A 102,518-nucleotide genomic window follows, 5' to 3' on the forward strand; every position below is an offset into this window, starting at 1 on the left:
ACTATACAACGTTAGACAGGGACTACAATAAACTACACAACGTTAGACACGGACTACAATACACGTTAGACAAGGACTACAATAAACTATACAACGTTAGACAGGGACTACAATAAACTACACACAACGTTAGACAGGGACTACAATAAACTACACAACGTTAGACAGGGACTACAATAAACTATACACAACGTTAGACAGGGACTACAATAAACTATACAACGTTAGACAGGGACTACAATAAACTACACAACGTTAGACAGGGACTACAATAAACTATACAACGTTAGACAGGGACTACAATAAACTACACACAACGTTAGACAGGGACTACAATAAACTATACACAACGTTAGACAGGGACTACAATAAACTATACAACGTTAGACAGGGACTACAATAAACTACACACAACGTTAGACAGGGACTACAATAATCAATACACAACGTTAGACAGGGACTACAATAAACTATACAACGTTAGACAGGGACTACAATAAACTATACACAACGTTAGACAGGGACTACAATAAACTATACAACGTTAGACAGGGACTACAATAAACTACACAACGTTAGATAGGGACTACAATAATCAATACACAACGTTAGACAGGGACTACAATAAACTCTACAACGTTAGACAGGGACTACAATAAACTATACAACGTTAGACAGGGACTACAATAATCACTACACAACGTTAGACAGGGACTACAATAAACTATACAACGTTAGACAGGGACTACAATAAACTATACACAACGTTAGACAGGGACTACAATAAACTATACACCACGTTAGACAGGGACTACAATAAACTATACACAACGTTAGACAGGGACTACAATAAACTACACAACGTTAGACAGGGACTACAATAAACTACACACAACGTTAGACAGGGACTACAATAAACTATACAACGTTAGACAGGGACTACAATAAACTACACAACGTTAGACAGGGACTACAATAAACTACACACAACGTTAGACAGGGACTACAATAAACTATACAACGTTAGACAGGGACTACAATAAACTATACACAACGTTAGACAGGGACTACAATAAACTACACACAACGTTAGACAGGGACTACAATAAACTACACAACGTTAGACAGGGACTACAATAAACTACACAACGTTAGACAGGGACTACAATAAACTACACAACGTTAGACAGGGACTACAATAAACTACACACAACGTTAGACAGGGACTACAATAAACTACACACAACGTTAGACAGGGACTACAATAAACTACACACAACGTTAGACAGGGACTACAATAAACTACACAACGTTAGACAGGGACTACAATAAACTACACAACGTTAGACAGGGACTACAATAAACTACACACAACGTTAGACAGGGACTACAATAAACTATACAACGTTAGACAGGGACTACAATAAACTATACAACGTTAGACAGGGACTACAATAAACTACACACAACGTTAGACAGGGACTACAATAAACTATACACAACGTTAGACAGGGACTACAATAAACTACACAACGTTAGACAGGGACTACAATAAACTATACACAACGTTAGACAGGGACTACAATAAACTACACACAACGTTAGACAGGGACTACAATAAACTATACAACGTTAGACAGGGACTACAATAAACTATACACAACGTTAGACAGGGACTACAATAAACTACACACAACGTTAGACAGGGACTACAATAAACTACACAACGTTAGACAGGGACTACAATAAACTACACAACGTTAGACAGGGACTACAATAAACTATACACAACGTTAGACAGGGACTACAATAAACTACACACAACGTTAGACAGGGACTACAATAAACTACACAACGTTAGACAGGGACTACAATAAACTACACACAACGTTAGACAGGGACTACAATAAACTACACACAACGTTAGACAGAGGACTACAATAAACTACACAACGTTAGACAGGGACTACAATAAACTACACAACGTTAGACAGGGACTACAATAAACTATACACAACGTTAGACAGGGACTACAATAAACTACACACAACGTTAGACAGGGACTACAATAAACTACACACAACGTTAGATAGGGACTACAATAAACTATACAACGTTAGACAGGGACTACAATAAACTATACACAACGTTAGACAGGGACTACAATAAACTATACAACGTTAGACAGGGACTACAATAAACTATACAACGTTAGACAGGGACTACAATAAACTACATACAACGTTAGACAGGGACTACAATAAACTACACAACGTTAGACAGGGACTACAATAAACTACACACAACGTTAGACAGGGACTACAATAAACTACACAACGTTAGACAGGGACTACAATAAACTACACACAACGTTAGACAGGGACTACAATAAACTACACAACGTTAGACAGCGGACTACAATAAACTATACACAACGTTAGACAGGGACTACAATAAAGTACACACAACGTTAGACAGGGACTACAAAAAACTACACAACGTTAGACAGGGACTACAATAAACTATACAACGTTAGACAGGGACTACAATAAACTCTACAACGTTAGACAGGGACTACAATAAACTACACACAACGTTAGACAGGGACTACAATAAACTATACAACGTTAGACAGGGACTACAATAAACTACACAACGTTAGACAGGGACTACAATAAACTACACAACGTTAGACAGGGACTACAATAAACTACACAACGTTAGACAGGGACTACAATAAACTATACAACGTTAGACAGGGACTACAATAAACTACACAACGTTAGACAGGGACTACAATAAACTACACAACGTTAGACAGGGACTACAATAAACTATACAACGTTAGACAGGGACTACAATAAACTACACAACGTTAGACAGGGACTACAATAAACTCTACAACGTTAGACAGGGACTACAATAAACTATACAACGTTAGACAGGGACTACAATAAACTACACAACGTTAGACAGGGACTACAATAAACTATACAACGTTAGACAGGGACTACAATAAACTACACAACGTTAGACAGGGACTACAATAAACTACACAACGTTAGACAGGGATTACAATAAACTATACAACGTTAGACAGGGATTACAATAAACTATACACAACGTTAGACAGGGACTACAATAAACTACACACAACGTTAGACAGGGACTACAATAAACTATACAACGTTAGACAGGGACTACAATAAACTACACACAACGTTAGACAGGGACTACAATAAACTATACACAACGTTAGACAGGGATTACAATAAACTATACAACGTTAGACAGGGACTACAATAAACTACACACAACGTTAGACAGGGACTACAATAAACTATACACAACGTTAGACAGGGACTACAATAAACTACACACAACGTTAGACAGGGAGTACAATAAACTATACACAACGTTAGACAGGGACTACAATAAACTACACAACGTTAGACAGGGACTACAATAAACTATACAACGTTAGACAGGGACTACAATAAACTACACACAACGTTAGACAGGGACTACAATAAACTACACACAACGTTAGACAGGGACTACAATAAACTACACAACGTTAGACAGGGACTACAATAAACTACACAACGTTGGACAGGGACTACAATAAACTACACAACGTTAGACAGGGACTACAATAAACTATACAACGTTAGACAGGGACTACAATAAACTATACAACGTTAGACAGGGACTACAATAAACTACACAACGTTAGACAGGGACTACAATAAACTATACACAACGTTAGACAGGGACTACAATAAACTATACAACGTTAGACAGGGACTACAATAAACTATACAACGTTAGACAGGGACTACTATAAGACTCTATCATATGTGGTCATGTAGGATAGGGATATTCCACCCGAGGGGTCAACAATAAACTACACAACGTTAGACAGGGACTACAATAAAGTACACACAGAGGGCCTGTATCGCTCACCTGGTTTCATGAGATATGAAACAAGAATGATGCTAAAGTATATTTGTCGCTGGTATTGCTATGTCAATATATATCATAAGCATTTTATATGGGTACATGTACATTGGTTTTATTTTAATACTAAAAATGCCAAAAAGTGCATTAATCCATGAAATGAAATTGACTTTTGGCGCGACCCCATAGGGATGCTACTACACAAATGTGAGTGATATCCATGCTTAGTTTCAGAGAAGAACTTGTTTAGACCAATTGACCCCTTTTGACCCTGCCCTCTGCCCCCTGGGGGATCAGCTCCTTCCTTTATGCAATTTTGAATCCCTACTCCAATAGGATGCTACCATTCAAACCATTGCTAAGTTTCAGAGAATAAGTTGTTTAAATCAATTAGCCAAATTGACCCCTTTTGGCCCCACCCCTCAGCTCCCTGGCGGCCCGGATCAACCCCAACATTTTTACCATTTTGAATCCCCACCCCATAGGGATGCTACCAGGCAAATATGAGCGATATCCATTGCTTGGTTCCAGAGAAGAAGTCAATTATATGAATATAGCCCGATTGACCATATTTGGCCCCGCCCCTCAGGCCCCTGGGGGGGGTCAGCCCCATCATTTGTACAATTTTGAATCCCCATCCCATAGTGATGCTACCAGGCAAATATGAGCGACAGCCATTGCTCGGTTTTAGAGAAGAAGTCGTTTATATCAATATAGCCGGATTGACCACATTCGGCCCCGCCCCTCAGGCCCCTGTGGGTCAGCCCCATCATTTGTACAATTCTGAGTCCCCGACCCATAATGATGCTACCAGGCAAATATGAGCGATAGCCATTGCTTGGTTTCAGAGAAGTCGTTTATATCAATATAGCCGGATTGGCCACATTTGGCCCCTCCCCTCAGGCCCCTGGGGGGTCAGCCCCACCATTTGTACAATTTTGTATCCCCACCCCATAGGAATGCTACCAGGCAAATATGAGCGATATCCAATGCTTGGTTCCAGAGAAGAAGTCAATTATATGAATATAGCCCGATTGACCATATTTGGCCCCGGCTTTAGTATAGGAGATGAACCTTCCCTTCAGGTGCTAACCTCTGACGTCGGAACATTAATTGGGGTCGGTTTATTCAACACGGAATAGAATAATATCCCGTTTTATTAGTTTACTGTTTGGGAATGTTTTCCTTAGAAACACAAATGTACCGTCCTCTTGTGTAATAAAACAATATTACATCTGATACCGAGGTCATGACTCGCTCCTCCCTACCCAGTAAATACAGCCCCTCGGGACCCAGTATTGGACGGGCTCCACCCACAGTACTGTTGATCCTTACCACAGATGTAATAAAACTAAAGAATTTTTATTAGTTCATGGTCGATCTGCATCGAAATGTACACACGTGGTCAGGCACGGAGAGTCCATTATGGTAGTACAGGTGAGGGAAGCAACACTGAGCTATAGTACACGTGGTCAAGCACGGAGAGTCCATTACGGTACTACAGGTGAGAGGAGCAACACTGAGCTAGTACACGTGGTCAAGCACGGAGAGTCCATTACGGTACTACAGGTGAGAGGAGTAGCACTGATCTACAATCAATATTAATGTACACGCGTTAAGAAGTAGTGTCTGTCGGCCAGAAGGGAGACTTTTAATAAATAACTTTATTTCATCAAATAATGTTTTTAATATCAAACCATGAACTGAAATATATTCCTATCCTTCAATCGAATAAAAGTTACATACTATTTCCTTGCAGGTAATAAAGTACTGTTGGTATTCCCTTGTCTATTCAAATCGATATATTTCAATTTCGTTGTAATTAAAAAAAAAAATATATATATATCCAAGACAGTCGAGAAGAAACTTGGCGTCCACCGTTGAATAATCTGTATTTGCTCTATTTAAGACTGACCTTTTCTCGTTTCCTCTTAATCATACGATAACAGGGAAAATCTCTATATGAAATCTAAGAAAAATCTAAAAGGAACTCTCAGAGAAATGGAGATAACAAAGTTCAACTGCCATAATTGAAGTTGGTCGCCTGTCGGCCATTTTGTTTCGTCGATCAGGCTCAAAATCAAAAAATCAAATGGACACAACTAGGGACCAAGAGAAACATACATGTGAAGATAGAGAACTATCCTTTCAGTGGTTGTCAAGAAATAGCCATAACAAAATTCAACTACCAAAATCCAAGATGGCTGCCATAATATGGACGAAGAGCGATTTACATAGCCCGACATCCAATAATGGTGGCTAAAAACTCCATAGCACTGAATCCTTTAGGTCGGACACTTCTTGACAGCCTTTCTCACTGTCTGAATGAGGGGCAGCTTCCCATATACATCGTATGGTGGCTGACTTGGTCCATGTCACACTTTAGCCCCTACCAAGCAAAGAGCGACAATGCGCCATACAAATTATGTTGCCCTGTCGAGGTACTTTAGTCGAATGGTCGCTCTTCGCATGGTCTATTATCACTTTTTGCTTCGTCTATTTTCGCATTGTCGCTTTACGGCTCTGCGCCTGGAGTACTTGAAGAGCGACAATATTCCATGCGAAGGGCGACATGGGACCATTCAAAGAGCGACCGAGCGCCATGCGAAGAGCGACAATGCGCCATGCGTTTATTTTATCTCTTGGAGCAATGTCGTTATTCGCTTTTCGGGGTCGCAAATGTGACAATGCGGCATGGCCTAAATCAGTCACCATAGCAACTGTATACTTCCATAACCTGTCCGATTTTAACTCAATTTGGTGTATTAGAAACGTTTTGTTAATTTCCATGTCTATGAGATTTGATTGGGTTTGATTTACGAATTCAATCATGAACCACCTCATAAATTTGCTTTTGTATTTTGCCTTGTATGGTTTCGTATGATAAAGTACTGCCAAATTCCAATGTCAACATCACCTAACAGGAGTTAAATAATAATTCCTTATCTATATACTAATTCTTTAAATTCCAATCTCAGTCTTGTGCAAATATGCCAGTAACTAATACTGTCAGTTTTGTATAAAGAATGAATGTGCTTGAAAAAAAAAGATAAATATGTCCATGGAGCTGTACCATGTGTGACATTTTAATGACGTCATCTACCGAGATCTTATGATGTGACCGATAAGTCACGTATTTACAGCTATTTAAACTGCAACCTAGATTTATATGCCGGATTTATTATCCAATGTCAACGACACAAGCGAGTTTCGTGACGTGAATGACTAACGTTTTTACCACGCATTTCATGACGTTGACGAAGAAGACGTTTTTGGTGACGTCATCACGTGATCTGTATGGTGTGTGCCATGTGCTACTTGTTTACGTCGTCACGTGTTTCTTGGCGCCTCGGTTGAAATGTGTGGCACGTGACTCTGACTATTTATTGTTGTTTTGGTGTGATAAGAGTATTTCGCCATCTCGATGATTACCAGATATGACTGGCGTGATTCCAGAGGACATGAAATAGGAAAACTTTCAACATTAGATATCTTTTTATTTCCGTCACCATAACGATGTTGACAAAACCATCTGATACTGGATAGGAAGCAACGATAGCCATAACTCGTGGAATTAACAATGAAAATCTACTTACATCCTCCTGATGTGTAAATTTATAGGTTAACAATGATGTCCCACCTTTAAACAATAAAATCATAGCTGTTTACAAATAACTACATGATTTTGATATTTACAATACCAAGACTATGGGGCGCCGTTTTACTATTTATTCCCATTTGGTGATATCACCTATTCGAATAGGTGATATCACTGATTGAATAGGTGATATCACCAAATGGGAATAAATAGTAAAACGGCGCCCCATACAAGACACGTGTACTACGAACAGCATTCAGCTAAATTGACCATAATCGCAGGACCCCGAATTATGAACAGGTTATGATCACAGGGACCTGAGAATTTGTTACATTCTAGGTGTATTTGGACCTTCCTTTGTGTGTATTACATTTTTTCCCCGACTTTATTTTTAAAATTCTTTTTGAAGGGGGAGGGGGCGGTTAACATTGACATTATAGGGGTGTCAATCTTACCGAATTGTTATCCAGCTCCCCAAACGTCTGTAAATGTGATATAAACACTAGGAACGGTCCAAATACAAGTAGACTATACCGAATTCACATGTCCCTGTGGTTACGATCAGTTTTAGCTGAATACCCACACTCATCACGCAGCACAAACATGATTAACGGGTTGACATTTGTTCATATGAAATCATGCATCAAAAACATTTATATTCTATAGCAACGATTAATGTTAACATATATCCTTCAATATCACCTGTCACAGACATTATCACATGGTTAAAAACAAAGAACGACCACCATATCGGCGACATATAGATATCTATCACTGTCACACCTAGCCCGAGTTTCCTCTGGCCCTGACACCATGTCTGGTGTAGGCCAGAGGAAACTCGGGCTATGTCACACCATGGCAGGCTGTACTAAATAATAGTACCATCAAACGGTTGCAGGAAATGTTTGGGAACAAATATTTCCACATGGATTTGAATCGTGTTACTGATGAGTCCAGAGTCCCACAAGATTATCTTCTAGGCCAAGGGTTCCTTATGTTAAGTCTAATAATGAAACTTCTGAAAGGGTCACCAGACCGAAACGGATATTTCTTTTATGTCCTACTGTGTCTTACCAAGTACCACCAGACAGGTCTGGTGAAAATATTTTCACGAGACCTGTCTGGTGGTCACTGGTCAGACACTGTTTGATTGCACTCCAAGTTGAAACACTGAAGCTACAAGTATAATAGCCACGAGCTCAATTAAGAGGGAAATGTCGGAAACGCAAGAACACTTCTCATTGGTTGAGGCTCCTGCAATATGTAAGTTTGCTTATTTTTCTAAGACCATCATTAGCGTACTGTATCGACAGTGTAAGCAATACAACAATGCGACTTCTCGTGACATCACCGCTTCCCCGCATACCTTAGATCAAGAGCATGACATGACAAGACAAGATCGTGTGAACAAAAATATTTAAATATTTTAATTTGATTTTTTTTTAGTTTCATAGTTAAAATGATCGTTTTCTATTTAAAATTTTGGCGTATACTTTAATTACATTGATTTTTAACACCAATGCTATAAATAGGTGCAGTGTTCTTACCTTTCCAAATCAGTAGCTATGACCTTGAATATTGTTTGCCAGTCGCTTACAGCCACTAGAAGAGCGTAGCCTAAGGAACCCTGGGATAGCTTGGTAATCACCATCAGTCTTGCATAGCGTACGATACCCAATGAACAGTACAGAACTCCAACATTGACATGAGAACGCGCATGCGTGGCTCTCAGTTCGACATAGATTTTACCCATAACATAGAAACATTTTCAAACTTTTCATATCCCAAGTAAATTATAGAACTTTGAAAGTGGGTACACCACGTGTTTCATTGTACAGCACTTGGATGTACACGGACAAAATCTAAGCCAACGGTTTTACAATTCGGTCTGTGTTCAAATTTGATTGATAACGATACCTACATCAGTATATAACAGTCATCACATTCAGACAAATTTTCGACATATTTTATGCAATGTTATCGATGGCCATTCATGTATGAATATGATGTGCTACAAAATTTGATCCGTCATATAGTCTACTGGTTTGTCAGCTGTTGGTGTAGCATGTCACTTTGTAAAACGGCAGGTCGGTTACGCATGATTCTACAAAAGACATCAAGAGTCGGGCACTGTTGTCACAGAAACGCATCATAGGTCGAATACCACGTGATGCAAATAATGTCGATGGTGACGAGTCGCTCACGGTTGTCACAAAAATGCAACACATGTCAAATATCACGTGATGTAAGTAATGCTGGACGAAGACGAGGCTTTTACAAACTGGTGTTTTGAGATACCTGTACAGTTTCTGGCAATGACCATTTTCAATTTGTTGCACGCGGAGAAGAGGTCAAGGACAGCCTCAGTAATTCGTCGGCAACCGGAGACGTCAATCTTTCTGATTGTCTTGTGAATTGACCAGTGTGGCGACAGAAGCACTTCCATACCTGTGTTAGAGAGTTTGGTGCAGTAACTGAGGTCCATATTCTCCATTCTCGTCAAATGTTCCGCCATCAAAGCTAGAGACGAATCGGTTATTCCAGTGCCCGCCAAGCACAGCACCTTGAGGCAATGCAGACGGCTGACATCATGCATTCCGGGGATTCTCTCTGTAGGAGGGGTAATAATGTCTTGGAAGCCGTCCTCAGACAGGCCCGCCACCCAGTTCAGATTGAGCGATGCCAGAAGAGGACAGGATAAACACAATGCACTGACGGTGGCCCAAGAGCACGAGGCCAGTGACACCTCCTTTAGTTGTGGAATGCGCGCGAGTAGCCATGACAGTTGTGCCTGTGTCATAGTAACAGAATCGAGTTTAAGTGAGAAAGGCTGCCTTTTAACGATACCAATGAGATGCGTCTGTAAGACTCGCTTATTACTGATGTCTATGTATCTCCATAGTGTGTGGTGTAGGCACCAGCGGTACCACATCTTATTAACACCCATACAGCGGACAAGGTCATAACCAGACAGGTAAGAAAATATTTTCAGCCACATCATCCTCTTTAGGACATGTTTGCGTCCGGTATTCAGTTCCAAATGATCTGGTGGCGGAGACGGTGGTGCCGGTCTCACCACATACCGCTCTAATACAAGTTTTGGCTCCTTCAAGTTGAATTGTGTAGAATCATATGCACTGCTTTTTCCAGGCAGAAGTGCAGCGCTTCCTCTTCCGGCTTGCGCTGGACTTCTGCCCGTCGGATCGGCCGTGGCTGTTCTAAGTTGGGCTAATGAACGTGAGCTGGAGGGCGAATATCCTGCACCTGAACCCCCTGCTGCAGCCTTCGCAGACAGCTTCTTCTTTTTCACTCCGGGTCCTACCCCAATGATTTGTCGAGTCGAGGACACAGTTTCCTGTTGATTTTGTGCAATATCACCAGCGTACACTAACATTTTTCGGGGCGACTTTTTTGAGCGCCCCGCAACCTCGGGGGTATCCTGAACCCCCGACCCCCCAGGAGAGGCATTTGGAGGCCTTCGGCGGAGTTTTCCACCGCTACCAACACCACCAGGCGACTGACTGGAGTGCCTCGTCTTTTGGACATGTTTTGGTGATCCGGTAGATGTAGACAGACCCTGCAACAACAAGAGCTACGGTGAGTGCTCATTCGCTACTACAATCAGGATTTTAGAAATATTTTTTCCGGTGACAAATATTGCTATCCGCATAAATTTTCATCAAATATTGAACATTTGACAATATGAATTATCACCTTTAAAGCTATAAGCGCGTATTTGACTCTTAAAATAAAATAAAGAAACGATTGAACACCCCTTCCCAATCTGATGAATTCTGATTCAAGGAAAATTGTCTTACTTTTATCAAAATACACTATTTAACTCCATTCTTATCAAACGAGAGTTTGTTTAAATTATAGTCGTTTGCATCTTTGCACTACAACAATGGAATGAAACAAAGCTCACACGCAATCAGTTACTACGAGCTCATCTAGATAATTGTAGGTTGTTGGTGAAACAGGTACAGTTATACGGTCTACATTGCAAATGTGTATCCTATATATCAATCGATTTTTTCATCTTTCATTAACTTATGCTGGTAGCATATAATCGAATTTTGTGCTATTTTTTTTCATTTTCTGCACCGTACTTGATTTCTTACCAGGGCCTGTCTACATAACCTACCAAGAAAATAAATTCTGCAATTCAAACACCGTAATGTGAACGTACGTGAAAGTCAGAAAGGACAGCGCGAGAAAACATCTCAAGGTAATAAAAGACAATGCACAAAAATAACATCGGTATCTCAATAAAACTCAAATGTTTATTAAAACTTGGGTTACATCAAGCTGCCATCAACTGAAGTGTGTATTAAAAGTTTATTACAGGGCCAGTCTGCCATCCCAGACCTAAAAGGAACCACATCTTAGTGTGTTGAGCACCAAATACAGCAGACATAATCATATTTAAAATTAAAACTAGATCTACATGTACAATGCAAATATTCACTTTATCAGTGTCTGTTCTTGAATTTTAGACGTTAATTAAATACCAACATAAAACTGTGATAATTAATAAGACATCGATGAGTCGACCTTGTGAACATTTCGTAATATCTAAACGCTACTGGGGCGTCATGTTTTCATAAGATATATATACATGTATATATATATATATATACATGAATAGTTGGTATGTTCTGATCCTCATCACACCATTGTAATGGAGGAGTTCAATGGAATATATTTAGAACATATGCAATTTAACGCAAGGAACAAAACTGCTATTAGACGAAGCATTAAAAATCATGAGACCATTTGGAAATTGTACTTTTATCCCTGAAAACGAAAATTATCTAAAAGTCTAACTGACCACCATATTCTCTACATCTTCCTCAAATCCTTGATTCCAACAAACATTTCAGACTCCCTTGGATACCACCAAACCGTTCAGATTTCCTTGGATACCACCAATTTTTGTCTGGTTGCCTTGGATACCAACAAACCTTTCTGGTTGTCCTGGATACCACCAAACTCTTCTGGTTCCCTTGGATAGCACCGAACCTTACTGATTACCTTGGATACCATCTTGCCTTACTGATTCCCTGGATACCACCAAACCTTTCCGATTCCCTGGTTACCATCAAGCCTGTCTGATTCCTTTGGTTACCATCAAGCCTGTCTGATTCCCTTGGTTACCATCAAGCCTGTCTGATTCCCTTGGTTAACACCAAACCTGTCTGATTCCCTTGGTTACCATCAAGCCTGTCTGATTCCCTTGGTTACCATCAAACCTGTCTGATTCCCTTGGTTACCATCAAACCTGTCTGATTCCCTTGGGTACCACCAAACCTGCCAGACTCTCTCTGTTACCACCAGACCAGCCAGATTCTCTATGTTACCACCAAACCTGCCAGACTCTATGCTAACAGTTACCACCAAACCAGCCAGATTCTCTATGTTACCACCAAACCTGTCTCACTCAATTAGCTATCACCAAATAATTCATCGCACTGCTGGTTACCACCAAACTTCTCTAATACCACTAGACCTTTCTCATACTCCTCGTTACCACCGCAAATACCTCAGGCTCCTGGTTACCTCAAACCTCTTTCCTCATCTGGTTAATATCAAGCCTCTGTCATTGCCTTGTTACCAACAATCACTCCTATACCGTTGGATCTGCCAAACTTCTCTTGTAACCTGATTAACACCAAACCTTTCTGACACCCTTGGTTACCACAAAGCATTCCTCATAACCTTGGTTACCACCAACCCTTTCCCTCCCCTTGGTTACCACCAAACGTCTCTCTAACACCTCATTATATATAGTTATTACACATTGCAATCTCTTCACAATTGTAACATCATATTTTTTTTCAATAATTAAATACACATTTAAAGAGAAATTATGTCGGACACTTGACATAGCACCAATACCAAATATAGCAGTAACTCAATTAAAAACTAAAAATTATATACTTATAGCAACTTTGATTAAATCTTAATTAATTACAGCTACACTTCAGTACTTGTGAATTGTAATATAGGATTAAATAATACCATTAAAAAAAATTATAGTAATGGTATATATATTTATGTAAATCAAAAACCGTTTTTAATATTTCTAGTCATTTTGAGCAAATTAGTGATATGGGGTAAGTGTTAATGAAAAATTTTGTAGGTGATATGGTAAATGTATACAACCTTGTACAAAGTTTTTCCTTCATTTAATAGCAACATAACAGATTGTATGACAGAATATGCCCCATAAGTTTGGTTTATTGGTTTATTTTGCTTACGTCCTATTAACAGCCAGGGTCATTTAAGGACGTGTCTGGTTTTGGAGGTGGAGGAAAGCTGGAGTACTCGGAGAAAAACCACCAACAGGGGTCGGCTCTACACAAACAGGGATCAGCTCTACACAAACAGGGACTGGCTCTACACAAACAGGGGGTCGGCTCTACACAAACAGGGGTCGGCTCTATACAAACAGGGGTCGGCTCTACACAAACAGGGGTCGGCTCTACACAAACAGGGGTCGGCTCTACACAAACAGGGACTGGCTCTACACAAACAGGGGGTCGGCTCTACACAAACAGGGGTCGGCTCTACACAAACAGGGGTCGGCTCTACACAAACAGGGATCAGCTCTACACAAACAACATACAATGGGAAATGACTACCGAAATGAAAAACTTTCTTATGGGTAATTTTCATTTACAAAATGGGCAGACTAACTTATTATGCATATATAACTCTCCATGAAAAAATTCAAACGGTGCCGGAAGAATTGTCTCTGTATCCGTAAGGAGAGGTGCTGGACACAACTAATGTAAACAGGCCGACTCCCTATATATCTATGGAAACATAAGTTGGATAACAACTAAACAAAATGAGCTGATAATTACAGGCAAGGCTGGATAGCATTTGTTGTGATTTCAGTCATTATCTATAAACAATAAACCATAAATTAACATTACTTACTTATATACACTGAATTGAGGTAGGCAATTGTACAAGGCAACTTGATAATTCACATAGCCCCTTTCTGAAGGCTTGTTTTAGGAAATCTGAATTTGATAACCATGGTTGTTCTATTCTACATTAAATTTCTATCTTAAATTTTAAAACAAATTTAAAAACAGTTAATGAAATAAAAAACAAATGTTATCTTTAATCCCTTTCAGACTTGCTGTATATTTTAATCTGAAATTGTTAACTACGGTTGTTCTATTCTACGATAAATTTCTATCTTAAATTTTAAAACAAATTTAAAAACAGTTAATGAAATAAAAAACAAATGTTATCTTCCATCCCTTTAAGACTTACTGTATATTTTTATTGAGGGAGAATAATTTCAAATCTGAATAGAAAATCTATGATACTAACACTAATAACAAAGGTTTTAACTTGCTGAACACTTTCAGGTGTAGCTATATAATATCAACAGCAGAGAACATGACCATAAACATTAACAAGAGGCCCATGGGGCCTGTATCGCTCACCTGGTTGGATTTGACCAAATGTCAAAATAATGTTCATGTTCAATTCCTTTTGTTTGTTAACCTCAAACAATGCTATTTATGGTTATAGCGTGGGGATCCCAACTGCTTTAAAGAAATAATGAAGTCCAGACTCTCTGAGTTTACAACATGCATTTATAACTTTATGACTAGTAGTGATTTAAAGGAATTACCTCTATTTCCCATATGGGGACCCGCCCCTTTGGCCCCTTGGGGGTCAAAGTCACCATTTATGCAAAATCTGTTCCCCTTCCCCCAAGAATGCTTCTGACTAAATTGGGTTCAAATCCATTCAAAACTTAATGACAAGTAGCGATTTGAAGGAATTACCTCTATTTCCCCATTAGGCCCCGCCCCTTTGGCCCCTGGGGGGTCAGAGTCACCATTTATGCAAAATCTGATCCCCATCCCCAAAGGATGTTTCTGACCAAATTGGGCTCAAATCCATTCATAACTTTATGACTAGTAGCGATTTAAAGGAATTGCCTTAATTTCCCCTATTGGGCCCCGCCCCTCAGGCCACTTGGGGGTCAGAGTCACCATTTATGCAAAATCTGTTCCCCTTCCCCAAAGGATGTTTCTGACCAAATTGGGTTCAAATCCATTCATAACTTTATGACTAGTAGCGATTTGAAGGAATTACCTCTATTTCCCCATTAGGCCCCGCCCCTTTGGCCCTTGGGGTCAGAGTAACCATTTATGCAAAATCTGTTCCCCTTCCCCAAAGGATGTTTCTGACCAAATTGGGTTCAAATCCATTCATAACTTTATGACTAGTAGCGATTTGAAGGAATTACCTCTATTTCCCCATTAGGCCCCGCCCCTTTGGCCCCTTGGGGGTCAGAGTCACCATTTATGCAAAATCTGTTCCCCTTCCCCAAAGGATGTTTCTGACCAAATTGGGTTCAAATCCATTCATAACTTTATGACTAGTAGCGATTTAAAGGAATTGCCTTAATTTCCCCTATTGGGCCCTGCCCCTCAGGCCCCTTGGGGGTCAGAGTCACCATTTAGGCAAAATCTGATCCCCTTCTCCGAAGGATGTTTCTGACCAAATTGGGTTCAAATCCATTCATAACTTTATGACTAGTAGCGATTTAAAGGAATTGCCTTAATTTCCCCTATTGGGCCCTGCCCCTCAGGCCCCTTTGGGGTCAGAGTCACCATTTATGCAAAATCTGATCCCCTTCCCCGAAGGATGTTTCTGACCAAATTGGGTTCAAATCCATTCATAACTTTATGACAAGTAGCGATTTGAAGGAATTACCTCTATTTCCCCATTAGGCCCCGCCCCTTTGGCCCCTTGGGGGTCAGAGTCACCATTTATGCAAAATCTGTTCCCCTTCCCCAAAGGATGTTTCTGACCAAACTGGGTTCAAATCCATTCATAACTTTATGACAAGTAGCGATTTGAAGGAATTACCTCTATTTCCCCATTAGGCCCCGCCCCTTTGGCCCCTTGGGGGTCAGAGTCACCATTTATGCAAAATCTGTTCCCCTTCCCCAAAGGATGTTTCTAACCAAATTGGGTTCAAATCCATTCATAACTTTATGACTAGTAGCGATTTAAAGGAATTGCCTCAATTTCCCCTATTGGACCCCGCCCCTCAGGCCCCTTGGGGGTCAGAGTCACCATTTATGCAAAATCTGATCCCCTTCTGCCAAGGATGTTTCTGACCAAATTTGGTCAAAATCCAATAAGAACTTTATGACTAGTAGCGATTTGAAGCAAATGTTGACGGACGGACGACGGACGACGGACGACGGACACCGGACGACGGACGACGGACGACGGACGACGGACGCTGCACCATGGCATAAGCTCACCGGACCTTCGGTCCAGGTGAGCTAAAAACAGGGTAATCAATACTTATAATTGAGCATGTATACTTTCTGTAATAGGTGTCTACTTTCCAATCCGAATTAGGTTTCTACCATCCATATACACTTGCTCATAAATGTTTCATTCAAGTTTAATGAAGAACAAAATGACTTTAAAATATTCAAATTGTTAAAAACATTTATATACCTTGCCCTAAATAAGAATGATGCATTCTACTAAAAATATCTACATGGATTTTTTTCTTTATTGTTTTATCAAAATGATTCAATATTTACAACACAAGTTGCAAGGAATCAAGTCCTCTTAAAACTAGTAAAGATTCTGAGATGAACTTTATATAAACACCAGCTAAAATTTGTTAATTGAAATAAGTGTAAATTAAAACATTCCAACACACATAGGACACTAGTACTATTGTCTGTATAAAAATATAGGATTTTGGAAAAGGCAAAATCTGGCTTGTATGGTTATCTCAAGCGAATTGATGTACATGACTTTCTGATAGCATACGCTTGATCTCATACACAATGTCTATCATTTGTTTCAATGAAATCCAAGAAATTCTCTTAATTTCTTGTATTGTACTTGCATAAACAAGAAATATTATCATTAGGAATGTTCGCTTGGATAAGAACATCCTGATAAATAACAATGACAACAACATGCTGCCATACAAGTTATCCCCCCCCTGTCCCTAAAAACTTATCCAAGTCTTCAAAAAGACCACAACTCTACTAATTTAAGCTTTTTTGGAAAACAAACTATGACAAAATGATTTACAAAGTCCAAATAACAATTTACAAATAAGTGTTTTTACTCTTGCATTGGAACTATATTACTTGTTTCAATAGGAAACATTAGAGGCAAGTAGCATACAGCCTTAAGGGAAAGACGAACAAAACTAACTGAAACAAATGACATCCCCACTGTTGTATGTGGAGGTGTGGGGGGCTGGATAGGTACAACAACATTAATCCAAGTATCGACGTGGAATAACTACCTCACGTCGAGCACGTTTCCTTGGCATGTCTGACGACATGTTTTCATCTGTGAGCTGAGGGGACTTCTTCACTGTCCTGCCTGACCGGGTGATAACTGGGTTACCCACAAGCTGTTCCCGGGGGCTTAGGCTGTCAATCAACTGGTCTCGCTTCTAAATAAATAGATTCAAATTGATGTTATTCTTTTAATGTATTGAGTTAAGATGTTATGTGTAAAATTGAACAAGAGATAATTATTATTTCTGGTCAAGCAACTTTAAGCTTTGTTGATTCAAGATTTTAGAAATGTTATTCCCCTTGTTTGTAAGCTAAAGCTGTGGAGCTTTCACTAAGTAAAACATCAAATTCAAATGAAACATGCAAAACCAAGAAAGAGGAAATATCTTTTATCCAATCTGGGAACAAAAATCTATATATATAAAATATAATTATGTATATAACATAGTAACACAAATGACAAAGGAAGACAACTTTTTGACTTGTGCCCTGACCGGGCCTCGAACTCACGATCTACGGCACCCGATCGCCTAGCCAGAAATACCTGCAGCTTATACCGCTGGGCCACATCTGCGTTCTTAAAAAAGGAACGTTTCAATGGCGCAGTGATGGTCATTGTGGAAGTCGTCTATAAGATGATATGAATACCTGGATCGCAATGTATTTACATACATGGATACGAATTGTACATATATATATAATTCTCTCGGTACAACTATGACAGGAAATTCAAATCTATATCTTCGGATCACCAACACATAGTGTATATGATACATTGTGCTAATGAATATATATATAACATAGTAACACAAATGACGAAGGAAGACAACTTTTTGACTCGTGCCCTGACCGGGCCTCGACCTCATGATCTACGGCACCCAATCACCTAGCAAGAAATACCTGCAGCTTATACCGCTGCGCCATATTGGCGTTCTTAAAAATGAACGTTTCAATGGCGCAGTGATGGTCGGCCCGATACCCTGACATGATCATTGTGGAAGTCGTCTATAAGATGAAAATATAATTATGTATACAGTGGACCCTCGATAATCCGAACACCTTCGTTCCCAGTCCAAACCGTCCGGATTACGAGTTTTCCGGACTGCCGAATTTCGTGTACCAGGTCAAAAAAAATTGTCGTGTAAGAGTTATCTCCCTTGATTATATACAATCCGGGACGTTTCATAAACACATCTAATTGTCAGACTTTTTAACAATAAATTTTTACTTATGTTTCTGATATGATTCTTGTTTTGTTTTGTAGAAAGTAAAAAATAAACTATGTTTTTAAAAGAACATGTAAAGTGAAAGTTGTTTTATTTATAGCGGGCATAGAATTCTATGTGACCTACAAACAACACACATGTGTCACGTCCCGGAGGTTCACAAACCAGTAGAAATTACAAAGGTTAAATACCTTAAATAAAATAACCGGATTTTACAACTTACCGTCAGTCCATGTTTTTTTATGATTTTTACGTACCAGAAACCCCAAGCTATCTATTTAAAGTACGCGACACCAGCGAGAACTACCAATGATGGCCGATAATTATTAAACCCGTATTCACTTAACAATGTGAAGCTTATTTAAGTATTTGACGACTATTGACTAATTTGTGTGTAATCAACCCAGTTCTTGTGATCACTGCTTAATACGTAAATGTGAATGTAATTAATAACATGCATCTTTCAATGAGTCGTTGTTTCACGTAACGGTGTTACAAAGCCGATATCCGTGTTTACCCAATACAAGTGTTAATGATGTTAATTACCGATCATAAATTTAGTACATGTATTTGAGATTGATTAATTATCGTATCACGTACTGTATGTTTGTGCATAAATTCTGTAACATTTAGGTCGTAGAAAAAAAGCAATGTACCGTTATAACAAGAGATCCCAGAGGGATCTTGGCGCCCACCATTGAATGATCTTTATAGGTTCCATGTCAGATTGATCTTTTCTCTACTTTTCCCTTCCTCTAAGTCTTACTAATCTGTGTAAATTCAGAAACAGCCCTCTAGTACTTTTCAAACAAGGGGAACCTATATATAAAATTTAAGATTTAGCGTTAATGGCTGTCTGTCGGCCATGTTGTTTTCTGATTGGTCCCAAAATGCAACACCAGGGACCAAGGGGAACCTACATATGAAATTTGAGAAAGATCCCTTCAGTACTTTCTGTAAAATAGCGATAACAAACTTCAATTGTCAAAATACAAGATGGCTGCCTGTCGGCCAGGTTGTTTTCTGACTGGTCTCAAAATCCAATATGCATAACTAGGCACAGAGGGCAACCTACAAATGAAATTTGAGAAAGATCCCTTCAGCCATTTCTGATAAATAGCGATAACAAAATTCAATTGTCAAAATCCAAGATGGCTGGCTGTCGGCCATGTTGTTTTCCTATTGGTCTCAAAATGCAATATGCATAACTAGGCACCGAGGGGATCTACATATGAAATTTGAGAAAGATCCCTTCAATACTTTCTGAGAAATAGCGATAACAAACTTCAATTGTCAAAATCCAAGATGGCTGCCTGTCGGCCATGTTGTTTTCCGATTGGTCTCAAAATGCTTTATGCATAACTAGGCACCAAGGGGAACCTACATATGAAATTTGAGAAAGATCTATTCAGTACATTCTGAGAAATAGTGATAACAAACTTCAATTGTCAAAATCCAAGATGGCTGCCTGTCGGCCATGTTGTTTTTCGATTGGTCTCAAAATGCAATATGCATAACTAGGCCCCAAGGGGAACATATATATGAAATTTGAGAAAGATCCCTTCTGTACTTTCTGAGAAATAGCGATAACAATCTTCAATTGTCAAAATCCAAGATGGCTACCTGTCGGCCATGTTGTTTTCCGATAGGTCTCAAAATGCCTTATCCATAACTAGGCACCAAGGGGAACCTACATATGAAATTTGAGAAAGATCTCTTCAGTACATTCTGAGAAATAGCGATAACAAACTTCAATTGTCAAAATCCAAGATGGCTGCCTGTCGGCCATGTTGTTTTGCGATTGGTCTCAAAATGCAATATGCATAACTAAGCACCAAGGGGAACCTACATATGAAATTTGAGAAAGATCCCTTCAGTACTTTCTGAGAAATAGCGATAACAGACTTCAATTGTCAAAATCCAAGATGGCTGCCTGTCGGCCATGTTGTTTTGCGATTGGTCTCAAAATGCGATATGCATAACTAGGCAGCAAGGGGAACCTACCTATGAAATTTGAGAAAGATCCCTTCAGTACTTTCTGAGAAATAGCGATAACAAACTTCAATTGTCAAAATCCAAGATGGCTGCCTGTCGGCCATGTTGTTTTCCGATTGGTCTCAAAACGCAATACGCATAACTAGGCACCAAGGGGAACCTACATATGAAATTTGAGAAAGATCCATTCAGTACTTTCTGAGAAATAGCGATAACAAACTTCAATTGTCAAAATCCAAGATGGCTGCCTGTCGGCCATGTTGTTTTGTGATTGGTCTCAAAATGCGATATGCATAACTAGGCACCAAGGGGAACCTACATATGAAATTTGAGAAAGATCCCTTCAGTACTTTCTCAGAAATAGTGATAACAAACTTCAATTGTCAAAATCCAAGATGGCTGCCTGTCGGCCATGTTGTTTTCCGATTGGTCTCAAAATGCAATATGCATAACTAGGCACTAAGGGGAACCTACATATCAAATTTGAGAAAGATCCCTTCAGTACTTTCTGAGAAATAGCGATAACAAACTTCAATTGTCAAAATCAAAGATGGCTGCCTGTCGGCCATGTTGTTTTCTGATAGGTCTTAAAATGCGATATTCATAACTAGGCACCAAGGGGAACCTACATATGAAATTTGAGAAAAATCCCTTCAGTACTTTCTGAGAAATAGCGATAACAAGAATTGTTTACGGACGGACGGACCACGGACCACGGACCACGGACGCAGGGCGATTTGAATAGCCCACTAAAAACAAAAGCTACACATTGTAACACAGGTAAACACCCGGGGCTATGACCTGGCAGCGGTCGCTATGACTACACACAGTGTCAAGCGATAGTCTATACAGCTGTCGACACGGGTGACTTGCCCCGACATTTTTTCTCCTCGTGGTGAAAAAAGCGTCCGGATTATTGAGGGAAATTTACTAATGAAAAGTACGTTCCGTTCCCAAAATGGGCTTCCGGAATCGGAATCCGAATTTCCGGACTGGTGAGTACAAATAACGTTACGGAAATCCGTTCCCGTGCATTTCCGTCCGGAATGTGAGTTTTCCGGACTATCGGCGTCCGGATTATCGCAGGTCCACTGTACTGTATATATACTTTGTTTTCTCAGAAATAGTAATATCAAACTTTAATTGTTGAATCAAAATGTTTGCATTTGGTCTATCACTTCTTTATAGAATATACATGTATAACTAGGAAAAAAGCAGAGACAACAAAGGAACATCAAGGGAAAAAACTGTGAAAAATGCAGCAAGCTTTTAATTTCACTTGCTAAATTCCACATCCATGACCAACTGAACATGCACAACCTATTGACAGAGGGGAGACAACTTGTAGAATCCTGTATATTAACTTCTAAGAAAATAAAGAAATGGTCAAATTCCAGTCTTGCCATTTGGAAGCTGTCTTGGTTTTTCAGTGTGTCTCGAAATTAAACATGAACAACTGTTGACCATAAGAAAAATGCTAATGAAATTTAAGACAGCTCAGTTAAGAACATTAGAACTAAGCATCACATGTACTGATTATGGGCAGATGGAAAATGGACAAAAAAAAAATGGTTATTTGAATCATCTCTCCAACTACCAAATGACTAATCTGATGTTTTAATAAAACTGTTGTCATAGGGCCAGTCTCCACCATGGAATACAGTGGGACTATTTTGATCACCCCTCACCAATCTAAATCCCAATTCAAGCGCTCCTCCATGGAGTGCTGATGATGTATGCCCTGTGATGAAGTGTAGTGTATTTTATGACAGTATTTGGGATAGAAATATATTATGAACATGCTTCAATGTATAGCTTGGTAAACTTAAATAAAATACAGTAAACCAAAACTTTGTGCTGCATAGGAGATTGTGAAATTTACTAATATAAACTGGAGACAAATGCGTAATACTTCAACTTCACAATGGAGAAAAAAAGATTTACTGAAATTTTAATTAAAAATAAACGAATTCCAATGAACTCTTCAGGGTCCTCCATACATACGTAGATACATGGTTTGCTACATAACTAACTCACTAAATCAAAGTCAATCTTACAATACTCATCAGTTTCTTGACTGTCGTGCTCCAACAGTGGTTGAAAAAAAAATATTCCATGACCTGCTCAACAACAAGTCAAACTGACCCATCAAGTAACCTTAAACTGATGAAATATGGCCAACTCTGCAAGGTTTATCCACTAAAAACTGAAATAGCCTCAGTGAAACTAGATAAGAAAGAGTTGGTTCCCCTTATCAAATTACAATTATATAGGTAAAAGACTTATATTTGATTGTGTATTTTAACTGACAATGCTTACCCTCTTGACTGGAGATTTCTTCAGCTTGAGCTGTCCGGGAGATTTTAGTTTCCCAGTAGGTTTAAGCTGAACAGGAGATTTCATTTGACCAGAAGATTTCCGTTTGGTCATTATAGAGTGAAGAGGTCGCCGCTGGGAGATTTGTTGTCCTGAAAGTCGTCTCAATTTCACTTTTTTAAGAGGGCGTCGGCCCTTTTTCAAACTTCCCTGAGATATAGTTTTTTTCATTGTCTTTTTTCTCTTTACATCTGTGAAATTATCTCCCTTTGCTGTGACCTCTTCTTCTGTTTCCATGTTTTCTTCGTCCATTTCCATGTCTTCATGCTACATAAGAAGAAAGAAAACAAAACAACATCATGCCTCTAAAATGTAATGCCATGCATCTAGAAACGCCAATATCATAATGTATTTCTAGAAACACCAATATCATAATGTATTTCTAGAAACGCCAATATTACAAGGTATTTCTAGAAACACCAATATCACAATGTATTTCTAGAAACACTAATATCACAAGGTATTTCTAGAAACACCAATATCGCACGGTATTCTAGAAACATCAATATCACACGGTATTCTAGAAACACACCAATTTTTCAAATCCTCCCGAGACTCTACACATGCAGCTATATAAAATATTGTATCCTAGGGCCTTTTCGTTTGTGTGGACAAACAAGTTCGCCTCTTTTTTTAAGTTTCTTGACAGACCTGAAGATTTTAATGCAAGCCTTGAAAGCCTTTGTCAAAGCTTGTCTGAATTCAACAAAAGATCACCAGATCCTGTCCTTATTCCGTAAACAAACAACTCTGGTCCAGCCATTTGGACTGCGATAAATGAAAAAGTCCCTATAATTTACTGTAAAATGCTATGTCAATGTAAAATGTCTTACCGTGAGTTCTACATACAGTGATATTCTAAGATATTGTATCCTGTATGTTACATCAATGTAAAATGTCTATCTCGCGTTCTACACACAGCGAGAAACGATATTGTGTACTGCTTTTTCTCCACAGCTTTAAGATATCATACCTTGTGATCCGCGTAGTCGGCCAGCGGGGACATTGTCTGACGTGAGGTCACTCTCTTGCCCTCAGAGGAATCCTCATCCTCGATCTTGATCATGTGGTTGGTCTCTGGGGAGTCACATGACATGGCCGCCTCCCCTCCCTTACCTGTCTTCCCCACACCCTTGAAGATTCTAGGCTGAAAATTCAACACTTCTTAAGTAAGTGCATCTCGCAAGAGCATTGCATATCTCAAGATCATATCTAGGTATTGATATCTCAAGATCATATCTAGGTATTGATATCTCAATCGTATCTAGGTATTGATATCTCAAGATCATATCTAGGTATTGATATCTCAATATCATATCTGGGTATTGATATCTCAAGATCATATATAGGTATTGATATCTCAATATCGTATCTAGGTATTGATATCTCAAGATCGTATCTAGGTATTGATATCTCAAGATCATATCTAGGTATTGATATCTCAATATTGTATCTAGGCATTGATATTTCAAGATCATATCTAGGTATTGATATCTCATTCGTATCTAGGTATTGATATCTCAAGATCATATCTAGGTATTGATATCTCAAGATCATATCTAGGTATTGATATCTCAAGATCATATCTAGGTATTGATATCTCAAGATCATATCTAGGTATTGATATCTCAATATCATATCTAGGTATTGATATCTCAAGATCATATCTAGGTATTGATATCTCAATATCGTATCTAGGTATTGATATCTCAATATCGTATCTAGGTATTGATATCTCAAGATCGTATCTAGGTATTGATATCTCAATATCGTATCTAGGTATTGATATCTCAAGATCATATCTATTGATATCTCAAGATCATATCTAGGTATTGATATCTCAAGATCATATCTAGGTATTGATATCTCAAGATCATATCTAGGTATTGATATCTCAAGATCATATCTAGGTATTGATATCTCAAGATCGTATCTAGGTATTGATATCTCAATATCGTATCTAGGTATTGATATCTCAAGATCATATCTAGGTTTTAATATCTCAAGATCATATCTAGGTATTGAAATCTCAAGATCATATCTAGGTATTGATATCTCAAGATCATATCTAGGTATTGATATCTCAATATTGTATCTAGGTATTGACATCTCAAGATCATATCTAGGTATTTATATCTAAAGATCATATCTAGGTATTGATATCTCAAGATCATATATAGGTATTGATATCTCAATATCGTATCTAGGTATTGATATCTTAAGATCGTATCTAGGTATTGATATCTCAAGATCATATCTAGGTATTGATATCTCAATATTGTATCTAGGCATTGATATTTCAAGATCATATCTAGGTATTGATATCTCATTCGTATCTAGGTATTGATATCTCAAGATCATATCTAGGTATTGATATCTCAAGATCATATCTAGGTATTGATATCTCAAGATCATATCTAGGTATTGATATCTCAAGATCATATCTAGGTATTAACAGAATAATCAGTTCCCAATCTTATTAGTCCCCTACTGGTGAAACCAGAGGGGACTACGGGTTTCCTCCCTGTCTGTCCGTCCGTTCACTCAATTTTCTACACTGTTCTCAGCTTCAAGGTACATGTATGTTGGTGAAAGTTGGTATGTAACTTCAGAGTGAGTAGCTACAGATCAAGTTCAAGTTTCAGGAATTTTGGGTCAAAGTCACTGTTACTATTTTTGGCAGGAGCTTGTAGGCGACATGTATTGCTTTAGCCCGTATGCTTGTTTCAAATAGTCAAAAAAGTGTTTGTTAATGCACCCCAGTAGATGATTATAGTGGAATGAACTTAACATGTTTCAAAATTTTAAAATAAGTTGATGACAGAAAATGGTTAGATATTGCATCTTGGAAAAATGCCAGAGCTACTTTGCACCAGAGGAGTTATATAAGAATAGTTTACTGCCTGGAATTTACAGATTATGTTTACCTTCAGCTGGCCCTGCTTGCCGTCATGACAACACTTGGGACACTCCCAGCTGTTTGGCAGGTCCTCGTTCACCTTTCCGTTGTTGTCCAGATTTTCAAACTTCTGTCTGATACAGGGCGGGTGTACGATCTCCCAACATATCCCACACTCCATCAGTGTTGTAATGGTCTCGTCCGAACTCTCCGACTCCTTGATGCGGTCATCCTTCCCACAGATCATACACACAGCAGCGTGGGGAATGACGGGCTGAATACAAAGGTAAAAGTTATACATTTAAACTTCTACTCACAACTTTCTAGCTTAGAGAGCTTCCTATGGTCAATGGACATCTTGGTGTAGTGGTGGACACTATATGTACATGGCTGGGGGATACTGTAGTTTTCTACATTTGTAAGGTTCATTTTAGGGAGTGCTGTTATCAATGTAATATACATTAACGGAGTGTTATTAATGTAATTTACATTAACGAAGTGCTGTTATTAATGTAATATACATTACCGGAGTGTTAATATTAATGTAATATACACTACCGGAGTGTTATTAATGTAATATACATTACTGGAGTGCTGTTATCAATGTAATATACATTAACGGAGTGCTGTTATTAATGTAATATACATTAACGGAGTGCTGTTATTAATGTAATATACATTAACACCGAGTGTTATTAATGTAATATACATTACGGAGTGCTGTTATTAATGTAATATACATTAACGGAGTGTTATTAATGTAATATACATTACAGAGTGTTATTAATGTAATATACATTAACGGAGTGCTGTTATTAATGTAATATACATTACCCACATATTAATGTAACGAAGATTACCAGAGTGCTGTTATTAATGTAATATACATTACCAGAGTGCTGTTATTAATGTAATATACATTACCAGAGTGCTGTTATTAATGTAATATACATAAACGGAGTGCTGTCATTATTAATGTAATATACATTAACGGAGTGTTATTAATGTAATATACATTAACGGAGTGTTATTAATGTAATATATATAACTTTATATATGAAATTATTTATCACATAACTGGCCTATTCTACTTAGTAATATGTTATTGTAAGACACTTAGGTAATAACACTATTGTGATGACATAAATTATTTATAACATCACAATTAATACATGACAATGCATATTGTCTCTGTAGAGAAACACATGCCATCTAAGCCAAAATTACATAGAAATAATTTGTTCTCACATTATCATAAAAAATGAGCTACGTCATAAACGGAATCTTTCATTTGTGAATATGTCATGTGGAATTTATTAAACTTCAATATTTCGATATGTCACTCTCCTAAAGGCTTGTAGCATATCAAAATATTGAACTTGTTTAATAAATTCCATACGACATAGCCTAAACTTATGTAAGGTCCTCAATCAATATCAGTTTCAGCAAAAAAAATTTTATAAAAAAAATGAAAAAAGTTCATTAGATGTCATATCTATCTGATGTTTGCTGTTTCAGATGACACTTGTGTTCCCTGACACTGTCACAGTTGGAAGGTACATGTTACACTTACGCCTAGACAATGTCACCATTTCTTTACAGTTTGAGGGTACATGTAACACTTACGGCCAGACACTGTCACCATTTCTCTACAGTAAGAGGGTACATGTAACACTTACGGCCAGACACTGTCACCATTTCTTTACAGTTTGAGGGTACATGTTACACTTACGGCCAGACACTGTCACTATTTCTCTACAGTTTGAAGGTACATTTAACATTGACGCCCAGACACTGTCACTATTTCTCTACAGTTTGAGGGTACATGTTACACTTACGGCCAGACACTGTCACCATTTCTCTACAGTTTGAGGGTACATTTAACATTGACGCCCAGACACTGTCACTATTTCTCTACAGTTTGAGGGTACATGTTACACTTACGGCCAGACACTGTCACCATTTCTCTACAGTTTGAGGGTACATGTTACACTTACGGCCAGACACTGTCACCATTTCTCTACAGTTTGAGGGTACATGTTACACTTACGGCCAGACACTGTCACCATTTCTCTACAGTTGGAGGGTACATGTTACACTTACGGCCAGACACTGTCACCATTTCTCTACAGTTTGAGGGTACATGTTACACTTACGGCCAGACACTGTCACCATTTCTCTACAGTTTGAGGGTACATGTTACACTTACGGCCAGACACTGTCACCATTTCTCTACAGTTTGAGGGTACATGTTACACTTACGGCCAGACACTGTCACCATTTCTCTACAGTTTGAGGGTACATGTTACACTTACGGCCAGACACTGTCACCATTTCTCTACAGTTGGAGGGTACATGTAACACTTACGGCCAAACACTGTCACTATTTCTCTACAGTTAGAGGGTACATGTAACACTTACGGCCAGACACTGTCACTATTTCTCTACAGTTTGAGGGTACATGGAACACTTACGGCCAGACACTGTCACTATTTCTCTACAGTTAGAGGGTACATGTAACACTTACGGCCAGACACTGTCTGCTGATACAAGACTGTTTCATCCTGCCAGGTCCGCCATATTTCTTCATATCCTTACAGAAGTTACATTCTCCACAGTCGGTCCTTGTGCACGGCTCACATTTCTTACACCGTGTCCTGCGCCGACGGACACCTGATGATGGACTTCCCTTCCCTGCAGACTTCTTAGGACCAGACAGCTTCACCTTAGGTTTGATTTTCTGTAAAAACATAATGGATTAGATACTTCAGTGCCTGAAGAAATAGTTCTAAATTCCATCATTTTGAAGAAGAACAATTATTAAGATTCAATGGCTATACATAGTATTATGGTTTAGATGATTATGCATTTAGCATTAAAGTTTAGTTATTATTACATTATTAACAGCCAAGCAACACAGAAAAGTTCATTGGGACTAACAAATTGCGCTTGGATTAAGAATTCCAACAAAAATAAATATTGCTGCACTGGTTACGAAAATATATTACAATGGCGACATAATTTCGCATTTTCATGCCTTACAATTTTTTTTACGGCGATTCAATATCGTAATTTACAGTTATAAGAGGTCTACTGTACCCAATATTGAAACTACTATTTTTTCGCAAATTCATTAATCGTATGAAAATGGAAGCGAGACAACTTGATTTAAATGTCTCGTATAAATTCACGGATCTTTTTCTGAGGGCTTTTTGGGGCTGTAAATTGGCCCAATTCCCAATTATTTTATATCTTAATCAAATTCCCCAATCTAGCAGTTTCCTCATTCATGAAATTTTCTTCCAAAAATCAGACAAAAAGGCCTAATTCCAAAATAATCAGAATAAGCCTCAATTCACTGGAATCAGGCTAAACGAGACGTAATTGTTGGTGAATCTTTTGGGTTACCAAATCCTATAAAGATACCATACCTTTTTGGTGGGTGGCCAGAACAGTACAGGTTCACCAGTGACAGCTAGGGTGGGGCTATCTCCAGCATGGTCCACCAACAATCGCTGTAAATTATCATCAAGTTTTATTAAATGACTGACATGTTCGATCATGTCATAAGGACATATATCATTGTTATTACAGCCTAAATCACCCTTAAATACATATACAAATATAAAGATAAATGTATATTATATACTCTTGAAGTTAAATTTTGCAACTTGAAGCATTTCAAAATAAGATATTTTTGATTGCTATGAGTTATATTTACCTTTGCTTCTTCTAGAAGAATATCTGGTTCCAAAAGTTCTTTCGGAACTCCTTTCTTGGATGGTGCTAATCCTTCTAGCCATTCGATCAATGTACGTAGTCCCTGTAATTCCCACCTGGTAAGATGGACCCACTTCTCAGGCTTGGAGCCACTTGTTGCAGGCATCTCACTCATATCCGTACTGGCTACCTCCATCTTACTAATACCACTAAATGCTGGTTTGTCAGCCTTCTTGTCCTTTTCTACTTCAATATCATTAAAATTATCCATAACCATTTCTTCCGGTCTTTCATATATTTCCGTGTCTGCAGAACTACAACTGTCCGACGAGGATTTTCTGGGTGATCGTCGTCTACCAGGTGTGCCACACTCGTCATCACTTTGTGATCGTTTGATTGGTGACTGGTCAATTCGTGTAAGTTCTATTGTAACACTTTTGACCATTTTGGGAGTGCCAGGAGCCATAACTTCCTTGAAGTCCAGTGGTTTGATATCGACACATCCGTTTTCCTGAGAACACCTTGACGGTGGGCGTGAATCATCATCGTTGGAGAAGGTTTCCATGGTGATATCATCTGATTCCTTCTCCTCTGCAGGTTTCCGGAGGCTCAGATATTCTTTTCCAGCAACACATTTGATATACTGAGCAAGAACATACCAGGCTATCTCTGCATAGAAAGGGTACCGGAACTTCTGACGCACCTGTAGGAACACATGAGAGAGATGATTTAATTCTGATGTAAAGGGAAGTAACTCCTCTTTATTTCTCATTGTAATAAAATACGAGAATAGACGTAAAAAAACAACAAAAAAACAAGCATGGTGAGTATTGCTAAAGCAATACAAGTCCCCTACCGGAACCAAACTAAAAATAGTATTAACAGTGACCTTGACCTTGGCCAAAAAACCCTGAAACTCAAACTTGATCTGTAGCTACTCATACCATACTGAAGTTACATACCAACTTTCACTATGAAGAATGGCTGAGAAAAGTGCGGAAAACTGAGTGGACGGACTGACAGACAGACGGAGAGGAAATCTATAGCCAGGTTTTACAGGTAGGGGACTAATAAGGGGAAGAACTATGGAAACGCTTTAATTATTAAATTAATTTGTTGTTTGTATTCCATACAGAAATTGAAACATGCAAAGTTCCTAACCTATACTTCAGACATCATATCACATGCACCCTTCTATTTAACTAAAGAGCTCCTAACACAGAAATCACAGGATATTTTCCTTTTCTGGAGGAGTAATAATTAATTCACAGACTTCAAATCACTTGAGAGTCTTTCATAAATACACATTAACATAATAATATTATATTTCTGCACCAAATTGAGTGATCCCTTATCCCAAATGGTATTCTTCTAACACAGAAATGTATTGCACACTTATGGACGAAGTATGCAAAACCAGGCACGTCCTTAAATGACCCTGGCTGTTAATAGAAATGTCTGCCAATAACTGTCTGTGATCTTGTATACTTTTATATTATATATATGACATATTGTTACTTGTATAAGGTGTGTATGTAATATTTCCTCCATGAGGTTCTTCCCCATACCCTTGTTTTTTTCTTTTTTTCTTTTTTCTGTCTGCTTTTTGTTGTTAATTTTTTTTCTTTTCTAGTATGTCTAAAATATTTTCCCACTGTTTATTCCACTTCATGGAGATAATTATATAAGATTTGCCTGTTCTATCCAAGTGACTGATAACAACTCTGTATATAAAATTTAATGAAATGAAAATTATACACATGCACTCAATATGTCGTTTTATCACTCATGAATGGTTTGGAATTGTGTGGTACTGTATAGTTGTTTATTTTTTTGCAAAATTTCAATATGTCAAAATTTGGCAATATAAAACCAGTAAACATGTTTAGGGCTGTTCCAGGAAAACATATATGGGATGGAGGAAGGAACTTTGAAATAAGGGGACTAACCCATAGAAGAGATTTAAAATTTTGATGACCTTCCCACATTTTTTTTGTGAATGGTACCCTGGTATAGAAGCAATTTTAATGTAAAAAAGGTACAAGTACATCAAACACACCGAACAACAGTATCAGTATATGTATTCCTGGAACAGCCCCTAGGCATTTGTTTGTACAGGGTCATTTAAGGACGTACCAGGTTTAGAGGTGGAGGAAAGCCGGAGTACTGTACCCGGAGAAAAACCACCGGCCTACGGTCAGTACCTGGCAACTGCCCCACGTAGGTTTCGAACTGGCAACCCAGAGGTGGAGGGCTAGTGTTACAGTGTCAGGACACCTTAACCACTCGGCCACTGCGGCCCCGCTTTTTTTGTTTGTACATATTTGCAGGATATCAATGTTCACGCTATAATTATCTACCATAAAACATGAGCCAAGCCTTTGAAAATAATGATTTGTAAATTGATATGTTTTAGTCAAAATTCTGATGAATGCCATATAGAGAGATTAGCCATCAATTATAAACTCTCTATTCTCTGAAAGTTTGAGTTACTTACGTGAGTCTTATCCTCCACCTCTGACACTCGCAGCTGGTTTACAATATTGTAGCTATGGAGAAAATTACCTCCAAACACTAGAGAATCTTTAGGAGTATATACAGCATGGATCCAACCTGTAAAATAAACAAATTATTGTGTTACTTCGATAGCTATTTCGCGGTACCTAGTGGAAAGTGACTGGTGTAGTAATTGTTGTTGTACGCATATTATTTAGCTGAAAGACAACATGATCAATGATTGTATGATTTGTCTACAAATGACGTAATCAAAAAAACAAATGTGCATTTCATACCAGGTTTTTTTTAGTTGCTGCGAAAATACGGAACCCACGACAATGGAACAGAGTATACATTGTTTTATAGGTTACTTCTTGAGGAATATGATATGTAGAAATTTAAGTTGAATACATGAAGGTCATTCCATCAAGTAAATTTTTTTTTTTTAAAGTACACCAATCGCAGAAATAACCCATATGCTTATAGTCAGGCATGATCACATTTATTTCATGGCTCTGGCTACATTAATTACGATATGATAAAAGGCATGACCTCTTTAAATATAATTTTACCTGCTGGGTTGATGAAGGTATAACATCGTTAAGTATCACTTTACCTGATGGGATGATGAAGATATGACCTCGTTAAGTATAACTTTACCTGATTGGATGATAAAAGGTATGACCTTGTTAAGTATCACTTTACCTGATGGGATGATGAAGGTATGACCTCGTTAAGTATCACTTTACTTGATGGGATGATGAAGGTATGACCTCGTTAATTATCACTTTACCTGAGGGGATGATGAAAGGTATGACCTCGTTAAGTATCACTTTACCTGATGGGATGATGAAGGTATGACCTCGTTAAGTATCACTTTACCTGATGGGATGATGAAAGGTATGACCTCGTTAAGTATCACTTTACCTGATGGGATGATGAAGGTATGACCTCGTTAAGTATCACTTTACCTGATGGGATGATGAAGGTACGACTCGTTAATTATCACTTTACCTGATGGGATGATGAAAGTATAGCCTTCGTTGAGCTCTATTCGCTGGCAGCCCTCGACATGATCAGCCAAAAAGAAGTCTCCTTGTTTTCCTGACAATGTCCAGGTAATATAGCTGTCAATGTTTTTCTCTGTGGGGGGTATCAGCCAAAACACCTGTAAGTTGTTTACATAAATTAATACTGAGAAAGCAAGCACACGACAACAAACTTGAGAAGTCTATGTTTAGAGCAAAGTTAATTCTGTTGGGTAATCGAGACTCACCTTCTGGCCGTGTAGGATGTGGTACCATACAGATGTACCACCGAAATCAATATGGAAGTCGGTGAAACAGCCCTTCACACTCATCAGGCAATACCTAAAGCAGAACACAAAGGCGATCTTAACAATGGGTTCAGGTAAATAGAGAAAAATCTTTGGTGTGCAATAATAGTAAAATATCTCCAGGAGTTTATGAATGTTATAAGAGAGTTACTTCCCTTAGACTGTTAAAGTAAAACGATTAGTCGGCCAAAACGTTTTGTTGGGTATGTAAAGACTTACTTTTGTACTTTTGGATACTTCATCTTGTCTATAATGTTGGTGGACTCAGTCTGACAGTCCTTAAGGTACTGTGGCCATACAGTGTCCACCCAGTCTACTTGTCGCACCTGTAACAGGTAATCTTATAATGTACATGTTACCAAGACAGTACCTCCTCCCCTACAGTCTAGCTGTTGTATTTGATGCAGGTAAATTCATAATACACAGGTATTGTCTTAAGAAGACCTTGTGATTTAAATAGAGAAGTAAGTAAAAGGTTAGGTTGCTTCTGTGAAAAGTAAAAAAAATTACTGCTTGGTTTTATGAGCCAATCATAAAATTCTGTATACAACTAAATATATAACGATTATAACTCCCTACAACATATGGTACATACCAGTGTTGGCGATTCCACGTAGTTCTCTAATTTTGTGTGACTAAACTCCAGACTGATAACGTTTAACAGCCGTTCCCGCTCGGGGTTCTCAAAATACTGAACCCACTCCCGCATACTCATCTCCTTTCCCTTCTGTGTCGTCACGTCCATCACATCAAGGACACGCCTACTTCCTGTAACATCAATCAATTCACACATGTTTTATTTGCCATGATAGAGGGGGCCTTGAATTAGTAAAAACTTTCTTTTTATCAAGTAAATATTTGCTGGTACATTTCATGAACATAATATTTTCATGTCAATTTGAAATCTAGAATATGAACATTTGGACTACCATGCCTTTGATTTTAGGAAGTTACAGAGTGAAATTGTTCAAGCATGATTCAACCAATCACATCATGTGAAACAAACAGAACGACATGATTCAACCAATCAAATCATGTCTAACATACAGAACAACATGATTCAACCAATCACATCATGTGTAACAAACAGAACAACATGATTCAACCAATCACATCATGTCTAACATACAGAACAACATGATTCAACCAATCACATCATGTGTAACAAACAGAACAACATGATTCAACCAATCACATCATGTCTTACAAACAGAGCAACATGATTCAACCAATCACATCATGTCTTACAAACAGAACAACATGATTCAACCAATCACATCATGTCTTACAAACAGAGCAACATGATTCAACTAATTATATCAAGTGTAACATACAGAACAACATGATTCCACCAATCATATCAAGTGTAACAAACAGAACAACATGATTCAACCAATCACATCATGTGTACAGAATACATAGATCTATAGCATCAATCCACCAACGACACAAAGATTGGAGAGCTCAGTTGAGTATCTGATACCACACTTTTAAGATCCGTGGATTACCAGTAAAAGTACCTCAGAGAAAGAAGTGGAATGACCCTACACCATAACACTAGTTTAGTATGATCCAATATTTAGCATAAGGTGTACATACCGACACACTGTTTGACATCATTTACCCGGAAGTTCTGACTCGGCACTCTGTAATGGAAGAAGTCAGTAAAACAAGTGACAATCATCAGGAATTTCAATAAATACAAAACGAGTAATTGAGTGTAAAATTATTCAAAGCATTTTTGTTATAAACATCATCCGATACAATTGTTATCAGTATCACACCTCACCTCATTCCCAGTCCGGTCTTATCATACATCACAATGGGTGCTTCCAGTCCATTCGCCTGTAGGTAGCCCATATTGAGTTCTGTGGAGAGAATGGAAAGACTCATACAACATTAACAGACTAAGTTGTAATGATATAAGTGTGTATGTAATGAAACTGGCCATCTTTGAAATCAAAGGATTTCTCTTATATAGTTCTTCTACGCCATTAAATTTGGATGGAAGGGAGATAACTACATCTCCCATTCTTTTGATACCTTATACGCCGATGCGTTTTGAAGCCATGGTTTTAAATGTTTGTCATAAAGTAATTATGTTGTGCATATACATATATGCATATACATATATTTAGTACATTTTGCATAGATGTTAGTCTGCATATTGAAAATTTGATAATATGATTTTTCCATGAATTCTTACCACGCCTGCTATAAATCTCGAAATCATATCTCTGATATATGAATTATAACGGAGGGTCCCAGCGTCAAGAAACTTCCTAGAAACGCCATTTTCGTTGTACATACGTACCATGACCTTTCATGACCTTGACAAAGTTTTTGTTGTATTTCTTGGACTGGAGTTTCTCCTCCAAGTTAAAGGCCCTCTTTCCCTCGATGTCGTCATCGTCGAGGTCTTCATCTGTGTACGTCTTCCTCTCCTTGGCTCTCTGTAACACAGAAATGGTCAAATCTGTTAAAATACCAGTTACAATGGTAAAGATACAACGTGTGTTGTCCGACCTCTACTCGAGATTGTAGATCTACGCCGTCCTGTTTTGTCGTGGTTGCAACATTTGGTATAAGATTAGTTACCCTATTCGTACTTGATAGCATGCGACAGCCCCCGTGTGTTCTTATAAAACTCCTGGCTGTACCTGGGGCGATAAAACTCGGCGCACAAACAAAACACAAAGCTATCACATAAATGATGAATGGAATTAGACTGGTCAATTTGTAGGCCACGGTAGTCACATAAACTGTATTTTCTTCTGCGAAAAAACCCCATTCTTTTCCTAATGTAACAACGATTTCCCCCAGTCAACGGTATCGGTTCCAACCAAAAAAGGCAATGTTTCCCTTCATTTTCGTTTCATAATTACTAATTAATGTCTATTTTCAACATCTTTGGGGTTATTTTATTTTACTCTCCTGTATAAAATAAGCCCAAAGATGTTGAAAATAAACACCAATTAGTAAGTATTAAACTAAATTAGTATGTTTTATTTTCCTCTCATTTATAAGGGGCCGTGGTGGCCACACTTTATCACTATAGCCCTCCACCTCTGGGTCGCGAGTTCGCAATCCACGTGGGGCAGTTGCCTGGTACTGATCGTAGGCCGGTGGTTTTTCTCCGGGTACTCCGGCTTTCCTCCACCTCCAAACCTGACACGTCCTTATATGACCCTGGCTGTTAATAGGATGTTAAACAAAATAAACCAACCATATCCTTTATAACATAGTTTTTTGAAACGGCATAAAATCAAGCATGTAAAAATAAAATATATCGTTAAGGCCAGGCTAAACAGCAAATTCAGTGATATATTAACAAGCTCATAAATCACTGGTCTGGTGCAATTTTGCAATTTAACAGAAGTATCTTGATCAATTGTTAGGACGTATCATGCATGGCTAACCATGGGCCTTGCTTTTGACACGTAATTTGTTAAGCTGTTTTAATTTTGGCAAAACATGTGAAAAAATACAATAGCGTCTGGGGAACCTTGCACAAAAAAACATTACATTACAAGTGTCTTAAGATGTAATAGGAACATGCATTTTATTGACTGGATTGACTCTATACTGTTTGACCTTAAAATGCAAATGGCGATTAGTACAGCACATTAATAGTCATTTCAATCATCAAATATACTCTTATTAGACACTGTGTAAAGGAACTCGGACAGTGGCAAGTGTTTATACGGAAAATAGTCCATAGAGGTAGAACAAAAAAATTCTGTAAAAAGCTCCAGACTCCCCGAGTTTCACAGGTACTTGGGACCAGGAACTAAAGTTATAATGGAATTGTCTAATTTTAATATGTAACATCATTTCTTGTCTATTAATGCACCGATACCACATTGGAATCTATCAGCGCTTGTTATAAATACAATATATATAAACTCTACTTTATAACAACCAGAAACGGGTGTTTTTTAAAGCGCTTTATAATCGATTCCAGTGTTGTATCGGAGCATAAATAGACAAGAAATGATGTTACAAATTAAAATTTGACAATTCCATTATAACTTTAGTTCCTGGCCCCAAGTACCTGTGCCCAGTGTAACTATTTATCTTGAAAAAAGTCATCCGAGTCTAATGGTATCCGACTGGAGCAATTTTGATAACGTTTTAATCAACGTTCTTTGACTTGAAGAAATCCCTCAACTTAAAATTTCCCATAGGAATTTAAGGAAGGTTCTTCAACAAAGATTTCCCCTTTAATTCTGTAATGCTTCCATATGGAAAATTGTTAATATCAAGGATTAGTTAAGGTATTTCTGCGAAATATAGATGACCCTGAATACTTAGGTATTAAAGGTTTCAGGTCTATAGCGTTCTGGGAGATAGCAAAACCGTCAGCGGCATACGTGTTCCTACACGTGGTCGTCCACAGGACTAGAAAAATCGTGCTCTCACAGCAAAATCGCTTACCAAAATAAATAAAATTCTTGAATAATAAATGATCTAGGGTTCGGACCCTGTGATTATTTTTTTTCTATGTCACAGGAACATGTCAAGTCCCTGTGAGTGAGCGTGTTGGGGACCAGAACAGGTTTAACAATTGCAAGTTGAAAATGTGGGTTAATGTTGTGCTCCAAGTGAACGCATGACTACATCTTCCTGATATATATATATATTACAAACATAAAATCATATCGTTTAGAATAAAAACAACCAAAAACTGTCATACATAGAGATGTGGACAAACGTTAGAACGAAATATGTCAATAACAACAAGTAAGACATAGCTTTATGAAGTGACAAAATTACTCCACAATAGACTTTTGATGGGAATTCAGACAACTGTAGAAATTATTGTCTTCTTCAACACATACATTATAGTTGGTACGAAAAGCAGATTTTAGTAAAAACAATCCGGTATATTATAAAACCTGAAGGCATCATTCATATGAATATACTGTAATCTATAAATTTTGTATAGAAAAATCTTAGAAAATTCAAGATAGACTGCATTCTTAATCATGTCGTTAATGAAATAGAGTTATGATATGTGTACGAAACGCCTAGTCTAGATCTAGGCGCAGGTATTTGAACACTTTTGTAAATATTAAAACAATAGTTTTGTACATCAATTATATTTATACCTACGTTACTATATTACTTAGTACATACATTTATATATAAAATAACAAACATGCCTCACACGTTAAATACTATGTACAAATCACAGGGACTTGACACAATTCTCAACAGTCGGTCCATATATTATAATACCAGGGATTAATCTAGAATTTAGGGGGAACTACCCTTTTTGGACCATAGGGGAAAATCAGTTCTGAAAAGGGGAAATTTAAACATCACAAAGTTTCAGTTTATGCTTTAAAAACTCATTTTCTAAGTAAAAACAGCAAATGATTAATTAGGAAAGCAAATCTGGAGTATTTGGGAATATTATTGCCATAAAAATGAGGGAAAATACAATTTTTCAGTGAGTATTATACATATATATGGACCGTGGGTTGGGAATTCTTGCCAAGTCTCTGTGGTACAAATGATAACTACATACACAAAGGTCAAGGACAAAATTGAAAAAAAAAAAAAAAAAAAACGGGTGATGAATGTCTCTTTTTTTAAGTGTATATGTAGCTAGTACCTTATATTTTTTTACTACATGCACCGATAGTGATATCTGTTTGTAAATTGTATCAGAATTATCTTCTCCGGTAAGAAAATACATCAGAAATAAGAAATCTATGTAAATATTTATCATATCCCAACAAAACTGATATTTGCCATATTTTAGATATGGATATAACATATAGAGGCGTGCGTTCATTATTAACTTTAAAACTCGCTTTGCACTGCGATATGATATACATGTTCGTGATTAGACATATGTGAGGAGTTGTTTACATTTTACGCTAAATCTGCCTTACTGTCTTATAAGAGGGTTAAGGTGTCCCGACTCTTTATCACTAGCCCTCCACCTCTGGGTTCGAAACCTACGTGGAGCAGTTGCCAGGTACTGACCGTAGGCCGGTGGTTTTTCTCCGGGTACTCCGGCTTTCCTCCACCTCCAAAACCTGACACGTCCTTAAATGACACTGGCTGTTAATAGGACGTTAAACAAAACAAACCAAACCAAAGTTATATAGTTACATAGGGCCAGTTCACACCTGCTTCGACTTGTACTTTAATCGTATGGAATAGCAACTTGGGCTATATTTGTTGGAATAACTGTCGTGATTGTATATCTAGATATATTTATAAATGTGGTGTTTATGTTACTTTGGTGTTAAAACGTATATATCGTATCGCCATAACGCACAATTCATCGCTTGATTTCAACAGCTAACGCACATGTTAGACTTGGTTCCTTGAAATTTTAACAGCTAACCAACGGGTTATTGTTCGAGATATTCACAGCTAATCAACGAGTTATTATTTGAGAATTTTCACAACAAACCAACAAGTTATTATTTGAGATTTCCCCAGCTAACCGACAAGTTATTATTTGAGATTTTCACAACTAACCAACAAGTTATTATTTGAGATTTTCACAACTAACCAACAAGTTATTATTTGAGATTTTCACAACTAACCAACAAGTTATTATTTGAGATTTTCACAACTAACCAAAATGTTATTATTTGAGATTTTCACAACAAACCAACAGGTTATTATTTGAGATTTTCACAACTTACCAAAATGTTATTATTTAGATTTTCACAACTAACCAATTAGTTATCATTGGAGATTTTCACAGGTAACAGACAAGTTTATCCTTTGATTTTCACCTCCTATAGACATGGAAATATCTATATTAATGTATGGTCATGTACATTAATTACTTTATGATACGAGACGTCAGATATTGTCATGTTTTCGGGTTAAAATGCGACTTTAACACAATGAATGCTCATAACTTAATATTGACATGTTTTTCGATACATAAGCAATAATGTTCCTGGCGTATGACGTCATATTTATGACACATGCATTGCGTGTGTAATGTTCGTGACTTATGGTACATCTATGACGTCATGCTAGTAATTTGTGGTATGTCTATGACATCATGTTTCTGACATACATTGCATACGTCATGTTAGTGATTTATGATACATAATCTATGACGTCATGTGTATGACATACCATGTTCCCACATTGGCATTGCATAACCTATGACATTGCTAAAGCTTTGACTACTTTCATATCTAGCATGAATGTCATCGGGGGGAAATGCCAATCGCATATGGCGTACTATAGCTAGTGCTTGATTTTTTTTTAAGTCTATATTCAATTCGCTAAAAAATGTAATCTTTAAATATTTTACAACAACTAATAACATATATTAATCACGCTTGTAAGCTCAGCTGGAAGGTTACTGAGGGAGGAAACCAGAGAATCCGGGAAAACCTCACGTGGCGGGGAAGGTGACCACATACCTTTTCATGATCAGGTCCGGGGAATCGAACCCCGGCCGCATAGGGTAAAGACAAGTTACCACATTGCCATGTGATCACACTCGCTAATCACATTGACTATGATAAGATAACATACATATTACGGAAACTCTAATTATAAAACTTATTAATGTGGCATTTATAACCAATAATATAAACGAAAACTTTTGTGTTACAAAACTATTTAATTGATGACTTTTACATTCTCTTTTTGCCAAATGTTGAACCTGTGTAATTATTTGGGAAAGGGCTTTATTAATGTTGTTATAACTTGTGCCCAATCCTTTTTTGCTTTGATTTATGGCAATAAAAATATGCTTTAACCAAGCTTTGTGTGGTAAATATGTACACGAAGTTAGTTTATTTACACGGGGGAGGGAGGGGGGTATATATACAGTGGCGTCAATCATGATGGTCCAACTTCGCTAGCCAAGGGTTTTCAATACGATTTTTCACGTGAAAATGAGAGTATCGTATTGAACACCCTTGGCTAGCGAAGTTGCATGATGGTCATGCGATTCATGACATTTACAGCCTGATCAATGTCATTAACCTGGTAGTTACACGGTATCAGACCTAGAGCAAATCTTGGAGCAGCAAAGTAGATACCGGCATGGTTTCCACTCAACCGGATCCTCTGGTTCCTCCGCTCATTGTCGGCCATTTTAAATCATTGACGTATAAAATATAAGATGTTTACTCATCAATATGCGTATGTAACTTTGTACTTATATCTGTATATATATGCTAATATGTATTTGCTCTAGTTTGAGGTATAGCAGAGGCTAAATGGGTATCTGGCATGCATATATGTGCACTCAAAAACGGCATCAATAAACGTAAATGTCAGAATTCGTCATTGGAAGAATGGTTCAATTTAATAAATGTAAATAAGTAAAAACACTTATAAAACAGAAGAAAAGATAAGTTATCTACTTCATTAACGAGAATATTAATTGATAAAAAATTGGCAGGACATTTAATTTTCAATATATTACCGAGACAACATATTATGTGTTAACTTGATCAATTTACTTGGCAGGCCTAGGCCTTTCATTTTATGAAACGTACACACAAAAATCCTAGAATTTAGAAATTATTTTTTTATCGAAATAAACTGTAATCTTGATTACTCGATTGTCAGCAACATCAATCTAAACACACTACCAGGACAAGTTTAGAAATAATTAAACAAAACATTCCAGGTTTAGCAAAATTTCTTCTTAACTATCTATTAGTTCTATAGCACAATTAGATATTACTGAAAAATATCTTATTCATTACGAGTTTTTATTAACGTATAATATCAGTAAAATATGTAGTTAAACATGGAACACGGCTGTTTCTGTACCAATAAATGAACAACTTTCATTTTAGAAAAGGAAATAATGGGAACAACCTTGAAAAATATTCAAAATTCAAGAAGTTGAAGACTAAAATTGTTTTATTTTCTTGTGCCGAAAGTAAACTACCTGATATATATATAATTTATTTTTTATTTTTACAAAATGTCGCCTTCCTGGCTCCACTTAACAGCTTCTCAAAGTCTTAATACTCGTATGTGTTTCGTCAAATAATTGTATGTCAATTCATTCTGGAAATACATTAATAAAGGTATATTATTTCTTTTAAATTACTATAAAATTAGCTTATTTTTCATGAAAAAATACCCATTTTTAGCTGAAAATAAGTGACTTACTTTTTGAAGCAGCTGCCGGTGACCACCTGTCCAAGGAAGGTTTCGCGAGGTTTCATTAAACAAACATATACATGAGTGCGTGTCTATATGGCGGACAACTTGTATTAGTAACAAAAATGGTTTAGAAACTATATTTTTGAATATCGGATTAAAAATTTAAAAAAACCCACGAAATACAACAGACTTGTCCTATCGAAATCATTGTATCAAAAAAAAAAAAACAGGTTTGTAGTGACTTCGTTACATGTATTTTTTCTTTGATAAAATTAATATAACTTATGAATATGCAAGTAATGTAAAAACTTTCGCTGTGATAACTTTGATGAAAATAACGAAACATATGTACCTTGGCGAGCCTGTGTATTGTGGTGTTGTTTGTGTGTTATGCGTGTGATGTGGGGATTGGCTATCGGTATATAAGAATGCCCGGTATAAATTTAAGGTCAAGAAATTTAACCCAGTTACATAAATTTCTTTGTTCAGCATTATCATGTATTTGTATGAGAAATGAGCTGTAAAGCTTATTGCAATAAAAGAATTTGAAACTGAAAGGACGCCCATCAAATCGTTAATCGGTATGGAAAATATTGGATTCACAGTCGATGGAGTCGAAATCATATATTTGGAATATTGCTCTGGTTACTAGTTAGTATTAAAAGAAAAAAATCACTCTCAAAAGGTTGACTGATATATGATGTGTACATATGTACAATCGTAGAATTGGAAAATACTCTATAATACATCACAGCCCAGCCACAGAACAAAAATGGCCAGTTTTATTTCACACTGCATAAATTTGATCTGATAACGACGCGAGGTCCAAATAACTATAAACATCTTTAACTATATAAATGTACACGTGAACACAAACACAGATAAAACCTAGACATAGGTTATAACACTACCACAAGTCCGACACCCTAAATATGGTACTATCAAACTAATTCAGTAATTTTGTTTTAATTTTGAACAAACCAACAGCAAAAATACACGGGTCTAATTAAGAAATATCCAGATCTAGAGATGACGGCCGATTTACAAATATAAAAAGAATACATATACAATGTATATAAATTTACAGAATTTTTAAGACGAATAAATTGTATGTATATAATACTAATGACATGCGAAGACGAAGAAACTTACATATACCTATAAGACAAACATATATGTGTGTGTGTGTGTGTATTTTGTAAATAATGCGAATGTTTGTAACCGGGTAATTCATTATCCAGCACAAAACTCGTTACATACATGATAAAAAACGAGTTACAGATGAATTGGTATCAGTTTTTAATTTAATGACGAATGTCTGGGCATGCCGATAGTTGTACGGGCGGTTACATACTGGGATCATTGAATGGTATTGCTTATTCCAATCGTAACATAATAAATAATATCGCCTGGGGAACAACCAGACGTATCTGGTGTACGGAATCTTGACCTGACATATTGTGTGACATAATTACACACTGTACGGCTGGTGATCAACACACTATCTATAGGAGAATCTACGTGGTAACTTTAAATTTGGCGTTTTACTTTTACGGATATTATTTTCAATTTCAAAGCCTACACATAGTAAACTGTTAGTGATACCAGTCTAATTTATTTCTTGTTAAATATGTATCTTGTGTGAATATGTATATCTTGTTTAAGTATATATGTTGAGTGATGCCAATACATGTATATATAGTTCATTCCATGCTTTTAATAATATAATGTACAGGGTTTACACTGGGCATTTCATAAATGGGTCCTTCTCAGATAAAATGGGGTCCCTGTGAATAATTTGAATAGGGTCCCTGTGAATAATTTGAATAGAGCTTCAAGAAAAAATAAAGAGGCCTTTCAATTTTCTATGCTTCAAAAGGCTATATGGGGATGGCTTCAACGCGAACCCTGATGTACAGTGTATAGTTGCAGTAATTACAATGCGGGATACAGTAGAATACAATGTGTGACATGTAATGATGTATATCAAACAGGTTATGGCTGTTTCCCTTGTAAATGCCTACAAATCGGAAATGGCGGTAATCACGAACAGCGGATATCCCGTCAGCATCCGAAGATGGATTCAGCTTTGCTGTTGGGCAAGAAATCGAAGCAAATCAGTCTGTGTGTACACGAACGTTATTGTTACTGCGAGGGAAACCTCTACCAACTCGTTAGCATATTTTAATTGACGAACTAATTACAAACATTGATAAGATTTCAGTTTGGTGACTCATAGCAATAACTTTTTTTTTACATAATGTGACTTCATTTCCCCCGTCTAACACAAGCTTGTAAAGGACTGGCCGATGGCATCACCAGGGCAGCTAAACGTTTGAACTATTGTAGTCAATACTTATCTACAGTAGCCAATATACATAGTCTCATTAATCCGACATCCAACAAATCACACTGACTAACTTTAATCCGACACTCAATATATCACGCTGACTTACTTTAATCCGACACCCAATTTACCACGCTGACTAACTTTAATCCGACATCCAACAAATCACGCTGACTAACTTTAATCCGACACCAAAATATCACGCTGACTAACTTTAATCCGACATCCAAAAAATCACGCTGACTAACTTTAATCCGACACTCAACAAATCACGCTGACTAACTTAATCCGACACCTTACAAATCACGCTGACTAACTTTAATCCGACACCCAAAATATCACACTGACTAACTTTAATCCGACACCCAACAAATCACGCTAACTTTAATCCGACATCCAACAAATCACGCTGACTAACTTTAATCCGACACTCAACAAATCACGCTGACTAACTTTAATCCGACAACTCAACAAATCACGCTGACTAACTTCAATCCGACACTCAACAATATCACGCTGACTAACTTTAATCCGACACCCTAACAAATCACGCTGACTAACTTTAATCCGACACCTAACATACGTTAACTCCTATGATATCTAAGTCGAATTAATACGATTCCTCTCCAAATTTCTCTGACTACGTTTCTATCTATATACAACTGATTAAAGTTTCAAAACACTCTCTTTCAATTGATGTATAAACTATATTGTACTTTATAATAATGAGAATGAAGTTATATTCATGAATATGTTGTTATTTATCAACACCGCTCACACCTGTAACGGCGCCAGTATAAATTTGGTTACACAACAAATAAACACGTGTGTCGAAACAAGCTAGTCAGTAAAAATATTTATGGACAACAGTAGTGTTGTATGTTAGAATATATGCAGTCTTATTAGGATTTCAAACAGTGATGGTGATGTGTTAATGAAGTATAGGTTCATTGCTAGTCAGAAGCAATACAGAGTGTATGGAATGCAATAATAACAGATAGATCACGCCAAAGTGTTATACTCGTACAAAATAGTTTGTTTTCCTTTTATGTAAATAACTATCCCGATACACTGTACATGTGTCTTTATATAATTACTATACCTGTACTATATATATCGTGTACATGTCATTCAGAAATCCCGCTATAAATTACCATGGCCACTACCTTAGTAAGCTTCGTCACATTTTAAGCGTATGTTATACGTATACGTTATAAAAAAAAGTACGTTAGTAAAATAAAACAAGTTTCGCTATAACTTCGTATAATCAGTATGATAATTGAACATGTTCAAGATGGCAGTTCAGTCGGCATGAAGCATGTGATGTTACCTGCTCAGTATAGTACAGGTATTAAAAGGCCAGATAATTGACTGCACATATAAGGTTTGCATTAAAAAATTCCAAATTATGCAAGTCTATGCAGTTAATTTCCACACTTGAAAGGTTCCATATAAACATGTACATATAAGCATTATCGTTTTAGAAGACTACAGAAGAGAGGTATACCACAACCTACCCGATTTTAATCTTAGAAAACTTTTCACAAAGTTGAATTATGTGAACATGACCTTGAAATAGCTAAAGATAGATAAGACGTGTACCGTCACCGGTACAAAGCACAAGGACCCGTGAAGTTGTTACAGTCTACGTGTATTTGGACCTTCCCTACTGTTAAAAATATAATAAAAAAATATAAAAATTGTCTAAAAACGTACTTTACTCACTAGGGAAGGTCCGAATACATGCAGACTGTAACAAATTATCAGGCCCCTGTGGTACAAAGCTTCCCTTACATTGCATATCACTACACCTCTCGCACATCCGGTACATAACTCATATTGATACTAAGCTCATAATTTCAAATGGAATATCATGCCAAAAAAATACAAAATAAAGGTGTGGTTTTATAATTAAGATATCTAGGAATACGGATATATTTCCCCTGTAAATCATGACAGAGCGACAGAGATGCGTGCACGTGTCGTTTTTAAAGACCTCCCAATTGTCAAGATCTAGCCGGATGCTGCAGCTGGTCCCTCTGCGGCACAAATTGTATCTCGGACTAATGACCAGATCAATGGCCAGTCAGCTTCCCAGTGGTCATATGGAACGATGACCTTTGGTCATTAACCCTCACAGACATGACATATTCTCGTGAACCTTGGACGAACGGGTCCGAATGTCTGGTCGAAATACTTTTCAACGATGTTTTCAAATGGAAATGACAAAAACGCGTGCAGCACAACTGATTCTGAAACGATGGACAATTTTATTTATAAAACAAGATTAAACTTAATTATATATGCCTCGCGTGCGTCCTTTTCTGCAGAGGAAATCGAGATGGTTTTACATAAGCTCTAAGCTTGTTACCAAATCCTCTAGTATACTTTTGATTTATTGTATTGTATTACTTATTCTCAAATAAATATTGTTTAAACTAAAATGTATTTAAGTATATTCCAGGTTTGGTTATGGTGAGCTCAGCTCAATCCCAAGCTAAACGGAAAACTTTAACATTATGACAACTTATAAACTGATAATTTAGCAATTATAATTCATTATTGTTGTCACAGCCGCCGGCAACTATTTTTCTTTCGTTACTTTTGACATCACGACCAATCATTTCAACACAAACATCGTGTACATATATATTGTACAGATCAACCATCATCATCATAATCATCAAGTAACCTATGTCTTGCTCCCCATCGAACGAGACAAAAAACAGCAATGGTGAGAGATTTTGGCACAATAATATGAAACGGTTGGTCGGTTACGATACTAACTGCCAATTTATAATTTACTTTTATATAATACTATGAATTGTTGTTTTGTTGAAAATAAAGTATTTTCTCTTGTATTTTGAATCTCTTACCAAGATGAACCAAATAAGGTCTTGACCTGTCACTTGTATGCGTTATCTGGCTGAACACTTAACGTTGTTGTCGTCAAAGTATTGTTAATTTTTTATATATTTTTTAGAATATTATTTATCCTCCTAAATCTGGTTTTTTTTATCACTCGTTGGGAGGGAGCTATTATTTATATTGCAGTTTTGAAGACCGTTTAACGAATGCAGTAGGGCAGGAAACAAAATGCGCTGAGCAGCTCAATGCTTTTAAAATGACGCAGTCTTTTTGTCAGGATTAATATTACCGTCACGACTTCACAGATTTTTGCTTCTGATTCCCGCATTTGTCGAAATTTAGAATTCACCGATTTTCGCTTTGAAAATGAAATCTAAATAGCAAATTGAATAGTTTCTCGCTGACATATTGCACTGGTATTGTAAAATATACCGCATTCGTGAAATACATCGCTATTCTGTCATACGGATTCGTGGAATTTATATGCATGTTATACATTTTTAAATTGTTACATCGATGAGATATAAGGGCTAAAAAACACGAATTAGAATTTTCGACTTGACATGATCCATTCACTCAGTATACTATTGTGACGTATAGGCGATACTTGAAGAATCGTTCGGGATTGATTGAGAACGGTATTTACTTTAGTTTTCCTGTTTTGTAATTAACTTTTTATATCGTAACTATAAGTAAAAAAAATATTTAAAAAACCCAACATTTTTTTCCGTTTAATTCAATTTATCAAATGTTTATCAAATGTAATCATCATTTGAATGGTTCAGTAAAAGAAGTCAACATATCTAGAAGAGGTAAATATCATCAATAACTAGGTTGTCATTAAAATATTACAGATACCGGAATAGCCTCCCACAAGACATTATTAAAATATTTCATCTCGTATAAGTTATAACGTATTTTAATTTTGAGAAAACCTTGGACGAATAAAATTCATATTGATGTCGAATATAGCGGCAGCTATGTCTGTCCATAAACATCCTATGAAATCATATTAAGCCAAAAAAACTCCCGGACTAATTGTCTTTGACAGCGTTGAAAATGTCTGTGTCCCCATTTATAGCATCGCATTAATGTTCATGTGCCTGATCGATACCATCTCTAACATAACAGTTTCATACCGACCGTTGAACATAAAATGAAATAGGAAGAGTTACAAGTACATAACAGAGACGTATATACCTTACAAGTCTCTGTACATAATGATAACAATATCTGGCTGGGTTGAAGAATGAGTGGACATAGAACAACTATAGGTGTCAGATTACGTAACAATTTATTTAAAATGGCGGGAAACGCTAACCGACTTCAGCTGGCGGAGTTAAACATATATACTCTTACCAAGAAGATACCGTTAACAGAAATTGACAGGCCTATTAATGAAGACACGTTGATGTACCATGGAAGTAAAAGAAGAAAAAAAGGAAAAAAACAATAATTAAAAGATGTCAATTGCGAAAATGCAGTTGTCACCAAAAACTCTCATTTGCTTCCAAATTGTCGTTTATTAAACACTAGGAGTTTGATTTTATTGAAAGTTCGTCATTTAAAGTGAAATAAATCTGTGAGGATTGAAAATGCAGAAAATTGTAAGTTTTGAAATGTATTAATTATATAATTAATGATCGTCTTTCACACACATCAAAACACCTGTCAAACATTGCAACTGTCGTGAACTGATTGTATATATTATGCAGGTTTCAAAAATAAATAGTTAAAAAGTCGTTATAATTTATAATATGGATTACTTTAAACAAGAGATTGAATATTAACAAGGTGATAATAATAAAAAAAACTATCAACAGCAGAAGTCTTTTGTTGAAATTCAATAACCTTACATTCGACGGAAGACATTTCAAAACTCCTTTCCTGCACGTATGCTGGCCTACAGCTATTAGTCATGAACATATATATTTATTTACAATCTACCATGTTATGAACGACCTTGTACTTTATGTTTAACAACCTTAAAACATGGTTTGTTCTTTTTGACACAGACGGACATCCCCAATACGTACAAACGGATGGACTTTACACACAAAAACTTCTATTTTCGCGGTGTGTTCTCGCACTGTTCTCTTTAGAGCCTAATATGCGATCTAAGTTTTTATTACTATTTTAAAAATACAAATGGCAGATTCCAATCTTTGTCAGAAAAACTTGCTATTGTAAACACACAAACTTTTCCATGAAAAATATATCACATTAATTTCCTATAAAGTATTAAATTTTTCAAATTACGATCGCTCTTCCATCTAAAAAGAGCATCTTTGAGGTAAACCACGTGGGGTGCACTGAAAAAAGACGTAATAACTGCATTTTCTAAATTCGGCAAGTAGATAAATTGTCTATAAAAAGTTAACATATTTATTGCAGAACAATATTCAATAACTTAAGTGGTCAAAAATGTGTTAAATAAATATCTGAAATTGAAAACTCGTTGTTATGTCTCTATGAGCCTTTATGTGTGTGCTACAAAATGGCTGCTCCCATTGACAAGTACTTGCTACGTTTACGATGTCAAATATTTTATAACAATAACAGAACATACCAATTTTCTTCCAGCTTCGTTGCTGTCTGCCATAGTTAGGACTGCAGTTAATTTTCACATCACGTAACAATCCGATTTTTAAGTCTGGACAATGAAATATTTATTCCTCCAAGCGGTAACTTTTGTGTATGTGACGTCACAGATTCGGCCCAAATAAAACAAAATATCACGTGACGTATACTTTTGGTCAATACATCTTTAGGAATTCAGAAAAAGCGATAACGTATTTACAGGTTTAGATGGCAATAGTTAGGAATAAGCCAAGTTGTTATTAAATAATGGTAATTTCGTTTTGTTTTACACATTTTGGATTTGAATTGATTCGCGGAAAGATTTTACATGATACGTTTGTAAGTAGGATGTTTTGTTTCGTTTCTGAGTAAATGACATATTTTGTACTCAACTATGTAAACTAGAACATACACCGCTATGTTATGTCCGTTTAGCATCCTCGAGGAACTCGTTTTGTCTGTTGTGTAGTTCATAAGACAGTGAATGAAAAACCCTTGTAATATCTCCAGGGCTTATTCACTGGAACTGGCTATCATCCATGCCGAATTAAGACCTACTTAAAGCAGAAACGTTTACTTTATTATATATCGAAGCGGAAGTTGTGCTAGCTGTCAACTTCCGCTGTTTCCTGGTCAGAGACTATCCGATCAGGGCCCATGCACGGTGTAAATACAACAAGTAACGGCGGCTATACGTATGACGATTTGGTACTACACTCGTACTACAGTAAACAGATGGAGGTTCAACACGCGAGAAATGCCATATCATGGCGAAAACTGTTTCTGAGTCGTGCAAAGTTGAAAGCAACCGGCAACACGTCAGCATTGTTATCGGGGTTTGCTATGGTAAATATATATGAAAATTGTTTTAAACGGAAACATTGTGACGAGGGAAGGCTACAGGATATAAGTACATGCTTGAACTATATTATTAGATACTACAAGTGTAAAATAAACTTCTCTAGCTTTGTGTGATAGCAAGATTTCCAACCATTAGATCTAGATACAATGTATACTACAGATGACAAGTTTTCTCTCTAAAATGTATTGTCTCTACTACGGATTCCAGTTTGCCGATTAATTGGCCATGGGCTAAATGGAAATTTGCCACAGTAGTGAGTAACTAGGCCAATAGTAGATGGTACGGTATGAATAAAGTCCCACAGCGAGTTCAAAAGCAATTATTATACGACCAACATTGTCATTGGCCATAGTGTGAGAGTTTTTTTCCCTAAGTAAGGCAGTAATAATAAAGATTCTTGACCCCTGGGGTATAACTATATTATAAGATACTACAAGTGTAAAATAAACTTCTCTAGCTTTGTCTGATAGCAAGATTTCCAGCCATTAGATCTAGATACAATGTATACTACAGATGACAAGTTTTCTCTTTAAAATGTATTGTCTCTACTACGGATTCCAGTTTTTGTCGATTAATTGGCCATGGGCTAAATGGAAATTTGCCACAATAGCGAGTAACTAGGCCAATAGTAGATGGTACGGTATGAATAAAGTCCCACAGCGAGTTCAAAAGCAATTATTATACGACCAACATTGTCATTGACCATAGTGTGCGAGTTTTTTCCCCTAAGTAAGGCAGTAATAATAAAGATTCTTGACCCCTGATCCCCCCGGATGTAAGAAAAATGTGTAATCCTACACACATTTATTAGACTATTCAATTAGAACAAATGGAAAAATTCACCGAAATTGTATAATAAATGACTGAAAAATATGAAAAACAAATATAAAACACCTACTGGCATAGTTTAATCAGGGATGTACATAGAATTGTTTACGTTCCTGGCTTACTATATGACCATGGTAGCTCATGACAATGGAATCTTTTGTTTTTAAGTGAAGCGACCAGATTGTTGCTGGTTGAATTGAGATACTAATAAAAAAAAAAAATTATGTAGGGATTAAATGATTTAACATGCTTTTCCAAATTACTTAAATCCAGATACATATATGTATCCCAACCCTGAGTTAAAGTTTGCTATCTCACACAGTAGTACAAAAGTGTAATAACTTCACCTAGGATCTTATATATCTACAGCTCAGGTGATCATATAGTATCTACAGCTCAGTGGATCATATATATATATATATCTACAGATCAGTGGATCATATATATATATATATCTACAGATCAGTGGATCATATATATCTACAGCTCAGTGGACCATATTTTAACACTTTTACAAGTTGCATGGAGATCTTTGTTTTACTTTCAAAACTTAATCCCAAAAATGAGCATTCCAAACAATCTGTAACTTTGTATATATATTATAACACAGAGTAACAAATTCATGTTTTGTATGTGGAGCTGTTTTTAAACTTTAATTGATTATGTTTTTTGTTTCAGGTTGCGTTGGTTGAGATCGGAATAGAGCCGGATGTACCTAGTTGGTTGATGGTGGTATTCTGTATCAACACAACACTGCTGGTATCGATACATTTACTGGCAGTTATGATCAGCACATGTATTCTCCCAAACATAGAGGCGGTCAGCAATGTACACAATGTCAACTCTGTCCAAGAATCTCCACACGAACGAATGCAGGTCTTCATCCAGATGTCTTGGACATTTTCAACAGGTTTTGGAATTCTGTTGTTTCTCACCGAGCTGGTACTCATCTGTTGGATCAAGTTTAATGTAAAGAGTTTACACAATAACATTGCTGCTGCCTGGGCTGCCACAGCGGTCGTCATTCCAGTAGGGATCTTATTTCTAGTGTTTGCCTTCCATTTCTATCGAAGGCTCATAGCTCACAAGTTCCAACAAACCAACATGGGCTTACAAGATCTGGATAAAATGGTATCAGAACTTGGCAACCAGGAAAATGATTTTAATGAATTAGAAAATGTTTAAATGTTGAAACATTTTAAGACTGTACAGATTGTTGGTCATTCAGTGTTTTCTAAGTCAAGAATGATGATGTTTAATGTCACCTACCTACTTAGTTATAATGTATTTATATTATAAAGGGTGAGAAAATGTGTAGGTCCGTGTGGAAGTGATTGATGGCAGACCTATGAACTGACGCTCCCATGACTTCTTACCAATTATGGACTAATTATTAACCATATGTTGTATGTATAATAGTTTTGTAAATTCAAACTTATTTTGTGAAATGGTGCAGATGGAGAGCTTTACTGCTAGCATATACTTGCCAAATGTTTTATACATAAATATATTATATAAAAGGGTAATGAAGATGTTACCAGACATAGATTTAACATGTTATGATCATGAGCTCGCTGTACAATTATATATACATGTTTATATACTATGATTTCTTGTTTAAAGTCTTTTTTCAGTCCTGTTAAAATATTGCAGGTAATTTAATTTGGAAGAAAAGGGGAACCATACAAAGTGTAGAACATAATTTCCAAAATAATAGAATTATGAAGGATTTTCCCCAGGACCCATATTTCCTTGTCCTTAAAAATAATTGTTTAACATTCATCAAATGATTCTAAAAGGTTTTCATTCTAGCAACATTTAGAGCCGAGTGGAGAACTTGGAGACCTGTTATACAAGTTGTGTACATATATACTAGTGGGTAAATTATGGATTCTGGCTCTCCCAAGAGTATTCAGTTTCATTACTTCATTTTGTAAAATGTTTGTCTACTAGCAAACCAAAATCTCCCATGTAATTGCCATACCTAGTGTAGACAATAAACTCTGTGCCAAGAACCTTGGAAATAAAAATCATTGACATTACCCAGGATAAACTTAGGGACACAACTCTGTTACTTCTGCAGTGGAGTTTATAGAAACCCAATCAAAACATTAATTGAACTTGGTGTATAAACTTAAGCTTGGTACTGACAGTTAACTATCAAGTTAGAGGTCCAGGGTTTAATACCTAATAGGAATTTAAAAAGAAATGGTTCATATTTTTATTATGACCAATATGCATTAGTATTAATTATTGTATAAGTGGATTTGATACAAAATGTACAATGATCATGAGTTTATCAAAGTCTACAATTTATTTCACCATAAGAAACTCCTATTTATAATGTTGAACTTTTAATGAACACAGGATTGTTGGGGTCTTCTTCATTTATAAATACAATAATATACTGGTTCTGTCTTTTTGTGTGATAAAACTTTTACTTAATGGGCTACAGTACTTGTACTCTGAAAACTGTATGTGTATATTTATAAATATGCTATGTTATTTACACAGTATAGTTAATTTGATCAGGACGTACATGTATATGTATGATACATGTACACTTGTTATAATGAGTTTAATTTAGAGCATTGAAGTAATAAAGGTAAACATTTAATCAAACAATGTACAGGGAAAAGCTTCCATGTGAACTGGATGAACATTTATTTTTTTTCATTAGTTACCCACAGGGGCTTGGCACGATTTTCCAAATGATGGTCCATATATATATTAAGCTTGTAGGGCCAGGTGTACTTTTTAGATTGAGTTAACTTTATATTTTGGAACAAGTGCAATGTTTATATTTAAGATATATGTGCTTTCATACTCTATTAATATAGATTCCCTTCCATCAGAACTAATTATTGTAAGAAAACATTTAAAATGCCTTATATGAATGATAGCTTGGTAACTAATATAATTACATAAGTATGATGATAAATTATTAAAAATGTTTATTGAACAGAACATACATTGACACAAATCTGAATAGCTTATGAATGTTTCAGATGTTAACATTTGTAGCTATTTTTATAATCTTCAGTGAATGCCATATCTGGGTTCTGTGTATATTATTACAACACATTCCCCACAATGATTTAAACACAAGTATTTATGTTTCAGTGATCACCATTGCCTGTTTTAAGGTGGCGGCCCGCCACCCTTAGCTGGGTACCGCCACGCCTTACACAACCAAATTCACTCGATCCGCCACGCATGTAATTGTTACCTTACACCCCTATTTTGTATCAATTTCAAGCACAAAACTGACCCGTTTATATAAAACAGTTTTATCTGGTAGTTCATATTATTTTCGTTGTTATAATAGGCCCCTTTTAAAGTTTTGTTCTAAAAAAAAACCAACAACAACAAAGAATTCTCTTTGCAACTAGAAATTTTAATTTTTCAGATCAGGAAAAAATTGCAATTACTCATATTATCTGTGGACTGGTCACAAAGATAATGTGGAACATAATCTCATATTTTACACGTTTTATGGTATATGTTATAATTACTGTAAATGAGTAAACTTGAGTAATATATGATATAAGTCTTACTTAAATGAAGGTGTATATATAACATAATATATATTTGGAGTACTACTTGTTGATCATGTTGGTGCTGGAAGTCATTTGTATAGAGCTCAAGCTTAGAGGCAATGAGTGTTTCTACTGTAAAAATTTTAACCGTTAGATTTTATATAGACCGTTGTGATCACTTGCATCTTATTCAGTTGACGTTTGAAGCATAAATCAACTGGTACAATGTAATATTTGGTGATTGAATGATTTAATTGTTTATCATATTTTTTTTCTAGTGAATTTATTGAAAATTTATTAAAATAATGGATTACCATTTTATGTTGAGTTTGTTGAAAAATGAAAAATCGTGGGTAAAACTTTACTTGCTCATTGTAGAGTTATGAAAACCTTTTGGAAAAGAAAAATGACTTTCAAAATATTCTCATTAATTTTCAGAGTTCCAGCTGGTATATATTGTTGTCGGAGTGATGAACAGAACTGTTAAATGTCTTTAATTTAATTTTTATCTTGGGTATTATTACAACAAACTTATTAAGTTTTGTATTTTTTATGTATTTCATCATTTCCTTGAGTTTCAATTGCAGCAAATGCAAGCAGTTACCCAATAAATACTCTTTCAGATACAGTGTACTTGTTGACATTTAATGTAATGCTAGAAAGAAGTTTCTTATTACTGGGTTCAGTGTTTTCCCTGTCAAAATACTTGATCATGTAAACAGTTTATTCATATGATGACATGGAATCTGGTTTATTTATGAGCCCAATTTTCCAACTTATTTTCCACTTTACTGCACATTCATTTCCAAATTTCTACCAGGTGGCAGTTTCCAAAATGGCTTGGAAAATCACTGTGGGTTTCCAGAACTACTTTGATGCCCCATGTGACTTTACCCTGATTTTGTCTGTTCTTCAGTTCGTCTGAATTAGCTGTCCTGCTGTTGCAATATATTTTTCATCATTTTTTAGGCCTCCTATTCCATTCAACTAAGCAGATGTAAATCATTTTTTTGAAATAAAACTGGCTCTGTCTACTTTCTTCATAATTTACTACACATATGATTTTTTCCCCAATTTAGGAACAACTTGTCCATTGGTTATACTTGGCCACCTCCTGTTGGTATGGAGTAATCTGTTAGGCCTAATGTTTAGTTTGAGAAGTTCTTGCTTCTCTTTATATTGAATAATGGATGTCCTTTTAATTGATTTTCAAGATGCTTATACAGGTGCAAATTCACAATGTTTTTTATCTGGACACATTGCATTATATTGTTTACATAAGTTTTTGGGAGAAACAGGACATATATTTTTTCAGTTTTGGGAGAAACAGGATGACACCGTTGAAATAAAGTGGGGCATTCCTGCTGCAACAACCTATTGCTAGTTTATGCTTCTAGCTATATGTAGTATTCATAATTAATTTAAATTTAATATTTGTTTCAAGTATGATTACTAATTATACTGTATTACACTTACAGATTATATATACATCTTTTAGGTATCATTTTAAAGAAATTTTATTTGGTTTCTCATACATGATTTGTTAAAGCTCTGCAAAAAATATCAAGTATTTCGACCGCAGGATATAAAAATTTGTGTTTCCGACATTAACTTTGTATACAAATTTTTGTGTCCACCATTAATTTTGTATACAAATTTTTGTGTCAACCATTAACTTTGTATACAAATTTTTGTGTCCACCATTAACTTTGTATACAAATTTTTGAACAGACAAGACATTAGATCTGTTGATGTTATATGTGTATGGTTCTATATCACAGTGATAAATGAAATGTGATATGATATCATAACATATCCTATTGTTGTCCGAGGCCTATGTATGTCAATATTTGGTTAAGTTTTAAGATTTTACTGTTCAATTATAATGTTGTTGTATGGAAGAATTAATTGGTCATTTCAGTGTTATTGAAGGTTATTGGTTGTAATATGCTTTGAGTATATTGTTATGATACACTTGTGCGTTTTAAACCTTATTCCTATTTTCAGTGTTGCACATATATATAGAATACATATGTTGAATTGAAATGTTTCCATGTTCATTGTTCCGTACAATTTTCTTAATATTCTTTACTGCTAATGATGTTAAATAAAATACTGGAAAAAAATACACATTTTTTTATTGTTAATTACCTGCACCAAAATAAGATATTTGCTTTTTGTTTACAAAGTTAAGTATATTTGAATTTTCAGTTATTTTTTCATGTGATTTAATGTTTTATTTTGATTAACTTGGAATTTCAAGTTCTTGTAATCACATTTTTTTTTACCCTTTTCCGTGTAACGCCGTCTTGATTTGAAGCGACTGTCATAGTGTAAGGGAGGTAACTGAATTTGCAAGTTGGAATGGGTTATCTTTCTTGAAAAAGCGCTCTTCCGGTGGCGCCATGGCAACATACACAATCTCCCGAACAAACTGTCCACTTCCGCAGCTGGTGTAAACAACGATGAAGTAACATTGATTTTGATCTCAGCGGAAATCTTCAACTTAGGAAACGATGACAGATTAGCTATTTAAAGGATATTCGTAACCAGGTACTGCCGATAATAAATCGACAACAAAAAAACAAAGTAAGAAAAACCGTAAATCAAGATGCCTCATTTGAAGGAAGCAAAAGAGAAACAGCCGTTGTGGAAGGACTGGGATTATCTCGCTCAAAAGAAAGGTGTTCGGCACACAGTGTACTCTGTAAACGGAGATCAATACACAGGGGAATGGCTAGACAACAAAAAGGACGGTAAGTGGCCGAATGATAATTTGGTTACACGAAGAATTTTTGAATATGTAATCATTTGATTATACAAGCAAAGTGTACTGTACGACGAGTTTCCCTATTATTGGTTTTGTTGACATATTAAGTTTCTGTTAAAGCAGTGCATTGATTAATGACATTAGAATAAAATGTAACACATAAACAAATAGAGACCGTCGTGACAGACATATTACGATTTATTCAAATTATATATATATATATATTATGATTATAAGTTGCAATGCAGTATAATCTCATTTATTATTAACCACTATAGTATGCATTGTGTCTATTATTGTCTAGATACCTGATATGAAAATAATTAGCCAACTTATAATCCCTTATACAAGGGATTTAGTGGTGCTTTTCCAAATTTGCACAAATTGGTGGAAAATACTACCAAAGCGTTCTACAAAAAGAGTGTTTCAAATGAGGCCAAAGATCACCAATATCACTAGAGGATGTGGAAGTAAAAGGCTCGGAGCAATATGACTTAAATTGCTACTGTAACCCTAGTAAATACTAGCCACAATATACTGCTTATCTAGAGAGATCTCCTCTTTAGCTCGATCGGTTGAGCATAAGACTAGTAAGTCAGAGGTCCCAGGTCCGATCCCTAGCAGTGGCAGTGATTTAAAATTTAATTAATCATGTGCTCTGTTACGCTACAAACTAATATAACAAATTTTAATTATTTTGCTGTATTAATTGTTTACATAGGAAATTCAAAACTATGCATGGCTTATTGCATTCTTTCTCTACATGGACAGAACCATTCCTCAAAAGCAAAGCTTTAGTCGAGCAACTAAGCAATGCCAGTTCGCTCCTCTCAGATAAATCTGTCTGCTTTGATCTTTTAAATGGTGTATATAACACCCTGACTCATCTCTAGCCAGACTTTCCTCTGGCCCTGACACCATACCTGGTGTCATACAGGGCCAGAGAAAACTCGGGCTAAGTCAGCACCATACATTAAGGAAGAATATGATAAGATGAGTACAATAATGTACAATGAGACTGGATTATAAGGTCTATGTAAGGAAGCCAGGATCTTGTCGAGAGTTAGTGATAGTAATTCTTGGTACACATGTCATTTTGTAAATATAATGACACTATTATAGTATTCTACACTTTCTACAATGCTGCATACAATGGGGCCGCGGTAGCCGAGTGGTTAATGTGTCCTGACACTTTATCACTAGCCCTCCACCACTAGGTTGCGAGTTCGAAACCTACGTGGGGCAGTTGCCAGGTACTGACCGTAGGGCGGTGGTTTTTTCTCCGGGTACTCCGGCTTTCCTCCACCGCCAAAACCTGGCATGTCCTTAAATGACCCTGGCTGTTAATAGGACGTTAAACAAAACACACAAACCAAAGCATACAATACCTCTTAACCGATCCTATCCTCCAGGGAACATTTATGTCACGTCTCAATTTTTCTGTTTAAGGTAAAGGAACATACAAATGGAAATCCAACGGAGCCCTGTATGATGGGGATTGGAAGAAAGGCAAGAGAAATGGCTTTGGTACGTACAGTGTACCCGATGGAAAGGGAGGTTACAAGAAAGAATACTCTGGAGGCTGGAAGAATGATATGCGACATGTAAGTATTGATGTTGAGATAGGTATATTGAAATGTTATAACAAAAACCTAACAGGTACATTAAATACTAGCCCGAGTTTCCCCTGGCCCTGACACCATGTCTGGTGTAGGCCGAAAGGAAACTCGGGCTAATTAAATTCAGACAATAAATTGCTACACCAAAATATTACTTTCCAGTTTAAATTATGTCCCATGTAATGATATTTATATAATTGTGAGGTTTTGACAAGTATAATGTACATGTATTCAAATTGGTTTTCAATTCTACTTCGTTTCACTTCAACTAATGAAATAATTCTGATGAAAATAAAGAAACTTCATAGCTTTGTTACATAGCGGAGGTTTGACTGTTTCTCACAGTCTCTAGTGAATTTTCATAATTTACAACATCTTGGTAAGATTGTGTATTTGAATACTAGAAGTTCAATATGATTAAACGTATTTATGATCATACACGTGGACATCTGTAAGAGGTCACAGCCAATGTATCAAATGTAGGTCACTGTGATCAATAAATCCTGCTTCATTCACTGACTGTGTGCGGTAAGCATTTTGAGTTATAACTATTGTACGATTTCTTTGGTTGAGAAATAGAAGTTTTATTATGTAACTTAACATGTTTTGTATGTGATGTAATCCAGTGAAACTTTCCGAAGTAGATTCTCAAGATGTTAGATATTCTTGATTCAAAATTAAACTTTACCGACAGAAAATATTCTTTTAAAACCGTTTCATGTCCACAACCAGTAGATAATTACACTCCCCCTTTATGTAGACACAGTTTACAAAGGACAATTGTCTTTGTACAGGCTAAATCATGAAGTGAGGATAACATGGACAGGTTTGATATTTTCGCATGATTTTTTTTTATATATATTTTCACAAGTGTAAAGATACCAGTTGACCAGGCTGTTTCACCCTTCTAATTTTGCAGCAAAAAATTCCCATACATGTATATCAAAAGTTCACTGTTTAACACTGAACATTTCAAGCACAGTAATTAAGTTATTTTGAGGTCTTGGTTGTAGTAAAAATCTGTTTTAAGGTAATTTAAGATGTGTGTTTCTGGAAGCATTTAAAAAAAGGGAAATACCGGTATATGTAGCTATCAATCATTGGTATAAACAATGTATCAATGTATATATATATTATAACTGGGGTATCTTTTATAAAAGTATGTCACTGTAACCTATATTTTGACCTTGCTATATTAAAGTCTTCGGGGGTTAGTACACTGTGCAGTGTTTTTTGTATCTTGTAAGCCCTACGTTAAGTTATATGTACATTAAATTTTACAAAAAGATCTTAGAATGCTGGTCAGATGTCCTTGGTCATCGTATCTATAACTGATGAATGAGGTGTAGATTGATGTACATGTAACTGTTGTACCTCTTGTACATAAAAAGTAGCTACAGTTTGAATTTTAATACCTTGTACATGTATTACATCAATATTACTAAATTACACATTTAATCTAATGTTTCACCCGACCCAAATTTATGCATGTACATTGTGTTCATATCAATTTTAAATGGTTTGTCAGAAAGTGATTAAAAGTTTTTTCCTTTTTTTTTCCTTTTTTTTTTTAAAACAAATAGTGTTCCTTTTCAAATTATAAACACATGCACATATTTTCAAAACAGTTAATTATTACATTTTGTCTTGAAAAGAAGTTGAACGCATGGCTGTTTAATCCCTACCAGCTGTTCTGTATCAAATATCAATTATGCAGTTCAGATCAAAAATCACACATGATATATTTGTTAATATATAATAATGCCCTTCCTGGCCAGGCTTATTATCTACCTTACTTAATGCTATGTAGAATTCCCAGTTTTCATTGACTGCTGTCTAAGACTGCTTTGTGGTAATATTTAGGTACCCACATGAAAGTTGCAATAAAATTATTGTAGGTTCCTTTGGGCTGATCAAACTCAACTTCATACAGTGCTTTCTTATTGAAAGTGCTTGCTAAATATTCATGATAAACGCCAACCTCTGCAACATGGACAAATGGCTTCTTGATGATTATAAAGGATATATGTTTAGCCACATGGCAGGGCCCTTGCTGATCTGTCAGTGTTTTAATTTTTCAAAACGTCATATATAGGTGTAATTATAAATTACTATAGATAACATTGGAGCAAGATTTGGGGATTACCCATTTTGTTTTGGCATTTGTTAAGAATTTTAATAAAAAGTTCCAGAATTTATGTTATATCGTTTTGAAAAATGTGATTCTGCTTCATTCAAAACTGTTCCATTTATGACCTTAAGAATCAGCGTTGGTAATGCACCATCACATTAAAAACCTGTAGTAAATAATTAACTGTAATTTTCAGTATAATCAATGATTTTTTATTTTCATGAACGTTAAATGCTCCAATGGGAGCTGTACCTGTGAAATTAAGATATAAATAAGTTGATGTTTAAAATTTTAACTTTTAACTGTAAAACAATCCAAAATTATTTCCAAGATATCTGTGAGGGATCAACAACTTTGTTAGCCTTAGTTTCCTCTGGCCGTGACACCATGTCTGGTATTGGTGTCAGGGCCAGAGGAAACTCGGACTATAAAGTTGTCAGCATCTGCTGTCTTGGTTTAGTTGTCAAAACATAAAATCAAACAAAAATCCGATTAAAAAATAGAAATCATATACATGTATGTAATTGTTTAATGTTTTTTCATTCTTATATATATGTATATATATCTTATTATATGGATTCAATATCATTCTAACCTACCGGTAATTGTATATAACTTGGTATGGTACAAATGTAACATCGTGAGAATTGATTTATTGTAGGCATATGGGACACAATTTTACACGGATGCTGAGTACTATGAAGGAGAATGGTACGCAGACAAAAGAAGTGGCTGGGGTCGTATGTACTTCGCGGATGGTACAATTTATGAAGGGGAATGGTATGATGATCAACGCAATGGCCAAGGAATGGTCAGACTTAGTAAGTCACACTGTTTACACTGTAATCCTACCACTGGTGGTCAAGGTATGGTCAGACTTAGTCACAGTGTTTACACTAATCCTACCACTGGTGGTCAAGGTATGGTCATACTTAGTAAGTCACGCTGTTTACACTGTAATCCTACCACTGGTGACCAAGGTATGGTCAGACTTAGTCACAGTGTTTACACTGTAATCCTACCACTGGTGGTCAAGGTATGGTCAGACTTAGTAAGTCACACTGTTTACACTGTAATCCTACCACTGGTGGTCAAGGTATGCTCAATCTTAGTAAGTCACACTGTTTACACTGTAATCCTACCACTGGTGGTCAAGGTATGGTCATACTTAGTAAGTCACGCTGTTTACACTGTAATCCTACCACTGGTGGTCAAGGTATGGTCAGACTTAGTAAGTCACGCTGTTTACACTGTAATCCTACCACTGGTGGTCAAGGTATAGTCAGACTTAGTAAGTCACGCTGTTTACACTGTAATCCTACCACTGGTGGTCAAGGTATGGTCAGACTTAGTAAGTCACTCTGTTTACACTGTAATCCTACCACTGGTGACCAAGGTATGGTCAGACTTAGTAAGTCACACTGTTTACACTGTAATCCTACCACTGGTGACCAAGGTATGGTCAGACTTAGTCACACTGTTTACACTGTAATCCTACCACTGGTGGTCAAGGTATGGTCAGACTTAGTCACAGTGTTTACACTAATCCTACCACTGGTGGTCAAGGTATGGTCAGACTTAGTAAGTCACACTGTTTACACTGTAATCCTACCACTGGTGGTCAAGGTATGGTCAGACTTAGTCACACTGTTTACACTGTAATCCTACCACTGGTGACCAAGGTATGGTCAGATCTAGACGTAGTAAGTTAAATTGATCAAACTGTATCTGTGATAAATATGAAGGACTAGGTACGTTTTTCAGCTCAATCTGTAGTATAATCAAGAAAAATTTATCAGAATAATTCATTTTGTACCAAACAATTATACATCTTCTCTTCAGCCAATGAGAATCGGTATGAGGGATCATGGCGAAACGACAAAAAGAATGGCCCAGGGAAGTTTTTCTACCTCACAACAGGACAAGTATACGAGGGTGTGTGGAATGATGACATTGCCAAGTGTGGTACTATGAAGGACTTCGGCCGAGAGGGCGCACCCGAACCCACACAGTATAAAATACCTAAGGTGAGTGTTCCTCAGGACACCCGAACCCACACAGTATAAAATACCTAAGGTGAGTGTTCCTCAGGACACCCGAACCCACACAGTATAAAATACCTAAGGTGAGTGTTCCTCAGGGCACCCGAACCCACACAGTATAAAATACCTAAGGTGAGTATTCCTCAGGACTCCCAAACCCACACAGTATAAAATACCTAAGGTGAGTGTTCCTCAGGACTCCCGAACCCACACAGTATAAAATACCTAAGGTGAGTGTTCCTCAGGATTCCCGAACCCACACAGTATAAAATACCTAAGGTGAGTGTTCCTCAGGACACCCGAACCCACACAGTATAAAATACCTAAGGTGAGTGTTCCTCAGGACACGCCAACCCACACAGTATAAAATACCTAAGGTGAGTGTTCCTCAGGACACGCCAACCCACACAGTATAAAATACCTAAGGTGAGTGTTCATTATGGCTCCCGAACCCACACAGTATAAAATACCTAAGGTGAGTGTTCCTCAGGACACCCGAACCCACACAGTATAAAATACCTAAGGTGAGTGTTCCTCAGGACACGCCAACCCACACAGTATAAAATACCTAAGGTGAGTGTTCCTCAGGGCTCCCGAACCCACACAGTATAAAATACCTAAGGTGAGTGTTCCTCAGAACTCCCAAACACACAGTATAAAATACCTAAGGTGACTGTTCCTCAGGGCTCCCGATCGCGAACCCACACAGTATAAAATACATAATATAAGGTGAGTGTTCATTATGGCTCCCGAACCCACACAGTATAAAATACCTAAGGTGAGTGCACGTGTTCCTCAGGACTCTTAAACCCACACAGTATAAAATACCTAAGGTGAGTGTTCCTCAGGACTCCCGAACCCACACAGTATAAAATACCTAAGGTGAGTGTTCCTCAGGACTGCCGAACCCACACAGTATAAAATACCTTAGATGAGTGGGAAAATATTACTTAATTTTAAATATCACTCAGTATAGAATGTACATTTTGGATTATATATTGCCAAGTGATTTTTGTGTACTGAAAACAGTTTTTGCTGTTTGCAATATGATTTTGTATAACTATTTGCATCATTATTCTAACATGTCTTTAACTAAGATTGGATTCCTGTTTGCTATTGGATGAACTTAATTATCATGAAGTTTGTTTGGTACTGGTAGTTCTTGTGGAATATTTTACTGTATCCTTAGTTTACTCATCAAAGTCGGACAAACAAGACATAACATATGATCCTTGTTTTACAGGTTGAACTAGCGAATGCTGATGCTGTTTTACAAGATGCGGAGGAGACATTTCTACAAGATCACGAGTGAACTTAGTTTAATCATAAATTATTGGTGGTACAAAAGACAAAAATGATGTGTCTGCATGAGTCCTACATTTGTACAATGTGACATCTTATTCAAAATTCATCTTAGAGAAAAACTATACTGCTGATAATTGATTGCTTTCAACATAATTTTATAAATAAATTTATTTTGTAAAAAACTATTTTTGAAAATGTTTGTAGTATTGCTTTAAGTATCGATTATTGAGAGGTGTGCCTTCGTGTGACGTCAGCATTATAAACCAAGTTCCCGTCTTTTTCATTTCCTGCTTCAGTACTGGCATTGTGGTCAAGAGTTTGTATGATCTGAGCATGTGTAAGTACGTATCGGGCATGAAGTCCTTAATTTGATTTTTTCTGAAACCTGTGAAACTCTCCAATTTCCATTGTTAATGGAATTCCCGATAGATTCATTGACTTATTTTATCCTATTGTACAGTGCGGATGTAACCTTATAAAGCTGTGATATTAAGGATGAGATGAATGCATGTTGTGCATTAGAGTATAAAGAAAGATATAAAGAGAGAAAGACAATAAAGTATGTTTATTGTATACAGATATTGTTATCTTATCATTTTTACTGGTCCTATCTCCGAATTAAAAAACAACGAAGACTCTAGAAAGATCATTATCAACAAAGGAACAATTTATTTTGGGGTGAAATATATATTATTACATTGTACATTCATATAGCATGTATGAGACATTAATAGTTGTGCTTACTATAATATTTTGGTACTACAACCATAAACCCACATGATATTCCTTCATATTACAATGAATGCCATATATGCTGATTCCAATCATGAATTTATAATGAAACATTTGTTACAAATGACAGTCCTTTAAATTATTTAAAACAATTAATTTGAATTAATGTTGAATTTTGATAAATAATTTCTGCGATATTAATCTTTTGAAATCATTTTAAAGTATAAAAATACCTCACAGATATCTGTAGTATGACGTGCAAGCACTGAAATGCATTCATTTGAAATTCATGAATTGATCATGAATGTCGGCTGTAAAATTTATCAACATGTCATACATGTGCTTGCAGGTGTGCATTTAGAATAACAATTCATCCAAAATTGTAATAAGTTGATCTTTACTATAAATGTAATATCACAGACAGCAAATTATAAAATTTAACACTATGTTGAGAATTTAAATTCTTTTAAATCTTTTGAAAAAAAAATCTATTTACTTAAGGTTAAACTTAACTTCAATCAATTAAATTTCATTCTCTAGTAACTTGTCTACAGTATAAAACAAGGGTCTGTCAAGATAGTAAGGGGTCGCAATAGCTTATGTGGTTAAACATTGTCTATATGAATCCTTGGTGAAGATCCTAGGTGAGTGGTTCGACAGTCCCTCCTAGTGGCAGTTATTTTTTTCTCAGAAAGCTGAGAAACGGACTTGTCCCTGCTGTCGTGGTTGTGTCTTGGGCAAGACACTTTAACTTGATTGCTCCGGAGGGCATGTGACAGGCCTCCTGGATGTTGTTCTGTTAGGTAGCTACCAGCTACTACAAAGAGATCCCACTTCAAAATGAGCCTGGCTATCATGATCACGGGACAATAAACCCAACAAACAATCTTAAGATAATCTCACTTGGAAAACATTGGCACAAACATAAACAAGTATATGGATTTCATTATCCTTTAACAGAACATAACTACAATTCAGGCAAGTTTTTGACTACAATAAATGTAAAAATTACATTTTGGGTAAGTTTTCAACATATTAAAATGTAAAACGGATCTTGAAGATAGTGATTTTATGCAGGATTTTGATAAACTGTCAGTATTTAAGAACTTTTAATGACAGTATTGAATATGAACTTTAACTGGTATATTATACAAAACTATTAACTTAAGAATCACTTGTTAGTATATCATAAGCACTTTCATCTTAAAATCTTCAGATGCTTTACATCTTAGTAGGCATCTCTGTAACCATACGTGGCTGCCTACACGCCTATTACATCATCAATGATTTCTTGTCTATAATGACGTCATGGAAATGGGAAATGAAAGTGATTATGCTTTACCAACAAGTGTTCCTTAAGTCATTTTTTAAAATATACTTACTGGACATTGAGAACCAGCAAATTTTAATATACAATGGTATATATTTTCAATGTTAATGAATTTTTCATATCAATGACTTTTCAATAATTTGATGAACTTTCAATAAAAGCATGAATCTTATGGTTAAGATACATAAAATATACCTCCCCTCTACATGTAAAACATATTTGTTTGAATTGATATAAAAATCATATATTTACCTAAATCTTTACAACCAACTGGCATGTGTTGTAATATGTGCCGATATGAAGTAATTGAATGTTCCTGTACTATACCAGGGTATACGTATAAACGTTCTATTTACTCCAGTCAGCACTGTTTCTTTCTACATCATATTGGTAACACAAGATTGACCAAAATATTCAAACAAAAACAAAACTACAAAGAAATTGAATCAGCTCTATTCTCCAAGCTCATAAGGGGCAAACAAGTACAAATCATATACACTTCGTATTTTTGTATATTTTTTTTTTGTAATAAAAATAGCAAACATCTAAATCATGATTATGTGTTCAGGGCATAGATTTGGATTTCTTCACAAGTACAAAACATAACATATCAAAACGTACCCGATTCACCAGTAAATCTATTACAAAGATAATCTTACTTTACTTTAAAGACATAAAAGGTCACAGGACTATTAATGAGAATTTTTAATGAGACAAGATTTGTAAACTTGATTTTACAACAATTGATAAACAAACTATATCAGCTTATATAGATAACTTTTGTTGGTCCTGATGGAAGAGCGAGCGCACTAGATATCGAGGGGTCTTACTGTGGAAGGAGACCCATGTGGTCGGGCAGGTCATCCCTTATATTTTCCTGTCTTATCCAGGAATAAAACTCCCAATGGCCAATGAATGTATTGCCACAGTGTGCCACCCGACCAGATTTGTGACGTGAGATTCATTTAATTGTGACACAGGATTCATTTGATTATCGTCTATCACATGTATAGGAAGTTATATCTAAAATTTTGTATTGCGACATTTTTTATTGAGATTACATTGTAAATGTATATGTATGAATAAAAAGGCAAATAAATATGTAGGTCATAACATATTCACACTTATCATATAAAATAACTGGAGTTAACTTTCAAAGTTTAGAAGGGGAAGAGCAAATGATGGGGATGTAGATTTCACACATGAAAAAAAATATGGATAAAGCAATTAAAAACTATACACAATTACATAAACTATAATAAATGTATCAAGATTAAAAACTTTGATGTTGTGCAGTGGTATAAGCTGCAGGTATTTCTGGCTAGGCGATGTGTAGGTGTCGTAGTAGGTTCATGAGGCCCGGTCAGGGCACAAGTCATTGTTGTCCTCCTCGTTTGTGTTAACATTCCACTATAAAGGTATTATATGTTGTGTTTATATACAAACAGGGATACAATGAATCTCATATGCAGTGATTTCTGCAAATTGGAAACTTTTTAAGTCTCCTATATTTTGTCGTCAACTTGAAATTCTCTTGTTGTTTATGTCCAGCAAATTTCTGATTTCTTATTTGAGACAGTCAAAAAAAAAAAAAAAAAAATTTCATATGTTTATAAAGGAAGCGTAATAAATACACATGTAAACATGAACTTTCAACCCATCAGTAAAATATGCAAAATCAGTAAACTTACAATATTTATAAAATAACAAAACATACATTATGCAGATACAAAATTGGCAACAACATAATACTGACAATATTATATAAAATTTGGCTTAAAACAGGCAGTGTTAAAAGTCTATAAAATATCTATACGTGTACAAAGCTGTAGACAGGTTACACAGCGATGGTGGCCTTAATTTTGCCATACGTGTAGGTGTGCAGCTTCATTATACACCTGCCTTTGTGCACCGTCTTTGTTAAAAACACCCTATGACTGCCAGAGGGACATACAGCGACCTTTCCTCATCATTTCTAAGGTGCAAAAATTCAAAATATACTATAATATGTGGTCAATGTAACCTGTCTATGCTACAGATATGTCATCATGATAATACTTCAGAAGCTGTGTAACTGCTATTGGCCATAGAGACCACATGGCCAGACCATGCCACCATAGCAAATATGATCAAGTCAGATAAAATGAGGATAAACATGTATACTGACATCATAAATGATACAAAGTGCAATTCATATACCAAGAAAAATCAGGCCTATTTACAAAGACATGTATAAGGTACATGCAGCATAAATCAAAATTAAAAAAAAAAAGTACAGTTTTATAAAGAAATGTATGATTTTAACAAGTTCCTATATATATCTTAAATATATTTTAGTGAGCTTTCATCAAGCTCAAATTCAAGTTTAAAAGTTTCATGGATTTCATGCAAGACAGCTGGACAACTTTGAAATATTGCACTTATTCCGTTTGGGACAAGGATCTGAAGGTGTACCTATTAAATAGGATCAGGAAACTACCTGGTAAACTCACAGTGGCTATCCTGTAATGGAATATTAAACCCCTGGGTCTGACCCCTAGATCACGTACAAGTTCTTACATTTATAAGTGGTCTGGATGTTGGACTCTGGGGTTGAACGTTTCGTTCTATGTCAATATAACAATCTATGCCCATATAAGGGTAGACAAAGACCTCCGAACTAGGTAGATTCTGTAAATGACATGACAGATCAGCGATAATCACTTGGACAGCCAAACTACACAATCTATTTTGGAGACAACCTATGAATTATATGTATGTTTTTCAGATTTATAATAAGAATGTTTTTATATTGTCAAATATGGAAGAAGCAAGAGAACAAGAGCAACAGCTCAATGTAACTCATATTGATAGTCCTGGGGTTATGTTTACTTTAACTCAATCTCTACACACCTGGAATCATTAACTGTAAAATAGAAAGCTAAAACATTGCAATCTTGCAAATAATAAAAGAAGAAGACTAATTTGATACTTTGATGTGCATCAAACATATCTCCAGGTTGCTGTTTAGATTCAAATTGACCGGCTTTGAACTTGGCTGTCATTCCTCTCTGATCTTCAATATACATGGAGTGATTGGTGAGGTTTTCTTACCTTGACACATTCCAGGGTTGCAGATCTAGAAAGTGAATGTTATCCCAAGTGTATCAGGATGAATGAACTTGAATATATTTTTAAAAGTAAAGTGTTAATGTGTTTGAATTTAATCACTTTACACCCTTATTACGTTGATCTACTTCTACCAACAAGTTGCTGAAAGTACTCATTAAAAATGTTCTTGTGACTGGCCATTGTGTAAAAATATTCATCATCTACTAATTTCTTATAGAAAACTATCTTTGGTTAAAATTACATTTCTGATGTTCTCTAATGTGAAGATTCCTGTGAGAAATGATCTCAGGAAAGCTCACCAACATTATGTTCATGAAAATGCCTTATTCTATATCTGAATCAAGTCGGTCAAGCATATGGTAGTCAAAACGAATACGGTTCTCAAGAAATATGGCATCTCCCCCAGTTTCCATTCCAACGGGAACACAACAGCATTTGTTCAGTGTCATACACTTGTATGTAAGAATCCAGCCACAGACCACAAGGATGAAGTTGACCGCCACATGCCACGAATAAAACATAGAAAGGGAGATAACCATTTTGTGAGTTTCTTCCTTGTCCTGTATGGCGAGTGGGTCCATCAGCACTAGGGAAGAATGCAGGAACCATGTGCCTAGCACCATCAGACCAAACGCTCGCAGGACAGGACAAAAGATCTGGGTACGCATCCTCGTCTCTACGATGACAACGATGCAGCAGCTGAATGCGGACATCATCATGAGAGAATTGACCGTCCATTCCTCTGCATGGAGATCTGGGACATGGAATCCATACAGAATGCCTTGAACACCAAAGGCCAGAGCTAGTGCGGCATAGTCTAAATCTTCCAAAAATAGTTTCCCACAAACAGACTTGGTCAGATCTATGGCACTACAAATAACAAAGAATGCAAATACTGTACCATGACTCAGGTCACTGTAGCTAGTGATTTTACCAGCTCTGCCAAAATCTGTAGATGATGCGAAACAATAGACCATAATGATGAGACAGCTGGTTAACTTTACAGTGCCCTCTACAGGCCATTTTTGGCAGGACTGACAACAAGGATAGGAAATTGCACTGACAAATTCTATTCTCCTCTGTTTGCAGTAAAAGAATTTCTTCGTTGCTTGAAACAGCCACCATATTCCCATCGGAAGAAAATAACACCCTGATAAAACCAAGGGGATATTCATGTTTGTCAGTGTGGCCCAATCAGACATCAAAATGTGATATAGTCTGTAATATTTTCTTCACATCCATCAGGCACCAAGTTCTACAAAAATAACAGAAAAATTGCATTCAAATAATTGGAAATTAAGTATTTCAAAAGCTAATTCGGTCACACACAAAAAATCAAAAGAAAACTCAAGGCAAGATTTTTCAAAAATCTTTTTTAAACAAATCATTATCTTCATTCATTCTTGTCACTACATTTGTATCTATATATAGGTATAGTGCCCACCCAAAAAGGTTTTCTATGGACACCCTGTTTAAATTTGTGTTTTTTGTTGTTTAAAAGCTTCATTTCAGACAAAAGGCCCATGGGCCTTATCGGTCACTGGAGTTTTGAAATATTTCAGTTAATTTTATCCTTTTTGGCCTCGCCCATAAGCCCCTGAGGGTCAGTAATAGGGCCAACATGTGCATACCATCAAGCTGTCCTATCCCATATCATGCTGATAACGCTGATCAAATTAGAATGAAATCCAACAAATGATAGACAAAAATGTGATTTCCGTAAATAAACTATAGTAAAGTCTACCCCATCCCCAGGGGCAAATGTGAGACCACAGGGTCATTTAATTCACAATTTTGGTAAAGGACCTGAAGATCCTTCCATTTAGGGAAGTATTTGATTCTACCTTATTCGAGTCTTGAGAAGAAACTTTTTGAAATTTCAGTAAATGTGACCCTTTTAGCCCCACCCATAAGCCCCTGGGGGTCAGTCAAAGCCAACATGTGCATACCATCAAGCTATTCATCCCATGCTGATAATATCAACCACGTTTGAGAGAATTTCAATTAAAATTAAAGAAATGATAGCCAATATAAACTATAGTAAAGTTTACCCCCTTGCCAGGAGCAAACATGAGACCCACGTACAGGTCATGAAATTTACAATTTTGGTAAAGCACCTTAAGACCTTTCTATTTGTGAAGAGTATTTGATCCTACCATATCTAAGAGTTGAGATGAAGATTTTTGAAATTTCAGTCAATTTTATCCTTTTTGGCCCTAGCCCTAAGGCTCCAGGGGGATGGGGACGATATAATTCACACTTATGGTTGACCTTTGTTCATTGAAGCTTCCTGCCAAATTTCATTGAAATTTGGTTCTGCAGTTTTGGAGAAGAAGTAAATTGTTTATAACGACGGACAAAAGGCGATCGCAATATATACAATATGTATATATATAGGTCAATTGAGACTTTGGTTAATGTGACCTAAAAAACTTTTTTGCATACCGGTATTTCAAAGCAATCCAAATTATTCTGTTAATCACTGAAATGCTATTGCTATACCAATTAAAAGTCAATAAAAGCAATAATTTTCAAAATAAAAACATTTCCAAACAGTCCCATTTTTTTATCTATCATAATATCACAATACACATGTATATATATAGGATGCAAAAAATAATAATCCAAATAGTCTCCACAAAAAAGATCTCATAAATAAAATTGCCTTTCTTAGAATAACAAATATTCTGTAATGTATTGTCATAGAAAATTCTAAATATGGTTTATCTTGCCTGTTGAGTGTTGCTACATCACTAGTAACACAACTATCTTTGGTATAGTAAGAACTTATTAACAGATTATTTAATATAGTATTTAAAACAAAATGTAACAAAACCATACAGTGAATTACAGTCCCCTACGGGGTGTGAAATCATATGCTAGCCTATATATAAGAATGCATAGATGATAAATTTGTTATATGAACAAGGTTTTTGTCAGGAGATACTGCACCAAAAAACTTTTTCTTTGATATAGGTCTAAGGTCAAAATGTAGGCAACAGTGACCTAATTTAAACACAAGACACACCCCTTCACCTAGGTGAATTGGACCCATGCCTCAAGGATAAAGTTCTAGTGTCAAGTTGTTAAGGAGATGAATCCTGGACAATTTCTTTCTTAGAGGAAGATCAAAGGTCAAAATGGACATGAGGTCAGACAGGGTGGCCTAATTTTGACACATGACACATCTCCTCATTTAAGTGAACCCATGTCCCAAGTAAGACATTCCAGTGTTGAGTAGTGCTGAAGATAGAGGCCAGACACATTTTTCTTTGATGTACATGTAGCAAGGAAAAAGGTCAAAATGAATGTCAACGACCTATCTTGATGAGACACATTGCCCCACCAGTACGAAGTTCCAGTATGAAGTAGTGTAGGAGATAGTGCCTAGACAAAATAATGTGTGGAAGGATCCTAGTGGGGGACTGATAGGAACTTAATTGACCCTGAAGGTAATAACTGCATAAAAATAGGATGTAACACTATAATTATCACCTAACAACTGTGAACATGACCATGTACTGTTTAGTCACTATGCCAATTACATGTATGTATACATATATCCATAACATCTGGGAAGGATCACATGAATATGGTCAACATATATGAATTAAGAAGCTACATCAGGTCAAACATGTACACATAAGTATGAGCTACATATATACACTGATAATAGAATCTATATACTAATGTTTGGATATTTAGCTTGAAATGACTGAAAGACCATGCAGGGAAATTAAAAAAACAAACATCCTTTCTGTGTGCCCCACATGTATAGAACCTGGGTCTCCTACATAATAATCCATGGCAACTGAGCCAACAAATCATATTGTGTTGGCCGATGCTTTAGCTAGACAGTGACACCAGCTGCGCCCTAGGTTTCTTGCCTTGTAATTAATTGTCTAACATTTTCAGTTTGGTTTATTTTCTTTAATGTCATATTAACAGCCAGGGTTATTTAAGGAAGTGCCTGGTTTTGGAGGTGGAGGAAAGCCGGAGTACCCGGAGAAAAACCACCGAACTACGGTCAGTACCTGGCAACTGTCCCACGTGATTGTCAGAGGAGTCACTCATGATCAAGTAACATAAACCATGTTTAGCACTATGTACAATGATCTACTCATTTTACAGAACTCATGAGCTCCTGGTTATTGTTAACTCATGATTTTGATGAGAATTGGGTAACAAACAATTATCTTGTTTTATAGTATTTTTTTTAAGAGTTTGAAGTTATAATTTTACATGTAGATGTAACCCTGGTAAATACTAGCCGCAATATACCGCTCGGCTAGAGAGATCTTCTCTTTACCTCGATCGGTTGAGCGTAAGACTAGTAAGCCAGAGGTCCCGGGTTTGATCCCTAGCGGAGGTAGTGATTTAAATTTAATTAATCATGCGCTCTGTTACATAGAAACCCTCAGATGATGACCAAATATAATAAACAAGGTATAATATATATGCCGACAATGGCAAGCGTAGTCTACGATCACACAAGTATGGTGTGTAATACGTCCTAATACCAGCTAGACCAACATGATAGCAGCGACACACAGCCAAACATCACCTTCAGGATGACCTGATCTAAATCACGTACATTCTCAACAATACCCCCCGCCATCCTTTTCAAATAATGTACATATTCTCCTACACCGTATCAACCTAGGTTATAACCCCAGCAAGCCTATAAAATTGTATAAATCCCTATGGCAGTATCTTACAGTACATATAATGTTATAAGTGAGCAGTGTTCCTCCACTGGGATTCAGACCTGCAACCCTTTCAATTCACAAAGTGCATATTTACATGCCCCTGTGGGTATGTTGTTTTGTTGTTGTTTTTTTTTTTGGGGGGGGGGGGGGGGGGGGTCTGATGTACAACTGCAAATTTAAATTTAAACGAAGTAAACATTTTGCATATCACTACTATTACACACCAGACATGGTGTCATGGCCAGAGGAAACACGGGCTGCTCGGGCTGCTCTCCATATTATCAGGATGAGACATCTCGCCATCTGTTGTTCTCATCCCTATCAGCAGAAACTTATGTCTCCAACATCAGTTTAACCGTTCATTTGTTTGTCAATAGATATATGACCATACGAGTCTATTGTCTAATTATTTCACCTTACCTACCAGTTTTGGTGTGCTGGAAGACTGTAACTTTGCGGATGATCAACCATCTTTCAACAATCACGGAAGTGATACGATGGAGAGAAGGGAGATCACTCAGGTTGGCCTCAGGCTATTCGGGGAGGTGCTCGGTCGACTGGCTACCAGCCACAATTGTTATTACCCGACTAAGATACCCAAACTACTTCGAGATAATTTCTTAGATTAAAATATAGCATCAAACTTATCGAGAAGACCGAATTTATAAAGCTTAACTTTATTTTATGATTTTGACCTGTACATTGTAGTCATTAAAAAGATAGCAAAAAAAAAACCCCTATATATTGTATTTCTGGCTATGTTTTAACATAAGACTAGACATATTAACTAATAGGTATATGATTCTATGACATGTATAATATCCTATAAAAGAAGAAATACTTTCGGATTAACAGCACATATACAATTATATAATACAACATAGTTACACAAATGACGATCGAAGGACGACTTATGCCCTAACCGGGCCTCGAACTACGGCATCTAATCGCCTAGCCAGAATTACCCGCAGCGCTAGCGTATATATATACCACTGCGCCACACCCACTGGGATCATAATTTGATACATATATTTCATGTTTACTGAACTATGCGTGTGGAATTTTGGAGTTTTGTCCGGACAACAGTTAAAGAAGTGCACTTAATTACTTTTCTTAAAAAAATGTATTTGGTATGAAAAAAGAAGACGGTGAAATCTTCTTGATCGACTCTGAGGTTGGTCGTTTTAAACTTAAACTTTTAAATACGGATAATTGTGTTTTAAAATTCTGTAGTAATGAACTTGTATATTGTGCCGAACATAGCGAAGCCAAGATGTAAAATGAATTTCATGTATCATGTAAAGCGGGAGCCAAGTAGTCTCGGATTCTATGACGCCTGGTCGACTTAGTGTTTTCCTAATGAAAAGCATGTTTTTATTGTTGTACACTCAACAGGTACGTGCTATTTTTATCAAAGAGCTGAGAAACAGTTTCGAAAATTCTTCTAAATGTATTTTATATCAGCATATTTTTCGATCGATTTGAATTGTATCACACGAAGTCTTTTACTGTTTTAATTAATAGATATCCTTACTAAATAAGTACACAATGTAAGTGTTGAAACTGGTAGATACCAAGGTATCCCTAGAGCCCAAAGACTGTTTTTATTATGTAATAGAATTGAAGTTTCAGATGAAACTCATTTTATATCATTAGGTCCCGTTTCAATTCGTATTTTTATAAGCCCGTTTGTATTCAAGCTAACTGAAAACTTGCAAGTAAAAATGTTAAAACTTTGAGAAATTTTAGTGAATACCTTATTCATGCTTCGTTCAAAAGAATATCTCTACTGAATAATTAGATTATTCAGCATTTGTCACGTTTTTTTAAGACAGTGCGTTATGTGTGTGACGGTATGAATTATAATTAATTGTTTTGGCTGTGTTCCCCGCCATCTTGTCCAAATGTATTGTTTAATGTATTTTTATGTATCATCTGATATACACGTCTCTGGTATCATGTAATTCCTATATATTATGCTACATTTGGAAATAAACTGAATTAAAATTAAATTCCGTGTTCTTAAAGAAAAACGTATCATTGGCGCAGAGATGGTCGGCCTGATACCCTGACATGATCACAGTGACAAATCATCTACTAGATGATATGAATACCTGGATCGCTATGTATACATACATGAGTGCGAAATGTAAACACACATATACACATATATATATATATCAAACGAGTAATATATTTGGGGTTTTGTAATGTGATGTGTGGTTGAGTAATTTATAAAGCGCCTGTGGAATGAGCATGGCTACAACCGATTCATAACTTTATGCATGTTTTTGACATTTTTGACTACACATTTCCATCCACGTACAGTCAGACATGCTGATGTTATATAATTTAAAATACAATGTGGTTTGAAGTGATATTGAATGCAAAAAAAAGAAAATAATTACCATTCCTTTTTTGTTTGTTTGGGAGCTGTTGTTAACTCATGCTTATTTCTGGTTTTGAAGATCTAGAACCAATTTGTGTTGACACTAAACAACTAAAGAACAACACTATTTTAGCAGGATACTGCGGGTATTTTTTTAAACTTCATAAATAGACTTAATTAAGTGTGGAACCTTTCTGCTTCGATTAATACAATTTGAAAGTGACGTTTGTGATTATCTAATAACCGCATAACACATTACTTAAAACCGCACATTATAATACTAATTGTATTTTTCAACCACAATTTACTTTACTTCAAAATTTGACAACAGATTTAATAGAACGTTGGATTTACACATTTTCAAGATTCTAAATGCTGTATATCCGTGACCGTTCCAAAACAAAGGGTTGAGCCTACAGTAGGTATGTTTATATTTAATGTTTTATCTTTGTAAACTTATATAATATACGAAGAAACAGAAAAAAATGTCAAGAGCAGCTCTTTCCTGACGCAAATACTGATTGTTTGAGGGCATACCTCTTGAGGATGTATATTATACACACACCATTTCTCAGTCGCATTATATATCTCAACCACACATTAAATTACGTACAGCGAGGCAATTACGACAAGAAATTCAATTTTTTTTAGAATTTGGTTCAATAAGTTACACAAAGTGAATGTGATGCTTTGTGCTAATGATTATATACATAACATATGATAGCAACATATGAAACCCGAAGTTATTTACTTTAGTCTGGATAATCTTATAAAAAAGGAGGAAATGTATGACATGTGTAACACAAGCTAAATTGATCCACTTTTGACCTTGAGAAGTGAAAAAGAATTCTTTCTAATGAAATGGAAATCTTTTTCAGTCCCGACATCACTGACAGTTATGCTAATCATATTTCGTGATCATTAAACGACTAACACGTGAACTTTTAAAGTGATATTAACATTTTATCGCTATTTATCATTAATGTTCAGGCAGTAGAATGCTGTCATGCGTGAGATTCAAAACACGTGTTACTCTCCCCATGGTAGCATTAGAACATTGGTTCTAGACGCGCCGACGACAGGGGGTGAATGTCTGTTGAGTGGTTGTTTGCTCACCGATGTCACGCTGGTTTCCCCCTCGTGGGTTTTTCATATGAGCTTATGTTGTTTGTTGACTTTTTATATTTGGTTTATCAGTTTCATTTTTAGCTCACCGGTTACGAGTAACCGCGAGAGCTAATGCTGTACCCCCGGCGTCGGCATCGGCGTCGGCGTCCCACTCCAAAACTTTAAAGTTTTTAGGGTAAGTTTTTGGAAAGCTTTTAAGTCCAAAAGTACACATCTCATGCCCTTCTAATTTGGTTTATACATTCATTAGAGGTCCTAGGAGTGATTTTATGTCAAAACTATGCAGAAAAAAAATTGTGATTTTTTCGCATTTTACCATTTTGTGGACTTAACGTTTTTGGCACCAAAACCCACTTTAAAGTTTTGGGGGTAAGTTTTGGAAAGCTTGTAAGTCCACACCCTTCTTATTTGGTTTATACATCCATTAGAGGTCTAGCAGCGATATTATGTGACATACAATTTCAAAATGACATGCTTATACATACATAAAAAAAGAAAAGAATGCATAGTGTGATTGCTGCTGCCGGTGAGCTATCGCAATCATTGATACAGTGATTGTTGATTACCCCAAATGACCTAAAATAAGGTGGTACGCATACACTCACGTGCACGTGGTAACGCTCACATGGAGTGTAACGCAATCAGAAGCCTTGGCTAGCGAATATGGGTGGTACGAACTAGACATGAACGCCCATAGGCTACACAACATATGGTACAGTGTATATTTTATGTCAACGTTTTCTTTCTATTACCTCCCTTCCCCTACAAAATTTACACGATAATCGACCTACGTCTAGGTAATCCACAAATAATAAAGGTATAAAGGGCCTGTATATGTTACAGACTAAATCTCATATCAGTCTTCCCCCAAGGTTCCGGTAGGGAGTACGCATTACTGACAAGATATAGCTGACAATGTATTAGGGACGTATACTGTATCTATATACGTCCCTACTAATATTGAAGACGTGCCATGTCGATATACCATGTAGAACTTGCACTGGCATATAGCTAGGCGAACTTATATGTATGCTTAATTTTACAGACTTTAATCTCTCTCTTTCTGTGTTATTTTCCTTTCTAATTTTTTTTCCGGAAAACATGAGGATGTTTTTACACACAATTAAGCATACATGGTAGCTACGCCACTGACTTGAATTAAGAAAACTACAGAACCTTACATCGATCTTTACTTGCAACGTAACCAGTAAGGTTTGGTTTGGTTTGGTTTATTTTGTTTAACGTCCTATTAACAGCTAAGGTCATTTTAGGACGGCCTCCCGTGCGAGCGGCATGTATGCGTGCAGCGAGTGCGTATGTGTGTTTTGGGAGGCTGCGGTATGTTCGTGTTAAGTCTCCTTGTGATAGGCCGGATCTTTTGCCGATTTAGAGTGCTACCTCACTGAAGCATACTGCCGAAGACACCCAGCAGCACACCCCACCCGGTCACATTATACTGACAACGGGCCAACCAGTCGTCCCACTCCTTATTTGCTGAGCGCTAAGCAGTAAGGACACGTTAAAAGTAAGTTGTATGATTAGCGTGATGATTGGTATTTCCCAATTGTTAATATTTCCCCTATCTACAGTTTTAAAGGGGGCGTTCCCATTATCACGATTTCTGTGACAGATGTAGGAAAATGACCACACATGACCATCGAGAGATGCAAGCTGATCAAGATCACGGGCAAGCTTAATCTGACGTCATTATCACATTCGGAAATATTTTATTTTCTTGTGCGATATGACGTCAGACATGTTCATGTTGAAATGCATGGTAGCTCTCATTTTGTGACTTTGTGAATGCGACGTATTCTGGTAGGAACTGATCTGTATTTACAACAGCGGGTGTCGACGTGACCTAGATTTGTATGGCGGGTGTCGTCGTGACCTATATTTGTATGACGGGTGTTGCCGTGACCTAGATTTGTATGACGGGTGTCGTTGTGACCTAGATTTGTATGGCGGTGTCGCCGTGACCTAGATTTGTATGACGGGTGTCGTCGATGAAGCAGAAGACGCTTACTCTACGGAACACGAGGTCTTTATCCTTGTACTTTTTCAAACGCCTCCATACGATTTTTGTTAAAATGTTACAGTAGAGGTATTGCATTGGGCAATGTTGAACTACAAAAATGGTTTTAAATATTTTTGAACTTTATATAATAACAATATTGGCTTTTGTGTTCTTTTCAATTGCAGAAAATACTAATTATTATACATGTGCTTTGATTCTTAAAATAGGAAAGTTGATCTGATACTAATGCATGAATAATGGTTCGTTCACACACAAAAGCAATTACCAATCATCATCAGCAGCAGCAACAACAACAGGGGCCGCGGTGGCCGAGTGGTTAAGATGTACCGACACTTTATCACTAGCTCTCCACCACTGGGTTGCGAGTTCGAAACCTACGTGGGGCAGTTGCCAGGTACTGACCGTAGGCCGGTGGTTTTTCTTCGGGTACTCCGGCTTTCCTCCATCTCCAAAACCTGGCACGTCCTTAAATGACCCTGGCTGTTAATAAGACGTTAAACAAAATAAACCAAACCAGCAGCAACAACAACAACACAACAACGACGACGACAACAACAATAAACTCAAGTCGATGCATACAATAAGGCGTATACTTATACATGTATACTTGTACTCTGGGACCATCGGCTCGTTCTTCCTATTTTGTCAGATCTCTCATCTTTCATGTACCATCATGATTGCGCAATGTATTTAATGACAGTGCTATACCGTAATGCTCTGGGGATCAGATTTATTCAGATAAGTTCTGGTCAAAGCCTTGTTATCAGGCTAAAAGATCATCTTCCAGTGTAGAGACAGGTGGATGTACGAGAGACCTGCCAATTTTCATTATGAGTATCACGTAGAAATGTAGCCATACATATATATATATATATATATATATACAAGTAAGTAATGTCTTATCCCAACAGATTTCTCGACAAGAAAACGTACTGTCTGCGCCATTCGCCGACAGTGTAATTTCCAATCAAGGGCCATTATGTTTCACTGAAACTCATTTTTACCCATAATTTGTACTGTGTTTGGTTAGCACACCTGCTACAGACTGACAGGAAATCAATTGGAGATGGAAACAACAAAACTGTAAATTATGCAACATTATCGGTTACCTCATTACAGTGACAGCGTGGCAAGTATTGTCACCACAACAATTCACACGTCTATTTTAGAGTTGGACATATCACGATACTTGTTCAGCATTATGTGTATGTTCTGAATCTCAGACAAACTACTGTAGTTGAAAAAATCCTAACCCGATATGGTGGAAAAGAGACGAATGTACATAGGGTTTAATTTGATAGATTACTATATGCACTGACGGATCCAGGGAGGGGAGGGGGGGTCCTGGGAGCCTTAAAAAACGCCTATGCCAAACACCACCGCGTATCGAAAATCTGATCCCCGAAAGATTGCAAAATTTGATACAATCAATTCATTTTCCGAAATTTTGGCCCCCGGACCCCTCGCCAACAAAATTCGGATCGCGCCTACGGCGCTCGCATTACCACTAAATTACTGGAGCCCCCCCCCCCCCCCCCCCCTGCCCTTTTCAAAGTCCTGGATCCGCGCCTGATATGGGGTTTAATTTGATCTGATACACTATAGCCGTAATAGTTGATATCCTTACAATAGATGATACCAGTGTAATAGGTGATGTCAGTGTAATAGGTGATGTCAGTGTAACAGGTGATGTCAGTGTAATATGTGATGTCAGTGTAATAGATGATGTCAGTGTAATATGTGATGTCAGTGTAATAGGTGATGTCAGTGTAACAGGTAATGTCAGTGTAATAGGTGATGTCAGTGTAATAGGTGATGTCAGTGTAATAGGTGATGTCAGTGTAATAGGTGATGTCAGTGTAATAGGTGATGTCAGTGTAATAGGTGATGTCAGTGTAATATGTGATGTCAGTGTAATAGGTGATGTCAGTGTAATAGGTGATGTCAGTGTAATAGGTGATGTCAGTGTAATATGTGATGTCAGTGTAATATGTGATGTCAGTGTAATAGGTGATGTCAGTGTAATAGGTGATGTCAGTGTAATAGGTGATGTCACTGCTATTAAATGACGTCACTGTAATAGACGGTATTACTGTAATAAATGACGTCACTGTAATATGTGATGCCATTGTAATAGATGATATCAGTGTAATGGATTGTCGATATCTCCAATTATGGTAGCTACACATCACATCAAAGACGATGATATATATCACTTACTTGGAATAAAAAGTAAAACGGCCCCGCGTACAGTTAGGTTTCTCTTGGTACTACTTCCATTGCTGAGCACCAAACAAGGAACACTAAGTGCAGCTGTTATGTCACTACCTAGTGACAATCCATAGTCTTACTCACTGGGGCGAACGCTCTACTTCAAGGCTAAAAGTGAAACAGTTCAAAGACATCAGAATGTATTAGAGAGACGAGAATGGAGGAAGATCACAAATTAAGTTACAAACCATGCGACATTGACAGCGTGGCATTAGGTTTGTCTTTTTAAAACTGACTTTGTTAATTTATTTCTGTCAGTGTCATGTCGTGTGTGTAGCGAGTGTACACGTGTTACTCCAACTAAATGTTACCGTGTCAACACTCGTGTACGGTACCCTTAATACTGGTACGACTTGCTTTTCCGGCGATGTCCGTTGTGCATGCATATGTAAACTAGTTAGATAGTTTAAGGTGAGGGAATTTTTAGATAAGAAATTGGTATTAGCTTTTGCCAAGAGAGGTCTGATATTACATGTAGTTACACCTATGCTTCTGTCTGTGCTGTCTGGCGTTTCTTGGTGATCCACAACTGTCAAATATGACATGCAATCCTACCAGTATACCTGGTATGTATCGATATTTTTTATTATAGTATATGATTCCCTCAAAATAGGGGGCCGCGGTGGCCGAGTGGTTAAGGTGTCCCGACACTTTAACACTAGCCCTCCACCTCTGGGTTGCGAGTTCGAAACCTACGTGGGGCAGTTGCCAGGTACTGACCGTAGGCCGGTGGTTTTTCTCCGGGTACTCCGGCTTTCCTCCACCTCCAAAACCTGGCACTTCCTTAAATGACCCCGGCTGTTAATAGGACGTTAAACAAAAAACCAAAAAGCAGCCTGCCTACATGTATGATGATATGTTTATTGGGATGGCCCGGAGGGGACAAGTGACAGCTTTAAGTTCTGGGGATGGGATAATCGATCTCACTCGGGGAAGGTCAAGACAGCTGGCACGCGCTATGACGCCACTGACAATATAGCATAACGTCATAATTAAAAACGTAAGTGTTGGCTGGTCACGGAACAGGCCCATGTAACATTCTATCTGTCTCTTACTCCCTTGATGTGATGACCAATATCTTACTGAAAATGCGTTTATATTGCCGCCAAAAGTATGATTAGACACCGCTAACATAATGCCTCTTCTTTTCCCTTTTAAGGATGTTTACATTATTAATTCTGTAATCGATTGTTATGCGGAGTTTTCTCCTTATTGTCGGCGGATCAATACATAAAGCCAGTTATGTGGAAATCCTGACAAATCATCGGCATTACCATAGATACCGTATTGCGTAATGATGATTTTGTTTTTTTCTTCAGGTGTTCAGTTTTCGTTTCACAATGGTCTCGGATTTCATTACGTTTTAAGGATGGTCTTCATTCTTTTGATGTTGTCTTTTTAAGTTTTACTTGCAATTGGTGATTCATCTGTATATTTTATGATCCGTAAGGTAACGCCTATTGGTGGAGATGTATAGAAAGCTTGTTAATACAAGGTATATATCACTATAGAATTCTGTATCCACGTCACTAGACAGCTCTAACACACAGGGACTCGGTTTCGTGATTTTGATTAAACACTACATATTAAGTATTCATATATATTATGAAACCTTATAAAAACCGGGATTATCGATGCATAAGATGAGGTTAAAAAACATATATGAATGCTTAATTTATTCTGTTAAAGTTGTTAACTAATGTTATAGCAAGTTACTCAAAATCCCGAATCCGAGCCCCTGTCCTCTAATGCAAGGTCCTTGTGGAGCATTGAGGACAATATCTCCCGATTACAACTCTAGATGTATTCCTGGAAGGGCTGCCAACTCCAGCACGATTCCGACTTGTTCATGTTTCATTTAAAAAAAAAAAAAAAACGTCAAAGATGCGAGTGTGCAGGGAGCTACTATTAATGCTGGAATCAATATCATTAATATCTATAATGGGCAAGGTAATGAAAAGATGTGTATAAAAATATCTCTACAAATTTATTACTGAGAATTCTCTTTTATCACCTTCTCAATCTGGATTCAGGGCCGGCGACTCTGCAATTAATCAACTACTCGTCATTTATAATGATATATATTCAGCGCTAGGCAAATGTCAGGAAATTAGGATGGTATTTTCCGATATCAGTAAGGCCTTACAGAGTCTTGCACGCAGGATTACTCTTTAAGTTACGTTAAATTGGCACCGGGGGAGCTTGTTATCCTGGTGTTCCCCAGGGGTCAATATTAGGTCCTCTGCTCTTCTTGATTTTTATTATTGACTAAGTTGACGATATTAACGCTGTAATATTTTTTTTTTACTGACGACACTTCCATTTACGCTATTGTAGATACCCCAATCAATGTGTAAACTTAGAAAGTCTTCGGAAATTGATGACAGGTCTGTTCAATGGTTGGTTAAGTTTAACCCTGACAAAACTGAATCTCTCTTGATAAGTAGGAAAACGTCCAATCACCCGACTCTATATATGAATGACTTTCCTGTGAACGAAGTAAAGCATCATGAACATATAGGGCTATTCTTCTCTCCCGATGGTACATGGACAGAACACATGCGCTGTATTATTAAAAAGGCCTCTAATAAGCTAGGGTTTCTCAAAAAACTTCTATTTAAATTAGTCAGGAAATCTCTTCAGACTTTGTACTTTTCGTATGTCAGACCTTTGCTTGAATATGATGATATCATCTGGGATAACATAACTATCCAGCAGTCTGGAGGGAATTCAGCTTGAAGCGGCAAGGATTGTAACCGGTGGCATTAAGCTTAGCTCTAGGAGGAAACCGTCTGGGATAATCTTCAATACCTGCACAGAAAAGTTAAGATAATAATTCAGATACATGAACTGATCTTTGGCTTTTCTTCTCCATACCTTTCACACCTTCTTCCACAACGCAGAGACGACTCTCACCTGTACACCATACGTGCTGATAAACTAGGGACATAACGGTAAAAACGTTGTAATTTTCATTGAATGTACGTGTTTTGTTCCTTTCCAGTTATGTTTCTGTGCTGTCCCAATGTTCACAGTCGATCCTCATGTCCAGCTTGACCACTTGATTTAGTTGGGAATCCCCCTCTAAATTTAGCGCGGAAATTATTTTTAAATCATCACGTGACTGTTTTGAAATCGAGGCAACACAAACACACGATAGTTTACAAGGCGAATCGGATTAGTTGGATAACGATATATACAGTGGTTTAAATGTTAAATAACACGTTCTGTATATATTCCGGCACACATATTTATGTGTAAATAAGTGTAAACACCGTACATATAGTATAGTGGCAGTAGCGATGTACTGGTACAGACTATAGATATTACCGAGTTTGTGTAACCATTACCGAGTTTATGTAAATATTACCGAGATTGTCATGACCTACTAACCAGCAATCAAGCAGAATACGAGCAGCGTCCGTATTACTGCTGTTTTCATGTTTGAACTGTATTGTACTGCTTCCCCAGTTTAATTCTAGGATTATGTTTGACCCATTTTCCAATTATTCTCTTCATTGCGGAAGCTGTTATCGTTTTCAACCGCAGTCGATTCACCTTGGAAGCCATTTTTGTTTTCAGGTGTTTTAGTGTGTTGTGCGCATGCGTGTTATCGTATATGTCACAAAATTTGCATATTCAGACTATTGATCAACGAATTGTGATAACCTTTTTATAATTAATAATTGATGTTTTTTTTATGTACATATATCATCAAATTCGAAAGGTTATTGTTCATAAGGATATTTTTTTTAAAGATATACCCAATAATATGAAAAAATACAAAATAAAAATTGGTTTACCGTGATGTCCCTTTAACCCCGGTTATCAGGAATAACCCTTCTATAAGTAAAAAAAAACCCCAAAAAACAAAAACAAAAACATAAATCGAATTGACCCCAGGTCCATCATGCTAGACTAGGGTTAAAACTGTAGCTATTTAAATTCAATTTCAATTTCTTTATTAACTGAAAGTGTAGAGCTGAACATTTCCTTCTACTCTGTCCTAACTATACAGCTATAATGAACGAGTGTTTTATAAACTTACCTGAAAACTGCACTATTGACATGCTTCTTTGTGGTGATCATAATATATCTATTGATGAGAACGAAAATATCTTCAGATGCATCCAATAATTTATTTATAAAACTAAACGTTTCGTATTTTAACAGTGCTGTCACACGGTTCCAATCTGTCATATAGATTGTAATATCTTTATGTTGTAAGTTTTCGCCTATATTATGTTTATTCCTATATCATTACATTGATTGTATGTACTCTTATAACATAAAATTGATTCATTGTATTTGATTGAATTTGAATCGTGTGCAACCCCCTCCCCCCCCCCCCCCCCTCTGTCCCCCTCTCATTCTTTCTCTAATTCTCCCTCTCTTTCTCTATCATATATTCATATATTACCATTATACGTGATTGTTAAGTTTTATCTAGTGTTGTCGTCCGTCTGTCAATTCTGTGAGACAGATTTATATCAGTATTTAATACTTTTTTTCTGAATATTGTCCTTATGTTAGTACTTCACGTTGACACAGATATGAAATGCAATAAAATATGTTCAAACTAATACTGGAATCGTCGCTATCACTATAACATTTTGACAGTAAAATAGTAATAACTGATCAAAGTTTCTGTTGATAGAAAATTCCGTTAATTCATATACATGTATGCGAAAAAAGTCGATGTTTTTAGGTGGCTGTTGTTTTCAGTAATGACAAACATATTTCACGAATGTAGCTAAAAATTACCGAAAAGTTGCCACACGAGTGAAAACATTTGAAATCAATGGAATATTACATTTTATCCTTTATAATTATCCAAAAAGCAATATTGGCTAATTATTTTTTGAAAATGTTATACGAGCTCTACCGGCACGTGGCTATTCAAAATATGACCTGCATTTGTCTAACACGTTTCCTTAGAGCATACCTCAACCAAACTATGTTTTACGTGTGGACGACTACAGGTGTCATGTGCTAAATTTAGTATACTAACGGAATACTGAAAAATGAATACAAATATATGCACAAAACATCTGCTCCGTCTTTGTGGGACAAAAAGTGATGATAGGTACCAAACGCGTGGTACAATAAGAAGAGAGGTGAACTAAAAACCCATTGAAACAAACCATAAAATATTATGGACATGCGTTCCTATTTATTCTACAACCATTTTGCTACCCCTAGTTCTCATTTTGACAATGTGACTTAACCCTGAGTTGACCTGTATGGTGTCGTCAATGAAGCAGACGGCGCTTCCTCTACAGAAATACCTGGTGGTTATGTCGATTTCGAGTTGGAATTCTTGTTTCATTAACATGTCGATATTCTTTGTTGTGTTTTAAGAAAATGTTGTATTGTCATATTTTACTGCCCATCGATTGATAACTTTATTTGGAGTCAGTATTCTTAAAATATCATAATACTTATAATCATCAACACATACGTTTTTATTTTCTGATGTGTTACAACTAGTCATGTGAAATTAGAATATCATGCATGATTACGACAGTCCTTTAGGGCCAGACGAAGTCCTATAAAGACTAGACGACTGTCATTTAGGACTACATGCCCACCAAAAGACCGTACCAGCTGGTTATCATGTGTAAAATGGTTCATCAATCAATATCACCTTTACACGTGAACCCAGTTATAAGTATATACAAGTATGTATCTACATGGTAGGTACAGAGAACCGAATACACTGCATATAGGCACAGCAATCTTATTAAAATTAGATGCTTGTTTTGCAGTGTATCGTAGAGGAATGGAAATAACAAGTCTAATTTTAATTAGATTGATAGGCACAGCTGTGGGCATATTTGATAATGCAATTTCCAAATGAAAAATAAAATTTAAAGTAAAATTTTATGTCTGACCTCACATTGGTCGTAAGACAGTACTACATGTATTAAAAATACCACGAAGACAGAAGGCATTCAATACGGTATGCGATATCCACCGTGTGGTATATATATATCTACACACATACTTGAGCGTCCTAAATGTGTAACACACACCAGGGCGGGAGGTTACTGACCTGTAACCCGGTGACTTTTCGTAGTATGTCAGTATGACCTACCGTGCCTATCATGTATATGGTAGGACACCTGTGGCGACTGTAGGTTACTCACCTGTTGTGTCCCGATGTACAGGGTTTGGTGACGTTGACGAACGCCGACTTTGATCATTGAGTAGTGCCCGATAACCTTTTACTAGTCTACCATCTTGTAGGGGTCATGTACTTAATGGCACCCTAATACCTCTGAAAATATCACGGTAATTTCAACTCACTGTTAAATCAGCAAGCTTATTCGAATCTCAATTAATAGAGGGTATCTAACAGTGTCTTCAGTAATACCAAATATATTTCACGAGTGGGGCTAATTAATATTTTGATATTTTTCACGAGTGCGCAGTGTGGCTAATATTTTGATATTTTTCACTCGTGCTGCGCACTCGTGAAAAATATCAAAATATTAATTAGCCCCACTCGTGAAATATATTTGGTATTACTGAAGACACTGTTAGATATTCTGTTTATTACATTTTTTATCAACGAAAAACCTACCCCGTATGCAAACTAGGCCTACAGTTCCCTAAAAAATGTAGTTCCCCCTGTCCAGGTGCTGACATATATGTCGGGCTTTCTGATTGGTAAATTATTTTGGTATTTTCTAATCATTAATTTGATTGGTCAATGTAACTTTTATAGAATGAATAATTTTTGATATTTCACTGGTAAAAATGTAATAAAGTGCTGTATGCCACGCTATTCAAACACCTGCACGTTTTTCTGAGGAACGTGGAATGCAATGGAATGAATGACGACTTTCTTTCCACGAATATATATGTCTGGATCTATAGGGGATCAATTTCCGGTGATGTTTCGCTAAAGTGAACACTCTCATACAGAGTCCATATATGATTTTCATTGTAGCCAGTGGTACCAAATCATTTGACTTGTTCACGGCGGCCAGCTAATTAAATTCTAACATGTAAGGCATAGGCTAATACATGTTGGATCAATGAATTGATATTTTCTATTTAATCTTTAATAATGACGAACTCTTAGTAAAAAGAACATGCTATAGATAGCTACTCGTGCTTTTAGAAAATCTAGCGTAAAACGTAAATTGGTTTTAGGTGCAATTCGTTAAATAAGCAAAAGAATAGGATCATTGGCAGGGTACAACATCATTGAAAATTCTATAATATAATCAAAATTGTTTGGTCAACATTTGGGTCGGAATCGGAGTATCATTCATAGGTTTTGATAATCATTAATATATTGTTACATGCCCCTGTACTGTAGTGTACTGGTTGTGGGCCTATTCCTATGAAGGATCCATGTCATTGTATTGTGTAACAATGCAGCGAGATCATTCCCAGGAAAATTATTATGGTTTTACTGGTCTCCAATCGTAAATGGGTGTATACTAATGTTGAAACTACCAAGGTTAATTGGTTGACAACCTTTTTGAAACCACTGATGCAATCAGACTTGGTTGTACGCCGGGCAATTTAGTGTCTTCTGGACATTTTTTATCCGGTGTTGGATGTCGATATTGGTATGGTGCTCGGTCGTGATGGAGTTGATGTAGTGTAGCCTCAAGGGTTGACAGAATGTGTGCCACTGTTCAGGTCGCGTATATTGATCTGACTTAGTGACTGTGTAGTCCGGATTGGGAGGCGGACACTGACCCCCCACACACGACACCGTAGATTAGACATGACTTACCCGCAGTGTCGGTGATAGAATCCGCGATTGTCCCTGATGAAAAGCTATCATCATTACGTAGGTTTTATCTCATTTGGAAGTGATGGACCGTGGAGGACAGAGTATTCCTGAAAGAACAACGTGGAAGAAGTAAATGGATCAATGACTTGTATGGTTAATCATGTCAGCTATCCGGCCTGCAAAGACTTGACAGTTACCACCGATAGCCATAATGTCCATGGTCATTATCATTGAAGGTTCAATCCTATACGGATTTATTATGCATCAGGCATGTAAAAAGTAAATAAATAATATCAATAATAAAAAAACGCTAAGAACTTTATCACACAATCAATGTTCTGATCATTTGTTCTCCATATTTGATTGTCTGTGCGAAGACAAAAGATATGAATACTTTTTACCACAAATTGATTGTTATATAAGTGGAGCCAAAGTGAGGTTCGTCATGAAGCTGTAGAAAGAAATGCCATACAACTTGATAAGGAGTTGAAATGTCCAAATTCAATATCTTTAATGATAAAGACCCTTTACATACCGGTGACATGTAGTCGTAAGAGGAATTATATTAATTAAATTTGATAAGAGGTATGGTCTTCAGGATGATGATTAAAACAGTCGACGTGTTTTATCATGGATACATAAATCAACCATTTCTTTTCCAATATATAAAATCTTAATAAAACACTTTGTGTAATAAACTGGATTAATTTAAATTAAATATTTACTAAATCATACATAATCCCGAAACCAGACACCTGAAAATATCTATTGAAACCATCCTCCTTTAGCTTATGAATCAACCAGTTCTGTAAAGGAGATCAGACAAAGCATGTATTTTCGTTATCCAGTTAATAAATATTACAACTCCAGTAAATACAAACAAATTCCATGGATCCGCCTAGCATTTGAACCACAACAAGGGAAAGCTAAGTGTTGCATTTTTGGCATTTCAAAATAATTTAAACGACTAAAATATTTTCTAAAACAAACGTGATTACTATCTTAAAATATAAACACAAAACTGCCTTTGTTTAGTTCTAGGACTAGTCACTAAGGGTATGTATTGTGAAATTCCGGAGAGGTAGTAATGTAAATGATTAAGAGACCCTTTAACAAAAGTTGTAAATGGGGATTGTATTTACGGTAATCGATTTCGTACTTTTGGCCCCGGATATGACGCGACAGGTAGCGTTACTGGTCAAGATGAAGTATGTGATTGGTCAATGTAGCGGTAAATGCAAAATGCAGATATGCAGTTAAAAACGAAACACAGTTAAGATTGAATGCAAGCTGAATAAGTGGTGGATCTTTTCAAATGACACATTAATAAAATTATATTCCTGATACACATGCATCCTATTATCACCAAAAATGATTCAAACTGATATAATTTTGTTATTCGTGCTGAAACGCATTAGTTCGTTAATTTCTTTCACCAGCAGTTTTACATTATAACAACAAGCATTAAAACTGTGCCGTTGATCTTTGTTTTAAAGATATTTCTTGTTTGGTTATAAGATAATTTATAAAGAATATGGAATGTAAGAAATATGTGTTTAGAATTAATCCTAACAGGAATCACGACCTGTAAGATTCTAAACAGTATGCATGGTCACAGTAAACTCGGCACTGGTGTGACTTAAAGGCCACCAGCTAGCTATAATAATAATGTCCAAATGTCACAGATAAATCAAACGAGGTTTTGGACAATTGAAGAAAGCTGTTAGCCGCCCCCAATCACCAAGTCACAGCGATTTGCATTCGTAGTTCAGTTTTCCATTTGATTGGGAAATACAGGTGAGATTATTCTTGCGCTGTCATTGAGTATTTATTGAAAAATGTATGCGGAAATAATCATTTAAAAACCAAAGAATACTGATATACAATAGGAATAACATGTAAATTGTACAGACCCTTGAATAAATGCAAAGATAATGATTTAAAGCATGGATTCAATGTTATATAAAAGGTTATCTTACACAACCATTATCGTTATTGCTAGTGATGTTTAGATAACAGGTTTGTTACCTCGAGATGGTACCATTAAGTGTACACGTGTACGAGATGGTACCATTAAGTGTACACGTGTACGAGATGGTACCATTAAGTGTACACGTGTACGAGATGGCAATAATCGTCGACAGGAAAGCTCAGCTTTTAGTGATAGTTGTAGAAGCGAATTAAAATGGCTTCACTTCCAAAGAAGTCGACGATCATAACCACTAGCAATAACTTTATTGGTTGTGTAACCGTAAGATAACCTTTTATATACTAGTACTAGTAGTTGATATCCTTACCAACCTGACGAATATATTTCACAAAGTGGATTCGATATGTTGAATCGATCTGCATCATTTAAAGTTAATGAAATCATTAAAATTTAATGAAATACATAATACATAAGTACGTGTTTTGTGTTTTTATTGTGTTGACATACATATTTGAATGTCCCTGGTTGAATATACAAGTCATATAAAACCATATGTATCAGTATATCATTTTAGGGAGTATATAGTACACTCGTTAATTATATGTAGTATTAATGTTGTTTGAAAATATGTGATGGATAAACTGTGACATAGTCAGCAAATTCATTTATCTTTTTTTTTCTCCGGACATATGCTTAACCTTGTACATGTACATGGATATTTCGGTGTATCGAAAATTACATGAGAAGTGATGTACGTGGGCAATGCACACTACTGCAGTCTATATAAAATATCCTGATTACGAAAGCTCCCTATTACGACAATGCACTGAGCCATTTGTATACATGGACGAGCCCTTATTTAAGTCAGTAGAGGAGGGCAGGATGTGCGGGCGTTGAACTACATATTTTTTGTTCGGTCGGTCATTCACCTCAGCTAAGTCGGGACGCCTCGATATCACAATGACCCAGCCAGGTCAGAACGACCTAAATATAGCACAGGATACAGTGTATACTAATACTGTGTTTAATGTTTGAAGCAGTTATACAACAGAAAGAAAGCATATCAATAGTTAAAATCATCCGTCTTAATATCTTTGATTCCTCGTAGAGGCACAGATATCAAACAAATGAAATGAAATAAAACTAGAGCCAAACAGGTCTAGTTATAATAACCAGTAAAACGTGACGTATTTGTACTCCCCCCCGCCCCCCCCCCCCCCCCACAAAAAAAAAAAAAAAAAAATACAAAATACAAAACAAAAAACACCATCCTTTGTTTAAATTGTATCCAATTGATTAAATACGTTTAGAATTTCAACAAAATAAATTGATCTTTAGATTATAATTGCTATCTAGCAGAAACAGTTATTATCGGTTTGAATTGATCTATAAATGAGTTTTTATTGTTTTCTTAAAATCCATTGTCATTTTCAAAGTACAAGGGTTCCGCTTTATTAAAAAATATAAAGAAACGATAATGTGTACAGTTTCACAGTAAGATAATCATGAAATAATAAATATCTAAAGGGAATAATAAATATCTAAAGGGAATAATAAATATCTAAAGGGAATAATAAATATCGCACTGAATTTTTCATTTTTTCTACTTACCTACCTACGCCTATTCGAGATTTCTCCGTCAGTAACAGTGGTATAACAAATTGCACGCTTTGACTTTCTAAACCTAGATTATAAATGGCGTCATAATAAGTGAGTAACACGCAATAAACGCATGAATATTTCCTGAACACCTGCACATTTAATACTAGTGATATTTATGTAATGATTTGACTACCCTCGTATTCATTTGGAGAATGCGACTTTACCCGGAGTTGACCTAGAATGGTATGACGGGTGTCGTGGTGACCTAGAATGGGATGACGGGTGTCGCCGTGACCTAGAATGGTATGACGGGTGGCGTCGTGACCTAGATTTGTATGACGGGTGTCGCCGTGACCTATACTTGAATGACGGGTGTCGCCGTGACCTATACTTGAATGACGGGTGTCGCCGTGACCTATACTTGTATGACGGGTGTCGCCGTGACCTAGATTTGTATGACGGGTGTCGCCGTGACCTATACTTGTACGACGGGTGTCGCGTTGACCTAGAATGGTATGACGGGTGTCGTCGTGACCTAGATTTGTATGACGGGTGTCGCCGTGACCTATATTTGTATGACGGATGTCGTCGTGACCTAAATTTGTATGACGGGTGTCGCCGTGACCTATATTTGTATGACGGATGTCGTCGTGACCTAGATTTGTATGACGGGTGTCGCCGTGACCTATACTTGTACGACGGGTGTCGCGTTGACCTAGAATGGTATGACGGATGTCGCCGTGACCTAGATTCGTATTACATGTGTCGCCGTGACCTAGAATGGAATGACGGGTGTCGTTGATGAAGCAGAAGACGCTTACTCTTCCGGAACAGCTGGTCTTATTCTCATTGTACGTATCAAGGGTCTCCATACAAATATAAATGCTTGTTCATATTTATATTTTATCGATTTGGAGTTTTGATTATGGTTTCGTTATTATGTCAGTATTCTATGTTGCATTTAATCTCAAGGTAGACAAAAATGTATTGTTTAATGTACACAATTGGACTGACTCTGGCTTATTTCTGCTTGTTTGTATATAAAAATAGAAATGGTAGATCTACAGTAAATTAATATAAGCATATTTAAATTTTTTGAGGTCTACATATTCTCAATCTCATCCGACGCCAATTTAAAGATTACAGATGACCACTTCAAGGTGAATATCCTAGACAAAATATTGAATTACAAAATACTGTAGATTACTTATATTTTGCGAATATTTTATTTCGCGATCTGGCCTCTTCAGACATACTCGCGATTATATAATTTCGCGACCGCTGATCCTGAAATGACTTTAATTCGCGAATTATGAGCTTTCAGAGTCATTGACTCCACAAGACTCCTATATCGGTACCTGATTGGTTGGCCGGCATCCAAATGTGTTCTTTTTGTACAAATAACCGCGAAGGATTTGAATTCGTGATTGACACTCTTCGCGAATGAACGCGAAAATAAATCACAAGCGAAAAATAAGTGATTTACAGTAAATATGACATACCGATGATTGTTTGGTTCTTGATATACATTGACGATATCCAAAGACAATCAAAAATAAGGTCTCTGTGTTTAACAACGGAAGCCAGTAGCAAAGTACTTTCTACAAACTTACCTCGACAACAAGGCATGCGCAGGTTGGTTATGAAATGTGTATTCAATTAGCACTACACGGTTTTCAACCTTCGTATCTTCACTTTGTGCGGCCTCAAAACTGGGGGTGCGGTATTGTGGATTAAGCGGAAGGGTGACCAACAAGGCAAGCAAAATTACGTATATCTTTTTTCAAAACATATCTTTTTCACTTAAAATTATGTGAACGAGTTAAAAGGGATGTTTTGGTAACTTCACTGTCTAAAATATTTAGTGCAATTCCGGGCTGAATGAACAAACACTCGTGGACAGTGCCAATACATATACTGAATTTCGCTATGCATGCGAGCATTTTCTTCAAATATATCTGTATTACATGGTTGTAGAATAGGATTTCCACGCCTCAGGCAGAAATGACAAATTGCATATGATTCAAGTAATGGTTTTATGTTAATGTCGTTTAAATGTTTTAAAATGTGATTTTTATGGCGAAAATCGATGTGGGAACTGGGGTTTCGGTTAAATTGTTCTTTCATGTATGCTTCCAGATGTCTATATTGAAATGGCGTAGACAAAAACAGGACGGTGAAACACCAAGCCGAAACGGATAAGAAAATCAAAATCGAGCTTCATAGTAACTTCTTTGGTTTAAAGTAACGCCAAAAATATATTTGAAGAAAATGGCTCGCATGCATAGCGAATTCAACATATGCGAGTGTTTGTACATTCACCACGGAGATGCACTAAATATTTTCGACGGTTAAGTCACCGAAAACTTCCCTCAGCCCGTGCACATCATTTTAAGAGAAAATAGATATAGTTTAGAAAAAGATATAGATAACTTAGCTTGCCTTATTGGCCACCCTGCCGCTTGGGTGCCGACTCCCTAAATCTCTCTTAGCATCCCCATATGTGAGAATGAAGACGGTGATCTTCAAAAACTTGGTTCTGGTAAAGATGTAATGAAATGTTTTAAGACCAACAGCGTGAATTGTAGATAATTAACACACCAGATTAACAGTGTTCATAATGTAGAGATATCATTACACGTTTTCATAATGTAGAGATATCAATTTCAAGTTTTCATAATTGTAGAGATATCATTTGCCAGTTTTCATAATGCAGAGATATCATTACCAGTGTTCATAGTGTAGAGATATCATTGCCAGTTTTCATAATGTAGAGATATCAATTTCAAGTTTTCATAATGTAAAGATATCAATTTCAAGTTTTCATAATGCAGAGATATCATTACTGGTAATCAATGTGTAGCAATATCATTTCCAAAATTAACAGTGTAGATTAATAAATATCAGAATATACAACTGAGGTATATCAATGTCGGTATTTACATTGTAGTTAAAACAATACTATTATCTAAAATGTAAGTTTTTAAGTTTAGATTCTGTAAGTTTCCCGTAAGTGTAAAATGACATCGTTATATCATTTATCTCATTGTGTCTGTGTACGAGTTTAAAACGACTATTAAGTCAACGCCACCACCGAAAAAAAACAATATTCGGAGTTTCTTCTTGTTAGAAAAGGTAATCATATCATATTACTTTATTGGTTATAAGACGGAAAACAATTACAGAAATAGGGTACCGACTGGCTGACTGTAGCTGTAACACGAGAGACTGTAACGATATAGCTGATCTATAGGAACATATTTGTCGGCGGGTCACTGTCCTGAGAGAGCTTTGACTTGTAAGGCACTCGTTTAGTCTTTAAAGCACGCTTGGGATACATAAATCATTCCAACACAAACATCTGCTTCTCTATCCTGTACAGCAAAGAGATTCATACGGCAACGTATCGCTGATAGGGCCACTTATTGTGGATATTGATCTGACGATATCACTGCTATGATGAAAGAGGAAAGCAACCGATATTTAATGCTATCAATGTTCTGATTAATACGGCAAAATTCGAGAAAATATCTTTTTGGGTATGCCGAATTCAGCTGATTTATACAAAATAATTTTAGCATAACATTTATATATGACAAATATAAATAAACTAAAATGGAATATTATGAATACAATATGTGGAATATTAAATATACAATATGTGGAATATTATAGATACAATATGTTGAATAGTATGAATACAATATGTGGAATATTATAAATACAATATATAGAAATATGTGGAAATATTATAGATACAATATGTAGAATATTATAGATACAATATGTAGAATATTATAGATACAATATGTGGAATATTATAGATACAATATGTGGAATATTACAGATACAATATGTGGAATATAATAAATACAATATGTTGAATACCATGTATTGTCATTTTGTACGAAAAACATTTAATGACTAGTCTGATTAAAATTAATTTCTGATATCATTTAACATATAGATACATTACAAAAATGTTTCGTACATTACCACAGGCAAAAGATATGTTAACACATTTTGGGTTATGTATTCATCGTTTGAACAATTGCTTATGTCATTATGTGACACTGTTAGATAGAAGTTTCCCTTTCTTTCTTTTAAATATAAAAAGTATATATAACTGTTGTGTGCCCGTGAACCCAACGCCACGTACAGATGTACAAATATGTAAATGAGCGCTGGGAATGACTGCGGTTATGACTTCATTGACCGCATACATCAGGCCTACAACCTATATATGGAGGTGGTGACTTGTCAATAACCGATCAGCCTCATTTACGTTCCAGATAATTAATTCCAGAAAGATCAGAATATTGATCTAACTGGTAGTCCTTGTTTTTTCGTATTGTCTATTTCCGGCTAAGGGTTAATAATTGGTATGATCTGACATTGCCGAAAATCAGAAGGTTTTTCTTAAATTATCTACTGTTACCATTAACCGTTGATAAGTGACCCGAAACCAAATAGGTGTGAATTATCGTAAAGTCCAGTTCAACAAAAAGGGTTACCAATTTAAACAACTGGATACTTATTTTAAATGTATGTGATGTCTACCTCAATACAAAGAAAATTACTGAAGTAACCAAATTTAATACCGAGTTTATCTACGTTCTACTCTGTTGGCTTCTAGTAACTAGTAGTTTGATCCATACTATTCATTTCCTTATTGAGTCACACACACACACATATATATATATACAAATATGTGCATGCTATATAATGCCATATGTGCATTGCTCTACCCGAGCTGACTTGTGTTATTTTTGTATTCTTGTAATTGTATTATGTCGATGAGATGTAATTCTCAAGATTAATAAAGAATTGAGTAATTGAGTTTATCCTTAAATGAAACAAAACGAAATCAAACTAACACTATGAGAAGACTTATCACAGAGCCAACCCGTATAAGGAGTTTACCACTGGGTTCATATCCATATAGGTAGACCATTGATTCTGTTCCATAAAACACAAACCAGTTGGTTTCATCGCCTCAAGGGTCAGTGACCGGTCGGTCAGAATCTGCCTCACGCGTGCAAGTCGCACGTGAGCTACAATAGAGTACCGCTGATTGTATTATTATCTTGTAAAAAACCAGTAACAGTTGAAATGTACTGAAAAAAAACTTATCGACGGGGCGTTCTACTTAAGCTTCAATAATATACTTTCAAATTAATTTTAATGTTCTAATATTAAATTTGCAATATCATTGGTAAACAACTTGTGCTTTCAAAAGAAAGTAGCTTCTTGACCATGTCGTAACAAAACATGATGACACAGCTATAAGAAATCAGTAGATTTAGAGTATCTTCGGGTATCATCCTATGAGTTAATGCGATATCTAAACATTTATGCCAATTTTGATTTTTCGGAATCACCTTCTGGATCATTAACATCACTGACGAGTCATAAAAGGACCCAACAGACGTATTGTGCTATTTTTCATTGATTTTTCACGTATCTTTTCTATCATTAAATTCTTATTTAAAACTGTATCCACTGGTGTGCTTTTTTATAATCCTTTTATCACCCAGTACAGCCATCCCATTACATACAATCATATTCTAAAGCAGGTATATTGAATTTCCAAAATAGCCTATGGTTAATGCTAATGAGTTAATTTTCATGTACATATATAAAGTGATGCGCATGTATGCAAAAATATTTACACTTGCACCCCTTTATAACATATCGTAAATACATTTCCTCAAAGATGGCACCAGGTAACTAGATAGCACACACGAGGATAGCAACTGCCTGACTTCTATGGAATCTGGAAAATATATTTTATTTCATATTTAGCATTTTAGCAATCTGTGATGTGTTGATATAAGGAGTTAATGCCATTTTGTCACATACGTAGTCAAAGCTGATACACACTTATTACATAATATGCTGCTCAATTATGTATGCAGCTACATATAGCTGGTTTCTGGTTTTCATTTTCTTTTACAAACATTGTTCATGCACTTATTCATCATCACGGTAATAAGTTTAAATGCATTTATGCACTAGAATTTAAGTGCGTAAAAAGTTACGTAAGTATTCAGTTACATGCACTTGAATTAAAAGCTCTAGATTCAGATAAAGACATTTCCGTTTTTATAACCCAAATACTGACTAAATGTATAAAGTTGTGTACAGATTTTGTAATTGAATCAAGATGTTTTATTCAAATATAGACAAAGGGTTTAGTTGCTCTTGAGGCGTATTAAAATACGCTGACTATCAATCATAGTGTTGTCCTCGTTTGTACAGAACACGGAGAGACGTAATGATAACATAGTCTAAATTTATCTTTGTTTTAATTATTTATGATTTTTTGTTAATCTAATTCAATATCTTGGAAATACATAGTTTCTGCCGTGAGGTACCTGTTTCCTTTCCATTTCGTGGCGCAAAAGGATTTCACAGAACTTGTCCGCCTCCCCTTGTCTGCTGTCGTGTTCCGAGATCTCAAAACAACTTCTTCCCTCAATTTCTCCACCTTTTCGCCTCCGCGTCGTTTTTGGTCTACCTCTTTCCATTTCCCACTGTGGCCCTGGTCATAGCCATATTGCAGATAATCTTCTTTGTCACTCATGTGACATACAACAACTTTAGGGCACCATTTCAACAACACGAACAGACATAGATGTTGAAAGATCAGTTTTGCAATAAAAGCATTATCAACATTGACACTGATATATGATATTTATGACACGATTCTAAATATCTTTCATTTTAAAAGGTTAATATGAAATTTCCTGCCGAGTTAAAAAAAATGTATATGGAATGTCATCAAATTTATGATTCTGTTCACCACATAGCTCAGATATGTTTGCAAATATCAACCTTGATCAAAGCGATATGAAAATCGGAATAAGACCCCCTTCAATTATCAGGTAGTAACGTCGCCATTAGGATTTGAAACCGGGTGTTATAACACTGATAACATGGTAGTTATGTACTGTGTGTTATAACACTGATAACAGGGTAGTTATGTGATGGGTGTTATGACACTGATAACATGGTAGTTATGTACTGTGTGTTATAACACTGATAACAGGGTAGTTATGTACTGGGTGTTATGACACTGATACCAGCGTAGTAATGTACTGTGTGTTATAACACTGATAACAGGGTAGTTATGTACTGTGTGTTATAACACTGATAACAGGGTAGTCATGTACTGTGTGTTATAACACTGATAACATGGTAGTTATGTACTGGGTGTTATAACACTGATAACAGGGTAGTTATGTTATCGGTGTTATAACACTGATAACATGGTAGTTATGTACTGTGTGTTATAACACTGATAACAGGGTAGTTATGCAATCGGTGTTATAACACTGATAACAGGGTATTTATGTACTGGGTGTTATTACACTGATAACAGGGTAGTTATGTGATGGGTTTTATAACACTGATAACAGGGTAGTTATGTTATCGGTGTTATAACACTGATAACAGGGTATTTATGTAATCGGTGTTATAACACTGATAACAGGGTAGTTATGTAATCGGTGTTATAATACTGATAACAGGGAAGTAATGTGATGGGTGTTATAACACTGATAACACACCATTAC

At 36.4% G+C, this 102,518-nt stretch overlaps 4 protein-coding genes across 5 annotated transcripts; 2 read left to right on the forward strand and 2 right to left on the reverse strand.

Moving 5' to 3' along the window:
• Nucleotides 1-7,936: 7,936 nt before the first annotated feature.
• Nucleotides 7,937-50,997, reverse strand: LOC117332570 (lysine-specific demethylase 2A-like). The gene is made up of 17 exons (XM_033891537.1): nt 50,839-50,997; nt 36,246-36,384; nt 35,721-35,799; nt 35,531-35,577; nt 34,527-34,699; nt 34,151-34,257; nt 33,872-33,965; nt 33,610-33,763; nt 32,597-32,712; nt 30,101-30,802; nt 29,811-29,894; nt 28,907-29,119; nt 26,408-26,653; nt 24,454-24,627; nt 23,424-23,747; nt 17,886-18,038; nt 7,937-11,135 (listed from the first exon to the last, which is right to left on the reverse strand). Exons 1-17 carry the CDS (start codon nt 50,869-50,871, stop codon nt 9,795-9,797), a joined length of 4,179 nt encoding a protein of 1,392 aa, XP_033747428.1. The 5' UTR covers nt 50,872-50,997; the 3' UTR covers nt 7,937-9,794.
• A 270-nt stretch (nt 50,998-51,267) lies between these two features.
• On the forward strand, nt 51,268-58,206 carry LOC117332573 (calcium release-activated calcium channel protein 1-like). The gene is made up of 2 exons (XM_033891542.1): nt 51,268-51,695; nt 53,218-58,206. Exons 1-2 carry the CDS (start codon nt 51,507-51,509, stop codon nt 53,722-53,724), a joined length of 696 nt encoding a protein of 231 aa, XP_033747433.1. The 5' UTR covers nt 51,268-51,506; the 3' UTR covers nt 53,725-58,206.
• Nucleotides 58,207-58,470: 264 nt separating this feature from the next.
• On the forward strand, nt 58,471-66,219 carry LOC117332572 (MORN repeat-containing protein 3-like). Its single transcript, XM_033891540.1, has 5 exons — nt 58,471-58,834; nt 60,298-60,452; nt 63,260-63,419; nt 64,441-64,625; nt 65,884-66,219. Exons 1-5 carry the CDS (start codon nt 58,690-58,692, stop codon nt 65,950-65,952), a joined length of 714 nt encoding a protein of 237 aa, XP_033747431.1. The 5' UTR covers nt 58,471-58,689; the 3' UTR covers nt 65,953-66,219.
• A 370-nt stretch (nt 66,220-66,589) lies between these two features.
• Nucleotides 66,590-76,322, reverse strand: LOC117332571. 2 transcript variants are annotated; one of them, XM_033891538.1, is made up of 2 exons: nt 76,252-76,322; nt 66,590-72,373 (listed from the first exon to the last, which is right to left on the reverse strand). In XM_033891538.1, the coding sequence occupies exon 2, from the start codon at nt 72,318-72,320 to the stop codon at nt 71,442-71,444; it is 879 nt and encodes a 292-aa protein (XP_033747429.1). In that variant the 5' UTR covers nt 72,321-72,373; nt 76,252-76,322; the 3' UTR covers nt 66,590-71,441. The 2 variants fall into 2 exon arrangements, with proteins under 2 accessions (XP_033747429.1, XP_033747430.1); XM_033891539.1 differs by having other exon boundaries at nt 76,248-76,310.
• Between the last annotated feature and the right edge of the window lie 26,196 nt (nt 76,323-102,518).

This window comes from Pecten maximus, chromosome 8 (genome assembly GCF_902652985.1).
Source record: "Pecten maximus chromosome 8, xPecMax1.1, whole genome shotgun sequence".
NCBI lineage: Eukaryota > Metazoa > Mollusca > Bivalvia > Pectinida > Pectinidae > Pecten > Pecten maximus.

Coding starts and splice junctions, on each gene's coding strand:
- LOC117332570 (XM_033891537.1), bottom strand. CDS start 50,871: ATGGCAGACAGCAACGAAGCTGGAAGAAAATTG. Junction 32,713..33,609: donor TACTTTCATCATCCCATCAG/GTAAAGTGATAA, acceptor TTTATTTTACAG/GTTGGATCCATGCTGTATAT. Junction 30,803..32,596: donor AGGTGGAGGATAAGACTCAC/GTAAGTAACTCA, acceptor GTGTTCCTACAG/GTGCGTCAGAAGTTCCGGTA.
- LOC117332573 (XM_033891542.1), top strand. CDS start 51,507: ATGCACGGTGTAAATACAACAAGTAACGGCGGCTATACGTATGACGAT. Junction 51,696..53,217: donor TGTTATCGGGGTTTGCTATG/GTAAATATATAT, acceptor TTTTTGTTTCAG/GTTGCGTTGGTTGAGATCGG.
- LOC117332572 (XM_033891540.1), top strand. CDS start 58,690: ATGCCTCATTTGAAGGAAGCAAAAGAGAAACAGCCGTTGTGGAAGGAC. Junction 60,453..63,259: donor GGAAGAATGATATGCGACAT/GTAAGTATTGAT, acceptor GATTTATTGTAG/GCATATGGGACACAATTTTA. Junction 64,626..65,883: donor CACAGTATAAAATACCTAAG/GTGAGTGTTCCT, acceptor CTTGTTTTACAG/GTTGAACTAGCGAATGCTGA.
- LOC117332571 (XM_033891538.1), bottom strand. CDS start 72,320: ATGTCTGATTGGGCCACACTGACAAACATGAATATCCCCTTGGTTTTA.